At 52.3% G+C, this 116,089-nt stretch overlaps 4 protein-coding genes and 3 long non-coding RNA genes across 15 annotated transcripts in view; 3 read left to right on the top strand and 4 right to left on the bottom strand.

Moving 5' to 3' along the window:
- Positions 1 to 5,003: 5,003 nt before the first annotated feature.
- Positions 5,004 to 14,050, bottom strand: Ccdc97 (coiled-coil domain containing 97). The gene is made up of 5 exons (XM_005086595.4): positions 13,882 to 14,050; positions 8,886 to 9,338; positions 7,765 to 8,034; positions 7,373 to 7,502; positions 5,004 to 5,940 (listed from the first exon to the last, which is right to left on the bottom strand). Exons 1-5 carry the CDS (start codon positions 13,928 to 13,930, stop codon positions 5,820 to 5,822), a joined length of 1,023 nt encoding a protein of 340 aa, XP_005086652.1. The 5' UTR covers positions 13,931 to 14,050; the 3' UTR covers positions 5,004 to 5,819.
- Positions 14,051 to 16,234: 2,184 nt separating this feature from the next.
- Positions 16,235 to 51,006, bottom strand: Hnrnpul1 (heterogeneous nuclear ribonucleoprotein U like 1). 2 transcript variants are annotated; one of them, XM_013125603.3, is made up of 15 exons: positions 50,931 to 51,006; positions 45,637 to 45,762; positions 43,139 to 43,295; positions 41,382 to 41,455; positions 40,153 to 40,292; positions 38,188 to 38,287; positions 36,000 to 36,112; positions 30,265 to 30,531; positions 28,787 to 28,909; positions 28,563 to 28,691; positions 22,272 to 22,440; positions 20,956 to 21,267; positions 19,661 to 19,950; positions 17,892 to 18,083; positions 16,235 to 17,385 (listed from the first exon to the last, which is right to left on the bottom strand). In XM_013125603.3, the coding sequence occupies exons 2-15, from the start codon at positions 45,755 to 45,757 to the stop codon at positions 17,269 to 17,271; spliced, it is 2,304 nt and encodes a 767-aa protein (XP_012981057.1). In that variant the 5' UTR covers positions 45,758 to 45,762; positions 50,931 to 51,006; the 3' UTR covers positions 16,235 to 17,268. The 2 variants fall into 2 exon arrangements, with proteins under 2 accessions (XP_012981057.1, XP_012981056.1); XM_013125602.3 differs by lacking the exon at positions 50,931 to 51,006 and adding an exon at positions 49,104 to 49,550.
- A 1,013-nt stretch (positions 51,007 to 52,019) lies between these two features.
- On the bottom strand, positions 52,020 to 83,526 carry Axl (AXL receptor tyrosine kinase). Of its 7 annotated transcripts, none has more exons than XM_040734672.1 (20): positions 83,243 to 83,525; positions 82,168 to 82,396; positions 81,782 to 81,882; positions 80,814 to 80,996; positions 75,006 to 75,086; positions 74,746 to 74,861; positions 71,375 to 71,585; positions 70,945 to 71,084; positions 70,213 to 70,363; positions 69,973 to 69,999; positions 67,305 to 67,437; positions 66,496 to 66,587; positions 61,723 to 61,818; positions 61,510 to 61,587; positions 59,162 to 59,254; positions 58,657 to 58,778; positions 57,980 to 58,089; positions 56,139 to 56,298; positions 55,568 to 55,704; positions 52,020 to 53,832 (listed from the first exon to the last, which is right to left on the bottom strand). In XM_040734672.1, the coding sequence occupies exons 1-20, from the start codon at positions 83,304 to 83,306 to the stop codon at positions 53,481 to 53,483; spliced, it is 2,676 nt and encodes an 891-aa protein (XP_040590606.1). In that variant the 5' UTR covers positions 83,307 to 83,525; the 3' UTR covers positions 52,020 to 53,480. The 7 variants fall into 7 exon arrangements, with proteins under 7 accessions (XP_040590606.1, XP_040590607.1, XP_040590608.1 ...); XM_040734673.1 differs by having other exon boundaries at positions 82,168 to 82,393; XM_040734674.1 differs by lacking the exon at positions 69,973 to 69,999 and having other exon boundaries at positions 83,243 to 83,526.
- On the top strand, positions 59,165 to 62,966 carry LOC121135591. The gene is made up of 2 exons (XR_005872696.1): positions 59,165 to 59,271; positions 61,275 to 62,966. It is a non-coding gene; the product is annotated as an uncharacterized LOC121135591 (long non-coding RNA).
- On the top strand, positions 64,342 to 66,260 carry LOC121135592. Its single transcript, XR_005872697.1, has 2 exons — positions 64,342 to 64,400; positions 65,896 to 66,260. It is a non-coding gene; the product is annotated as an uncharacterized LOC121135592 (long non-coding RNA).
- Positions 83,527 to 96,664: 13,138 nt separating the features above from the next.
- Positions 96,665 to 113,309, bottom strand: LOC101828339 (cytochrome P450 2S1). Of its 2 annotated transcripts, XM_005086589.4 has the most exons (9): positions 112,807 to 113,298; positions 111,473 to 111,638; positions 107,027 to 107,176; positions 105,005 to 105,165; positions 104,747 to 104,926; positions 103,168 to 103,309; positions 101,757 to 101,944; positions 98,560 to 98,701; positions 96,665 to 98,407 (listed from the first exon to the last, which is right to left on the bottom strand). In XM_005086589.4, exons 1-9 carry the CDS (start codon positions 112,981 to 112,983, stop codon positions 98,211 to 98,213), a joined length of 1,503 nt encoding a protein of 500 aa, XP_005086646.1. In that variant the 5' UTR covers positions 112,984 to 113,298; the 3' UTR covers positions 96,665 to 98,210. The 2 variants fall into 2 exon arrangements, with proteins under 2 accessions (XP_005086646.1, XP_012981031.1); XM_013125577.3 differs by lacking the exons at positions 96,665 to 98,407; positions 98,560 to 98,701 and adding an exon at positions 98,414 to 98,559 and having other exon boundaries at positions 112,807 to 113,309.
- Positions 113,310 to 115,667: 2,358 nt separating this feature from the next.
- LOC121135525 overlaps positions 115,668 to 116,089 on the top strand; it is a 1,954-nt gene continuing 1,532 nt past the window's right edge. The window contains exon 1 of the long non-coding RNA XR_005872636.1: positions 115,668 to 116,089. This exon is cut by the window's right edge and continues 101 nt beyond it. This is a non-coding gene — a long non-coding RNA (uncharacterized LOC121135525).

Raw genomic sequence — 116,089 nt, 5'->3', positions numbered from 1 at the left:
GGGATTTGAACCCAGGGTCTGCACATGTACCTTAGACTTGATCATACCAAAAGTAAAGGGCCGGGTGGTGGTGGCACACACCTTTAATCCCAGCACTTGGGAGGCAGAGGCAGGCGGATCTCTGTGAGTTCGAGGCCAGCCTGGTCTACAGAGCGAGTTCCAGGACAGCCTCCAAAACAATACAGAGAAACCCTGTCTCGAAAAACCAAAAAGCAAACAAACAAAGTAAAGGACCCCAAAAGAACTTGGGGGACAAGGGAGGTGAGCATTACCGGATGACCTAAGACATGGAATTGAGGGGCTCAGTTCTGGTAAGTCTCTGAGAGCAAAGTAAAGGGGGCGTGGTGCGGTATGAGCGTAACCTTGGGAAAATAAGTTATTCACACGTCTGCCATTTCATCCCTTCCGTTCCCTTGCTGTTGGGGTGAACTTGTGAATTTTTCCTGCTTCCTCTTTCCCCGCCCGGTTTCCTTTCCTTTCTCCTGAATTTCACTTCCCCTACCCTCTGCCTTTCTCAGGCCCCCAGGGCTCCTGGACTTGCTTTGCACTCTGGAATGTCCAGGAGGGAGGCAGGGTTTCCTTGATCTGAATTCAGGTACTGAGACCGGGTGAGTGGGCCCTAGGCCTCCGGGCCTCTTCCCATTCCTGGTTTGAGAACCTCTGAGGACTGGGTTGGGGGTGGCTTGGGGGCAGAAGGAGCTCACTCTGTCACCTCCGCCACTAGCTCACTGAGACCTGGCCCCAAGAGGGACACAAGAATCCGATTGTAGTCACCGGAGTCCCTCAAGGACTGTTAAACACTCCCGCCACCTCCAGAAGAAGCCAAAACATGGACAGTGCCCCACGACCACACCAACACACTCACCTCCCGGAACTAGTGGTGTGTGGAGTCTGACACCCGGTCCTAGTCACAGACCACACACACACACACACACACACACACACAGACTGTAAACAGTGCAGCCCTGGCCTCACGGGGACGTGACATTAGTGGAGAGTTAGATAGAAAAGACCGCCACACAGATACATTCCACAGGACCAGGGTTCCACCACGCGCCCGACAGTCACGGGCTCCCACACGTCACAGCAACAGAGCCCTTCGGGAAGCAGACGCCCCGCCCCCCCAGCAGTTACACAAACATCCTGCACCGGGTCATGGTCATTGCGTGACCCATCACAAACCCACCCATACCACACACGCTGAGGTCTTTATACGCGTCACAGATCCGGCCAGCAGGTCACAGCTACCGTCTGGCACCCTTCACACACACCCACTGGCTGGGGAGTCCCAAGTGGCCTCACAGACCCAGACACAGTCACACCCAGGATCCCAGACTAGCTGCTCCCACGCACCCAGACACACCCCCGGGGTTGCCGAGTGCTCGCAGCAGACCTTCACCCGGGAGCTTGCCTGTGGACATGACAAGTGCTGGCTGTGCCCCATGCCCTGCCCATGGTGACATAGCCCGCCCACCTGCCTGTTGCTCCGAGGCAGGCCTGGCTGCTGGCAGGCGTGGGGGAGGGTAAATGCAGGCTCAGCACCTCTGCTGGCCCTGGGGCTGCCCTGTCGTCCCGGCCTGACCCAGCACAGCTGGGCCACATCCCTCCTACCCATGAACATCCACCCGCGGGCAGGACACGGCCCAGGGTCCCTGCGTAGTCCCGCCCCTTAGGCAGCTGGGGCATGGGGGAAGTTGTGGGGGGAGCCTGGCTTCCGGCTGGAGCCCCAGTTTCCCGTCCAGTTTCCAGAGCAGGAAGCAGCCAAGGAGGCCTGCACAGGCCTTCCTGCCCCCTCCTGGACCTGCTGGGTCTGGGTGAGCCGGGGAGGGGGACGGGGGGAGGGAGACAGGAACAAGATTCCCCTGGAAGCCTACTCCCCAGGCAAACAGTAGACCAACGTGCTTTGTTTCTGGTGTGGCCTCACAGGTGTTAAGAGCTCGCATGCATACACTCCTGTCTCCTTCCCTCCCCTCCGCTCCCCTCCCTGCCCCCCCTTGCTGAGGGCTTTTGGCCTGCATGGCATTGTCAGTTTGTCAATTTGGGGTGTGTGTTCCCTGCACCTATTCCCCGTGTTTGTGGCTAGTGCTGCATTTCTGCCAGTGACACGCTGGGGTGCTCTCTGTGGGTCCACCGCTGGCAACAGGGTACACCAGTGGGTTTTGTATCTGGGACTGACTCCTCCCCGCCCCCCAGCCCCAGCAACTCCTCAGTTCCCTGCGTGTAAATGTTTGCAGTTAGTGCCAGTTCTACTCGAAGCTGGGGTGTTTATGTGTTTGTAGATCTGTGAGAAGGATCTTTTTTGAAAGCTGATGTGTTTTCTTTTTTTTGGTTTTTCGAGACAGGGTTTCTCTGTGGCTTTGGAGGCTGTCCTGGAACTCGCTCTGTAGACCAGGCTGGCCTCGAACTCACAAGATGTGTGATTTCTTATATGAGCCATTTTTGATGTACATGCATGTTAGTACATTGTGTGTGATTTGTGGGTTACACAATTTTGTGTGTTTTAAAGATTTAGCTGAATAGTTTTAGCTGTGCATATGGGGGATAAGTGTATGTGAGTGCTGGTTCCAGTGGAGGTCAGAGGTCAGATTGCCCTGGATCTGCAGTGACAGGTTAGTAGTGAGCCTTACCCCACAGGGGTGCTGAGAACCGAACCCAGGGCCTCTGGAAGAGCTGTAAAGGCCGAGTTCTAACTGCTGCACTATCTGCTGAGGTTAGAAGCAGGGCTTCAAGTGTGCAGGGGAAGTTGTTTATTAATCACATCTCCAGACTCAGGGTCACATGTGGCCCAGGCTGGCTTTGAACTTGAACTCCTGTTTCTTTCTCTCTGTAGAGTGCTCCCGGGACAGGTTTTATGCAGCACTGAGTACGAAGCCCCAGGCAAGCATTGTACCAGCTAAGTCACACTCCCAGCCGAGGGCTGCATTTTGTGATTAGTGTGTTTGTTCACAGTCCAGCACGTATTAACATACTGACTGTCGGTGACCATGTGAGAGACCATCCTGGGCTCTGAGGCCTGCATGTCCTTTTAGACCAGTGGAGGTGGGCCTTTGTGAGCAGGTGACAAGGTCTGGTGACTTCAGCCAGTGAGCCGTATGGGTTGCTTTTCAGAGTTTGGAGGTGTCAACACTAGGATGGGGGGGCGGGGCTTCACTGTGCTGGTGTTTTCAAAGGAGGGAATTTCCTGTCTTGGGAGGCCATTGGCTGCTATGTGGCCAGTGCCGGTTAGCCTTTGTGCTGAGTGGAGCCTGTCTGCGGTGTCCCCTTGCTGCCGGGTGCCACGCTGGCTCAGGGCTGGCTGTGGCAGAGGGCAGGGCAGGGGCTGTGGTGGGCACTGGCCTTAAGCCCAGGCTGGGTATAAATATCCCCAGGCTGCCCGCTGCTGTTTACTGGGCCCCAGCCCCGGGGGCGGCCCCAGCAGGTCCTGTGAGGGGGTGGAGACCAGGCCACAGCAGACATTCCCTTCTGCTCAGACGGGCCAGCAGCCTTGCCATCCTCTCGTGGGTGGGGGCGAGGTGGTGACCCCTTGTTTTAGGTTCCTAGGGGCCACCATTGGAGCTCTGACCTGGATTTCCCAGGGTCTGGGAGACAGACGGGGAAGGGGATGGACCAGCAGGGAGAGGGACAGGAAAAATTGAGGTTGAAGGTTGGCAGGGGGAGAGGGGGCCAGGCTACAGACACAGGGATAGAGAAACGTGTTTGAGGGATTGAAGTCAGAGACAGGATGTGAGACATGGGAAATGGGGACAGTAAGGGGCAGGCAGGGACCTCTCCAGAAAGGAGCAGAGGCTGGGGGAACAGGCAGTCGGAGAGGTGGGGGTAGGCACGGGGACAGAGCAGCAGCCATTGGAGACCAGGCCAGGGCAGGCCAGACAGGAGACATGGAGGTGTGGGCCGGATGCCCGCACAGGGGCTCTCCCTCCCTGACTCAGCCTCTCCGCCCACCCCATCCCCAGATCAGAGACAGAGGCGCCACCACCATGGGGGCTGCTCAGGCAGGGTGTGCCTCTGCTGTCTGCCCCTCCTCTGTCTCCTCATCTAATCCCCAGCCCTGTGGCAGGCTCCACCTCGGCCTCTCATTTGCAGACTCAACCATCTGAGTAACCCCAGATACTGACTCAATGGCTGTGCGGCTCAGCTCTTTTTAAAGTTATGTAACCAACTGATGGTGGCAGCCTTTCTATCTTAAAGAAATTTAACAATCGGACGGAACACCGGCCAACAATACTTAACACAACTCCCCCAAGAGCACTCCTGGCTCCTGTCCCAGGGTGGGATGCCAGTTGGGGGCTCACAGCAGTCCTCCAGGCCGCAGCAGCCTGTCACACACATGCCGTCTTCCGCACTCTCCCATGTAAGGAATTCTGTCTTCCCATCTCCTCCACGGTCCAGTCACATGCTGGTTGACTGGCCGAGCGGTGTGGAGGAGGAGTGTGTTCCAGTCTTGGCTCTGCCTGGGAGGCCAGGTGATCTCGGGTGTGCACGGCCTTTCTGGGCTGCTTCCATGGGTTGTGACAAGTGGCAGTTGTCAGGAGCTGTCACTGCGTGAGTGCGGCAGGCAGCCTGGCCCAGGGGGAGCCGCTGAGGACCTTTCCAGCTTTCAAGCTTCTGCGAGCACGAACACCTCTGCCCCCAGTAGCTCTTCAGGTGAGTTTAGCTGCCCCGGGGGTCAGGACCTCAGGTCTACCAAGCAGCTTTGAGGGTCCTGCAGCCACGGCCAGAACAGAATGCTCCGACTGTCTCAGCAGCTTGGCTCCTCAGGCTCCGACATGCTAGCCCCATGCTCACAGTAGCAGGTCCCTTCTGTCTGCTGGGGCGGGGTGTGGGGCATGGGAAGGTAGGACGTCTGGGTTCCCACAGGCCACAGCTGAGTCACAGGCAGCCATCTGGCTCTCATTAGCCCAGGGCAGCAGGGGGCTCTGTGGGGCGGGCCCTGTGGCCTGCTGGAGGCAGGGATACTGGGGCAGGCTGGGTTGTGTGTGAGAGAGATGACTCAAGACCCATGATAACAGCCTATGTGTATTTGGAGAGTGTAAACAGGAGAGGGAGAGGGAGGAAGTGAAGGAAAGGAAAATTGTGGCTGGGAAGGGGGGCAGGTAGGGGAAAGTCCCCTTCAAATTCTTCCTACACCCAGGCTGGCCCTGTGGCCCCCAGCTCTGACTCTGCCAGCGTTCTGAGCCAGGGTGCCCCCCCCCCGCCCCCTACCCACAGGGAAGTCTCAGGCTTCTGCCATGCCTGGGGGGGGGACAGACCACGACATAGAGAAACAGAGCCATAAGGGCTGAGACAGAGGGACAGACAGCAAGGAGAGAGACAGAAACGGAGCTGCAGAGGAGATGGGTCCTCTGTGAAAGCAAAGAGGTGGCCAGTGTAGGGCAGAGATGGAGAAGCCCAGAGGCTGCAGCCACCAGACTGTGGGCACAGCACTCATAACAGGAAGGCGGAAGGGCACAAGTTAGAGACCTTGGAAACTAGAGGAGGGGACAGTGGCCTGAGGGGAGAGGTAGTAAGAGCAAGACTGGGAGGCCAGGCACGATTTGCCTGTGGGAGGCGGGAGGCCGGAGTTTCAGGCCAGACGGGGCTACAAAGCCATCAACAGGCTAGCTGGCGCTACACAGCAAACCTTACGGCAGAGAGAAAGGCAGAGGTGGGCTGGGGGGCGGGGCAGTGATGTCCCCGGGAGAAGAGTGGGAACCCCATAAACAGAAGTGGGGGCACTGTCTGAGGAGTGCCAGGCCTAGGGGCTTGCCCTGATGGCCCGAGTCACCAAGACAGCCTGCAACGGACGGGCACGGTGTGTCACCGGCTGAAGGGTGGAGCCTTCAGTCCCCATCTAGTTCTGGGCTGGGCACATCCTCGGGCTCCTCCTCATCAAAGTATCGCTCTTCCTCATCCCGTGACACGATGTCCAGGTTGTCAAAGTCAGGGTTGTCATCCACCGTGCTGCAGAGAAGGGAGCTGTCAGGGCAGGGGCTCCAAGGCCAGTGGAAGTTGGGCGGTCTCCCCCGAGTAGGAGGGGCCTCTTTCAGGCAGGGAATCGGCTGCGCTGCGCCCATCCCTCGCTTTAACCCTGGAGTCTGGACACACAAGACACACACCCTGGGGAATGCTGGGCCTTTTGGAATCCAAAAGAGGTGTTTCCCAATCAGTCCACATAAAAACACTGGCTTTGGGGGCTGGAGAGACTGCCTAGGGCTTAAGAGCACTGCCTGCTCTTCCAGAGTTCAATTCCCAGCAACCACACAGTGGCTCACAACCATCTACAATGAGATCTGGTGCCCTCTGCTGGCACACATACATAACACTGTATATGTAATAAATCTTAAAGAAGAAAAACAAAGAAAAGAAAAAACCCAAAACACTGGCTTCTCTGCAGACTGGAAGTTGTAAGGACACCAGGGCCTGCAAGCTTCTCAGCTTGCAGGGCAATGTGGCACTTTAACTGTCCCCATAGCCACCCCAGGTCCACTATGTGGACCTGAGTCACCAAGGTAGCCTTTTTCCCTATTATTTTCTGTGCACAGGCATTTTGCGTACATATATGTTACTGCGCCACATGTATGCTGTGACACAGGGTCTCTCTGTGTAACAGTCTTAGCTATCCTGGCGCTCACTCTGTAGACCAGGCTGGCCTCGAACTCATAGAGATCTGCCTGCCTCTGCCTCCCGAGAGCTGGGGTTAAAGGTGAGCACCCTTAGTAAATAAATCTCAGCTCTCCTTTGGCACTGGTGTCCTTTGTGTCCCTCATCCTCCCTCTAGGCAGATCTCAGATGCCACCCACTGAGGCTCTGACAACACCCCCACTTCGGGGCTCCACCGCCAGTGGAAGTTGGGCGGTCTCCCCCCAGTAGGAGGGGCCTCTTTCAGGCAGGGAATCGGCTGCGCCCATCCCTCGCTTTAACTCTGGAGTCTGGACACACAAGGCACACAGGAGTGGAAATTGATTGTGGGACACATCTGGATCTCTGCTGCCCTACGGCTGCCAAGGTTTAGGTCCCCACCCCTGATGTCCTTGGGGTTACCTAGTGTAGTAGCAGGGCTGGCCCACAGGTGCCATGGCACATTTTACTCAGCCTCGGTGGCCCCAGCGGGCAGCGGATGAACCCCACTGCTTGCAGATCTGTGGGATGCCAGCATGGACCGCATAGCTGTGGTAACCAGGACCCCTGTTCCACTGAAGCTATTCATGGTCACGGCTCACGTGTCACTGGCCATCAACCCTCACCGATCTGACTGCACTGACTGACACCACCAGGACCCACGGCGGCACCCTACTCCAGGGGCCCCCAGCACCACCAAGGAGGGCCTTTGAGGCTGGGCAGGGGCCTGCTTGTGGTCCAGGGCCACGGATGCTGGGCTGGGAAGGGGAGGCACCTGTAGTCAAAGCCCCCATCCTTGCCATCCAGGAATCGCTGGTGCATGCGGCTGGTGAACTCCTCCCGCAGGATCAGCCTCTCCTCCGAGTCGGGCACCCAGGACTCCGAGTCCTTGTCTGAACTCTGGTCTGTGGAGATACCCAGGACGGTGACCTGAGGGCGTCTGACGAGCTACTGTCCTGTGCCCAGCCCCTTGCTATCCGGACAGCCTAATGCCTGCCCTCCTGGGGTGCACACTGGATAAAATGGGGATGCCACGCGTGCCGCAGTGGTCAGGAGATGGCAGGGCGGAGGGTGAGGGCAGAGGTGTCTATCGTCACAGGTCAGGGCCCAGCCAGGTGGCACACACGGGAACAGGCGTGGGGCAGGGTGTCCCGCTGCCGCCCTCACCTTCCTCATCACTGTCCTCCTCCTCCTCCAGGCAGGCCTCCTCCTCCTCTTGCTGCCGGAGCAGCTTTTGCTGAAGCTCTCGTTCCTGGTAGGACTGGAAGAGCAGGTCGGAGAGTGGGTAGGCCGGCGTGCTGGGGGAGCCGGGCCTGGGGGCCTGGGGGGCCGGCGTGCGGGCACTGAGCTCTTCCGGTGTGAGGTACTGTCCTATGTACTGCTCGTACAGCAGCGGGGCCCGGAACCGCATCTGCTCGTCGCTGAAGTACTCTCCTCCTGTGCAGGAACGAAGCAAGGTGGGCGGGCGTGGGCACGCGTACCCAGGCATGCGCAAAAGAGAGTGACCTGCTCGTAACATGTATGCAGTTGAGGTACATGATAAAGCCGCCTGCACATGCCTGAGGTCCTGTGGGACATTAGTACAGCTGGGGCGGAGCATGTTCATGTACCCAGGCCTGAGCCACTCTGTAGATCAGGCCGTCATCAAACTCAGAGAGCCTCTGGCCTCTGCCTCCCGAGCCAGGGGCGTGAAAGGCTACACCGGGCTCTTCCTGCACGGGCTCCACCAGCATTTTGTACAAGGTGGCCTTGTGCCCCTCCCTGGCTTCCAACAGCGCCTTTGCTGCATGGTGTGACGATGGGAACACCCAGTCCTTAGGGACACCTGATTATCACAATGCTCTGTAGGGTATCCTCAGCCACGGCCATCTAAGATGTCACTTCTGCCGTCACTTGAAAGGCTGAGGTAGGAGGAATCTGGGTTCAAGGACAGCCCGGGCACTATACTGTGAGACTCTGCTGAATTCTGACCCTGTCCACCCACCAGTCTCAGAACTCACCTCCAAGGATTTCTCTGGGTTCCTGCATTTGTACCCTGCCCCCTCTCCTCTCCTCTCTCTCTCTCGGTTTTGTTGAGACAGCGTTTCTCTGCGTAACAGCTCTGGTTGCCCTAGGATTCACTCTGTAGCCCAGGCTGGCCTCGATCTTACAGAGATCCGCCTGCCTCTGCCTCCCGAGTGCTGGGATTAAAGGCATGCGCCACCACGGCCCGGCTGTATCTTGTCACTGTCCCTCAGCTTCTGTCCCCGTTTCCTCCCTATCTGCCCCCCCCCCACCATCCCCCACACCTTGGATGAGCTCTCGAAGGGCAGCATAACGCCGGTTACGCAGACGGGTGCGCAGGGTGCGGGGCCGGGCAGTGCCTTGCCGGGCCACCTCGGCACAGTAGAAGTCGGCTCGGTGGTCCCCTCGCAGGTGGCCGAAGCAGGCCAGGTGCTCTTCCCGGAGGCCTGTGCGGAAGCGCTCCAGGAACACCAGGGGCTTCTGGTGGTACAGCTGGCCCAGGATGGCCACCTTCTCACGCTCTGTCAGGTCGGGCTCGCCCTGCTGCTGGCTGCACACAGGCAGGTGGCTGGCAGCGATGGCGTGCAACATGGCACTCACGGCGGGACTCTCAGCCTGGGAGGTGGCACCACTGGGGACGCCTGGCGCACTCTCCTTTGCTTCCTTGTCTTGCGACACAGATGGGACAGGAGTCGGGCTCAGCTCCCCCCAGTGCGCACGTCTGGGCTCCACGCAGTCTGCGGGTCAAGGGGAGTCTTAGTTAAAGGCTAACGGTGTCTGTCGGGAGGGGCCTGGGCAGGAAGTGGCTGGCTGTTGACGCGCGCCGTTCACATCTATTGAGCTCCCACTGCATTGTGGGGAATGTTGTAGGCCCTAGATAGATCATGGTGAGCAAGAGGTCAGTGACCCAAGCAATGAACGAAAGCAGGGAACATGGTAGGCATGCATTTCCCTGGCTATGTAAAAATAAACAAAAAGACAAGCAGGACACCTTTAATCCCGGCGCCTTTCATCTCGGAGGCAGGCAACCTCTAAATTCAAGGCTAACCAGGACTACACAGCGAGGCTAAGTCTCAAAAATAAAAAAAAACAAGCCAACAACAATAAAAATAAAAACCACCAGCCGGGTGTTGGTGCCAGCACTCAGGAGGCAGAGGCAGGCGGATCTCTGTGAGTTCGAGACCAGCCTGGTCTACAGAGCGAGTTCCAGGACAGCCTCCAAAGCCACAGGGAAACCCTGTCTCAAAAAACCAAAATAAATAAATAAATAAAAAATAAAAACCACCAATAATGATGGTGATGATGACGATAGAGCGTGCCTGAGTGAAGATCCAGGAAGGACAGGTGGCCATGTGGGGACAGCTCAGCTTCAAAGGGGAGGGCGACGGAGAGCTTGCCAGGAAGCGACACCGGGAGGGATGGCTCGGCAGGTAAGAGCACTGATCTCCCAGAGGACCCGGCTCGGCTCCCGCCACATACGTATACTGTGTCTCCAGTTGTAGGGGACACAGCATCTTCTCCTGGCCTCCCTGGCAATACACACTTGGGGTGCACAGACATTCACATGGACAAAACACCTACGCATACAAGATAAAAACAGGCAAGTTCTGAACTGATGGAAAAACCTGGAGTGCTGAGAAATTGAGTTCTGTGCTACCAAGCTACTCCAGACTGTGCCCATCTCCTGGTCATCACCTAACTTGTTCAGTGACTGCGGTGGCCGATAAGAATGACCCCCGTAGGCTCACACACTTAAAGGCTTCATCATCCAGGAGTGACTCTATTTGAGAGGACCAGAAGGGTTAGCGGGTGTGGCCTTGTTGGAGGTGTGTCACTGGGGGAGGGAGTTTATCAGTCTGCGGATCAGAATGTGCTGTCAGCTCCTGCACCAGTACCGCCAGCATGCTGACACACTCCCCAGGATGACAATGGACTAACTTTGAAACTAAGCAAGCCCCAATTAAATGCTTGCCTTTATAAGAGTTTCCTTGGTCACAGGGTCTGTCTTAGGGTTTTATTGCTATGAAGAGACACCGTGACCATGGCAACTCTTACAAAGGAAACATTTAACTAAGGGTGGCTGGCGGACAGTTTGGGGTGGGGTCCGGTCCATTACCATCATACGGGAACACAGCAGCGTGCCGGCAGATGTGGTGCTGGAGCTGACATTGAAATGACTGTCACACCGAGGGAAACTTGAAAGACCTCAACGCCCGCCCCCACAGTGACACACTTCTTCCAATGAGACCACGCCTCCTACTAGTGCCGCTCCCTGAGGGCGTTTCCTCACAGCAACAGAACGGTCACTGAGGCAATGATCCACCTCCCTGTATGCATCCCCACACCCCCCTGCCCATCCTCAAGCGCATACAAAGCCCTCAGTCAGGAGTGTGGGGTGTCCTACGAGCACTCCTATAGCCCCTGCCCCCGGGGGAGGGGGCATCCAGGCAGATACAGACAATCCAGGCAAAGACAGGCTCTGGGCTGAGCCAGTGGGGGCTGTTTCACAGGCAGGAAGAACTTCAGCCAATAGGAGAAAAGCGAAGATGGGAGAACCACGTGCTACTTTTAGATAACTGACTGGGGGGGGAGGGCGGGGTATGGATGCTGGGTTTCAGCCACTGAAGCAGGAGAGGTTGGAACTAGGGTAGGGGTCACGCGGTTGGAGGATGCTTGAATGGACAAGCCTTGGGGAAGGTCCAGCCTAGAGGACAGCCAAACTGTCCCTGAGACAGGGACACAGGCAGAAACAGGCTGGGTTAAGGAAGCTGCCATGGGTGCGGGGACACTGGAGAGGCTGTATCTATAGAATGCTGGGACATGGGCCTCCGGGCTCCCCCCAGAGAGCTGGAGACATGGTTTTATACACACAGGCAGGCATATGTATACATATGTCATCAGAGCCAGGCAGAGGGAAATGACGGATGGGGTGAAGGGGAGTGTGTGCAGACAGACCACACAGCAGACGACACCGGGCATCTTGGAGGAGGGCATGCCCGTGAAAGCTAAAACTCGGTCATCCAAAGGCAGACACTTCTTAACTGCTGGGACCTGTAACAGCAGGGTGTGTGGGGGTGTCTCTCCACAGACACAATTATATTAAGGCTTTTAAAAATTGAGACACTAGCCAGACAGTGGTGGCGCACGCCTTTAATCCCAGCACTTGGGAGGCAGAGGCAGGCGGATCTCTGTGAGTTTGAGGCCAGCTTGGTCTACAAGAAGAGTGAGTTCCAGGACAGCTAGGTAGATCTACACAGAGAAACCCTGTCTCGATAAACAAAAAATAAATAAACAAAAAAAAATTGAGAGATTATTCTGGATTAAATGTCCTAACTGCAGTAAGAGACCAAGGAAGGGCTGGAGAGACGGCTCAGTGGTTAAGGCTGCCCTTCCAGGGGACCCAGGTTTGATCCCAAGCACCCACACTGCAGCTCACAACCACGTGTAGCTCCAGTTCCAGGGGATCTGATGCCCTCTTGTGGCTTCTGTGGGTACCACGCACAGATATGCATGCAGTCCAAACCTCATATGTAGTAATGATGATGATGATGATGATACTACAAAGGTGACTGAGGAAGACCAGACACACTTAGGTGCCATGAGGGGGAAGCAGAGACTGAGCGCCGTGGACGCAGGTCAGCAAGCGCCAGAGCTGGCTCTGACTGGAAGAGATGAGGAATAGCCTAGAGCCTGCGAGGGAGCCTGGCCTTGTGGCTTGACTATTCCTGTCTGGTAATACTGAGTTTAGATTTCATCTATGTTCATTTTAAACACCCATTTTCTGGTAATCCAATGTAGCAGCCATGAGAAATAATGCAAAAGGCTGAGAAGGAGCAGCCTGAGAATCAGGGAGGAACCAGAGCGTAACAGCTCATAAAGCACGCTCGCCAGGATTGGGGGGTGGGGGTACAAAATCAACAGCATTGACTCCTCTAAGCCATACCGTAAGAAAACAGTCTGGGCAGGCGGTGGTGGCGCTCGCCTTTAATCCCAGCACTCTGGAGGCAGAGGCAGGCGGATCTCTGTGAGTTCGAGACCAGCATGGTCTACAGAGTGAGTTCCAGGACAGCCTCCAAAGCCACAGAGAAACCCTGTCTTGAAAAACAAAACAAAACCCCAAAACAATCTCCCCCCCCAAAAAAACCAACTATAAAGCTATCATAAGGGCCAAAGGCTTTCTATTTATTTATTTTTGATAAACATTCTTGGGAATGCTAGGACTACAGGGGTGCTCCACAGTTTCTGTGGTGCTGGGGACTGAGCCTGGGGTTTCAGGCATGCTGGACAAGCATTCCAACAATAAGCTACATCCTTGGTCCCTGGCTTTGAACTTTCCATCCTCCTGCCTCAGGCTCCTGATTCTAAGTCTCTCATACCATGTCACGTCCCAGACTCTCTTTAGGTTTGGAGGTATGGTTTAGTGGTAGCAAGTATAATTAGCATTCATAAGGCTCAGGGCTTAGGCCCCAGCAAACAGAAGTTTAAAAGATACAGAAAACATTAATGTATTTATTTTGAGGTGGGGACCTCACCTTACGGGCCTCACTTTGTGGCCTGGAACTATGTAGTTCAGGCTGGCTGTAATCTCAAGGCAAATTTCCTGCCTGGGTCTCTCAAGTGCTGGGGTTACAGGGTGAGCCATCATATCTGGAGATCGTAAAACATATACCACACACACCGACACACCCCACACCCCCCCACACACAGACACACCCCCCCCCACAGACACACCCACCACACCATACCCACCCACCACACCATACACAGACACACCCCACACCACACCATACACACAGACACAGCCCACACCCCCCCACACAACAGACACACACCACACCATACAGACACACACCGACACACCACACACACACACACACCCCACTGCGGCTGGAGAGTTTCAATGCAATGGGAGCTGTGGGTCTGACACGGCGAGCTTGCACGGGACCAGAGGAGAGCTAGCCTGGGACACAGCGAAGCTCACGCTGGCACAGGAAACGGGTAACTGGAGAGAGGTCGCCTGAGGCTGAAGCGTTCTCAGGGGAGAAGTTTACATTTGCTTGAGGCGCTGGCATGGTAAGAGACTCTGAAAGGGGATCTAAGAAAACGGAGGGAACTGTCCACCCGCCCCAAGGCCGGACAGCCTGACCTCAAAGTGGACCAAGGGCTGAAAATGCCGGTAAAGCGAGGTCACACTTCCTAGAGTTCGCAGCGCTTGCCGGAGCCGTTTCCAGGTCGCACCGCAAGGGCCCCCCCGACGCCTGCGCCCGGCCAGTGGCTCACCATCGTCGGGCTTCCTCTCCGCCGCCGTCCCGGTTGCCACGGCCTCCATCCCTGATCTCCGACCCACTAACCGCCGCAGCGGGCTCCGGAAGACAGCCGGGACCTTAAGCACTCGCGGCCATATCCGGCTATGCAAGCGACACTGGAGCGGCACCCGAGCACCCAAGTTCCGGGTCAAAGGTGGCCCGTCCCTCTGCGCATGCGTCGTCCCGCCCTCACAGTCAGGCATGAAAACGGTCGAGCGGATGGGTCTTCTCAAATTGGAAAGTCATCGGGGACCGTGTGTCTTCTGTTCGCTGCTGTAACTCCAGGCCCTCGCGTGGATTCTCGAGTATGCTTTTTAGTTTTTTTTTTGTGGTTTTCCGAGACAGGGTTTCTCTGTATTGTTTGGAGGCTGTCCTGGAACTCGCTCTGTAGACCAGGCTGGTCTCGAACTCACAGAGATCCGCCTGCCTCTGCCTCCCGAGTGCTGCGATTAAAAGCGTGCGCCACCACCGCCCGGCTGCTTTTTAGCTTTAAAATAATGCATGTTTACATGATCAGAAGACAATTTATGGGGGTGGGTTCCTGGGATAGAATTCAGTCGTTAAGACTGCCAGCATTTTTAACCCCCTTCGAGACAGGGTTTCTGTGTAGACCAGGCTAGCCTCGAACTCAAGAGATCCATCTGCCTCTACCTGCTGAGCACTGGGACTAAAGATGTGCCTACCCCTGCTGGGCAACCCATCTTTGACCTCCGACCCACCTCACCCACCCTTGTAAGGTTTGACTTGCTTCTATCATTACATCCAGCCTGGGGCTGTCATGAGGTGAAGTCAGGGAAAGGACTTTTGTGGTTTTTTTTTCGAGGCAGGGTTTCTCTGTATTGTTTTGGAGGCTGTCCTGGAACTTGCTCTGTAGACCAGGCTGGTCTAGAACTCACAGAGATCCATCTGCCTCTGCCCAGGATTAAAGGCGTGCGCCACCAACGCCCAGCGACTTTCCTGTTTCTAAACAAGGAGGAAACCTGCCCACCACAGGCTAGGTTAGAGGCTCTTAGGTAGGATGCAGAGCCCAGATGAGACCTGAAGGGATGACGGGGAGTTAAGTATTTCAGATAGTATGGCTGGCATGAGCAGTACTAGATACTGTAATGGCTCACTGTGGTCGGGACATCCAGTACTCAGGAGGCAGAGGCAGGGAGATCATTTGAGGTTTAAGCCAGCCAGGGCTGTAGCAAAACCTTGTCCCAAGAAAGCAAAAAATAAAGAGGGTGTGTGAGGCCATGGTCATCAGTGTCACGTCACGGAGGGCTTCCTAACCCAAATGAGTGGTTGGAGCCTACAGGGTTTGAGGAAGGGACCCAAGGAAAGGAACTGGAGAGCATAATGAGGAAGCTGGAGATGAATCCAGAAACAGTCGGAAGAGGAAGAACTGTATTAGCATTTCCCAGAGTGGTGGAAAAGACTCAGCTCCATCACGAGTGGTCAGCAGAGGGCGCTGCTGCCCAGCACGCACCTGCAAGAGCAGGACTTCTCAGACTAGGGACACTGAGGACCCCACAAGTTGACAGGTGCCTTTTAGGCAGACATGATCCCTCCTCAACCCTATAACTAACTACTCAGCCTTCCTCCTCCTTTGGCCATGTTGCAACCTAGGGCTTGGTGCACTGTGAACAGTATACATAGTCCTCATTGCTTCTGAAGACAGGGTCTGAGCTGTCCCTGCAGTTTATGTAACTGCAAGCCTCAGGGAACTGGGCATGCCACCACCCCTAGCTCTTCTTTTGGTAGGTTGTGTCCCTTTACAAGACTCCCCAGTTCCGACTAGGGGCTGGGCTGAGCTGCGCACAGCAGATCAGACGTGAAAGCAGCCGGCACAGAAAGAGGGATCCAGGAGACATGGTGGGCTGGAGTTCAACCCCAAAGCTCATGTTACTTTCCTCTTCTCCAAAGAGAGCCTTCCCATCACTCCAGGGCCTCTCTCTCTCAACCCTGGGATTGTCACTGGTTACAAGGATGTATTCCCTGGAGGGGAACCCGAGACAGGGACCAGGGCCACCCCTGCAGTGCTCAGGGTCCCAATACAGTCCAGGATGGTGACAGAGTAAGTGGCCAACACCTCCAGGGGAGGCAGTGCAAGCCGCCCTGAGAGTAGCCCCCAGGCCAGGCCAGACAACACACCCAGGGAAGGATGGCCCTGAACCAGCCTGGTCTCTTCCTTCCAGGTCCCAGCTATCTGTCCTGAAAGCAGCTGGGTTGTGTGAGGTAGAGAACCATTTTGTTTGAATGAATGAGTGAAAACCCCGTCGAAGGCCTCCCATCCCAATTAACGGCCAACTGCAGTAACACTTCAGGGTTTCAACCCTGCTTCCTTCCTGGTAGGAGGTGCCATGTCATTTATTGAAAGAAACTAAAACAAAACAGCGTAAAACATTTCTTAAGTGCAGTTTGCTAAATTCCAATTAAAACACGGGTAAAGGGAAGTGAGAATAGTCAAAGGGACCACTGTAAAACTTTAGGTCTGGTACCCCGAGGAGCACTGGAGGGAGGAGGGGGTGGAGGAACTTTAGCGTCTAGAGGGAAGGCTGCCCCACCCCCCACCTTCCCTTCACCCTCTCACCCACTTAAGCCCACCAGAAACTACCAAGACTCCTGGAGCAAAAGGTTTCAAGTTCAATAGTCACACTCTCTCCAAATACAAAAAGTTACAATCCAACAGAACACAGACGCTTGTGTGCAAAGTTATGGGGAACTCAGACATCATATAAAAAGTTAGGTTAAAGGTGATTTTGTTGCTTGTTTCGAGGGTGTGGCTCTTCCTCGGTTACCTGAACTCAGCAAAGAAGTAGTTATTTGATGAAGTATCAATGGCTGACCCACAGTAAAAACAAATTCTAGAAATTAAAAAAAGCATAATTACCAAAAATACGTCACTGCTTCCTCCCTATGCATTTTGCTTCTTAAACTTTTTTTTATTAAAATTTTTAAATTTTTTTTTAAATCCTGAAAAGTAGACAGTAAAACAGCTCCTGGAAGAATTTACAAGCAACTGCATGAGTCTGGGAAGCCAAGGGGCTAAAGCAGAGTGGGGAGGGCAGACAGGCGGGGTCTCCCCAGTCACTGTGGCCTCTCTAGGTCACCAGAGGAGAGGAGGCTTCATTAGTCAAAAAGGCAGGGAGAGGAGAAAGTAGGGAGGACACAGATGAGGGAAAGGTCACGGCTGCCTGTTTGAATTCAGAGAAAAACGCCTGGCCTGCACGAAGGGAGAAGCCCTCTGGAGGAAGTGGGCTAGGAGGCAGCCCTGGGATAACTCTGTCCCCAGCACCACAGGACTCAAGGGGGGTGGAAGGGGCCACGGCAGGCGCTGTAGAAGCCGCGGCACGGCCTCCGGAGGCGCCAGCACCGGCTACTGTGTGCTCGTGCCCCCCTGTGTGCTGCCCGAGTAGCCTCCGTAGTCGTAGTTCCCGTAGTAGGGCGGCCACTGGCTCTGGTTCTGATAGTACTGGCTCCACTGCTGGGCGTACTGGGGAGAGAGGGAGAGCATCAGGTTATCTCCCGCTCAGACTGCCCCTGCGCCCGCATGGCTCACCGCAGCACATGGGCCCTCTGACGAAAGCCAAGTGCTTTGCAAAGGTAAGGGCTGACCCGATGGCACCCAAACGGGCAATCAGGGAATGCAGTCCACCCGATGGCACCCAAACGGGCAATCAGGGAATGCAGTCCTGGTCTCCTGGCTGTTGGCTGTCCTTTGCAGATGTGGTGGCCCCAGCACCAACCTGGACTAGCACTTGGCACCCCTCACCACAGCGCCAAAGCAGAACTCAGCTCAGCCAGGGTGGCTCGCTGCACTGGGGGCCAGTGGCTACACACCAGTTACTTACTAGCCATGGGACTCAGTCTACCAAAAGCTTTAGATCACTAGCTCGAGGCAAGCAGTCACCCATGTTTCAGGAATAGGCAGGAAACCAAGTCTGAACACACACAAGAATGTTTCCAGAAGGCCCACTGGGAGGTCCATCTTGCACTTACCTGCTGATACTGGTTATAGCTGGGCTGAGGGTAGGTCTGGGCAGTGGGGGGTGGTGGTGGGGTATAGGGGGCAGGATTGTAGGGGCCGTAGCTCCCATAGTTGTAGGCAGGTGGTGGTGGAGGTGGAGGTGGAGGCGCGGTGTAGCCCTGGGTGTAGCCTCCTTGGCTGTAGGGCGGCTGGCTGTAACTAGGCTGAGAGAGACAAACGTTCCATGAGACAGACAGCACACACTGGCATGGAGGCAGGCTCCCCACAAAGGCCACTGCTAATGTGCGGGATGGGTCAGGCAGCAGCAGACCCTAGGCCTGAGCTCTGGGACCCCAGGGCAGCAGGGCACATGGCACTTCTAACCCTGCTTCGGTTCATAAAGCCGTCTCGGCACGGCCACTGCCTCTGGCCTATCACGGACGGCCAGTAAGCGTCTGCGCAAAGTGCTAGGCATTCGGTAAATGTGGCAGTGGTTCTCCATGAGATTCCAGGAGAAGAGCAGTAGCCACAAGTTACGTAGAGTGTGGTAGTTTGAATGTAATTGTCCCCCACTCTTCTTAGGAGGTGTGGCTTTCTTGGAGTGGGCATGGCCCTGTAGGAGTAAGTGTGTCACTATGGGGGTGGGCTCCGAGGTTTCCTATGCTCAGGATACCCAGTGTGACAGGTGACTTCCTGCTGTCTACAAGATGCAGAATTCTCATCTACTCCAGTATCACCTCGGCCCGAATGCTACCGTGATGATAATGGACTAAACCTCTAAAACTGTAAGCTGCCACTTCAATTAAATGTCTTCTTGTAAGAGTTGCTGTGACCAGGACATCTTTTCACAGCAATACAAACACTAAGACAAAGAGCTTAAAGAGCTTCTTATGTACAGGGTGGATGGACCATTCATTCATTCATTCATTCAATCTCATTAGCAATTCTGGCATTCTTTCCATTAGCTGGGCTAGGCAGATGCTCAGTAGTTAAGAGCACTGGCTTGCTCTTGTTAGAGGCCCTGGGGTTAGTTCCCAGTGCCCACAATGACATACAACTGTCTGTAACTCAGGTTTCAAGGAACTAAACACTCTCTGGAGGCACTGCAGACATGTAGGGCGCACGCGCGCGCGCACACACACACACACACACACACACACACACACACACACACACACACACACACACACAGCATTCCCGTATATAACATAAATTTAAATGATAAAAATTTTTTTGGTTTTCTGAGACAAGGTTTCTCTATAAACTTCCCAGTGCTGAGATTAAAGGCATGCACCACCATGACCCAGAACAATAAACTTTAAAAGTCAATCTCAGTGAGGTTGCTGGGTCAAGGCCACACTGCTATAAATGACTAACTTCGTAAGTGAGTTCCAGTCATGTCTGGTCCTCTATGGGAACACAGGGACCAGAGAGGTTAAGCTGTCTGTCCAAGATCACAAAGTCCATATGGGGTCTTGCCAAGCTCCTAGGAAATGTTCTGGCTAGATGGCAGCTAGGAAACACTGCTCCTGGCAGCGGCTCCCTGGCATGGAAAAGGTCCCAGGAAATGGCTGTGAAATAAAAGACTGCTCTGGTTTCATAGAACTGTAGAGCCCAGCACTGGCTTTCTAGGAACTAGCTGGAGCTGCTTGGGACCCTAGCCTCCCATGATGGGCAAGCGGTGACTTTACTGACCTCAGTGGTGTGTGTCTAGCCACGTCTAGTGTTGGACCCCGCTGAGTGTCAAAGGGGAAGGGGGACAGGCTGCAGGGAAGAGCGTACGACACACACGTGACCTCACCTGTGGAGGGCTGTAGCTGCTCACTGTGGGGGTGCTGGTATTGGCGCTGGAGCCAGGGATGTTGTTGTTTTTGTTGTAGGTGCTGGCCCCTGGGGGGTTCCGAGCAGGGCTGTAGCTGGGTGGCGGCGGCGGCTGCTGTGGCGGTGGTTGTGGTGGTGGTGGCTGCTGTGGCGGTGGCTGTTGCTGGGGAGCCCGGTTATAGCTGCCTCGGTTGTTAGAGTTGTTGTTATCCCGGTTGTTGTTACCCCAGCGGTTTTGGTTGTAGCCACCGCCTCCACTGCGGTTGAAACCTGCATTGAAAAATCACACGTGTAAGAGGCTACAACGCTGAGCTCACTACAGCAGGCGAATGCAGACAACCCGTTTGAGCTTCCCCAGGCCCTTGGCACACTTCCTCGTCCCTGCCCTGACACAACCCCCAGAGCTGCTGCTTGCAGACAGGCCTGTGTCTTCCTCTGGACTGTGGGCTGGCGAGGCACAGATTATTTTGGGTGTGTCCAGCTCTACACAGCTGTTCACCAAACTAGAAAGGGTGTTCGGGAAGGATGCTAAGCACCAGCAGGCAGCGGCAAGCGAGTCTATGCAGTGCTAACAGAAGTCCTCAAAGGCTGGCCAAATGGCTTCTCCTGAGCCTTTGTACCTGAACCCCAGCCCCCAACAAACCAAAAAGAGGCTCGGCAGGGGGCCCTTGCTGAGCTGTTTCCTTGTCTACACATTTGGGGTCATGCGGTCAAAGTCCCTTACTGAAGTAAGGTCTAGGGCATGTTTGCTTTTCTTTCTTTTTTAGGAAATTTTGTTTCAAAGACACACATGTAGTGAGTGAGTGTGCACACGCGTGCACGCGTCATATGTGGCTGCCGAGAACCAAACCTGAGCCCTCTGCAAACCACTGCGCCAGCCCCCAGCGCCACGTTTGCTAACTTAGGACGATACTTTATTTCAGATACCGCACTACTTACTAAGAATCTGGGCTTTAGCTCACTAGACTCCCAGCTCAACCTAGCTGTGTGATCATGGGCAAATTAACTGCTCTAAGCACTAAGAAACATTCTCCATCTGCTTTTAAACCAAAAGCAGTCCTAGTATTTGCCCTTTGTCAGATCTAGAGATGGAACCCAAGACTCCTCAGAGGAGCACATGGTCAGATGGGAGCACCAACAAGAGACAGCACTGTCCCGTGCAAATGGGCCAAGGGCTTCACAAGCAGCTGTTGGGAGGCCGGGCAGTGGGAAGGCTCCTGAGATTCCCTCACAGCCTGGCCTTGGAACGGCATGCTGGAGGAGGGAACGTCTCACCTCCTCGGTAGTTGCCGCCGCCGCCACCGCCTCCTCCTCCTCCACCGCCGCCTCCGCCACCTCCTCCCCGGTTCTGAAAGCCTCCTCGGTTGCCTCCGGGCGGGCCTCGGTTGTCATAACGCTGGAAACCGCCACCACCCCCACGGCCTCGGAAGCCACCACCTCTGTTGTCAAAGCGCTTTTCTGGGGGTGGGCCGGCCTTGCGGCCTTCCTCATTGTACTGCCTCACCAGCTTGTCTGCTTCCTCTCGCTGGAGCTCGATGAACAGAACCTCATCCAGGAAGTCCCCAACATCGGGCAAAGTGAAGTTGGCTAGGAGGAAGTTAAGTGGGGAGAGCAGGTCAGCACCTTCTGACACCTGGCCCTCCTCACCCTCAGGGCAGGAGCCCTGAAGGAAAGCGGAGTCAACAGCGCGGGTTGTGATGAGACCCCACAACTGCTTGCGGGGCTAACCGATTCCCTCCCTTTACCAAAGAGGACGTCGGTCCCTCCAGCCTCACCTTAAGGGGCTCTGGTGGCAAGCGCAGCCACGCCCCTCTTGTGTGCCAGAGGCGGGAGATAGTGCAGGCCTTCGGCTGGGTCTCTACATACAGTTTCCCTCATGACACCCATCCCATCTACCCTGAAAGTTCTTCCCAGACTGAGACCAGGGGCCTGCTCCCGCATACATGGTGATGGGACAGACAAAACAGAAACAAAGAGACCACAGAGAGAATCATCAGGAGCTGTGTGTGTGTGTGTGTACAAAGAGAGACCACAGAGAGAGTCATCAGGAGCTGGGTGTGTGTGTGTGTGTGTGTGTGTGTGTGTACAAAGAGAAACCACAGAGAGAATCATCAGGAGCTGGGGTGTGTGTGTGTGTGTGTGTGTGTACAAAGAGAAACCACAGAGAGAATCATCAGGAGCTGGGTGTGTGTGTGTGTGTGTGTGTGTGTGTGTGTGTGTGTACAAAGAGAAACCACAGAGAGAATCATCAGGAGCTGTGTGTGTGTGTGTGTACAAAGAGAAACCACAGAGAGAATCATCAGGAGCTGTGTGTGTGTGTGTGTGTGTACAAAGAGAAACCACAGAGAGAATCATCAGGAGCTGTGTGTGTGTGTGTGTGTGTGTGTGTACAAAGAGAAACCACAGAGAGAATCATCAGGAGCTGGGGTGTGCGTGCGTGCGTGCGTGTGTGTGTGTGTATGTACAAAGAGAAACCACAGAGAGAATCATCAGGAGCTGGGGTGTGTGTGTGAGTGCGCGCGCATGCGTGTATAAAGAGTCCTCGCTCTTGAGGACACTGCTGAGACGGCCCCAGGAGCATTTGTTCCTACCTTTCATTTCTAAGACAGCATGATCTGGGACATCTTTTCCTTCTTCGTCAGTTCTCTTTATTGTGCGGTCTTTTAGGTCCTCATCAGTCGGACAGATTACAATAGCTTTCCGCTGGAAGCCTTCAAATGGTCTCATTTTCCGTCTCTGGGCTGACCCATAAACGTTAGTCTACGGGGAGGTAAGAAGGGCATTATGTAGGCAGCACTCAGAAAGGCGTACAGGGACCGCCCCGACCGACACATGAAGTGATGCCCAGATGAAGTGACTTAGGAAACACACAGCTGCTCTCCCAAGAGCAGGCTCTCCTTGTTACTGGTGTTTGTCACCAGCCCCGCAGCTCACGGGTCCTCCCCCTGCTCTCAAAGGGTTATGTGCTTGCAGTAAAATGTTCAGACGTGGAAGAACCTCTCCAACCACCCAGCATCAGCCAGAATTCTCAGAGACAACACTGGGCTTCCAATGGACATTTGCTGAACTCCTTTTATCTTGCTTAATATGAACAGGAAATCTATTGTATGTACTCTTCGGAACTCCTAATCCTCCTGCCTCAGCCCGAGTGACAATATTACAGCATTATAGTTCTGAATTTTTTTGTTTTTTTGTTTTTTCGAGACAGGGTTTCTCTGTGTAGCTTTGGAGCCTGTCCTGGAACTCGCTCTGTAAACTAGGCTGGCCTTGAACTCACAGAGATCCGCCTGCCTCTGCCTCCTGAGTGCTGGGATTAAAGGTGTGTGCCACCATGTCCTGCCTAGTGTTTTTTCTCTTTAACAGTCCATCCATGGAAAGGACATAACCCACTCGTCTTTCTGACACTGTGTAAACTGCTTTCGTCAACACCTTAAACCTCTCATGATCGTCTAAAACACTGGCCTTATGCCTAAGTCTATCTAAGGAGAGCGACAGACTGACAGCCTGTGCTGTTCCGAGGCGCAGCTGCCTCCTGGGCAGGCGTTGGCAGGATACATGCAATGAGAGCAGCAACAACAACGTTCATGCGCCAGTCAAGTCCTTTGCCAGGCTAGGGAGGACTAAATGGGAGGATGAACAGAAAGCACGACAAAGTCTGAGTGGCAGCTCTCAGGCAGGAAACGCCCTGAAGAGAGGTGTAGCTTGGCAGAGCCTGGCCCGATGTCAGAGCTTCAGCCTGCTTCTCTGTAAAACCAACGACTGGATTTTGTACTTTCTTTCTGACCCTGTAAGGGCAAACAGTATGAGAGCCTCAGGCCCACTACCGTGAAGATGGAATACGTTCATGTCAGCTAAAGCTCTGGGCCCTGGTTCACTTGAGAACGGTCGTCACTGGGTGGGTGCTGTGGGTGTTTACACCCTGATGCTGACTTGAGGCAAAGGGAAGGTTGAGCTGCAGCAGTCTCCCAAGTGGACAGACAGTGAGGCAGGGCAGACGAGCACAGGCTCTGGAGGAGGAGCTGCGTGAGAAAACCCCGCTGTGCCACTGAGAATCCCAGTCTGCAGACAAGTCCCCTATTAGCCTGCACGCCAACTGCAGCTGAGACCGGGTCACTGCGCCCTCCTGCTGGCGTGCGGCACACAGGGTGGACATCTCAACATACGGCCAACAGTCATCCGAGAGGCTTCCCAATGCAAACCCCAGGATAAAGTCACACTGAGCACCAGATGGCACGAGGGATCTTTTTTTCAGGGTGGCAGAGGCTGAGGCGCCATGACAGAGCGGTAGGAGATCCAAACTGTGGGTGCAGCTGTTTTGGGTCTCAACCAACAAGCTCCCCAAGACCAACCTACAGACAGGCTGACTCCCAGAGCTTGAGGGAAGTGCAGAGAAGGGGTGGGAGGCGGACACCCACGTACTGTGGCCTTGAGTGGCAACCGATCCTAAGACGCCAAGTTAGAGTTACAGCGGTAAAGCCAGGTCCTTGCCGTTGCACTCCTTCTCAGCACCAACACTAAAAGCAAAGCTTCCCTCAGTAAAACTATTAAGTTTCCCCCTGACACAAAAGTCCGAGAGGGCATCGCGTCCATACTATTTGCTGATTACTTGGTCCATTACATCTGGCGCCCACAAATGACCCTGCTCCCATTCCTCTAACCTGGGCGGGCAAAGACAAACCCACTCTGGAGTCTGCCAATGCACACTTGCCCTGTCAAAATTCCAAAGGGACAGAGAGGAGTAACCCCGACAAAAGGGCCAATCCCTGTACTTTTACAAGATGAGAGGGGTGAGGGGGCAGAGTAGACTGGACTCACAAGTGGCTGACATTTGCCTGGGATGAGGTGTGACTCTAAGGTAAAGAAGTACCGAGGACTCCTTGGTAAAGAAGTACCGAGGACAAGGAACGAGGACAGTTCTAAGAGTGTATCTTCTTCCCTGATGCTTTCTGGGCTTGGGGAAGAAAGGGGAGCCATACAAATCTCAGCTTTCTTGGAGGAAAGGGATGAACTTCTGGTGGCTGTTGCCAAAGCAAACAATGAGGTCAGAGCCCTGGGGCAAGCCCTACACTCTCTGGTCTCTGGGGGCTCTGGGGCTGTTGCTAGGAGACAAGAACAGCCAAGTCAGCTTTTCCAGATGGAGATTCACCACCCAGCTCCTGCTCCCCCAGTACCACAATGCTGGAGGATGTCAACTAGCTCCAAGAGAGAAGCCAGAGTCTGTTCTCAAGCTGCAGACTACCTCTAACCCCAGAAAGTGGGGCAGAAGGGAACGTGGTAGGGGCTTGATTGGACAGAGGGCACGAGGACATAGCAGACACAGCTGGTGACTTCTGGTGACATTCTGAGTTCTTTCAAAAAGGCCTACTGCTTTGATTGTCTGCTCTTTCTTGTCATATTCCACAGGGCAGCAGCAGCAGCCCGGCTGGGTTCCCCAGGAGCACATCTGGCAAAGGAAGCTTGTTTTGGGTAGAGTGAGGTGAATCCCAGTGGATGGAGCGTACACACATAGGGAGAGGACTGGTCTGAGACCAGGCACGAAGCAGGCTTGAGGCTCTGGGGACAGTGGGGTGGGGAAAGAAACTCCCCTTCAGTGCCTGCCAACAAGAGGCAGTTTACTTTGGGGCTCTACTCTAGCCCTAGGTTTGTGTCAAGAAAAAAAACGTGGCACCTGCCAACATGGACAGTTGTGGGCCCAGAACCACAGGTTGTATTCTGAATTAGGGTCTCACAATGCAGCTGGGTGGCCTGGAACTCTAAGATGGGCCTGCCTGTCTCCTGAGTGCTAGTATTTGAGCATGCAGCATCATGCTTAGCTAGAATCAAAGTCCTGAGTGTGACTAAGTGAGACTAAGTCAGAAAAGCAGTTGTACCCAGCCCTGGCTGATCACTGGCAGCCTGACATGGGCCCTGACACACTCCTGGGAGGCTCCCAAAGAATGTGTAGCCCCCAACTCCAGCTATCACTTAGAACTCAGCACTCCTGCTGTGTATCCTGTTTCTAGACCCTCTAATACCCTGGGGACAGGCTAGAAACCTCATTCTAGTGGCTTCCCAGCTCCTCCTCAGGCTTTCAGTAATCAGGCATTCTTAGTCTTGTTCCTTACCCCCACACCCCTGCACACGGGAACACGGTCTACACTGCTCCGAGGACAAGGGTCTGCTCTTCCATTATCTTGACCCAAGCCTAACCTTCTGAAGGTTTTTCCTAGTTCCCACTACAGACCCAACTACCCAGTATCCTGCTACTTCGGAAGTTACCCGTACATAATCTTGTCAGACTTTAGGGCAGGGTCCTTCCTTTCATGAGGTCTTTGTTTCTCCTCTAGTTTAGATCTATTCCCTCCCACTTCAGGGTTTCTCTGAACAGCCTTGGGTATCCTGGACCTTGCTATGTAGACCAGGTTGGCCTCAAACTCACAGAGATCCACATGCCCGTCTCCCAGGTGCCCACACATATCTGAAGAAGCTGCTGAGGTCATGACGGGATGAGAGCTGTGCCTATCCCATGCATTCCAGCGCAGGGGCTGGGGCCTGGCTACTCTGTCTCACCAGGCTAGTACACGGAGAAGCTGGCACATGTAACAGCTGCAGAAGAGCTAACGGCAGGGCTATGACGTGGACTCAGCATGTAGTGCTAGTCTCTTTAAGATAGCCATGCATTATATTATCAAAGCAACCCTCAGCCACAGCTAATGGGGTGGGCAATGCCAGGATCTGTTCTAAACCTCTGCTTACATTCATACAACATTCTCTTTCTCATCATCTCAATTTTTCTGGAACATACTCTTAGAGTTTAGGTTCTTGGCCTCACTGACCTAGAGCTTTAGTCCTTGGCTCCACCCAGCCTTGGGTTAACTAGAGAACTGTGTTCTTTACTTCGGAGGGTAGGAGCCTTTGCTTTATGCTTGGCCTGGATCTTATGGCCCGATGTGCATTCCCTCTGCGAGGCCAGCAGGCTGAAGACCACAGGCAATCTGGCACAGCCCCAGTCCTGACTTGGGCTCCAAACAGCACAGGGTGGGAAGGCTGGGCACAGCTCTACCTCATGCTGGCTGAACCCTGGGCAGAAACGGCACACAGTATGCTGAGTGTGCTAATTTGATTTGCCCAGTGAAACGAGAAAACGACAGACAAGGAATTCTTTCTGGGGACCCCAGAAGAGGAACCTTAGGGTAGTAACACAATTATGTGGCTTCTCAGAACAGTTAGTCCAACTGGGCATAGACAGACTAAAATCCCAAAGTAGTTTAACAAGGAGAGTAGGGCAAAGTGGGTTGGGGGGCAGTGAAAATAGTTTGACGGAACAACACTTGTCTAGTACTTGTAAGGTCCTGCATTCATTTTCCAGTACAAAGTAGAGAAGCCAAGGATCTCCAGAGAAGGCTGAGTGGACCTTTCTGACAGGGCTGACAGTGAAAAGCACGCATATGCTGTCCCCAAATGGTCTGTGCAGGACCTTCAGTGCATGTGAAGACAACATGCTTCCTGGGGATGTCCTTCTCAGGACGCCAGCCACCACTGCTAGTTACCAGCCACCACTGCTAGTCACCAACCACCACTGCTAGTTACCAACCACCATTGCTAGTCACCAGCCACCACTGCTAGTTACCAACCACCACTGCTAGTCACCAGCCACCACTGCTAGTTACCAACCACCACTGCTAGTCACCAGCTCTTTTCATCAAGCCTTTAAACTCAGGCCACCAAGTAGTCAGTGCCACATGTATGGGAGGCAAATCAGCCAGGCTACACTGTCTCTCTCTCTTCTCCCCCCTTCTCGACAGAGTTTTTCTCTGTAGCCGTGGTTGGCCTCGGCCACTGCCTGTCTCTGCCTCCAGAGTGCTGGAATTAATTAAAGGCATGCGCCACCACTGCTGGCAACTTACAGGTTCCAAGGCAGGCTCCAAAGCTATACAGAAAAGCCCTGTCTCCAAAATCCAAGAGAAAAACATAAATAAAAGAAAACAAGAATGTAAGGTTTAACTACAAATCCAGAGACAAGTAGTAAATATAAATACCCTCAGCTGCTACTCCATGAAGCCTAGACAAATGTCAAGTGCAATGCTATGTAGGCATCAAACATATGGAACTCATTAGACACAGGGATTCTAAGCTATTTTAGGCTTACTCTTTTGACAATGCTGAAACCATGCAAGTTTTTAATCCAACTCAAAACTGACCAAACCCCACCCTTAACTGAAATGTAGATAGAATACCATGAATTACACACGTGCTCCCCACTCATACAACTGTGCCCAGCAGCTAGAGCACCCCTGTTCCACAGAGCAGGTAGTGACACACAGCAGCTGACCTAGGTCCTATAGGTGTGGGCCCATTAGGCTCTCTATTTTACAAACTAGGGTGCCGAGATTCACAGGATAAAGTTGACTGCTCACAAACACAGAGCTGGCAGACAACAGAGTTGGGGGTCCAGCCTGTGAGGCTTAGACATCTTTGCCTCTCTAGGCTGGAGAAATGAATGGCTCAGTTAAGAGCACTGGCTGCTTTTCCCTAAGACCTGGGTTAGACTCCCAGAACCTACATGACAGCTCACAACTGTTTGTAACTCAGTTCCATGGGCTCTGATGCCTCTTCTGGCCTGTGTGGAACCAAGCATGCCAGTGGCATACTGATACACGCACAGACAAAACAGCTACACACATTAAAAACAAAACAAGACAAAAATAAAAACTATGGTCGGAAACCCCAGCACAGATTCAGTTTAGACAGCAATGGGAGGGGTCTGTAGCTATCCTCACGTATGGCGTGCCCTGGCCAGCACAGCTGCTACAGCACAGCATGGAGAAATGAGAAAAGGGCTGGAGGGGAAGTCCCATGCATCGACTGGGCCTCCTTCCTTCTCCCACGCTCGTCACAAGTACCTGATCTAGAATGTAGTTGCGTTTCTTTCGGGCAGCAATCTGAATGAGGCGGTTGAGGCACTGAGTGGCCTGCTGGATCAGGACATCCCAGCGGCCAGCATAGTTCCGCTGCCGACGCAGGCCCATCACCTGTGGGCAAGAGGTAACGAAAGGCAGGTGAGCCTAGGTATTGGACACACCCGAACGCTGGGAGATGAGTGAAGTGGCCCACAGGCCACCCTTACCCGCATCTTATCCATGATGGCATTGGTACCCAGAATGTTGTACTTCTTACAAGGGTTGGAGGCCGCGTGTTTGATGGCCCATGTGGTCTTGCCGGCAGCAGGCAGGCCCACCATCATCAGAATCTACAACAACAGGACAGGGAAGGGTGCTGTGAAACAGCAGCAGCATGTGGCATGGTGGCATAGTGCCACCCTGGCTTGATGGTGCCCATGATGATGACTCTGACCTTCTGGTTGCCTCTGGAAAATGGAAGCAATAGCATCTATCTCAGTGCTGCTGTTGGGAGTCAAAGACACGGCTTGTCAGATTCTGAGTCTAAGGTCTGTCATATGTAAGCACAAAGTCACGTCCCACCAATAGAATGATGACTTTCCCAGACTCTGGCAGGAGAACACAGACTACTGTAGACTCTCAAGAGTCTGAGAATGGGAACTGAGTTGTGCCCATAGGTCATGAACTTCATTTAATCATCACATTTAGAATTCAACAAAGACTACATGTAACCTGAATGCAGCAAGGGGAATGACTCTTTTTCGAGGTCACTAAAGTGTTAAGTCAGGTGTGGTGGTGCACACCTATAGTCCCAGCTATCGGGAAGGCTGAGGCAGGAAGATGACGGAGTCCAGGGAGTCTGAGGCCAACCCGGATAACACGGCAAGACTGTCTCAAAAAAAGTTGTATAAAGGGATTTCCACGTAGTAAGACACAGACCATAAAGTATGTAAAAGAACAGGACAGCAAATTACTTTTCACTCCAAAATCTTCAGATAAATTTATTTGGAAGGGGTAGAATTATGGGAAACCTATGATTTCTATACATTGCTTAATTTTCTAAAACAAATAAAAATGGCTCATGAGGAAAAAAAAATATTTTTAAATGTGCATTGTTGTTTTGCCTGCATGAGGATGTCAGGTACCCTGGAATTGGAGTTACAGACAACTGTGAATTGCCATGTGGTTGCTGGGAATTGAATCTGGGTTCCCTGGAAGAACAGCCAGTGTTCTTAACCGCTGAGCCATCTCTCTAGCCCTGAGAAATATATATCTTAAGAAATAAAGCCACGACTACATCATCTGGGATGCTAGGGTAGGACTACAATGAATTCAAGGCCAGCCTGTGCTAACGACCCTGGTTCGTTAAAAACAGACACAGGTCATCGGCACAGTTACCTGAATCTCTTATGCTCTTAGCCTGAGTGGGAGGGTGGAGTTGCTAAGCCTCTCCAAGAACACTGGGCAGCACAGTACACGGTTATGCTGTTCTGCTATGAGGAAGCCTATTTTCAGATTCAGGCCTTGCTGAAGAGTAGTGAAGTCGTTTCCTTTTGGAATGTCACCCTCAAAACCTTGTTTTTCAACTCCAATCTCAACCCCAAGGAGTTGGGACAAGGAAGGCCAAGTTTACTTAAATTTCTGTCCCCTTCTACAAGCTACTTAGTGCCCCTCCTCTGCCTTGGGTGGCTCTGGTCCCGCTTACCTCACACTCTGCTTTGCTCTTTGGTCCAACGGTGCCCCGGATCCGCTCACTGAGGGGAAGGTGCTGGATGAATGTGAACCCTGGGAGAATAGAGCAATAGGGCTCTGCCCTCTGCCCAAAGTTAAATTCCACAGCACAATTCTTCACCAGGACATGAGGGTAGAGGGCCTGACCCCCTAAGGCTTCTTTCTGGATTCGGAAGGCAATGCCCATCCACTTGCCGTTCTTAGTAAAAGAAAGTTCCACATCATTTCCACATTCAAAGTCCTAGGAGAGAAATCCAAGGGTAAGCTGGTGTGGTGGTGGCCACTTGTAATCACAGTAACTGGAAGGCTGAGGCAAGAGCAGCAGGATTGTAGACCAGTCTGGGCCACGTGAGGTCTTAAGAACAAAACTACAAACAAATGCTGGCACACTAACTGTAACTGGTAGCTTAAGACACCGGCACTCACAAATGGGAGTCAGTGCAGAGAGTAAACAGCCACTTTTCTGAACCCGGTGCGTTCTTCCGTGGTATATACACCAGTCAGGCAGCACCAGGTAAGTTCAGAGCCTCTCCTTACCAAAGAGCGTGAAACTCGTAACATATCTGAGTGCGGACTAAGGCAGAGGTTGCCTTGCCTTGTCCCCTAAACTGACAGGGCAGTCTATACAGACAGACGAGAAGCCAGAGCAGGCGCTTTAACAGCTGAACCCAACTAAAGACACATCCTTTTGTTCATTCAACACACACTCCAGGAGTTCTCATACTCCTCCTGGGACATGACTGTGCTGATCTGGATCCCCTGCAATCCAGGGGCCAAAGGAGACTCAAACAAGGGGTCTCTTCAGCATTATAACCCAAGGGTTTCTTGGAGAGAGCTTCTGTTAGGTCTTGACCAGTAGATGGAAATGAGCTCTGTGCACAAACCCTGTGGTAAAAAAATACAGGCCAGGTGCCCTGACACATAAAAGGCATCATTCAATTGTTTACTAAGTTGCTGAAGTTTAGTGGATCCTATTTTGTGACCTTAAGCAAACCATTTTATCTTGTTTTTCTATGGGGGGGAAAACGGTATCTGTGATGTAATACACAGGGTCATCATAAGAATATGGCAGGTTAGTGCATTTCACACAGAGGATGCATGTTGGCATTGTAGGTGTTAGGGTCTGGGGCTGGACTTGCAGGTGAGGAGCGCTGTGAAAGACTCTCCAGTTTACCTGTAGAGTTTGGAGTTATTGCTGATGGCGAAGCAGAGCACTCACTGACTTGCTTTAGTATAGTGGCCAACGCTGTTCTAGAAAGGTCGCTGTGGGTGCTGGAGAGGAGTTACAGTTAAGCTTCAAAACTCAGGGTGAGATAGCTGAGTGAAATACGCACAAGCTCTAGTCTCTGACAAAATGGTACAGGGTGTAGTATTCTTTCTGACATTAGGAGACCACCCTGAGCTTTCCTTCAAGGACCAGTGGAGAATCCATTCCTGAGGAGTTTCCTAGTTCTCTATCCGCATCCTCCAGGCCTGCTAATTCCTCACACACCACACGTCATGCCCATGCTGGGCAGACAGGTCAACACAAGCCCAAGGGAATCCTGCCTGCAGGACACCTTTGTTCTAGCATGGAAATGAAGGATGTGGGTGCCGCCTGCCTTGGGCACCACCTTTATTACAAGAACTTCCACAGTGCAAAGGAAGCAGCACCCACAGCTAACAGTCTGCCCACACAGCCGCCTGTCCAAGGCTGCTGAGGACACACCTCTGTGCCGCCTATGGCCTCAGTGACTCTCCTGCCTACTGCTGACATGCACCATCCGTCCCTTCCCCACTTAAAGGCTGCTGGGTCCTTTCTCTTTGTCAAGAGGTCTGGTACAGACACCTCCTGTTTCCCCAGACCCCGCAGAAACCCTCTAATAAAAAGGAGTCGCATGTGGAACCTGTCTTTAAACAGAGCTAGATTTTGTTAAGAATTGAGTATGAATGTTAAGGGGGAGAAAGATGCTCAAGAAAAGGGTGGGTGTGAACTTTTCAAGATAGGGCCCTCGCTGGTACAGTGGCTCCCACCTGCAATCCCAGTACTTGGGAAGTAGAAGGAGGAACTTGAATCCAAGTGAGCTTGAGATCCTGTTTCAAAAACTAACTAGTTGTAGCAGTACAGGCCTTTAATCTCAGCACACGGAAGGCAGAGGCTGGGGGAGCTCTGTAAGGCCAGTCTGCTCTTCATAGTGAGCTCCAGGGTAGCCAGTGAGACCCTGTTATTCCCCCGGCCCCCCAAAAAGTACTCACTGCTGTTCCTGCAGAAGACCTGGGTAACCTAGGTTCAGTTCCCTATACCTAATGGCAGCTACAAACTGACTGTAACTCTAGTTCCAGAGGTCCGATGCCCTCTTCTGGCCTCCACAGGCAACACGTGCACTGCATGTAGACATATATGTGTGGGCAACACCTCCACAGACACGAAGTAAATAATTCTGGGCCCAGAAAGACAGCTCAGGGGTTAAGAGCACTTGCTGCTCTTGCAAAGAACAATGGTTCAATCCACACGCAGTGCTCATAAACACCTGTGGCTCCAATTCTAGGTGACCCTCTTCTAGCCTCCAGGGATACCAGGCACATACATTCATGCAAAACAGTCACACACATAAATAACAATAATAAAGCTAAAAGCAAGGAAAAACTCCCCTGAAGTCTTTAAAGTAGGTAGGATGAACTGTGCAACACAGGATGAAGGCCTGGAATTTTCTACTGCCAGAAGTCCACAGAACATCATGCTGATGATAATGATCAAGGGTTTGGAAAACATGGTCACAACTTCTTGAAAGTGCGGTCCTAGTGGTAGCTGGCCATCAATATTTGAAAAAACAGGGCTGGTAAGTGCTTAGTAATGTACCCCAATTTGGTACCCAGACCCCGTGTGGAAAGAACTATGGTGGGTTGGGAACAGGAAGATCCCCAGAGCTTGCCTGTCAGCTAGCTTGGTCAGAACGATGAGCTCCAGGTTCAATAAGACTGACCCTATCTCAAAAAAGGAGGTGGGGTGGCAGGTTTGGTGCCATATGCTTTAAACTCCAGGACTAGGGAGTCAAAGGCAGAGGAAATCTCTCTAGTTTGAGGTCAACCTGGACTACATAGTGAAATCCCGTCTTAAATGTACACATGCATATTCATACCCTCCACTAGACGCAACTTAGCTAGGAAGAAACACTACATATGTAGCCCATTAGAATGCACAGACATATGTGACAGTGCTCATGTAAGCACAGCAAAAGCTGCTCGGGAGGGAAAGAAAGAGAGGACTGAATAGGGGTTCACATGGTGGGTCACAAAATGTCTGAGTAACCCTGGCAAGCGGCAAAACGGTAAGTATTTCCTTTGGCATTATCTCTACCTCTACCAGCAAACAACTATCAGGAAGCAATAGGAAGACCAGCTTCCAAAGAAGGAAACTCTACCACCTCTGTCCCACCATAAGATGAAAGGCTCAATCAGCTACGGTGGTGAAAACAATGACTACAGACAATTAAAAAAAAAAAGCCCCAATCAAAAACCGAGGGCCTTTAGGTTCCTCAAGTCCTAGAAAAAAGATCTTAAGGTACACGGGTAAGCAAAAGCTAGAACAAACATGCTACCTTTGGTGTTAACGAAGCAAAACAAGTGGCCTCTCTCTTGCATTCAGATTCCCCCTACAAGAGGTGGCTCCTGTGTGCAGCTGGGACACATGAAACAATGGGTGGGGCAGGAGATAGACATCCTTTTAGTCACACTAATTTAAAAATGTTTCCGAGTTAGCTCCATATCATTTGTGTGGACACTGGAAGATTGTCAGAAAATACTATTAAAGGAAAAAAACCGCATTCAAGACTACAGAATAGAATCGTCATTATTTTTTATCTAAAAAAGCTGTTTTATTAGAAAAGCACGGTATGGTGGCTGCATGCTTTTAATCCCAGCACTGGGATGCAGAGGCAGGTGAATTAGACCCTGTCCTAAAAATAGACAGACAGACAGACAGACAGACAGACAAAGGTCATAAGTGAGTTCCAGGAAAGCCTGTCTCCCTCACACGCAAAGGTCTTACAATACATAGGAAGGCTGGGAATCTGTTTCAGACTAAAGAAACTAAGGAAACAGAAAGCCACACGCCCTGGTCAGCTCCCAAACCAAAAAATCTTCAATTGCACTAAAGCAAGCCAATGGGACAACTAACATAATTTAAATGTAGGCTGATGGCAGTCACACCTTTGACAGTAGTACATCAATCTCCTATCTGGGAAACACTGTAGTTAAGATGGTAGACTTAAATATACACAACATATTAAGGGTAGGAATATGCAGCCTACTCTACTGTCAAATATAAAAAAGAGAGCACATGCGCACACACAAACACATACAGCAAAAGCGGTAAAAGGTTATGAAATTTCTTTTTCTTATTTTTTTTAAGTTTTTGTTTTGTTGTGGGAATGATAGGGTCCTTTTCTTTTGTGTTTTTACTTTCTTTTAAAAAATTGTTATTGTGGTAGTGATGCATGCCTTTAATCCCAGCACTCTAGAGGCAGAGGCAGGCAGATCTCTGTGAGTTACAGGCCAGCCTGATCTACTGTGTAAGTTCCAGGACAGCCAGAGCTACACAGAGAAACCTTATCTTGAGAAATAAAAACCAAAAATTTTATTGATTTTTTTTTCAAGTCTCAAGTACTAGGCTAATCTTAACCTTACTATATAGCTGAGGATGACCTTGAACTTAGGGTTCTTTTGCCTCTACCTTCTGAGAGCTAGGATCATAGATATCACCGTGCCCAGTTTCATGAGTTGATGACAACTGAACCCAGGGCTTTGCGTACTCAACACGCACTCTATCAGCTTGAGTTGCTGCCCCAGCGTCTCTAAGCATGAAATAATTGTACGTAAAAAAACAAAACAAAACAAAAAACCCAAAAGACAAAAACCAGAGGAACTTTCTTTCAAAAGGAGTCATGTGAACAAACACAGACAGAAGATAAGATCCCGAGGACACATCCTCTGGGCAGCCCCTTCCTTTGGGGCCTCACAACACAGTCCCAACTGTATGAAAGGGCACCAGTGAGCACTTACTGTGTGCTTGCAATGGGTTGAAACTCAACAAAAGAGGTAAGTACAAAGATTCTTATTTGGAGACTAAAAGGGAAGTTGTCCACGGCTGTGAACCTCAGAGCAAGAACTGAGCTCAGCAAGTCTGGCTCCAGAGCCAAAAGCTACCAGCCAATCATTGATGGCTGCTCACCACTCTCCAGAACTATCGAAGCAGCACAGGCACCCTCTCTCTATCTGCTGTTCCTGCTCTGCCAGAGGGCAGTGCATGACAGGAAGTCAGCTCAACTAAGCTCAGTTCAAAAAACAGTTTGGAAGATAAGGTGATGCCATCAGGGGCCAAAAGCCAACACAGTGCCTTTGAAAGCAGACTGGCTATTTCCCAACAGAGGGAAGAAATTCTCTAGTTTGGTAAGAAAATGTCACTGTGGTAACCATACACAGAGGGAGCTGTGGACCCTCGAAGTCCTCAAATCTAAGGGACCACAGGCAGTTCTGCATAAAGATAAGAAGGGAAAGGATGGCACAATCTCACACACATCAGTAACCCCTACTCTGGAGGAGACAATATCAAACCATCAGAGACAACAGCATGGAGAGTGGCTGGGTAAGCGTAGACAACGATACAGGTACCCTGAAAAGTCTACATCAGGCACCTGGCCCTGCCAATTCCCACAGGCTGCCAGCACTCACCGCAAAGCAGCCAATCACATCGTTCTCTGCAAATTTGTCTCCGTAGTTTTCAAAGCGGCTATTGGTAGACTTCTTCCCTGTGCCTCCATAGCCATAGGAAAAAGGCTCTTCACCTGAAGGAAGGCACAGGCAGGTTAAATCTCTGATGGACACAACACCTTCACAGCTGCCAGTCATTGTCGTTACTATTTTGAGACAGACTCACAGTGTAGCCCTGGCTGTCCCGGAACTCACTCTGTAGACCAGGATGACCTCAAACTCACAAGTCCACCTGCCTCTGCCTCCCAAGTGCTGGGACTAAAGGTGTGTGACACCATGTCTGGCCACTAACACCATTTCAAAACTAAGACAAAGATAAAATGAGATGACCACTTTTTCCTCTTGAATAGGTACTGCAGAAGGCCCAGGCTGGCCACATTCTCAGTCCTCCTGGACAGCCAGGACTTAGTTTCTCTCCACCTGGTTCTGACCTACCAGTCTTTTGTTTGTTTGTTTTTTTTTTTTGAGATTGGGTCTCATATAGCCCCAGCTTGCCTCATTGTAGAGCCAGACCTGTCCTCAAACTCCGATCCTTCTGCCTCCACAATCCAAAAGCTGGGATTCCAAATGTGTGTCACCACTCCTGAACTGATTCTTCTTCTGCTACACTTTTAAACATTATTTTTACCTATGTGTACATGAGTGTGTACCTGCCTGAATTTATGTGTACCATGTGGGTCCAGGTGCCTGGAGGTGCTGTTACAGGTAGTTGTGAGCTGCCTGATAGAGGGGCTGGGAACCAAACCTAGGTCCTCTGTAAGAGCAACAAGCATCACCCCTCCTCCCAAGGCAGGGTTTCTCTGTGTAGCCCTGGCTGTCCTGGAACTTGCTCTGTAGACCAAGTTGGCCTCAAACTCAAAGATCTGCCTGCCTCTGCCTCCTGAATGCTGGGACTAAAGGTGCATGCCCCCCCCCCCCACCGCATGGCTCAGATTTATTTATTTTTAGGTGCATTGGTGTCTTGCCTGCACGTATATTTGTGGAAGGTGCCAGGGCCCCTGGAATTAGAGTTACAGACAGTATGAGCTGCCACGTGGGTGCTGAAACTGAACCTGGGTCCTCTGGTAGAGCAGTCAGTGCTCTTAACTGCTAAACCATCTCTCCAGTCCCTCAACTTATGATTTGTAAATAACGAATGCTGCTACATCTAGAAATAAAAAATAGCAGTTACTATTATTGTGTGTGACTGGGCATGCCCAGAGAGATCGGATAACAACCCTGCAGGGTCAGTTCTCTTCTTCCGTTTCTTTACACAGGTTCCAAGGCCTGAACGCAGATCCTCAGGCTTCTGCACCAGGTGCTATTACTGGCCCAGCCAGCTCACCAGTGCGTCCAGGCCTTTTACCTAATGTATCTTCCTGTGTGTGGTACTGAGACGAACCTAACATATCTACTTCTAAGGACTTAAGTTGTCAAGTAATTACAAGAATAGGAATTCAAGCAAAAAGATGCAATTAATGTAAATGAGCTACAAAAGGAAATTTGCTAAATAAACCCAAAAGGGTCGGGCTGTAGCTCAGTGGTAGAGTTCTTGTGAGACCCCAGGCTTGACTCCCAGAACCCACTACAAAACAAAAAAATAAAAAGAGCTATAAAATAGAAAATTATGCATTGACTTAGAAACCATACTCATTTTCAAAATTCAGCCCATATATTAAAAGAAACTAGACTACATAAACTTCTTAGCATGACCCAGTCTGAGCATGTATAAAAATCAAAGGGAACGTCCAGAAGATTGTGATGGTCACTGGGCCCGGCACCTTATGAAAACCAACTCTCTCAGCAGGAAGCCCCTGCTTCCCTGCCAATCAACCTGCTGCTTCTACCCTACTCTGCACAGAAAATCCATAAAGATTCTAACAGGGCTTAAGAATTTATTTCAGAACGGTATGAGGGCAGAAATGGTTTAAGACAAAGGGAACAGGTCTCTGAAGGGAACTTTGGACCTTCTCCTAAAAGACAAAGTGCAAGAATTAACTCTGAAAGAGTTGCTCTGTGACAGGTCCTCACATCAGACAGTGACACACAATATTTGCCTCCACCCCAGGATAAATGGTCTGATTCTGACATTAGGAAGAGCAGCTTGGGAGCCCCGAGAATCCAGGGGCAGGGAGATCACTGATACTGAGGACTGCCTGGCTGACCTTACCTAGCTGAGTGCTGCAAGAGTCCAAGGACCAGCCAATACGGACAACGTGTGGGTCGGGCTCTGTAGATGGAAGGTGCTTCACGGAGATTTCCTCATTGATCTGAGGGCAGAACACAGGAAGGCTCAGGATTGATTCTCTCCAAGCTGCTACATTATAAGGCAATGTGGCAGTAAGTGTATCCCGCAATAAACAAGTGATGATGCTTGATAGTGGTTCTTGTCTGTAATCTCAGCACTCAGGAGGCAGAGGCAGGAGGACTGCCACAAATTCGAGGGCAACCTGAGTTACACAGTGAGGGTGAGGCCAGTGAGATCCTGATGCACAGATAGATAGATAGATGATAGGAAGGTGGATGGAGGGAGGGATGGATGATAGATTAGATAAATAAGAGTAAAAAAAAAAAAGACTTGGTTGCTGGAAGAGGAACTCAAGCATCTCCCAAGAGCCTGTTGTGATGGCAGGGACTCTAAGGTGCCACAGAGTGCTTCCAAACACGCCACTTCTCCTTTTCAGTCTTAATACTCGTTGCGGGGGAAATAAACTTTCACTGGACAAAGCACTTGCCTAGCACACATAAGGCTATGCACTGGACCCCCAGCGTCATAAAAACAAGACAGTGCACACACTTTGTACCGACACACTCTAGATCATCGATAGGTCCTAGGTGCCCAAGGATGTAGGTGTGGATTTGCAAGGACAACGCTGTTTTTAAATAGCCAGGAAGAAAAACATTAAGAAACTAGGTACATTATGGTACAGTTAAGCCACAAAACCCATTAAAAAGATGAGGCAGAACTAAGGTAAGACACACAATAGCAAGTAACAGAAGCAGGAAAACAAAAGCACACACTAACATCTATGTTGCCCCCTCTCCCTCTCAGCTCCCTTTAAAGGGAAAGGATAGGGTGGGAGCATAGGACAATGTCCACTTTTAAATTCCGTACCCTGTGCTACCCAACTACATCATGATGGCTACCTGGTATCTACCAGAACTGGCCCGTAGCCTCAGGAAGATACCACATTCTACTGACTTTCAGACATTTTTCATCTCTATCTGTGAAAGAACCATTCATCTTACAATCCACAGATGAAAGCTGTGTGGTTTGACAGTCTTCTTTAACTGGAACAGTCAATACTGTGTCTGTCAGTCAGTGGAATCCACCTGTCTTGGCTGCGCCTCTAAACTAGGGTGTGAGTTTGCTTACCCATGGCAGCACCGTGAGGACTAATGGAGACAGTCCACACGAAGAGCTCCGCACTGCTATTGTGTGTGAAGGGCTCTACAGATACTATCACGTAAGTTTGGATGTACAAAGAATCCTCGAGAATCGTTTCCCAATGCTGGGGGTGGGAGCCACTTCTTTGAGAATGCACTTCCCGAGCGTTATACCCCTGCCCAAAAGACCGTTAACATATACGTGACCTTGGGGGAGGCACACAGAAAGGGCATGCTAGCAATTCTTGCCTTTTAATTCTACAATCTGCAAGCTGAACTCTTTGTTCCACACAAACACGCACCACTGTCATAAACTTGGCACGGAACTTCCCTTTAAAGTAGTGGTATCTGAATCCACTCTCTTTTTGTAAACTACATTTATGTATGTTATATATGAGTGTACACTGTGGTCAAGAGGATAACTTCTGGTCATTGACCCTCTGCCATCATTCGGGTAAGAAGACTGACTGCAGGTTGTCAGGTGCGGCTGCAAATGTCCTCGCCTGCTGAGCCATCGCCCTGGCTCTGGAGTCCACTCTTTCTCTGAGACAAGCCCTTGCCCATTTTACAAACATCACCATTACACTGAAGAAAAGAACATGATTGTCCAAACTCATCCTACTTTTGTTTGCTTGGACACTGTCTAAGCTAATCTAATATCTTGTAGTCACTGCTCTGATCAAGGTGGCTGGTGACAGGCAGTCCAAAGGACATACCTGCTTTCTGTCTGTTTATCTTTCCCACTCACCTTCATTTCAAAACACACACGTCCCCTTCTGACTCCATAGCTGGCACGGGCTCCTGACCACAGGTACGCAAAGCCCTCGATCGTCAGAGGATAGCCACTACTCCGGTCTCGGGCCACTTTGAAGTGCAGGTCGCAGTTATCTGTGGAGGAAAACCCCAGAAAATGGCTGATGTTTGGGGTTCACCTAGTGGAGCTTCAGGAAGTCTCTCAGAAACTGTAGTCAATACCTTTGAGGGGAATGTGTCACAACCTAGGGAGAGGGTCAACAACCTTACAGATTCAAACACATTTCTGGATATTGAGGGTTACTGTCCTCACCATACACGTTAACCAACTCCCAATGCTGACTGTTTAAGAGCAGACTTCTCTTGTCAGCTGTGGTATGAGTATCTGACCTGAGCCACACCCACCATCCATGGTACCTTCTGTCCCATGCACAGTGCCGACTCTGAAAAAGCCAGTCCCACCATCTTCAGTGAAGCCTTTCCTTCCCACTGACCCCACTGCCAATACATCAGCAGCTGCCCCATGGACCACTGCTACCCAACATGCTCAAAAATGGTTAGCTGTCTTTGACAGCTTGTGAGAAGAGACCGTCTATGCCTTTATCCCTCACTAAAACACACAGCTAGCACCCTGAACACAAGCCATGTAAAGAAACACCCGCTGTGTTGATGCAGTATACTGTTCTCAGACTGAGCAGGCTTCTGGGTATATGTGAAAACGCACTCACTGGCTCTACCACTTGGACTGACTTCAGTGGCCCAGGCCCTCTGAATCACTTCTGTGGTCAGATGTATAGTCAAGGTGAAAGCCACTTATGTAGTGGAGGACAAAGAACAGGCCAGTGTCTCAAAGGACAAAGTGGCATTGGTTTCATTAGGAATGTGAGCAGCTGATGGAAACTGGCAAGGCAGTTGTCAAAGAATTAAGTTTCCCTAGCAGCACTCAAATTCCTGCATGTGCACAGGGTAGTACAGGGCTCTCGTATTCTTTTGGGGACTGTATCTCAGGACTCTCACTGGGCATCCAGAGGTAGCAAGGCACCATTTCTTCTCTCTGTAAAGAGGCAGGAGAAGTCGAACTGCTTGTCTAGGACCCGCAGCTACTCTTAGGCGTAGGCTGGACTGCACCCAAGTGCCCTGGCTCTGGAGCTGTCGGGGCTCCCGGATGGTGCCACAACCCAGACTGGAAGAAGGCAGAATCAGACGGGCACTTTCTGGACTCACAGGTGTCAATGGCAACAAGGGTGTCATCAAAGTCGTCTTCATCCTCTTCAGCAGGAGGCTGAGGAGAACGGCCCCTGTGTTGGAAAGTGGAGAAAGTCACGTAATAGCTGGAGGGACATGAATAAAACCTTTGCTGAGATTTACAGGTGGCTCACAGCTGCTTTCTGGATCACCATTTCTCCCGGGGGTACCAAGCACTTGCCGAGGGCAGAGCATTAACTTCAGCATAAAGACAAATGGACTGCTCTGTAAAGAAGGGCATCAAGTTGGGACAGTAAGGGCAATGAGAGGCAGGCCTGGACACACTACAGAACTGCAAGTGCACCTGAAAGGACATGATATGACCCACTTTTTCCTGCCTCTCGCGCTCTTTAAAGCGCCCTCAATTATGAACACGGTTATCTTTCCATAACTGTTAACACTGGTGATTTCTGCTGTGCAGGAGTAACAGGCAGGAGAAGGCCGAGCCCAACACCCAGCACTCCACTTGACGGTGCCAACGCTCTTCACAGCAGGAGGCCCTCTAGGGAAGCACCATCCAGCCCCGCCTGCCCAGGTCAGTATCCGTGCTATCTCCTTATTTAAAGACAGGCTCTCACACGGCCCTGGCTGGCCATGAACTCAGAGATCCACCCGCCTCTGACTCCTGGGATTACAGCCATTGCACCACTACATCAGGCTCATGGCCTCTTAAGTCTATCTAGCGAGCTTTCCCTGGCAGCCCCAAATGAGACCTAATGTCCTTCCTCTGCTCCTCGTCAGCAAGCAGCCTCTGGCCTTTGCTTTGTGGGAGGACGAAGAAACCCAAATGACGTAGATCCCATGCTGTTTCCTTTCTTCTGCCACGATGGGGGTGGAGCCCAGAGTCTAACATGCTAGGCAAGAGCTCTATCGCTGAGTTACACACCCCCTCCCCATGCCTTTCTTAAACAGAGTAATGCGCTAGTTAGAGGTGGCCTTCACCAGCTAGGAGATAAAACGTGACTAACCCAGACAAGTGGTCATTCCTAGACTTCATGATTGGAAAAGGTTTTAGAGTGGAGTCAAAAGGAGGGAAGTAGGGAGGGTGGGGCAGGACCTGGAGGGAAAGGGCCAGAGAAAAGGCCACACCTTCCTGTGAGCTCCCAAACCCACATCTTTGGCTGCTCACCCTGAGTCTGTGGTTTACTCTTGACAGTCAGCCTCCAACCCTTGGGAACGCAGAAGGCAAGCCCACTGTCAAAAGTGTCCCCTACCCCCAGTTCCAGTCCTGGGGAGGCAGCTACGAATGCTGCTGGATGAGGGGTGGGTAGGGGGCGTTGTGCTGGGTAGTAAGGTCGGAAAATAGCTTACAAATTAAGGGATATAGAATGGCCAGTAAGAATCACACACTAGTCATGAAGGGAGGCCGAGGCAAAAGGATCTTTGTGAGTCTGAGGCTTGCTGGTGACAGTAAGTTTCAAGCCAATCAGAACTGACATAGTGAGGACTTGTCTTTTGAAAAAAAAAAAAGGAAACAGGCAAAGAAAACAGGGTCCTGCATAGCGGCAGAGGCAGTGAGGGGAAGGGCTGGAGAGGTAGCCTGGTGTCTTAAAGGTAAAAATCTCAAGTGTCTGGAATTGCTCTGCAGGTGATAACAGAGCAGGAAGGATCAGAGCATAGGTGTTCAATCTGGCAGCAGTGAGGAAGGAATACCAGGGAAGAGACAACTCTGCTCATCCCCACTCAGTGAATGGGGACCGATGGCAACAAGGGTGACGGCTGTCTCCTGTACCCACCTTCGGTCCTCCCGGTGCTCGAAGTACCCACGGCCCCGATTCTCTTCAAATGGCCTTTTCCGACTCTGGAATTGCTGTCTGTCTGGCTTGAGCTGTGAGGCTTCGGGAGGGAGGAAGCTGGGCGGTGGCTCCTGCTTCGTTTCTGTCTTCAGCTCCACTGTCAGGACAAATCAGGGTGGTGGAGACACTTGGGAAACCCAGGGTTACTACGTCTTCAGTCCCTGCTACTCACTCCAGATGATGCTGGCAAGCTGTGACTACAATGAGGGCTGAGCTTCAGAGACCTCCTGAGTGAGCCAAGGAGGCCAGGGTGATGTAAGGCTGCTTGGGTGACAGTCTACACCAGGTAACACTCAGGCCTCAAGACGGGCCTTCAACACTAAAAAGGACAAGATCCCTCAAACAACACAAAGGTAGAAAAACACTTTTGGCTAATGTTCTGAAGGTTCATGAATGCTGACTCAAAATTTACTACCTTGGCCTACACCTAAGAGACGGCAAAGATCCTGAAACCTGTAGGAAGCAAGAGTTAAACTCTCCCGCCAGAGAACTTGTATGCCTCATTCTTACAGAGCTTCTTCCTGACAAAGACAGGGGAGCAGGAAACTCAGCAGAGTACCATGTGTCTATAGCAAGCTACTGGCTTCAGTCACCTTCTACAAAGCCCAGACAGCAGAGTGGGAGGGTTAGCCGTTCAGCTCTTCTTGCAGCCTCATTAAATCACCAAAAGACACCAGGGTGGGACAACGTCTGGGAACTGAAGGCTAACAAAGAACAAGCTAGGATTCACGGGGCCTTACTCTGTAAGAGGGCGCCATCTCCACCTACTGCTGGTCTAAGTCACACACACCTGCTCGTCCCAGAGCTCTGCTCAAGCCACTCCCTAGCGCTGAAACATGGACCCAACCTCCGAGTTAAGGTTCCTGGCTTTTTATGGCAGAGACTCGCCTGTTTTTTGGTGGGTACCTCCATGGCTTAAGCATAGGGCAGACTCAGAGACCGCCAGTGGTTGCCGACAGTACAGAACAGCCACCTCCTTGGGTTGCATGGCCCCACAAGTCTCACAGAGCCCGTGGAGACTTGAATAGGAATCTCCCCATAGTCATGTGTTTGAACGCTTCATCAACAAGGAGAGGCACTATGGGGGGCTGGGCCTTGCTGGAGGAAGTGTGTCACTGTGGGGCAGGTTTCAGGGTTCAGATACTCAAGCCCAGGCTCAGTGCCTCACAGTGCTCTTCCTGCTGCCTGCCAATCCAGATGTAGGACTCTCGGCTCCTTCTCCAGCACCGTGACCCCCTGTACACCACCAAGTCCCACCATGAGGATAATGGACTAGACCTCTGAACTCTAAGTCAGCCCCAATTCAATGTTTTCCTTTATAAGAGTTCACTTGGTCATGGTCTCTTCACAGCAATAGAGCCCTAAGAGAGAGCCTGACACAAATCTACAGTTTGACCTACATTCTTTAATGTCCCTAGCCCTCCCACCCCAAGTACCCACCAGGGGATTTTACTTTGTGCATGAAGCAGAATGGAATGAGATGGACAGGCTCAACTAGATTCACTAGAAAAGGCACTGGGGCTGGCTACTGTGATTCATACCAGTAACCCAGGCATTTGGGAGACTCAAGCAGGAGGAGCCTGAGGTCCAGACCAGCTGGGCTCTACAGTGAGACCCTGACTCAAAACAAACTTTTCTTTTTAAATATGCAACACCAGGCGTGGAGCAGCCACAATTCTGGTTCAGCCATTTTCAGCTGTAGGACTTTTTTTCTCAACAGTCAAGACTTTCATGGAAGATGTACAACTTATGTACCAAGAATGTTGGTCTGAGCTAGTTTCTTGGGTTTTAGCCTCAGTTTTGCCATCAGACCAGTGACCTTCTGACGTAAGAGGGGGAGAAGCTGGATGGATCCTATCAGTCTCCCGGCTTACTATGGAAACACCATTCTGCAACAATACAGGTACATGTTTTAGAAGGCAGAGTTTAAACACCCAGTATGAGGTTTATTTCATTCTAGGACTTCTCAGAGCCTTTAATGAACACAATAAGTCTCCATGAGGTGGGACAGTTGTGCTGTATTTTTCTATACAGTTGCGTCTGGACAAGTAACCCTTCCCAATAAGTGGTCTCCTGCTCTTCAGAACACAGGGAACACCACCTAGACTCAGAAAGCTGTTTCTGGCTCCCACATTACAAGACTCTAAGACTCAAGTAGCAGCCCCAGGTCTAAACCCTCCAGGGCGCTGGCACTAACCCTGAAAAGATACCAGGAACACAGACCTGAGTTATTTTCTTCAAAACCAAACAGCCAGTTTCAGCTCCTTTTTCAGTTTAAGGTTAGCTTGAACAACCTAGTAAGGACGTCATCTCAAAAACAACCAAAAAGATAAAACCCTAAACTCCAAACAAACAAAGCCAAAATCCCAACCCAAATAAACCTTGCCAGGAGGACAAAGGTCTTACTTGGGTTCTGTTTCTATCAGGAGCCTTCCTACCTGGACGATAGGCCTGCTGCTGTGGCTCCATGTCTAATGGTCTCCTGTCATAGCCTGACTCGTTTTCTTGCTTGATGACCGGCGTCTCATAGAATTGGTTCTGCCTGGTAATATTGTCCATAACATCTTTAGGATAAAAAAAAAATAGTTAGATGAATACACCTAAAAGCTCTCTTGTAACTAAGACATCATCCTTACTGGGGTGAATCAGACTATTAGAAGGCAAAGAATAACACCTTCAGATGTAAACTTATTTAGGTAAGGGTGTCTCCAGATGTCTATGAGTATGTCCTGTGTCTCAAAACTCTACAAACAGATCCACAACTGTGCCTTATAGAAACTGAATACCTTAAGTCGAGCGAGGAAGAAGTTCTTCTGTTAAAACAAGATAGCGTCAAAGAATCGAAGTCCAGCTGGATTTCTCTAAGTTTAGTCTCCAGGGTAGGAGACACTCTAAGATGTATGGGGCACCTAACTGAACTGTCCTCGACTTTTGCTGTACTTAAATTAAATCTGGGGCCTTGTACGTATTATCTCCAGCACAGCTAACACAATGTACAAACCTCTGGAATAATAATACCTCCAGGCTCACTAGGAATAGGTCCCCAAATAGCTGGAGTCAGAAGTGGCTAGGAAAAGTGTTCTGCTGTCCAGGAGGTGAGGAAGAGGGGTGAGAATGGCAATAGTAACTACTTATGGAATTGTGCTGTACACCAGACCCTGGGAGACAGGTGAATATAAACTACTTATGGAATTGTGCTGTACACCAGACCCTGGGAGACAGGTGAATATAAACTACTTATGGAATTGTGCTGTACACCAGACCCCGGGGGACAGGTGAATATAAACTACTTATGGAATTGTGCTGTACACCAGACCCTGGGAGACAGGTGAATATAAACTTGTCCCACTGACGCATCCAGTTTAGGGTGAGACACACATTAACAGATGCTCATACTTCAAAAGTATATATTGCCTGTATACGAAGTGCCAAGAGCTGAGAAGGGGATCCAGGAAGGAACAGAAAATCTCAACTCAAAGAATCCAGTCAAAGGCTCAATGAGGAGAACAGAGAACATTCCTGGGGAAGGATAACATCTTGTGTGAAAAGCTTAGAAGCAGGACCGCAGCAGAAACAAAGTAAGAGAACTTTATGAACGTAGGGTGGAAAGCATGCAGCTCTCTGTCCCTGGGGTAAGTGTGCGATGGATGCCTCCAGAGCCCTGCTAGAAGCTGTGCCAGGAGCAGTGAGGCGGAACCGCAGGGAAGGATAGAGTACTCTGCCACTTGTTAACTGATTGGACTTTCTCAGAGGACAAACACATCTGGGCACAAACCAGGTGCAGCCCAAAGGGAGGAAAGTGCAAGTGTCTGTTTACCAAGGATAAAGGAAGTGCTGGAGAGGGACCTGAAGGAGGGGCTTAGAGAATTCTGTTGTGGATGTGTTGGGGGTGGGGACATGACATGACAGGGGACACACTATCTCCTTAATTGGAACACAAGGTTTCTTCAAACCATTGTTTCCTCCAGAGCCTCAGGACAGCATTCTCCCCAAAGCCCATGTTCTTTCCCTAACAGTGGTAGGCTGGCCTAGGGAGGCTATGATGCTGGCTCCTTTTCCATCTCTACAACATCCCCCTAACAACAGGCAACCCTGGTGTGGAACCCTCAGACACAGGATCTCACGACAACTCCGGGAGGACACTCTTGCCATTCCCATACATAGGGAGCCCCGGGCTTAGAGGGGAAATGATTTGCTGAACTCCAAAAGTCGGCCTGAGCCTACAGTTTTTGCTCTGAAGGATCAACTCACACTCCCAAGACTCTTCTGGTAGAAGCAAGATTAGGGCTGCACCCTAGCTGCTCCTTCATGAGCCATTCTTGCAGGGTTCCTCAGCTCTGGGAACACTCACAGGCCACTCCTCCCTGCTTCCCAGGGACCTGAGCACCTGTCAGCCCTAGACCACTGTTCACCAGGGTGTCCCCTCCACAGGATCCCACCTCTCGGGAACAAGTGAGTACCAGATGCCAATCCCAAGTCTTTTCAAGGCCCCATTTTCTCTCTCCATGTTTAGTCCCAAGCCCTGCAGTGCCTTCTTCTCAAGAGAAACACTCTAAACATCGGACGGCAAGGTGTGCAGTTCCAGGTTCCCTCTCCTAAAGGGTCTCCTTTACTGAAGGGGCTGCAGTTCCCTCTAACCCTAACTTATAGACACACTTCCTGGCTCGTCAAGTTCCCCCAAGCCTCTTGAGCACACAAGTAACTATTTCTGGGGACTCAGGAGCCCTGTCTTGGAAAGGAATACTCCCCGAGGCCCCCAGCCAAGGCAACAGGGCTCCTTTCTCCCTCAACTCCCCCAGGCTTCCCTCCCCCACATCTGCTTGCCGCATCCTCCCCGTGGGACACAAAGCTCCTCTGCCCACCACACAGCTCATCCACTTGCTACCAACTTACTCTCCCCAACCCCAGCTATCCGTGTTTCCAGAACTATCCATAGCTAACAATGCAAGGCCATTCAGCCCCCGGGTGTTGTCCTAGGAGCCCTCCCAACTCTAGACTCCCTACTCTTTTGTCCATGAACAACACAGTCTTTCCTTCCCACCGTTATTGGGCCTCTTCTAGAAGCCACAACTAGATAGCTAAGATCTCCCAGTACCAAATATCCAAGCTGTGCCTTTCCTCAAGGTTGGCCCTGCTGACTGAAATGCAGGACCGGGGGAGAGGGGAGCACAATCCAATCCTGGCCTGGCTTTTCATTATCCCCCTAAAAGCTCATCTGCAGACATCGGAGGGCTCAGCCCATCTCCCTTGGCCTCGGACACCCGCAGCTCCACAGCACCCAGCACTAAGCACATCTCCCGTATCCCATCCGGCGGCAAAATCGGAGATCCTCAAGCCTCAGAATCCTCCCAGCCCCGCACCGCTGGCCATTCTTTCCCCCTACCTGGAAATCCGGCTTTTGAGACCCAGCCCAAAACAGTGGACTGTCAGCTCAAAGCCCAGCTAGAAATCACCATTTTCCCAGACCCTCTCCGAGACACCCCTTTCCCTAAAGCTTCTTCCGACTCTCTCCAGCTCAAAAAAAAAAAAAAAAAAAAAGAAAAAAAAGAAAAGAAAAAAAGAAAAGAAAAAAAAAACAGTTTCCGGTCTCCCAGTTCCAGGATGTGGATTCCTCCCCACCCGCTCTCCAGTCGCCACAGAAGAAAATAAAAAGAAAAAAAAAAAAAACAAAACAAAAAGCAAAAACAAAAAACCCCTACCGCCCCTACCCCCGGGGTTTTCCTTGCCCCGGAGGCCAGGATCCGCCCTCAGGCTGCCCCGAGGCCCCCGTCCACTGATCCTTCACGGCGGCGGGTGGCGGGATCCAGGCTCCCCAGACCAAGTCCTGGATCTCCGTGGAGTCGACTTCCCGCGTCCCGCAGCCCGGCCCCGGCCCCCCCGGCCCCCCGGCCCCGCGCACTCTCACAATGTCCGTCCGGCCCCGGGTACCCGCCGGGCTCCGGGTGCGGCTGCAGCCCGGGCGGCGGTGGCTGCGCGGTCCCCTCCAGCTCGGAGCCCCCCTCGGTCTCGACCTCCTCGCTGCCGTGCTCAGGTAAGCCCGGCTCGTCGTCAGCCTCGAGCTCTCGCTCTTCTTCGGGCTCCTCGGCCTCCAGCGCTGCCAGCAGCCGCTCTGCAAGCTCGGCCTTGAGGCCGCGAGTGTCCAGGCCGCGGCGCTGCAGCTCCTCGCGAAGTTCGTTCACCTTCAGACGGCGCACATCCATGGCCCGGGCCCCCGGGGCGGCCCCCGAGCCCGGCCCGGCCTCCCAGGGCTCTGTCCCCCCTAAACCTTGCCTGTCAGGAGGCGAAGGGGGAAGAGGGGGGGGCCGCTCCAATGGCGGCGGCGGCGGCGGCGGCTCAAAATGGCCGCCTCCTCCTCCCCCCCTCCCCGTGCCCGTGCGATGTCAAACGGGTGTCAATTGGCCGGCGCGCAGGGCAACGGGCGCGGGGCTCGGGGACTCAGCCAATCACGGGGCAGCTTTCAAAAGAACGGCACTCGGAGGGCTCCGGGGCTGCCGGAGAGGAAGCGTTAGCCTACGTCGGAGCCGCGGCCAAGGCGGAGGGCGGGAAAAGGCGAGGGGCGGGGCGAGCCCTGATTGGGCGGCGTCCGCGCGCCGAGAGGCGGCGGCGCGGCCGGGCGATGGAGACTGGGTTAACGATTCGGAGCAGTTAGCTATGCGGTCTCGGAGGGATCGCCCTGCGAAACCCACCCTGACTGGTCTACGCCTCCCGCCCCCGCCCCCGCCTCGCGGAGCCCCAAGCGGGTAAAAATCGCTACGACCAATCAAACGCGGCGAGGAGAGGCCGGCCGGCCGGCCCCCGTCTTTCCTGTCGCCTCTCGGAAGCCGGAAGGAGATTCGTTCGCGGAGGGCCCGCCCCTTGCCGTTAGGGCGGTTTCAAAACAACCTGTCCACCAATCGCAGCTCCTGTTACATCCCTCCCCCCCCCCCCCCCCCGTCTCGGCTTCGAGCGCTCTAGGAAAAAGCTTGCTACATTGGCCGTTCTTGAGAGGCTGGCCTTGCAAAGTTCGCCCGCATCCAGAGGCGTTTAATGCGGCAAAGAGATCGAGAGGCTCTGCTACTCATCGTCTGCCACAGACCCGGTTGTTTTGTACGAGAGACAGAAAAAAAAAAAAAAAACTGGCCCCGGAGAGCGCTGAAGGCTAGAAAGCAGGGGTTAGGCTAACGGAACGGGAGGAAAGTGGCCGGGCTAATCGCGCCCCTCCCTTTGATGGCCCCGTAGAGCGCCCCTCTCGGAGTTGCATGCACAGGCCGCTCTGCACGCGACCGCAGATAGCGCCTTCCCGCTCTGGGCGCAGCTGCACGAGTTCGTGGCTCCCCATCTCCAAGCCTCTTAACTGTTCACTCAGTCTTGCTGCTTGGTTGTCTACACTAGCCATTTCGAACAACGAGGATCACGTAATGGTGCCTCGGGTTAATCCGTACACCTGTCGCCCCTAGTTCAGTAGGCAAACGTTGAGTGACATAGCACCATCGAGACGCACGATGCCTAACGTCCACCATCAGCCAATCCCCTACAAACAAAAGCCACACGCACTGTTCTTAGATAAAGGCAAGCATCGCGCTATGAACGAATAGAGGCGTTGACAGGCCAAAAGCACCGGTTCGGGATAAGGCATCGAACGGCCGTGTAGGTGTGGCACAAGGCATGCAAAAGCTGGGACATTGACGCTACACACTCACACCACAGCAACCTAGACACACAACGCCCACTCAGCAGCGGGACAGACACTCACGTGGGCCCGGAGGTTCCAGTCCAGACACCCCGCCCCTCGCCCACGTCCGACTTCCTCTCTCCTTCCAGCTCCCACAAAGATTTGTTCCAAAAAAAAAAAAAAAAAAAAAAAAAAAGAACTTTGTGGCCCGGATTGAACTGTACCCAGTTCTCGGGAGCCACCACCGGGGGGCGACCGGGCGCCGCCTAGAGTTTTTGTATCTGCAGTCCGCCACACCCAGGAACAAGTGAAGACCTATTGGACCGTCCTCTGCGGGTCTTTCTTTTGTGCATCTGTGGATCAAGGTGTTCCGGTCCATTCTTCCTAGTCAGTCTGAGTGTTTGGCTGTGTGAGAATCTGTTGTGCTAGTTCTCCTTAGCTCGGGGCATGTTTGTTTTCTTATTGAGATAGGGCCTCATGTAGCCCAGGATAACCTGGACTTCCCTCTATAATCGGGAATGAGCTTGAGCTCTGGAGTTTCTGGTTTACACCTCTCAAATCCTGGGGATTACAGGCACACATCACCTGATTCTTGAGCGTGCAATAATGCTGTCCTGCCTGTGTCTTGGTTACTAAAGGTTTTTCCTGTCGCTGGTGAGTACCAGCTTGCTGATGTTTGCAGATTTCCCAGTGTGGATTTATGTGTTTGTTACTGTGTCTGAATAACTGTGTATTCGTGGCTAAGTGTGCCTGTGCATGTTTACTAATTCACATGTCTGTTACTCTGAGTTAAGACCCTATAGGGATCTCAATCTCTTTGTGTCTCCATCTATATTTGTGTGTGTATACATACACATATACACAATTTCTACCATGTGTATATCGTGTGCATGTATGCACATCTCTCAGGGCTTTCTGAGAGCCTGCCTTTCTTCAGTTGTATAGATTTACTTATGTGCATGGTTCATGTTCCCAGGTCCATCAAAACTGAGATAGGGTCTCTATGTAAGTCATGATGGTTTACAACTAATTCTCCATCCTCTTGCCCCTCAGGTGTTGGGATTACAGGCCTGAGCTTCTACACACAGCAGCCCCTCTTTTTCTAATAGGGAAACGGAACCTCCAGGAGGGCAGCCATGTTGCAGCTGAATGGAGACAGGAGACAAAACAGTGATTGACAAAAGTTTTATGTGATCTGAGCCTCTCTGGAGGTACCAGAGTCCATACTTCAGACAGGGATGAGAGATTGGCTCAAGGGACAGCATGACCCAAAAGGAGGGAAGATGGTCCATCGCTTGAAGGGAAGACATTCCCAATGCATTGCACAGGCTTAAGGTGGGGTGCACCCCACACCATGGGCAGGAAGCATAGGTGGCTAAGGAGGGAAAGGGCTTAGAGAAGAATGCTACAAGGTTCCAACCTTGGCTTCGTACCTGATATTCTAGACCTGCGGACCTTCAGAATCTTAGACACTAAGAACATTGGATTCCTAAATTAGAGTGCTTAGAGCCTTAATATTTTTAGAAGTATGTCTTCTCTGGCCTTTAATTAAGTGCTAGGAAGGCAGAAAGCAGCACAGAACCTAGAGGTGTCCAGCATTAGGAATGGTTAGAACTTTGGTGTCTAGTTAGTCACAATTAACTGTGAGCCTCTTAGGACCCAGAGTCTTGGACCCACAGCATCTTACAGTGCCTGAGATCAAGAGGAGGCCATCATCAGAGCTTTAGAGTTCAATGATCTGTAATCCTGGAGCATATGATATGGAATCTTAGAGAATCTAGAACCTTGGACCACATTCTAGGTCATCATCACATCATAACTTAGAAACTCAGGCTGGAGACTCTTAAAGCTTTTGAATTTCAGATTATAGAATCATATTTCCTTGAGATGCAAGATGTTACATAAAAGCATCTATGATGTTAATGTCTTGGAGGCTGTAATTCACCATCACTGGAATCTTAGGAATTAAGAAAACAAGAATTGAAACATTATGGTCTGGAGTATTATGACATGCAGCACTGTTAAATTTGAGAACAGTGTGCCTTAGAACCTTCACACCTAGAATCTTTAGAATTTCAAAACCTAAAAGCTTCCACTTATAGAACCTCAGGCTCCAGAAAAATAAAGTCTAGATCCCAGGATCTCAGAGCCATACAACCAAAAACCATGGGGGCATCACCAAGAATTTTAGAACCAGAAAAATCTAGAACCTCAGAGCCTCCAGACAGTGGCCATGTCTACAACAACAGCACATTAGACCTAGAAACCAGCATCTCGGTTCCTTAGCATCGAGGACTCCTCATCACCTCTGAGACCTAGAACCTTGAAATCTAGACTCCAACCTTAGAATCTAGAATGGTGGGACGTAAGATCTGAGAAGATCCTTCGAGACTGCAGCCCAACCCTTCTTTTTATGGCTAGGATGTTTATGGCACAGAAAGCAGGACATGTCTTTCTGCTGCGCTGAGTTGGAGAAGGGAGGGAAGGCCATGCTGCAGCTGGGGAGAAGGCCCGGAGTGGCAAAGCGGGGGTGAGCTTCCCCCCAGTGGCAGTGCCTAGCTTGGATCCTGAGAGGGTGTCCCAGTGCCGCGCCTCCTGCGCCGCCTGTATCCGAGAATGTGGAAGACTGTCTCAGGCTCCATCCTCCTGCCCTGGGGGTGCTGGGCAGCCCCGGTCAGGAGACAGAGTGGGTCCAGGAGCTGTGGAAGGACAAAGGACATAGCGTCCAGCAGCGTGGACGTCAGCCGCAGTGAGACAGCTGCAGGAATCCTTCGGATCAGGTTGGGTTGGGGGGTCAGCTCCCCCAGCAGCACCGCGGGGTTCAAGGTGGCTTCCGCCCTCATCCATGTTGACATAGAGGATTTCATCGGGCTCCTGAGCAGGGGGCAGAGCCTTCAACGTGTTCTCCAGGTCTTCCCGAAGCTCTGCAAAACTTGGCCGGTCTCGAGGGTTCAGCTCCCAGCACCGGGACATCAGGGCATACCTAAAGAGGTAAAACAAGGGGCATCCAGCTGAACATGGGCTTAGAAGGGGAGCATTATAGTTCAGGGGAGGCTGGGGGACACTGGGGTGACTCGGGGGACTACAGAGAACCTCAGCAACTTAGAGATATCCACAGGGACTTGAAAATTCCCAAGTGCCTGGGGTGGCCCAGGAAATAGAAACTAGGAAAGATCTCGGGAAACCTCTCTGGGTCTCAGGTAGTTTTTAGTGAGGGTTTGAGGGCCAAGCTTCCCAGAGTGACCTCTCAGAACAAGGCCTGACTCTGCCATTTACCAAGCATGTCGTGGGTGGAGGAAACCTACGAGAATCTAGGATGAACTAGAAGTCTCCTAGGTGGTTTACTTAGGACCTCATATTCTTCAATACTCCACCATTCAAAAGTTTGAGACTAAGGCCCCTCCCCTTGAGTATAGGGATTTGCTTCTGGCTCAGCAGAAGGGATGGAACACGTGACTTCAAACACTAAGTCATAAAAGGTGTTGTGGCTACCCCTTGCACACTCTCTTGGATCGTCACGCGAGGAAGCTCAAGCGGCCCTACAAAAGTCCCCACGGTAAGGAACAGGCTTCTTGCTCCCGCCATGTGAGGCGCCATCTTGAAATTGGTTTTCCTAGCCGGGCGTTGGTGGCGCACGCCTTTAATCCCAGCACTCGGGAGGCAGAGGCAGGCGCATCTCTGTGAGTTCGAGGCCGGACTGGACCGATAGCCTCCAAAACAATACAGAGAAACCCTGTCTCATAAAAACCAAAAAAAAAAAAAAATTGGTTTCCTGTCTCCAGTCTTCACATGCAGCACCAGCTGCTACCTTGATAACCTTGTTACAGACCGGCAGAACCACCCTGCTAAGCTGCTCTCAGACCCTGATCTTCAGACAGCTTGGAGTAAATGTTTACTGACTTTAAACCACTAGATTTTGGAGTGTAGTGCCTCATACAGCAGCAAATGATGTGCCCCCAACCCCCGTAGACGTCAGTGTTCCCATCTGCAAAACGGGGGAAACAATGATGCCTGCCTACTTCCTTTGCCCGTGGAAGGGATCCAACGAGTCAATAAGCAAAGCACATGTATCATCGCCTTCCAGTGAATTCTGTAAACGATTAGCTATTCATCTCATCCTCTTCGGCTCTGGGAGTACCCAAAGGAACCCTGGGGGGCCTGAATCCCAGGCCGTCTCCTCCTGACCCAAGCGATGTCCTCTCTTTAACCTCAAGACACTGGCTAAATGTCACACCCTTCTCTGCACGCCGAGATGCCACAAAGGTTGATAAGCATATGCCAAAGGATCCTGCTAGCAGCTCAGAGATCCGAGTCTGGAGAAAGTCAATAAATAGAGGGTTTTGCAAAGGGCCTTGGGTGTTGAGGCACATGGAGCACATGGGAGGGACGATGGGAGGTTGGCATCTCAGGGCCAGGGCTGTCCAGGAAGGTTGTGTGCAGTTGTTTAAGAATACCTGGCTGAGGCAGGAAGGGGTTGACCCAGCCTACACCCCACACAACAGGCAGAGCTGTAAAGGCCCCTTTACCGACCTTGTACCCCACTAGCTGACTAGGAGTGACACAGCTTAGAGCATTGGCGGCAGGCGAATGGGTTTCTCAGTATTCTGAGGAATTCCATGCGCATTTAGCCAGTCTTGGAGACGTTGGGTGCTCTGTGTGGGTAAATGAGGGTTGGAATAAATTCTGGGGTGGGGCTGGGGCGTCCCAAAGGTCCTCACAGGCCATCCAGGCAGTCCACAGGCTGTTTCAGGCGATTTCCCTGGCGCAGGTAGTCGTAAATCTCACTGTTCTCCACTCCTGGATAGGGAGTCTGGCCTCGGGTAGCGATCTCCCACATTGTCACTCCAAAGGACCACTGCCAGAGTAGGGGAAGGGGGTGAGAGGGTTTCTCCAACACGTAAGTTCAGGCACACACTCAACATTTGTTGACAGCAGTATCTACGGGTATATCACAGGTGTGCACAGAACAGGTACAGACACACACACACACACACAGGTGATTGACTGGAGGATGTAGAGATATGCACACCCATGCACACATTTACATGATGTCACTTTCTGCCCACACTGCACACACTGCATGGCACAGTTGGTCACCACTGCCTCCTAAAGTGTCACCCTGCCACCCTGCAGAGGTGAGCCATGTACACATGCTACTCATACATTCCCCAAACATGTCCAGGCCCCGCAGACAGGGCCCTGTGCAAAGAGGCCCTGCGGCTCCTCGGGTCTGGTCACCCACCCCACACTGCATGGTTACCCCCTCGCTCCTGGCCAGAGCACACCCACCACGTCACTTTTGCTGGTGTAGACTCGATCTGCCAGACTCTCAATGGCAATCCACTTGACTGGCATCTTGGCAATGCGCCCTTGGCGGTAGTAGTCCCCGTTGTAGATCTTCTTGGAGAGCCCAAAGTCTGCTACACACACGGACATGTTCTCATTCAGCCTGTTCAGATTGGGGGAAGCAATAAGGTCAGGATGTGGGTCACCTCCACCAGGAAGCCTGCCGGGTCTCAGAAACACCTCTGCCTCCCACCTGACCCCAGGGTCCTGGTGGGGGTGGGGTCTGACTCCTGAACTCTCACCCCAGTCCCATAGGGAAATGCTTTACTTCTTCCTGCTAGGCTGGGTCTGGACAAAAGGACTCCTAGAAGATTTTTCAGGGTTAGCTTTTTGTCAGTCTTGAGATCTTTTCCAAACTTCTGAGTCCCTATTCTGTTTTTGATTTTAAAAACTATTTATTATTTCAATTATGTATGTGTGTGTGTGAATTCCTGCGTGTGGGTTTGTGTGTGTGAGCACAGGTGCAGGGAGGAGCCAGAGTGAGGGATCTCTTTGGAGCTGGAGTGACAGGAGGCAGTTGTGAACTGATGATGTGGGTACTGGGAAGTGATCTTGGGTCCTCCTTGGAAGAGCAGTAAGCATTCTCAGCCCCTGAGCCATTTCTCCAGTACCGCCCTACCCCCTTTTATTAAGTTCTTTTTTTTTTTTTTTTTTTGGTTTTTATGAGACAGGGTTTCTCTGTATTGTTTTGGAGGCTATCGGTCCAGTCCGGCCTCGAACTCACAGAGATGCGCCTGCCTCTGCCTCCCGAGTGCTGGGATTAAAGGCGTGCGCCACCAACGCCCGGCTAAGTTCTTTTGATGTATAGGAAATACACAGAAATGTGTCGTTTAAGTGGTTGTCTCACACACCTGTCACACCAGCAATTGGAAGACCGAGGCAGGAGGATTATGTGTTCAAGGTCAACCTGAGCTACATCATGAGTTCCTGGCCACCCTGAGTAGCATAAATGTGTAGTCTCAACACATGTGAGAGTGCACGTGCTCACACACACACACACACACACACACACACACACACACACACCAAACGAACGAAAACAATCCAGGAATGATGGCGTGGATCTCTAATCTCAGCATTTGACGAGGTAGACGAGGAAGGATCATTTCAAAGTCACCTTTGGCTATGTAGTAAGTTTAAGGCCAACCCGAGATGTATGAAGCCCTTTTTCCAGAAAGCAAACTATGAAGGAAGGCTGCAGAGATGGCTCAGTGGCTAAGAGCACCTGTTACTCTTGCAGAGGACCTGGGTTTGATTCCCAGCACCCACATAGTGGCTCACAATCATCCATAACTCATGTGGTTAACATTCGTACACATAAAATAAGTAAATCTTTAAAAAAAAAAAGCAGTGAGCCTGGAGAGCTGTCTTACCAGTTAAGAAGACATGTTTTTACCATGATCCAGCTCACAGCTGAGTGGTTATTATGAGACAGTATCTAGCTGGAGGCAGCAGATCATTGGGGCTCTGTGCCTCTCTGCTTCCTGGCACCCACAAGGTAAGCAGCTCTGACTTACCTTGCTGTCTGTCTCAATCCTAACCCTTCCCACCCGGGACATCCCAGGTGACCGTGGTCTGGAATCTCAGAAACCCTGAAATCCATCTTTCACTTGGTTTTCGTTTTTGCTTTTGTTACAGCCATGAAAAGTTGACTACCATGCCTTTCTAAACCTGTCTGGGGCTCCAACCATCCCCGATGACTCCAGTTTCCCTTTCCTCTTGGGGAAGGGGGGAGGAAGAAGCTCTTTGAGGAAGGCGGGGCTTCCAGCAGACAAGCTACTCACATGCAGTTCCTGGCAGCCAGGTCCCGGTGGATGAATCTCTTGGTACTCAGGTACTCCATGCCACTGGCAATGTCAGCCATGAACTTCACCAGCATCTGAGTGGGCAGAAACTGGGGTGGGGGTGGGGGGGAGGCAAGGCCGAGAGAGGGCGTGGTCAAAAGAGTCACCAAAGGGCTTCACTCCTCAGCCCGCCTTCCCTCCGGCTGTGAACCAAGCTGGATCTGCTGTGGTTTTCCCTGGCTTTGAGAGCATCGACTTTTCCATGGATACAGGGTCTTAGAAAATCTACCCCTCTCTGACTTGGTGGACTATTGTCCTAATCTTCGACATGCACTTCAGCCAGGGGCCCCTTCCTGTTCTTCAGACCCTGGGCCACACTAAGCATTTGGTCTCGGGACTGCTTCCTGCCCGAGTGTCCCAATATCTCCTCAGTCAGCGCTTCCTTCAAGGCCCCCTTCCTTTCACCCAAATTAATCCCAAGGCCTCCTTATCATCTTTTCCTTGTGCATTTCCTTCATGGCACTGAATGCCCTTGCTTATTTCTGTTAGCTTATTTACTGCCGTGTCCGCCCCTGCAGTGCAGGATCCACAGGCTTGAGGTCAACTGTCGCCTTCCTTCTCCGTAGCTGGTAGGCGTGCAATGAGTACTTATGGACACAAGAGGGAATGCCCCTCACCACTGGCCGGTCCCCAAGCCGGGAATACAGGAGGAAACTGTGCAGGTCTCCGTGCTTCATGAAAGGCAAGATGACCACAGGTTCTGGGAAACCCTCTCGATCAGAACCCTGGAAGCAGACACCTGAAGCCCGCCCCAAGGGAGATCTGTCATTCTGGCTGGGCAGAAGAGGGGAACCCAGCCCCACTCCCAGGCAGGCTCAGCCTCCCCTTCTTCCCACCCCCTCAAATCTAGTCTCCACACTGTTTGGGAGATGGGTGGGAAGGACATGGCGCTCAAGAAAAGCCATTTATTTCCCAAGGACGTTTCCAGAGCCCTCCTGGGGACCTCAGCTATTTCTGGGAAAGGGTTAGAGGTCACATTCCAAGTGGAGGGAGCGAAAGAAGGGGAGCTTGCTGATCCGGAAGGAGACGGGGCTGGGGAGCCTGGAAGTTTGATCTTCCCAGTACAGAAGGGGGTGCTCTATGCTCTGGGGTGGCCCCGAGGGAACATGTCCCCCCCCTCACCAATGAGCCTCATGACGTTGGGGTGGTCGAATTCCTTCATGCAGACAGCTTCACTCAGGAAATCCTCCAGCTCTGATCTTGTACAGATGGCAACTTAGGAGAGACGGGAGGTGAGTGGCACGGGAGGGAGGAGGGAGAGGGAGGAGGGGAGGAAGGAGGGAGAGGAGGGAGAGGGAGGAGGGACAGGGAGGGGGAGGGAGGAGAGAGAGGGAGGAGGGGAGGGAGGAGGGAAGAGGGGAGGAAGGAAGGAGGAGGGGGAGGATTTCTTCTTCCCTCCTCCCCTAGCATCATTATCACTTATCTTCATCAAGCGTTATTCCTGAATCCGAAGATGCCTAACTCAAATTCACTATTTTACTTACCGTAAATGATTTTTATCCCTAATAGGTGCTAACTTGTTTGCTTGTTTATGTAGCACTGAGGGGAGAGCCCAGAGTCTTGCAAATGCAAGTCAATCCCCCAGAGGGAGAGTCTAGGCAAGAGCTCTATCAATAAGCCATGTTCTCAGTCCTCCATGGCAAATTCTAGCCAAACATTCTATCATTGAGCCACACCCTGCCCCTCACTGGGGGATTCTAGGCAGGGGCTCTACCACTGAGCCACGCCCCCAGTCCCTCACTGGGGGATTCTAGGCAGGGGCTCTACCACTGAGCCACGCCCCCAGTCCCTCACTGGGGGATTCTAGGCAGGGGCTCTACCACTGAGCCACGCCCCCAGTCCCTCACTGGAGGATTCTAGGCACGGGCTCTACCACTGAGCCATCTGTGGTTTTTGTTTGTTTGTTTTAAACAAGGTCTCAGTCTGTAGCCAGGCAGGCTTGGAACTCATGATCCTTCTGCCCCAGCCTCTCAAATGTTGGGGTTATCAGCTTATGCCACCTTACTAGCCAGTTTTAAAGACATGGAGGCAGCGCATGGTGTGGTATATACTTGTCCAGCCACCAGAGGAAGGAAGATTGTGAGTTGTAAGCCAGCCTTAGACACATCATGAGAATCTGTCTTAAAATGAAGAATAAGTGGCTGGAGTGATGATGGCTCAGCAGTTAAGAGCACTGGCTGTTCCTCCAGAGGACCTGAGTTCAAATCCCTGCATTCACATGGCAGCTCACACTGTCTGTAAGTCCAGTTCTGGGGGATCCAACGCCCTCACACAGACATACAGGCAAGACACCAATATACATTTAAAAAAAGCTTTGAAGTGTAAAAAGCAGAGGAAAGTGTCTCAGAGGTAGGGTATTTGTTGGGCATGTGCAAGGCTCTGGAGTCCTTGGTACCCCCACTCCCCAAACAGCTTAACTTAGAGTACATGAGATGCTCAACAATGAATAATGAATATGCAAATACATCAATGACCCTATAGCTCGATCCCTTAGACTTTATAATTCGCTGGGAGGTGGTGGCGCACGCCTTTAATCCCAGCACTCGGGAGGCAGGTGATCTCTGTGAGTTCGAGGCCAGGCTGGACCGACAGCCTCCAAAACAATACAGAGAAACGCTATCTCATAAAACCAAAAAAAAAAAAAAGCCCTTTATAATTCACAAAAGATCATTCCTCTCTCGCCTCCAGCCTCACCCGACCCCTCTAGGCTTTTATTCCTGTATAAAAGGACTCCCCCCTTGATTCTTGTGCTGTTCGACTCTGGGCCCGCTCCTGCCCCCTCTGATATGGTCACACCCATGTTGACAGCATGCACTGCACGCCACCACTGACGTTTTGTTCGTTGTTTCATATTAGTTCTAGAAAACAGCGACATCATGAACGATTTTTCCAAGTAAGGAAGGGAGGCTGGGAAAGGCAGGGCCATAGCTGATAAATGAAGAGGACAACTGGGCCTCATTCTGTCCTGTCCTCCTCAAAAACTTCACTGACAAGCTCCCTTCCCTGCCGGAGCTCGCTGGAGTCCGTCAGCGGCAGACGCTGGTGGGAACAAGCTCTCGGGCGGACAAGAAGAGGGAGAAGGCAGGATATCTCACTCTTTCCACATCCAGAATTGCCTTGGAGCTATTGCAGGCCACCAGGGTTCTGACTCTCCCAGGGAAGCCTTTGACGGTCTGTGTTCTCAACTCTGCCTGGCCACGGGCTCTGGCTACAGTTTCCTCCCTCTGCCCTTCAGCCTAGAGGTGGAAGTGACTTCCGGTCGCTGCTGGGTCTATTTATTTTGATGCCTCAATTATTAAGTCAATCTGACCTTCATTCAACATGAGAGCAGTGCCCCTGGATTCAATCCCTTGTACTCAAGTGTCTGGCACGGGCTCCGTTTTCTAAATGGTACTTTCCCAGGGCACGGGGAGGAGACTTGGGTCAGGGACTGGAGCCCCACATGGGCACGCACGCGTCCACACACTCACTTTTCATTGTCTTCACAGCAACCTTGAGGATGGAGTCATCCTGGTTGAGCTGGCCCTCCATCACCGCACCAAACTCTCCTGCGGCAGAAGAAGAGAGACACGGATCTCAGCGGGACCCACGGGGATGGTATTTCCTTCAGTTGGCTGAGAATTGGGGAGAGAGGAATCTCAGGACTCTGGGGGACCGTGCATGCGTGCGTGTGGGAGACTCACCTTCGCCCAGTGTCTTCCCTAAGGCCACCTTGTGCCGATCTACCATGACGTCTCGGAGCTTCTCCTTCAGCTCTTCGCTGATGCCCAGGCTGTTCACTGAAAAGAGAGGGCGGAGCCACGAGGCAGGGTTGGTGCTCACGCAGTGTGTGCCAAGAGGGACATACCACGTCATGTGGCTGAATTGCTTCCACATTGGTTCAAAATTAGCTCCTGCCCCGAGCACTTGACCCGTCCCACCTCCTGTAGCCTCAAAACCTGCTCCATAGAAGCAACTACCAGGTGAAAAACCTGGCCACAATCTTGCTCCACTGGGCACCCTAAGTGGTCAGCACCTTCTATACCAGCTGTTAAATACAGTTCTTCAGAGCCTGAAGGTTACTAGCACAAAGACACGACAAGAGTTTAGAGGACATGGGAAGCCTAATTAGCTAATCACCCAGACTTGATAATTACACGCTGTACACAAGTATCTAATTATCCCCCTGTGTTCCAGAACACTGTACCCCATAAATATTATAGTTGTGTGATTACAAAATAGGTAAGGTCAGGTATGGTATAACTTTCCTCTAGTCCTCCGCAGGGAGGAAAAACAGGCAAACCTCTGCCAGCTGAGGACAGCCTGTGCTACATAAGAGGCCAGTCTCAAAAACACGCATCCTTAGCATTCATTAAGCAGAGGCAGGCATATCTCTGTGAATTTAAGGCCAGCCTGGTCTACATAATGAATTTGAGGTTAGTGGGGGCTACATCCTGAGACCCTGTCTCAAACAATAAACCTCTACCAACAACAAAACAGAATCCATAACCTTCATATAAGAATATTATTAGGAGCCTAGCACTCGGGAGGCAGGGACAGGAGGATCTCTGTGAGTTTGAGACCAGCCTGGTCTACAGAACAAGTGCCAAGATAGGCTCCAAAGCTACACAGAGAAACCCTGTCTCGAAAAAAAAAATTTATTAGTTAGTGCAGAAGACACTGTATTCAATTCATTAAAAAAGTCTTAATATTCAGCCCAACCTACCCATGGTCCTAGCCCCTCACTGAGGGATTCTAGGCAAGGGCTCTACCACTGAGCATTGGGCTACATCCCCAGACCTCTTTTTACTTTTTCTTTGAGACAGTCTGACCAAGTTACACAGGCTAGCCTTGAACTCAACATAGCCCAGACAAACCTGCAACTCTTCATATTCCTACTTTAGCCTCTCATGATCTGACACTGTGCTCCAATAAAGATATTAACTTATTTTTATTTTTACAAATATGTATATATGGGGGCTGGAGAGATGGCTCTGTGATTAAGAGCACTGGTTGCTCTTCCAAAGGTCCTGAGTTCAATTCCCAGCAACCACATGATGGCTCACAACCATCTGTAATGAAATCTAGAGCCGCCTTCTGGCCTGCAGGCATACATACAGGCAGAACATAATAAATAAACAAATTCTTTTTTTAAAAAGTGTACGTATGGATGTACGTACCTATGTATGTCTGTTTTGCCTGCATGTGTATCTGTGTACCATGTACATGCAGTACCCATAGAAGCCAGAAGAGGGCATCCGACAATCTGGTACAGGAATTATTGAAGGGTGTGAGCCACCATGGGGATGCTGGGAATCGAACCCAGGTTCTCTGGAAGCCCAGCAAATGCTGTTAGCCATCTCTCTAGCCCCTGGCTACAGCTTTCTAAAACACACAAGCATGTGTTCCTTTGACAATATCGTCTCATCAGGGAGCCCAAGGAAGACGCCCTCCGTTGGAAGTTTATGAAGAAGGAGGGCACAAAAGAGCAAGCAGCGTCTTGGTGATGATGCTCCTGTGAAAATCACTTTGACCTCATGGGTGTCCAGCCCAGGTTTCAGGAACCTCCCGGGACCAGGTTCCCGCTACAAGAGCTGTGTATCACTCCGAACACTCGCTGCAGCCTTCCCACTGCCGTCGCCTTCTCTTTGTAAATAAATGTCTTTCCCAGACCTTCCCAGCATCCCCTGGGACCCTGGCAGTCTGTGTGCTAGATCTAGACTTTAGCTCCGTCCCTTGGTTCTCTGGATTTCAGTTTCCCCAGCGGGAAAGCTACGAGCTTTCCTGGGTGGCACCCATCCTCAGCTGGGACCTTCTGGGACTCTATGGTCCTGAGGGTCTTCAGTTCTAAGACCATAATATTTTCAAAACTGTAAGAAGCTACAGTGCTGAGCATGTTATTTTTCCGACTGAGACTGAGTCTATAATTCTACTAATTGTTTCTAGTGTTCCATAATTTCAAGAGGCCATTTCCAGGTGCGGCAGTTAGGAGTGTTGACTTCAAGTTGTCTATGGTGTCACACTCACGTAATCCCAGAATGTGGGAAGCTGTTGCATGAGGATGGAGAGTTCAGGGCTAGCCTGAGCTACATGGTGAGCCACTGCCTCAAAAAGTCAATCTGTGGTACCCTGCTTGCCTAGAACAGGCAAGGCCCTGAGTTACAGCCACAGGAAAGAGGGAGAGGGGGGAGGGAGGGATCAAAGTGATGGGGGACGTCCTTCTGCATATATGTTTCTCTTATTGGTTGATGAATAAAACACTGGTTGGCCCGGCTGGAAGGGTAGGCGGGGCTACCAGACTAGGAGAATTCTGGGGAGAGGAAGACAGAGAGGACCGTGAAGAGACACCACGCTGCCAAAGGAGTAACATGTCGGATTACAGGTAAGCCACAGCCTTGCGGCAATACATAGATTAATAGAAATGGGTTAATAGTTAAGACAGAGCTGGCCGGTAAGAAGCCCTAGCCACTGAGCAGTAGTTTGATAGTATGTCTCTGTATGCTGGTTTGGGGTTAAAGGGCAGCGGGACCTGGTGGGACAGAAACCACCATCTTCAGCAAAAGAGGGAGGGAGAGAGAGAGAGAGAGAGCGCACTGCACACTTCAGGACAAATTGGAGGCAGTAGGAGCAGAACTTTAAGAGAATCTTGGGGGCTGGAGAGATGGCTCAGATGTTAAGAGCACTGGCTGCTTTTCTAGAGATCCTGAGTTCAATTCCCAGCACCCACATGGTGGCTCACAAGCATATGTCATGAAATCTGGTGCCCTCTTCTGGCCTGCAGGGACACATGTAGGCAGAACCCTGTATACGTAATAAATAAATACATCTTTAAAAAAAAAAAGAATCTTGGGTACATAAAAGTTTGAGGGCGGCCGGGCGGTGGTGGCGCACGCCTTTAATCCCAGCACTCGGGAGGCAGAGGCAGAGGGATCTCTGTGAGTTCAAGGCCGGGCTGGACCGACAGCCTCCAAAACAATAGAGAAACCCTGTCTCGTAAAAACAAAAACAAAAAAAAAAGTTTGAGGGCATACACAAAGATGATGTCAGAGGGAAATTAGCTGGGTTTAAATCTGACATCCATTTAACAAAGCTATGAGACATTGAGCAAATGGCTTGGCTACACTATGCTACAGCTCCCTCATCTTCGAAGTGAGGGTGACAGCAGGCACCCATGCCTTTGGGTTTCGAGGATCAAATGAAGTGATGTCTATAAAATGCTTAGAAAAGCGCAGGGGGGGGTGTCACACCACTGTCCTTGTCATCATCATCGTCATCATAATCATCATCATCATCCATTCCCCCAAGAGCTTCTGGCTCTTAGATTTTGGTGTTCCTAAATAAGATTTGCTGTGTTGGCCAGGTGGCGGTGGCACGCACCTTTGACCCCAGCACTCGGGAGACAGTGGCAGAGGATTTCTGGGAGTTCAAGGCTAGCTTGGTTTACAGAGCGAGTTCCAGGACAGACTCCAAAGCTACACAGTGAAACCTGTCTTGAGAAAACAAAACAAAACAACAACAAAAACAAAAAAGATTTACTGTGTCTGAGATTCACTGATCCTAACCTGGCATGGTGACCCATGTCCCAGTGCTCAGGAGGTGGGGACAGGAAGATTGCAAGTTTGTGGTTAGCTTTGGCAACAGAGTAAGACTGTCTTAGAAGAAGAGGAGGAGGAGGAAGAGGAGAAGGAGGGGCAGGGGAGAGGGGGGAGGAGGAAGAAAGACAGACAGACAGACAGAAAGACAAGGAAAGGAAAGAGCCAAGTGTCCAGGCTCACGTCTATAATCCCAGCACTTGGGAGACGGAGGCAAAAGCACTTGAAGTTCAGCCTGGGCTTTGCCTCAAAACAAACAAAACCCAAAATACTTATTTGTTACAGTTAATGTCAACCTGGCAAGATCTCCATAGGCCGCAAGTCTCTGGGCAGTGCAGTTGGAGGGAGTTTCTGAATTGAGAGTTGCAGTGGGAAGACCCACCTTAAATACGGGTTGCACCATTCCCTGGGCTGAGGCTCTGGACCAAATACAAGGAAGAAATGAAACAGCACGAAGGCTTCATCAGAGGTGAAGTTCATCCTGACTGCAGATGGAAACGGACCAGCCACCTAAGGCTCCCACTGCCTGAGCCTTTCATCACCCTCAAGCTCTGAGCCAAACTTAACCCTTTCTTCTTGAAGCTGGGTTTGTTTTTTTGTTTTCCCCCAGTGGTGAGAATACATAACACTCTGCCTTCTACTGCTCTAAAGCTGTGTGTGGGTAGTCCAGGCTTCATTCTCATTCACTCCTTCTCTCTCTCTCCGAGAGAGAGAGAGAGAGAGAGAGAGAGAGAGAGAGAGACAGAGACAGAGAGAGACAGAGACAGAGAGAATGAGAGAATGAGAGAGAGAGAGCAAATGAGAGAGAGATAGACAAACAGACATATAACTATAATAATGTAAGCCACAGACCCGTCAATGGAAGGAGACATGGAGTTCACTTACAAGTGGCTTCGGTGGTCCGGCGACTGTAGGACTTCCGGACACGATACCTGACGACCAGTTCACCTCTTTCCATTGTTGGCTGGAATACCTCCCTAGAGGGGGAAGGGGGAAGGTGAGGGATGGGCAGAACCATGTGGATCCCTGTCCTAGTGGGGACAACAGCAAGCATCAGTGCTCTCCCAAGCTGTGTGGCTGGCTCTAGTGTTTACGGAGCACACTGGACCAGCACTGCCTTCCTGCTTTTCCTCAGGTCTCCTCATCTTCGATCAGACTCTTGGCACGCATGCACGTGTGGACTCTCTCTGTCTGTCTCTGTCTGTCTGTCTGTCTGTCTCTCTCTGTCTCTCTGTCAGTCTCTGTCTGTCTCTTTCTCTCTCTCTCTCTCTCTGTCTCTGTCTGTCTGTCTCTCTCTGTCAGTCTCTGTCTGTCTCTTTCTCTCTCGGTCTCTCTGTGTCTCTGTCTGTCTGTCTCTCTGTCTGTCTGTCTGTCTGTCTCTCTCTCTCGGTCTCTCTGTGTCTCTGTCTCTGTCTCTCTCTGTCAGTCTCTGTCTGTCTGTCTGTCTGTCTCTCTCTCTGTCTGTCTCTCTGTCTGTCTGTCTGTCTCTCTCGGTCTCTCTGTGTCTGTCTCTCTCTGTCTCTCTCGTCAGTCTCTGTCTGTCTGTCTGTCTGTCTCTCTCTCTCTCTGTCAGTGTCTGTCTGTCTGTCTGTCTGTCTGTCTCTCTCTCTCTCTCTCTTCTCCTCGTTGGTCTTCCATGACTCCAGCCTCTCCATCCCCGGCCACAGAACCTCTCCCATGGCGTTCCAACTTACCCATAGCGGGTCTCCTTCTTCCTCCGATGGACAAGGAACAGGGCCAAGATGAGGACACAGGCAGCGGCCACAACTACTCCCAGCAGTACATACCACCAGGGCCACGAGAAGGCAGGAGGTGGGGGTTCACTCACTGTCAGGGGGTATGGGGGACAGATCACGGCTAAGGTCCCTGGATCCAGTCCCCCGGGGCCCGGGAGGGAGTGACAGGGGAGGGAGGCTGGAGTGTGAAACGGGTGGGGGGGGGTCAGATGTGCGTGCGGTGGGTATGAGCATGTCAGATGTGCGTGCGGTGGGTATGAGTATGCAGGGAGGGAGAGATGAACATGGGGGGGGGACACATCTGAACTAGTACAGGGGAGAGAACGGCAGGGTAACTGCGCAAGGAGGTGACCTGGGTGTGGGAAGGCCGGTGAGGGAGGGAGAGAACCCACACATCGGCGGTTCAGGAGCCTGTGCAAGCAGCTCAAGGCGGGGGAGCAAAGAAGCAAGGGATATCTTTGGGGGGTGCTCAATGATGTCAGGAAGGAGAGAGACATACAGGTGCACAGGGGAAGTGTGTGTGTGTGTGTGTGTGTGTGTGTCTGTGTGTGTAGAACGAGCTGGCCACTGGAGGAGTTTGGGGCACAAGACAGATGAGAAATGTCCACAGCTTTTGTTTCATTTTGGGACGGGGTCAAATGAACCCCAGGTTAGCCTTGACGTTAGTATGTCGCCAAGGATGACCTTTGCCCTCTGATCCTCCTGCTTCCAGCTCCCGAGCACTGGACTAACAGGCATGTGTCACCATGCCTGGTTTCCACAGTGCTGAGGAGGGGACCCAGGGCCTCGAGCATGCTTGGCAAGTACTCTGCCACCCCACCTACATCCCCATCTCCTTCTTTTCCTTCCTAGAGACCAGGTTTGCTGTAGCTCAGGAAGGGCATGGGGAAAGGATGGGCATAGGATAGAGCATGGAAGGACACCCCAACCTCTCGTGCGTGCGTGTGTGTGTGCGCGCCTGCGTGTGTGCGCGCCTGCGTGTGTGCGTGTGCGTGTGTGTGTGTGTGTGTGTGTGTGTGTGTGTGTGTACTGCAAAAGGAGGAGACAGGCAGAGAGGCATAGAGAAAGGTAACAGGACTGCTAAGGATGAGGGCATTTGGGCTAAGGTGGTGGACAAAATTCCTGGGGAAGCAGCTATAAGGTATGTGGACCGTACACTTTTCAGTGCTTGCAATTGAGTCCTGTGCGGTGGATATAAGACACACACAGAGCATTCACAAAGACGCTGAGTATAGCTGGGCACGGTGGGTGGTGCATGCCTTTGGGCCCAGGAGGCAGAGGCAGAGGCAGGCACATCTCTGTGAGTTTCAGGCTAGCCTGGTCTACACAGAGAGTTCCAGGCTAGCCAGGGACTACATAGTGAGATCCCGTCTCAGAAAGAGAAGCGGGTGAGCAATGGGCATGTGTGAGGAATGAGGGGCTGTAATGGGCTGGAGAGGAGAGTGGGTGAGGCAGAAGTATGAGCGGATATGCGAAGGGCGTTTGAAGAACGTGAGCCGTGTTCTAAGTGGTGGCTGCGAGAGTACTAAGAGGAGCAATGTAAGTAGGGAGAGTTTGAGAATCACTGACAAAATACCTGAGAGAACCTCTCCTTCCTTCTCCTCCCTTTTCCTCTTTTCTTCCCTTCTTCTCTCCTTCTCCCATCCCTCCCTCCCTTCCACTGCTCTGTCTGTTCATCCCTCATACCATCCGTCCATCCATCCATCCATCATCCATCATCCAGTCATCCATCCATCATCCGTCCATCCATCCATCATCCATCCATCCATCATCCATCCATCATCCATCCATCATCCATCTACCCATCATCCATCCATCCATCATCCATCCATCCAGTCATCCATCATCCAGTCATCCATCATCCATTCAGTCATCCATCCAGTTATCCATCCATCATCCATCCATCATCCATCTACCCATCATCCATCCATCCATCATCCATCCATCCAATCATCCATCATCCAGTCATCCATCATCCATCCATCCAATCATTCATCATCCATCCAGTCATCCATCATCCATCCATCCAATCATTCATCCATCCATCCATCCATCCATCATCCATCCATCATCCATCATCCATTGGCCTGTCTATATATGCACTCATCTATGTGTATAACAGTTCACTCTCCATATGCCCACCCATATATCTATCCATCCACTTATGCATCGACCTATCCTTCAATCTTTTTTTTTCTTTCGAAACAGGTGTCACTGTGTGGCTGGCCTAGAACTCACTACATAGATCAGGCTGGCCTCGAACTCACAGAGATCTGCTTGTCTCTGCCTCCTAAGTGTTGGGATCAAACACACATGCCACCGTGCTTGGCTATCCTTCAGTCCCTTTCTTCCACACAGGCATCTACCCATCCACGTGTCTATCAACCCAGTTTCGACACACTCATTCACTCCTGCAGGCACCCAGTGCATATTAATTCATTCACTCCTCACACACTCAGGTGTCCGTGAATCTGTCCATTCTAGGCACCTCCATCTCGGACCACAGACATGGAAGAAGTGAAGGGTTAGAGCAGTGTGCTTGGGAAGCATGGAGGGGATGTGAGAAGTACGTGGCCCTCACTGCTTGCTGAAGGGAGGTTAAGGAAGGGGACTCAGAGGCCCTTACCCAGATGGTGCAGTGGCTGTCCTTGCCCTGTGAGGAGAAAGGACAGAGGGGAGACGTGCTCAGAGGAGGCAAGGCTGGCGTGACACAGTGAGGGGGTGGGGTGGGGGCTCTGCGCTAGGCTCAGGGCAGGAACAGAATCTAAGCCGGCGGAGCACTCAGACACGGAGAGCAAGTCAAGGGTGCCAGGAAGAGGCAGTCCTCAGGGCAGCTGGCAGGGGCCTGGTACGGCTTTGGAGTTACCTGGGCGCCAGGGCTCCAGGGGCACAGGAAGGCTCCAGGGCCCATCCCCGGCCGAGGTATAGGCTGCCACAGACACAGTCAGGTTAGCCACAGGCCTGTCCCCCCGAAGTTCCAGAGTCACCTCTCGCTTTAGTCCTATGTCCATAAGTACCTAGGAAGTCCAGAGGCGACATAAGGGTGGACGTTGAGGTCCAGAATTCCTACGACTTCAGCCTCGGCTCTCTTCTTCATTCCCAGCCCCTCCTCCCCACCTGTCTCCACATCTCCAGCCCCACGTATGCTGGGAGGCCCGCTGCAGAGGGCAGGGACTCGGCCGTTCCTGGCCACACCTTGAGCTCCTCCAAACAGTGCTTGGCACCAGGCACAGCTCGGCATTCACGGAAGAGCTGAAATCTCATCTTTTCACCTGCATCCAATTCCTTCTAGCTTCCCATCCCTCTCTCCACCTTGGGGTACAGCTAGCTCAGACAAAGCATTTGCATAAACGAGGGAAGCACCCCTTCCCTGAGATGCTGTAAAACTCACAGTACCCAGCCCCAAGGAGGTGCTCTTACAATGCTCACAAACAGACGTTCTCAGCCCCTTCCTTGTGGACCCAATAAGGACCCCCGAAACTCGTCTTAGTAGGCCTGGTGGTGCAATGTGTACCACCGTCTGTGCCTACGCTGTCACCTTTTCCCCATTTCCCCCTTCCCACAACCATCCCACCCTAACCCCGCCAGCAGCACCCACCTCAGGGGTGTCCTGGCCTCGATACGCCAGCCGGTACCCTAACAGGGTGCCCTGCAGGGGCACCCTTGGCTCCTGCCAACGCACGAGGGCCTGGCTCCCATTCCGCATGGCGCTAACGTTCTCGGGGGGGCCCAAGGGCACTGGAGGACATGGAAGAGGGAAGCTGGTACCCCCACCTCTTCCTGACCCCCTCCCTGTTCCCAGGAAGTGGGGCAGGTTGCAAAGAGCACACGCGTGGGCAATCCGTGCAAGCCTCTTCCCTGAGCGGAAGCTCGGGGAGACATCTGGAGCGGGCCAGTGGGCAGAGCTCAGGGGCCAGGGGCTGGACACGGAGACTGAGGCCACGTGGGGTAAAGGGGTGAGAGGCGAAGCTGGGGTGGCAGCAGTGACAGCAGAGCACAATGGCGGCTCCCTCCCAAGACCGTCTTACCTCCCTCCGTGGTCTCCACGGGGAGCCAGTGGGTCCAGGGTGAGGGGCCCTGGCTGCTCGTGCAGGATACCCGGATGTGATATGGGGTGTGAGGAAGGAGCTTTTCCAGCCGAAGCTGGTGGGGGGGCACGGATACTTGCAGCGTGATGGGCTCTTCCGGAGGATCCGGCTCTCCCAGCCAGACACCCACCCCATCGTCTGACAGCACAGCCTGAGGATGGAGAAAGACAGGAGGATCAGAGGACAGTCGCGCACTCTTGACTGCGGTCTGAGTGTGACTACACGACTTTACAAGGATATGCACGCGGGTCTCTGAGCGTGTGTGTGTGTGTGTGTGTGTGTGTGTGTCTGTGCATCTGTCTCGGAGTGTACGTGCATCTCGGTGTGTTCGCCGGCACGTGTGTTGTAACTTCATAACAGGACAACACGGGCATCCAGATTTGCAAAGAAACCATATGGCCACACTATCCGTGACTTGGCACTTGCAAAAGCCACGTCTGGCAAGACTTTTTTTTTTCCTGCCTTTTCTGAGCCTCGGTTTCCTCATTTAGAGGATCAGAGATGCCTTGAAAGGCTTAAGGGTTAAATGAGGAGTGGCTGAACGGTAGAACACTTGCCTAGAGTACACACAGTGATCTCCAGCACCACACAGACACACCCCCATAAGCAAAACCCCAAAGCAACAACAAGAAGACCCCACAAAATAAACAAATAGACTAAATGCAGTTGTGCAGCCGGTGTGGGGACACACACGTAGCATCCCAGCTCTCATTGAGGCAGGAGGGTTTCACCAGCTCAAGGACAGACAGCCTGGACTACACAGTGAGTTCTTGTCTTGGGGGAAAAGAATCAGGACAGGTGGTGGCAGCACAGGCCTTTAATCCCAGGAATGGGGAGGTAAAGACAGCTGGATCTTGTGAGTTTGAGGCCAACCTGGTCTATAGAATGGGTTCCCGGACAGTTGGGGCCACACAGAGAATCCCTGATTTAAAAAACAAATACATGAAAAAGAAGGAAAAGGCCCGTCTCCAGATCTTGCCCCTTATTGTGTGACAAGGGGACTCTGCTTGTCATATGTCAAAGTTTAATGGCATGTAGACTAGTTTGTGTTTAAACACAGTAATATGGAATTGTCCCATCCCCAACTTGACTTCTTTTCTCCCTGAAACAGGGTGTCACTGTGTATCCCTGGCTGGCCTGGAACTTGCGAGATAGACCAATCTGGCTTCAAACTCAAGAGATCCACCTGTCTCTGCCTCTGCGGAGGCAGAGACTAAAGACATGTTCACTATGCCTGCTGTTGTTATTTATCTGTGAGTGTAAGCATGTGTATTATAGGACAAAGTGTATGTGTAATTTCTCTCCTGTCACTCTTGGGTCCTGGGAATTGAACTCAAATCGTCAGGCTTGGCAGGAAGCCCCTTTACCTGCTTAGCCATCCTGCCGGCCCTACATTGTTTTTTGAGACAGGGTCTGTCGCAGGACCTGGGACTCACGGCTCTGGCTAGGCTAGCCAGCCAGCGAGTTCCAGGGACCCACCATCTCCATCTGGCCAGCACTGGTATTACACGTATGTTCTATTGTGCTCAGCTCTTTTATGTGGGTCCAGTGGATCAAACTCATGTCCCTTACCTTGCGTGCTAAGCACTGTAGTGACTGAGACATATCCGCACCCCCTTTTGTCCCCCCACCCCATGGCATGGCTGGAGATGAAGCCAAAGGTCTCATCTATGTCAAGCAGACACTCTACCACTAAACAACTCTACCTCAGGCCTCATGTCAATATTTTTCAAGTGCCTACTGTGTGCTAAGCTTGCTCATGGACAAACACATCCAATTCCTCTTCTCCACGTAGAGGTTCAGTTCTTGTTCTCATTCCAGTTTTACCGATGGGGAGGCTGAGGCCCAGAAGGTCAGTAGCTTTCCAAAAGTGACATAGCCCCCAAGGAGGAGGCAGGCCAATGATGGGTGGCGGGGCGTGGGGTGGGGTGACGAGCCGCTCTCTGACCCACAGTGACAGATGGGAAGAGGAACCCTCTGCCAGGACAAAGGGGAGATGGGTGCGGAGAGTAGGCTCAAACCCACCCCCACTTCTCTTTTCCCTGGGACAGCCGTGGCCCTCCCTCAGGAACTGTCCAGCCTGAGCCTGTGGGCAGCAGGAAGTGAGACCTGGAGAGGGAAGGACACACACTTCTGCTTTTCTTTAGACGCTGCGTGGATATGGGTAGGAGGGCAGCTGCAGCTGACCTGACATTTGAGGTCTTTCAAGTCGGTGAAACTCCAGGACTCAACCTCAGTTTTGTTCTAAAAGCTAGGGGCGCAGGTCACTTTCCTTTTCGGATCTCTCAGCTCTATACCTTGAATGGGAAAATCCCTCCTTGGTAGAGCCTAGGCAGGGGCTCTACCACTGAGCCAAAACCCCAACCCCTCACTGGAGATTCTAGGCAGGGGCTCTACCACTGAGCCACACCCCCAACCCCTCACTGGGGGGCTCTAGGCAGGGACTCTATCACTGAGCCACACCCCCAGCCCCTCACTGAGGAATTCTAGGCAAGGGCTCTACCACTGAGCCACACCCCCAGCCTCTCACAGGGGGATTCTAGGCAGGGACTCTGCCACTAAGCCATACTTTCAGCTTTTAAGATCTTTTATTATAGCTGGGTGGTGGCAGCGCACACCTTTAATCCCAGCACATGGGAGGCAGAGGCAGGTGGATCTCTGTGAGTTCAAGACCAGCCTGGTTTACAAGAGCTAGTTCCAGGACAGGTTCCAAAGCTACACAGGGAAACCTTGTCTTTAAAAAAATCTTTTATTTTGAGACAGTCTTGCTATGTTGCCCAGTATACCTTTGAACTCTTCATCTTCTTGCTCCTAAATGCTGGCATTATAGGCCTGTAACTGGGTTGTTATATATTCCATCAGGCAACACTGAAATGACCATGTGACGAATACCACTGTCCTCAGAGAGCCCAAATGCCAGAGGGGGCTGACCTACTCTAGACAGTGACAGCCTGGAGTGGTCAGGGCAAAGACAGTAAGCACAGTGCTGGGACAGGAACAGCTACGAGTCCTGCTGGCTCAGAGCTCCCAATCTGGCTAAAGTCAATGTCACTAACACTAAAAAAAGATAAAAACCAGATAACAGGCTGCAATACATCCCCAGACACTGCTTTAAGCTGGCTAGTTGGATGGGAAAACCGAGGCCCACAATGGTTATGGGATTTACTCAAGTTCACACAGCCAATGGGTGTCTCTATTGTCTCCCAACACTCAGCGGTGTGGAAGGCCTGGTTTTTCACAGGGAAGATGTGGGCCTGGGGGTGTGGTCGGAAGCGGGGTTGAGACGGAAGCAGTCAGTCACAGGGTCTCACCTGCAGGTTGCAGTGGGTAAGTGGGTAGATGCCACTCAGGCCAGGCGTCCAAGCTACCTCTAGCTCCGTGGGATGTCTCGAAACCACGTGGAGATGGTGAGGCCTCTGGGGAAGCACTGTGGACAGATGAGGGAAGGCTGATTCTTGGGAACCTTCCCCCAAAGCTCTCCACATCCCCTCCGCCTTCTCTGACCCCTGGTCCAGCCTCCCCGGCCCACCCCATCCCCATCCCCAAGATCCCTGAACCTTCTTGCTGTCACCTGTGATAGTGGCGGTACGGGAGGTGGTGACTCCCTTGGCGTTGTGGGCTTCACAGGAGAAAGAAGATGTCTTGTTCAGACCTGGGGAAGAGGATGAGAAAATTCTAGTGTTGGGGTGGGGGAGGGGAGACTCCCAGGCTGTGCTGAACCCACACACCTTGCCTGACCTGGCCATGTCATGCCAGCCCACCTCATATTTGCATGGAGTGGGATTGTGGGGGAAAGAGAGTAACATGTCAGGAGCAGGGACTCCATTCCCAGAGACCAGTCCATGCCTCACTACATGACCACACATGGCCCACATAGGCTCACATAATTACACTGTCATACCCAGATAGTGGCCCACACAGTCTCTGTCTCTGTCTGTCTCTCTCTCTCTGTCTCTCACACATACACTGTGCACAGAGAAACACATATGCTTACATACATGTACCCAGAAACACACACTCAGCTCACACAGACTCATTCAGACACATGAAGTATTCACACTTGCCAACCCAGATGATACATACATGTTATCCCAGATAATTAGCAAGCTGAGGCAGGAGGATCTCAAATTCAAGCCTGCCTGACAGAGTGAGTACAAGACTCTGTCTCAAACTCAGATGGTAGAAAATAGATCGGAAGGGACTGGAGAGTTGGCTCAGTGGTTAAGCGCACCGACTGCTCTTGCAGAGGACCTGGGTTCAGCTCCCAGCACCCACCTGGAAGTTCACAACTGCCTGTAATTCCGGTTTCAGGGGATCTGATGCCTTCTCTGACCTCCATTATCCCAGAATGCATACAGTCCACACACACACACACACACACTCAGGCACACACACATATGTATGAAACAAATAAATATCGAAAAAAGCAAGGTTCTGGATGTAGCTCAGTTTTCTATAGTGTGGAAGGCCCTGGGTTCAATCCCTGTTACTGCAGAGAAAGGGGGCCAGGCCCTTGTAGACATGGACCAATGTATCAACACATGCTCACACAGGCCTACACGGATTTACAGAGAGACACATTCAGTGAACCAATGAACACTGTGTTTGATCACTGATAAATCTGTCTCCTACACCTGTTTCCTCTCTCTCTCTCTCTCTCACACACACACACACACACACTCACTCATGCTGTGCACACACACACTCACTCATGCTATGCACACACACACACTCACTCATGCTGTGCACACATACACACAGATGTCTGTGTTATTTTTCTCTCCTTCACGTGTTCTTCTCGCATGACACACCTAAGTTACCCTGTCCCTGCCTCCATATCTGCCCCTCCTGTGCTCTGCTCTCTGCCCTCATTGTCCGAATGTTTCACACGTTACCCAAGAATCACACTCCTTAAGGCTCTCCCTAAGCAGAATGTCATTCTAGGAGAGCAGTGATCATCTGTTTGAGTAACCTTATGGTGGCAGCACGGCCTGGCACACAGTAGGTGCTTCACAAATGTCTGTTGAATCAGTGGGTAACTTTTTAAAAGATTTGTGTGTGTGTGTGTGTGTTCGCGCACGCGCGTGTGTACCACAGGTGTTCAGGTGCCCTCAGAGACTAGAATAGGGCATGGAGTTCCTAGGATCTAAAAGTACAGGAGGTCGTGAGCTGGCCTGTGTAGGTGCTGGGAACTGAACTCAGGTCCTCTTCAAGAGCAGCAGGCATTCTTACTGGCTAAACCATCTCTAAGTGCAGGGCCTTGTGTATGCTGATCCAGTGAGATGTGCCGCACCCCCAGCTCCTCCCGACGGATCTAGGCAGATGACCACTACAACCCCGGCCTTCCTTTTACCTTTTCTCCAGAGACAGGATCTCAGTGAGTCGCCCAGACTGACTTGAGCAGATCCTGTAGTGCAGAAGGGCTTTGAACTTGTAACCCTCTTGTCTTAGCCTCTGGAGTAGCTGGGATTAGAGGCAGGCAAAACCAAACCCAACAAGCAAATGAACTCACGAGTGTGCATCTGTGTTTGGGTGTGCAAGATATAAAGGGGCCTGTATAATGTAAAAGGCAAGCAAGCCAGTTAATGTCTGTGTGGGCGAGAGATTTGTGGGTCAAGATGTTTGTGTGAGTCCCTCGTTTGGGCTCTGTGTGCCCACCCCTTCTGTGTGTAAACCTATGCACACACACACAAAAGTACAAATTTGAACACCCCAGACACAGGCATGCAAACGCACAGGTATGCAATGCCCTTTTGTGCAGGGCTCCCGACACGCGAGTGTCGAATGTGGAGGACGAGTGAAGGCCCTAGTATTGGGCCTGCCATTCTGAGCGTGGTGGACCTGGATGGATGTGCGTGCCTCCATCTGTGTTTCGTGGCTCGTGTAAGTCTGGGGACATCGTGTGCCTGTACGAGTCTGGCATCTGCATTTGTGCGAGCGCAGCGTCCCCTCCACCTGGTATTTTGGAGGGTGGCCTCGCTAGCCAGACACAAAGTTTCCTTTTCTCGGTCAGCAGAGGGAGTGGAACCGGGGAAAATCCGTCTCGAAGGCCGGAAGGGGGTGGGTAGGGAAGCGTCCTAGCCGCAGCAGCCTGCCGCAGGGGAGGCCTGCCATCCCGCCAAGGTCAGGTGCAAGCGCCCGCAGCCCCCGCGGCCCGAGAAGCGAGCGATGCGTGGCTCAGGGAGGGCGGTCGAAGGGGGCGAGCGCTGGGTCCCGTCCAGCTACCTGGCACGTGGGTACCACTACGCGGGAGCTGGCGCCACAGACCAGCCGGAGCAGCCCCGGGGCAAGGCGGGTGGCGGTTCTGGAGTTAGGTTCTGTTCCAACCGCAGCATTCCTGCCCCCGCCTGAGTCACGGGGCGCCCCCCACCCTCCACTTCCGGCCTGTCCTGGGGGGGCACAGCGTGGGATTCCCCATTCTCATATCCCAGAAGCTGCGTCTCAAATAAGGCATCTAGGATGAACTCTCCTAAGGGGTCTGGGACCCCTCTCTCCTCCGGCACCCCATGCACTGCTCCACAAGAGCCTGTGCACTCCAGATGTGTTTCCCAGATGTACTGCCCCGCCCCCACCCCACCCGCTCACCCCCACCCTTGGCTTTTCCAAGGGAATGAGAGATGGAGAGAGAGGAGGACACGCCCTGGCTCAGATGGAGAGGGACAGAGAGGCACACACACTCACAAACTGACAAAATTCCTTCACAAAGCACCGTCCCCTCCCCCGACAGTGAATCACTCTTAAATACACAGGGACCGTTATTAGCACAAATATAAACACAGAAATACAGCACTGGGCAAGCTATACACCATTCACAGGGCGGATGCTGTCCCAAACACAGTGACATAAACCCTCTGGGGCTTACTGGTAATCATATGGGGGCTGACAGTGAGACATATCACACACACACACACACACACACACACACACACACACACACACACATACACATACACCCCAGCCAGTTTGGGCAGGGACATAAACATACAATCCGACCTGCACACATCCACTCTAAACACCTGGCCAAACAGTGTACACAGACGTTAATACTGACAAACAAACCTCAGCAGACTGGGTACTGAGTACCAAACAGCACATGTCAGTGCTGACAAGGGCAGACAAATAAATGCGAACTAGGAAGCCATAAACGTTAAAGTTCACTCCCCCCCACAATCACATCATACCCCCCCAGAGACGGGGTGGGGAGCGCCATGTCTTTATCTACGCCAAAACACAGACACGGACGGATGGGAAAACAGTTATTGCGTAGCCACGACGACCCGGCCCTCCGCAGAGACCGTAAGACAGGGACATTGCCACATATGCATGGATGATAGGTGAGTGCCTGGGGTTCAGTCACCAAGAGTCTGGGGGATTCATCGGAGAGAAACCCCAGAGAGCAGAAGCGTGTTAATATTCTGCTGCGAATTCCAGCCTGTCTCTCTGTCTCTTGCTCTTTGGTACATATAACTGAGACACAGGATTTCATGCTGGCAGGAATACTTTGTCTTTTGACAGTAGGTAAGAGAATACACAGGCATCTTCCCTCTCCCTTAGGAGACAGGCTCTTGTGTAGCCCAGGCTGGCCTCAAACTTGTAATCCTCCTTGAGTGCTGGGATTACAGGCACAAACTGCCATGCCCCATGTGACATCTTGATTCTGCAAGGGAGGAGGACCTCACGCTGGGACATACATCCACAGGTGCACTTGTGAGTCAACCGTAGTCACCTTAACACACAGAAGTAACCAAGCCAGCTACGCGCTGTCAACAGCGCTGGTCTCACACACACGGCGTCAACAGCCCATACGGCAGAACACAGGGAAAACAGAAGTCCAGGTTGACACCTCCAGAAACGCACTCGGAAAGCCACAGAAGCCGGCCCCTAGTAAGACGGACTCTCCTATAAAGCAGTTGATGCTGGTCCAGGGAGACGAGGCTACATGTGCAGACGCCCCCTTCCCAAGCAGACACGTTCGGAGTTCCTCACCTCTTTGCAGGCGTTTCTGTCCTGGTCACAGCACACACGAGACCCCCTGGCACTTGCGAGACCCATTTCTCCCCTCCCCCTCCTTGTCCAGCCCAGGCTGACTCAGGCCCCGCTCCGATTCCCACCAGACCACTCGAGCCACAGGCCTGAGTCACCCCTCTGGGGGCCGGCACACTCATCACACTTCCGTGCACACTCAGGGCTCCCAGAATGCTGAGAATGTGAGCCCTCTTCTCCACACTGGAAGACCCCTCTCCTCACCTTCCCCGGGAGACAGCAAGGGGTGTTTTAGGAAGCTGCCACCCTTAGGGTTTGGCTGTCCCCCATGATGAGCTGCCCCCATGTGTGTGCCTCTGTCCCTTCTTCTCTGCTGGGGACACCCTATGTACATGGTCCCCCAGCCATGTCTATGACGACCATGTGACCCGGAGCAAAATGCCCCATCTGTATAGCACAGAAAGGGAGGGTCACTCTGAAATAGGGGTCCCATCATTCAGATCATATTACCATATGTCTCTCCATGCTAGGTCACTTCCGTGGCCTGTTCTCTTTTAGTTTTCCTTCCTCCCTGCCCCTGATTTTTATTTTTTTCACGAGACAAGGTCATCTGTAGCCCAAGCTAGCCTCGAACTTTGTACGTGGCCAGGGCTAGCTTTGACCTTGATAGGTAGTTGAGGATGGTCTGGAACTTGTGGCACTGCTGCCTCCGCCACCCAACTGCTGTGATTACAGGCGTGCACCACCAAGTGTGGGGTGCTCTGAGTGGACCCAGGGCTTCCTGCAAACGATCAACATCCTCCACCCTTTAATTCCCTTTATTGACAGGGTCCCCCACTGCAACCCAGGACGGCCTAGAACTCACTGTGTCATCTGGACAGACCTCAGACAGGTGACAGCTCTCTGCCTCAGCTTCCCCAGTTCAGGGATTACAGGCATGAGTCTCCATCATGCCTTCCCCAACTGTCTTTCTCTGTTGCTCCCTTCCTCTCCCTCAGGGCACCCTGGACTCTGTTTTGCCAGGACACCTCTGCTGAGCAGAGACCCCCCCCTGCCCTTGGTTGAGGCCCAGGGGACACTTCAGGGCAGGAGGTGGATGGAGGAGGGTATTGGTTGGTTCTGATGCCCTGCTTGGGTCAGGGGCTAACAAAGGAGCCGCAGGCCTACACACTTGGGCCACTGACAAGCTTAGAGGAAATTTGGGACAAAGAATGCTATTCAGGGAGAGGCTGGGGTGAACAGAATCACTCACAGAGAAGCAGTGAGAAAGGATGGAGAAACAGGGATGGAGAACATTCGAAAGAGTCACAGCAGAGTCCAGGGACACGTGGACAGCCACAGCGGATGAAGGGCCCTCAGTCCCCTGCCTTGGTCTGGCCCCGGCTCTTGGACTCACCTGGGGCTTGGAGCCTGTGCTGAGAGCTGTGGCCTGGGACGGTGGCGGTGGCTAGGGGAACAGCGTCTTGAAGCCACAGTAGGTTCACGGGCTCAGGGGGTCCCTGGGCCTGGCAGCTTAGGTTGAAGGGGGTGTTGGCCAGCACAGCTTTGTCCTCAGGCTCCTCCAAGAAGTACGGGAGACCTGGGTGGTTGGTGGTAGAAAATGAGTTTCCCTCCGGACCTCTTAGGGACCAGATGATCAGTAGGATATTGGAGCTGCTAAACACTAGAGCCACCCTGCAGGGTCTTTGACTTGTCCCTTGTAACTGGTCCCTCAGCACACCGAGTCGCCTTCAGATGTCTGGTCCTTTATGCTTCTACGCCTAGGACCATGCTTCCAACATCTGGTTCAGCCTGTGCCTGACACCTTGGACAATTTCCAGATCATGTGAGAGTCTCACCTCTTCTCACCTCTTGTCACCTGTTCTCTGGTTGTTTTTCTCTCCCCTCTCCTCCCCTTCCTTCTTTCCGCTCTCTCACTCTCTTTGTTGTTGTTTGTATTTGAGACAGGATCTCTCTACCCAGTCCCGGCTGTCTAGGAATTCCCTGTGTAGGACCAGGCTGGCCTTGAACTCACAGAGATTCCCCCTCCCTCAGCCTCCTGAGTGTGGCGGTTTATGTGTGATCGCCGATGAAGAAATGACATACTTGGAGTGATGGGAGAATTAAGTCACGTGTCTCTGACCCCTAGCATATCCTACTCCAAGTATATCTGACCCCCCCAGGACATCCAAAATCTCCTCAAATGTCTTTCCCTCTGGGACACAGAATTTCCCTTTGACCTGCTCCCAACATAATTTATGCCCCTCCCATCACAATCATCCTCAACCCCCAAGATTCCCTACAGCTCTAGGCTTTATGTCCTGATGGAGAACTGAGCTCCCTGTCTCCCGCCAGCCCTTCAGAAGCTCTGACGCGAGGCCTCACCTTCCAGCCCCACAAAGCCAGGCTGAGAGAGGAAGGTCTGTCCCCCCAGGTACACCATGCACCGGTACTCCCCCGCATCTGCAAGTTGCAGGGATGAGATTCTGGAAGGGCAGAGAAGGGACAGAGAGGCTTGGGGTCAGGGCTGGACACCGGGAGGGTCAGCAGAACCGAAAGAGGGGCTCTGGACAGGAAACCCAGAGAGGGCTGAAACAGGCACTATTTTTAACTCATTTTTACAGAAGAAGAAAACGAAACCCAGAGGTCATATCACAAGCTCAGAGCCGCATGGCCAGTGAGCGGTCTAGTGGAGATTCCCAACCCAGGTGGAGCGACTGCCCAGGGGCCTTATGTGCACGGAGTTCACCGGTCAGGGCCGGGTGCCACACCTGAGCTGGCTGACAACTTTCCACTCATCTCGCCAGTCTTCGCCCAGAGGCACCTGGGTCTGGGTGTTATCAGCCAGGTCCAAGACCCGTTCGTCCCGAAGCCACATCACCTCAGGGGGTTCCCCCTGAACCTGGAGCTCACACCGAAGGGTTCCTGTGAGTCCTCTGGCACCGGTGATATTCCCTGGGTTCCCCACAAACGGGCTGTCAGCCTCAGTCTGGGTGTCTGCTGGGGAGATGGTAAGGAGGAGTGGGTTTAGGAAACGTCCCACAGTCCGTTACTCCTCGACACTCTGTTTGCCCACCGATGCCAGGACCCTACGTAGCTGTAGCTGTAGAATGATCTCAGAGGAGGGAGGGGGTAGAGGCACTTGGGGAGGATGGGAGTCTTCCCAGGGGACTGAGGTCCGGCTTCCATCCCATGTCCAGTCTGTTGGGAGGAAGGCCTTGGATTTGGCTGCCTCCCACGCCCTGGACTGCATGGCAAGGCCGGTCCCTGCCATTCCTGTCTCTAGGGACTTCACAGTCTGGGCTGGGAGATAGAGGAAAAGAAAGAGGGGAGGAGGAGGAGGAGGAGGAGGAGGAGGAGGAGGAGGAGGAGGAGGAGGAGGAGGAGGAGGAGGAGGAGGAGGAGGAGGAGGAGGAGAGAGAGAGACAGAGAGAAACACTCCAGCAGCAGTGGAGGGGGCCAGCAGTGACAAGGGGGCCCAGGACTCCCAAGCCTGCCTCTGTGTTGTCCCAGAAAGATTCTTTCCTGCACTCCCCCACCGTCTGGATTAATCAGCCCCCAGCGCTCCCTTAGCTTCTTCCCTCTGTCCTTCTGCCCGGTCCATCTTCTGTCCCTGGCCCTCCCAGTTTCTGTTTCGCGTTCTTCTGTTCCTCCCTCAGTTGCCTTCCCTCCCCCCCACCCTCCCCCAGTTTGTATCTTTCTGCCTCCCCGCCGCAAGTCAGCTCTCTGCCGTCCCAAGGAAACTCCCGAGAAACCAGCCCAGCACCCCGGAACACCTGCCAGCCAGCCCCCACCCCCCACCCCCTGCCCAGCGCCCCATCAGCGGGCGAGCCCCCCATCACTCACCCTTAGGAGCTGCACACCCCCAGCACCACAGCGCCAAGCACCAGGCCAGCGGGACCCTGCCCATCCTCGGGGCACCGCGACTGCGATCGATGCCCAACTTTTCTTCCCAAGTTGATGGGCACCTCTCTCGGGAAGGGGGCAGGGCCGGGTTGTCCCCGGCCCTCCCCCCAGCTCTGGGCTCCTGGGATTTGGCACTGCCCGCCTGGCACAGCGGGAGCCCCTCCGGCTGGCTCAACTCCTCCGCAGCAAGCCGCCTTCCCGGCTACCCGGCCTCGCTCTCTCCCTCCCAGACTTCTTTCCCCGCCCCTGGCTCCCCCTCTGCCTCCGCCCACCAGGGCCCCGGCCCAGGGGCCACTGGGCCTCGGAGGGGTTAACTAAAGGAGAAGAGTGCGGGATCGGCCGCGTCTTAAAGGAGCCTTGGCGCCTTGGCGCGAGGCTGGGGAGGTGGAAGGAGACCTTTGATGGTGGCTGGGGGCCGTCCTGGGCTGCTGAGTTAGGAGAATGGGCGCTGTCCCCCGGACTCTCTCAGGGTCTGGTAAACATTCCTGCAGAATTTCCACTCCTCTCAGCCCGAGACGCCCCCCCCTTTTGGGCCTCCACCCTCAGCCCAGCCTCCCAGGCCTCCCTTCACTCCCCTCACACTCAGCGTGAACAAGGACTTTCCCTCTCTCTCTCTCTGTCTCTGTCTCTCTCCCTCTCTCTCTCTCTCTCTGTCTCTCTCTCTGTCTCTCTCTCTGTCTCTCCATCTCTCCGTGTCTCTCTCTCTCTCTCTCTCCCTCTCTCTCTCTCTCTGTCTCTCTGTCTCTCTGTCTCTCTCCCTCTCTCTCTCTGTCTCTCCGTGTCTCTCTCTCTCTGTCTCTGTCTCTCTGTCTCTCCGTGTCTCTCTCTCTGTCTCTCTGTCTCTGTCTCTCTCTCTCTCTCGCTCTCTCTCTGATGGCATTGACACAGAAGCTGGGGCAGGTGGAGACACGCAGTGGCGTGCTGCCTGCCCACACACACCATCCGATGAGCTGGGTCAGGTGTTTGCACGCTGGAGAAGTCTTACAGACAGAAGGTCACTGCTGGACAGGCAGGCGGACCCTGGGTGACATCAATGCTCACACCCACCCACCAGAGCCCACTTGAACACAGAAACGGGGACCCAGAGGCGGCTGCCGACTGAGTGGGAATGACAGCTCTGTCCGAGCCGTGGGACTCCGGGGGGGGCACTGGGGGGCAGGGGGGGCCAGTGGGGGCCAGCGGGGAGCAGTGGGGGGGCAGAGGGGCCAGCGGGGGCAGCGGGGGACAGTGGGGACCAGTGGGGGCCAGCGGGGGCCAATTGGGGCAGAGGGGGGCAGTGGGGGCAGCGGGGGCCAGTGGGGGGCAGCGGGGGGGCAGAGGGGGGCAGCGGGGTCAGTGGGGAGCAGTGGGGGGCAGAGGGGGGCAGTGGGAGGTAGGGAGGGTCAGCAGGGGGGCAGAGGGGGCAGGGGGCAGCGGGGAGCAGTGGGGGGCAGAGGGGGCAGCAGGGGACATCGGGGGGGGGGCAGCGGGGGACAGAGGGGCCAGTGGGGGGCGGTGGGCAGACTCCTCTCCCCCCTCCCGGGTCTCAGTGTGTCTAGCTGTAAGATGGGAGCGGGCGAGGAGTGCGAGCCGGATCTAGGTCAAAGTGCAGTTGCAGTTCCTTGCACGTGGGGAGTCCAGCTGACGAGATGCCCGGGATTTCTGGCATCCCATTGTCTCTGTCTGCACTTGCTCTGCCTGCTCCTTCCTCCTCAGGGAAACTTGTATCCAGCCCTTGCAGATCTGGGGCCAGTGCTCTGGCTCTGAAGCGTGTCTACTGTGCCTCCAGTGTTTGCCAGAGAGGGTGTGTTCAGAAGGCCCCTAGCACCTAACCTAACCTAACTCTCTTCTCCACTAGCCAGGGAGACTGGGTGTGTGTGTGTGTGTATATGTATAAATACTTTATTTTTTTTTCGAGACAGGGTTTCTCTGTATTGTTTTGGAGGTTGTCCTGGAACTCACTCTGTAGACCAGGCTGGCCTCAAACTCACTGAAATCCGTCTGCCTGTGCCTCCCAAGTGCTGGGATTAAACACATGCGCTACCACCACCTGGCTATTTACTCTTATTTTATACACATTGGTGTCCTGCCTGCATGTTTATCTGTGTGAGGGTGTCAGATCTTAGAGTTACAGGCAGTTGTGAGCCGCCATGTGGGTGCTGGGAATTGAACCCTGGGTCCTCTGGAAGAGCAGCAGGTGCTCTTAACTGCTGAGCCGTCTCTCCAGCTGGGGAATTGTTTTTTTGATGATCTCAGAATTCCGTGTTGCCTCCTGGTGTCTCTCCCCCTCATCCACTTTCTTCTACTTCTGCTCCCCCTCCCTCCAACCTGTTTCTTGCATGGGCTCTAGGAGGATGTTTCTGAGACAGGACCCCCCCCCACTCCCACCCCCCACCCCCGCAACCGTGGCTAACCCTGTCTCTAGCCATGACTCGCCACTGCCCTGAGGATGAACGCCGAGCTCTCCAGATGCTCGCTCAGGGTCCCACCCCTAACCATCACCCTCCGTGTCTTACTTTAGTGGCGCCCCGGCATCTGACCCACCCACCCGTCTGGGCCTTGAAATCAACGTGGGTTAGCTGTATGGAGTTGGCACTAGAAGGGTCAGTGGAGAACTCGGTTTTCCAAACCTCTCTCGTACTTGGCTCTCTCTCTCTCCACAACCTTTCCCTGGTCCTGTCTTGTCCTCTGCCACCTGGACCCCAGCTGTGGGTCCCTCCTTGGGTGGCCTGAGTCTGTGAGTTCTTCCTACAAGTTTCCCGTTCAGCAGCCACAGCGTGTCCCGAATCCCACATCTGACCCTGTCCATCTCTCCCCCATCCCTTAGCCATACCCCCACCTCAGCCTCTAAGACAAAGCCACACGCTTCTTACAAGTACCCCTCGTATCTGCTAGACCCTATCCCCACCTCCCGTTCCTTTCTCACCCAAAGAATGTCCCTTCACGGCCTTGGAGCATCGGTCCCAAGCTCCTACACACCCCTCAGCCCCACACACCCCTCAGCCCCACACACCCCTCAACCCCATCCGTAGGAGGGAAGCTCCTACACCCCTCAACCCCACACACCCCTCAACCCCATCCGTAGGAGGGAAGCTCCTACACACCCCTCAAACCCCATCCGTAGGAGGGAAGCTCCTACACACCCCTCAAACCCCATCCGTAGGAGGGAAGCTCCTACACACCCCTCAGCCCCATCCGTAGGAGGAAAGCTCCTACACCCCTCAACCCCACACACCCCTCAACCCCATCCGTAGGAGGGAAGCTCCTACACACCCCTCAACCCCATCCGTAGGAGGGAAGCTCCTACACACCCCTCAACCCCATCCGTGCCCCCCCTCCATCATTTCCAGCGCCTTCCAGCCTAGCCTCGCTCCACTCCCGTGATGCGATGTTCACCCTCAACACCTCTCTCGTTTTGAGATGGTCGCCAAGGCTGGCCTCAGACTCTCAGCTCCGGAGTAGGGGGTTGACAGGCGCGCGTGTGTGTGTGTGTGTGTGTGTGTGTGTGTGTGTGTGTGTGTGTGTGTGTGCCGCCACGCCCAGCTCGCCCTGTGCTTTTCTCCCTTTGGCAGCAGCTCCCAGGGATCGTCGTTGTGGGTTTACTGTATGCTTCTCTGTTTTTCCCTCCTCTCTGTGACCTGTGGGCTCGGGGGCGACAGACTGAGATATCTCACGTGTCGCTGTAACCCACAGCAAAGGCCTGCCAGCCACTCAGTGGACCGCTATTAAAGATGGCGTCTCTAGGGCACAGAAGTCCATCCCGAGCCTGGGGAGCTGAGCTGCCCCAGGTGCGCCAAGCAATCCATACACGGCAGGTGTGGCTGTGAGCGCCCGCCTGTAACCCTAGAGGGATGGACGCCGGTGGATCCCTGGGGCTCCCTGGCTGGCGAGCCACTCTGGTGGAGACTGGGAGCCTTCCGTTTGCTGGGAGATCCTGCCTCAAAGAATAAGGTGGAGGGGCCGAGGGCGTGGCTCAGCCTTTGAGAGCACTGGCTGCTGTTGCAGAAGATGTGTGGGATCAGTTCCCAGCACACTACCGTCTGGTCCAGAGGGATCTGACGCCCCCTGCTGGCCTCCACAGGTACCAGGCATGCACATGGCGTGCCGACCTACAAGCAGACAAAACACCTACACACATTAAAAAAAAAACAACCCTAAGCAATTAAATAAATAAACGAATAAATAAATGAATAAATAAATAAATAAGGTGAACGTTTGATCTCTACGCCTGGCCTCCTCACACACATGCGGGGACACTGCGCTGCATCTGTGTATGTGGAAGCAGGCACACATACACACATGCGTATATCACACACACACATACCACACGATTTTTTTTAAATGAAAGAGATCACATCCTTGAAAAGATTCATTATGGTCAGTTGGGATTCATGTCAAATTTAAACCTGTGAAACCATTTGCTCAGGGACCCAAGAGGCTGTGGCAGGAAAAGAGGCAACTTTAAAACCAGCCTTTGCTAGCTCACGAAAGCAAGCAGAACGAAAACTATTGGCCCGGGGTGGTGGTGTACAATCACAGTCTACAGCACCTGGGAAGGAGAGGCAGAAGGATCAGGAGTTCAAGGTCATCCTCAGCTACATCGAAAGTTAGGAGCCAGCCTGGGCCACGGGAGACCCTGTTTCAACAACAAACGACAAAATATATTGTACCTTGAGTTCGAGGCTGGGCTGGACCGATAGCCTCCAAAACAATACAGAGAAACCCTGTCTCGAAAAACCAAAAAAAAAAAAATATATTGTACCTAATATGTACCTTGGATTACGTTTTGGAAAATGGAGACTAGGGCTGGAGAGTTGGCCCAGCAGTTAAGAGCACTTGCTGCTTTTTTTTTTAGTTAATGTATTTTTTATGTATACAGTGTTCTTCCTGCATGTATCCCTGCAAGTCAGAAGAGGGCACCAGCTCTCATTACAGATGGTTGTGAGCCACCATGTGGTTGCTGGGAATTGAACTCAGGACCTTTGGAAGAGCAGCCATCTCTCCAGCCCCAGAACTTGCTGGACTTCCAGAGGACCCAGCTCTAGTTCCCAGCACCCACATGGCGGCTCACAACCATCTGTCACCCCAATCCCAGGGATCTGATACTTTCTTCTGAACTCCAAAGGCACCAGGCACTTACTTAGCATACATGCAAGCAAAACACCCCTATACACAAAAAATAAAATACATTTATTAAGGAAAAACTTTAAAAAACGGAGGCAGATGGGCAGAAATGCCCTTCCGACTAGGAGTTGAGAACATGAGAAGTCAGTTTCGAAAAGGCGGGCCCACGTCTTCTTTTATTAAAAAACATTTATTCATTTATTTTCATGTGTTTGCATGTGTGTGTGCGTGCCTGACTTCAGTGTGTCTGGGTACCATGTGGGTGCAGGAGCCTGCAGAGGTCGGCAGAGGGCATCAGAGCCTCTGGAGCTGGGGTTTCAGATGGTTGTCAGCCCCTCCCCCCATGTGGGCGCTGAGATGAGAACCCAGGTCCTCTGCAAGAGCAGCAATGCTCTTAACCGCTGAGCTGTCCCTCCAGCCCCAGATCTCCCTTTTTTTAAGAGATAGAAAAACAATTACGAAATATTTGTGAGGACACAACTGGCACCTTGAGGAAACAGCGTAGGGGAGGGAACAGCAGGGCATGGAAGTGTTACATTTAGAGCCTGAGGCTAAGGAAGGCTTCCCCGAGGTTACCCCGGACAGCTAAGGAACTCAGCAGTCAGCCATGCGCGCGCGCACACACACACACACACACACACACACACACACACACACACACACACACACACAGAGTAAGAGTATTCCAGGAACGGGAAACAGCCAGTGCAGAGACTCAGAGGCAGCTGTGAGTAACTTGAGGGAGACCCACTGTTACTAATGCAGACTCGGGCAGGCCTGGGTAGGGTCAGGAGGAGCCTCACCTCAGAGAAGACCTTGCTCCTTCTTCTGAAGGCCAGAGTGGATTTGGGGCAGGAAAAATAGAATTTGATCTGGTTTTGTTGATTACTGTTTCTTTGGTGCTGGGAACTGAACCTGGGGCCTTATGGAATCATGCTACTAAGTTCCTATTAGGCAGGAACTGAGTGGCTGAGACACACCCCCAGCCCCTCACTGGGGGATTCTAGGCAGGGGCTCTACCACTGAGCCACACCCCCAGCCCCTCACTGGGGGATTCTAGGCAGGGGCTCTACCACTGAGCTACACCCCCAGCCCCTCACTGGGGGATTCTAGGCAAGTGCTTTAGCACTGAGCTACATCCCAAGTCCCGGGTTTTTTAGACAGTATTTCACTTTGCATCTCAGGTTTTTCTTAAACTATTGATTGATTTTCCTGTAGAGTACTGGGTGTCAGGATTACAGGGGGTGAGGCACCGTGATTAGCTGATAAATTGAATCAACCAATGACTCGAATGAATGGCCTCACACACCCCACACAAGTGTTCTATCAATGACCACACCCACAGCCTCCCACTGGGTTTTGTTTTGTGTTTAAATTTTTTTGTATTTTATTTGTTTGTTTGTTTATTGTGTGTATGGGGCATGCCACTGCACCGTCATGGAGGTCAGAGGACAGTTTGTAGGAGTCACTTGTCTCCTTCTGCTGTGTGGGTCCCTGGGATTGAACAGCTCCGGTTGGTAGGTTTGGTGGCAGGTCCTTCCACCCAGTGATCTGCCTCCCCGATCCTCCATTGGCTTCTAAAGGACTTGCCTGCCGAAGCCGTTAACTGGGACTCCCTAGCAGACAATACGGGGATCCACACATGCCGGTCTTAACTGTCGTGACACGCGGGGTATGTTTTTATGACATTGTGAAACGAGGAAGAGTGTGTTATGGAGGAATCCACCAGAGACTACTACTGGAACTTGGGCACAAGCCAGTAAAAGTCTTTATTACCCAGCTGGCCACGACACTGGTTGATGGGGATGTCCTTCTGTATATACGCTGGATTGATGGGGATGTCCTTCTGTATATATGCTGGATTGATGGGGATGTCCTTCTGTATATACGCTGGATTGATGGGGATGTCCTTCTGTATATACGCTGGATTGATGGGGATGTCCTTCTGTATATATGCTTCTCTTACTGGTTGATGAATGAAACACTGTCCGGCCAATGGCCAGGCAGGACGGATAGGCGGGGCTACGAGAGGACACAGAGATGCCATGTAGCCATGTGGAGACCAGGAAGACAGGACACGCCAGGCGTTTTCTGGTAAGATAAGGCCATGTAGATTGACAGAAATGGGTTGATAATTAAGACAGAGCTAGCCAATAGGAAGCCTTAGCCATTGGCCAAGAGTTTATACATTAATATAAGTCTTTGTGTGTTTATTTGGGGCAAAGCAGCCGTGGGACCAGGAGGGACAGAAACCTCCATCTTCACTGGATGCTCAGTATCCCGGTGTAGCCCTGAGCCTGTCTCAGGGTGAGCTTTTAAGAACAAAAGCCGTATCCTGGGTTGTCATGCTTCGGTTAACGAAACATTTAGCTGGAAGTGGAACTCCAGAAGCCAAAAGGCAAGGTTAGCACATTAGAGATGTTCACAGAGCTGTGTGTGGACTTCGATGGATGAGGCTTTTGTTTTCGGTTTGGCAGACGGCTTTTGTTTTCGGTTTGGCAAACTCAGTCTATGTGCTGAGTTTTATGGCTTGAGTGGGACTTCTATCATGGCGTCAGTTGTGCTAAGGGCTAGCAGCCGGCCACAGGCGCGCCACTTCCAACAAGGAGTTCTTTGCTGGGATGAACCCTCGTCTAGTCCAGTTTCCAGTTTCTGGGAGAGTCTTGGAAGAGAAGGGCATTGAATGGCAGCACAAAGATGCCACCAGCCAAAGCCAGAATATAAATAATCGCACATGGCAAATGACTCAATTAATTTAAAATATAAATGATGAGTGGAGGGTCTGGAATCCCAACACTCGGAAGGTGGAGGCAGGAGGCTGAGTTTGAGGCCCGCTTGGACTTCATAGCAAGGCTTGTCAAATATGAAATGAAATGAACTAAGGTCAGCGAAATGGCTCGCATGTGAAGACAACCACCCCAAGTCTGATAGCCCGAGTTCAATCCCTGGCACTCACATGGTAGGAGGAGAGAAGCAACACATAGATAAATAAATAAATGTAACAAAAAGTAATGAATAAATGAAATGGAATGAGCAAAAGGATGGAGAATGGTTACAGATTTCAAAAACCTAAGAAACGTCAAATGAAATCGGGATTCTATTTTTTAAACTACTTTCTTCTATTGCCAGGTGTGGTGGCGCACGCCTTTAATTCCAGAACTCAGGAGGCAGAAGCAGGTGGATTTCTGTGAGTCTGGTCTATGGAGCAAGTTCCAGGACAGCCAGGGCTACGCAGAGAAACCTTGTCTCAAAAAAACCAAACCAAAGTAAACAAAAAAATTTGCTTCTATTCTTACGTGAATGGGTGTTTTGTGTGTTCCATGTGTGTGCAGCGCCCCCAGAAACAGGACAGGGTGTCTAGAATTACAGGGGGTTGTGAAGTGGGTTCTGGGAACTGGACATGGGTCTTCTGGAAGAACAGCCAGTGCACTTAACTGCTAAGCCCTTGAGTTTTCATTTCAACAAGTCTAAGCAAGGCATGGTGACACACGCCTATAACCTCAGCACTTGGAACGTGGGAGCAGGAAGATCAAGAGTTCAAAGCCAGTCCCCGTTACACCGTAAGTTTGAGGTCAGTCTGAACTACGTGGCCCTAGAGCAATGGTTTTCAACCTGCCTAACGCTGCGGCCCTTTAATACAGTTCCTTGTATTGTGGTGACCCCAACCATAACATTATTCTCGTTGCTACTTCAGAGCTGTAGTTTTGCTACCTGATGAACGGTAAATATCGGACATGCATGCTATCTGATGAACGGTAAATATCGGACATGCATGCTAGCTGATGAACGGTAAATACCGGAAATGCATGCTATCTGATGAATGGTAAATACCGGATATGCATGCTACCTGATGAACGGTAAATACCGGACATGCATGCTATCTGATGAACGGTAAATATCGGACATGCATGCTATCTGATGAACGGTAAATATCGGAAATGCATGCTATCTGATGAATGGTAAATACCGGATATGCATGCTACCTGATGAACGGTAAATATCGGAAATGCATGCTATCTGATGAACGGTAAATATCGGATATGCATGCTACCTGATGAACGGTAAATATCGGACATGCATGCTACCTGATGAACGGTAAATATCGGACATGCATGCTACCTGATGAACGGTAAATATCGGACATGCATGCTACCTGATGAATGGTAAATACCGGACATGCATGCTATCTGATGAACGGTAAATATCGGACATGCATGCTATCTGATGAACGGTAAATACCGGACATGCATGCTATCTGATGAATGGTAAATACCGGACATGCATGCTATCTGATAGGTGACCCACAAGTTGAGAACCACCGGGGTAGACCAGTCTCTTGGCGGTTAAGAGCACTTGCTGCTCTTACAGAGAACGGGGGCTGGGTTCCCAGCACCTACTGCCTTCATCTCCAGTCTCAGGGGATCCAATGCCCACTTTCAGACTCCACAGGCACCAGGCACACGTATGGCACACACACATACGTGTAGGTAAACACATGCACACAAGAACTTTAAACCCGTGCTCACACACAGGGACATCACATGAACAAACACAAGAATAAGCATAGTGTAAAATACACACAAGGCCCAGTGACGTGAGTTTGCTTCCAAGCTCGCCAGCCCGAGTTTGACACTGGGAACCCACAGGGGGAAAGGAGACAGCTGCAAGCTGTCCCCTGGCCTCCACATTAGCGCATGGCACGCGCATACCTATGCCTTTTTCCAGCACAAAATAAGTAAGTGAGAACAGAATCCATTTATGAGGCCACCGGGGAGATGTAAACACGGACCTGTTTGTCATGATGAGTGTCAGAGTGAATCAAATAGCTTTTGACCTTTCAAAAGTGACCTTTAGCTGGGTGTGGTGACTCACGATTGTAATTCCAGCACTCAGGAGGCTGAGGTAGGACACTCACTACAGCCGAAGGCAGAGCTTAGCCTGGGCTGTAGAGTGAGACCCTGTCTCAGAACAAACGGAATTAGGGGCTGGAGAGGTGGCTTGGTGATTGTGCACTTGCTGCTCTCCCAGAGGGTCAGAGTTCAAAATTCCGAGAATCCAAGTCAGTCCTTCACAAACCCTCAGTAACTTCAGCTTCAAGGTACCTTACGCCCTCTGCTGGCCTCTGACAGTACTGCATATTTGTGAACACACACACACACACACACACACACACACACACACACACTCACTGATGATGGTAGTAACAATAAATATGAATATATTTAATGCCATTAAATACTAATATTAAATACTAATACGGCTGATGGGTTTTGATCCCTGAAACCCACATGGTGAGATATTGTGTGGTGTGTGTGTGTGTGTGTGTGTGTGTTGCTACACTTTGACCTCAGGACCTCATGATCGCAAGGCAAGCACTTTACCAGGGGAGCTGTATCAATGCTTCTAAGGCGCTACCTAGGCAAACACTGTACCAATGCCTCCAACTCGATGCTCAGTGACCACTTTCTCTAATCTTGGTGTCTTGTCTGTGGGTGAAGCCATGAAAGAGTTTGTCTTTTTCTTTTTCTTTCTTTTTTTTTGTTGCTGCTGGAATACTTGTAATGTCAACTTTTATGTTGACATAATGCAAAGTAATGGGTATTTACCTACTTTACTTTGAGACGGTCTTGAGATTTCGCTTAGGCTAACTCAAACTCACTGTGTACTCCATGCTGGCCTCAAACCCTTGGTAATCCCCCTGCCTGAGCCTCTTGCGTGCTGGGGTTAGAGGCTCACACCACCACATTTAGCTCCACAACTCTTCAAATACATTTCTCTGAGGATTCAATTTCCTTGAATATGAAGTTTGAATGCAAAGCAAAGATGTGTCATTGCTTTTTTCTTTTCCTTTTTGTTTTTTTGAGAAAGATTTTCTTTGTGTAGCCCTGGCTGTCCTGGAACTCACCCTATAGACCAGGCTGGCCTCAAACTCAGAGATCTCCTGCCTCTGCTTCCTGAGTGCCGGGATTAAAGGCGTGCACCACCACTGCAGGGCCTTCTGGTTGTTGTTGTTTTTAATCTAACATGATTTCTTCATTGAATCTTTGGGAATTTTACATCATGTACCTTCCAACCCTGCCTTTCCTCTCCTACCCCCCAAATGAAAATCAAAAAAGAAAAACCAAACCAACAAACAAAAACAAAACAAAAGGAACAAAAATAAAAATAAAAATAAAAAGAAAGAAACCTGCCTTTGGTGGTGCATACCTTTTCCCAGAACTCGGGAGGCAAAGGCAGGCGGATCTCTGTGAGTTCAAGACCAGCCTGGTCTACAGAGCGAGTTCCAGGACAGCCTCCAAAACAATACAGAGAAACCCTGTCTCATGAAACAAACGAATGAACAAAACAAAAAGAAAGAAAAGGGAAAGAAACCTCTTGGCTCCTTCATCTTTCCTGTCTCTCCTACACGTCTTCATGTGTCCTGGTGGCACTGGGGGCTGTGGTGTGTCACAGTACACCCTTTTGTCCAATCAGCTTTACTTGCAAATGTTCATTGCAATGCATCACTGGTCTGGTTCAAGGCCTCTGGTTTCCGGTACTCCACCATCACTGGAACTCCTCTGGGGTAGTCCCGAGTCATGGAGGTCCTTCTGGTATCTTTCCACAGAAGCAGTCCCTTCACTCGCTCCAGCAAGTCCTAGATGGGAGTAGGGTGGGCAGGGATCTGCCTTGCGGCAGTATCCAGCAAGAGGCAGGGTCAGCTTTCCCAGGGACAGCAAAGGGCAGGGCTGGCCCAGCACGGCCCTGATCCCATCACACATGGTTCCCATGATCCCCCGAGGCAACCACAGACATCAACAAAGACCCCAACTGCAGCAGGACCATGGACCCAGACACGGCCCTCGGCAGAGTTTGGGCGCAGATGACATCCTGGCTCTGGGTGGGAGCACTGGTCCCTCAGATCAGGATGGCTCTGGTGGTGGCACGGTCCTTGGACACCAAAAAGGCCACGGGTTGTGGCCCCGACCTCAGGCTTCCTTATAACCTTTGGTGGTGACACAGACCCAGACTGCTGTGGGAGCAGACGTAGTCCTTGGCAGCAGTTGGGTCTGGACGTCACCGCTGCCCCAGGCGGCAGCATGGCCCCTGGACACTAACATGGTCCCAGATCTTGGGCGTCCATGTGGCCTTCAATGGTAACAGGAACCTTGGACGACATAGACCCTGGCTGCAGTAGCTCCTCGGGCCCAGGCACGACTCTCGGCTACACCTCTGGTCACGATGTCACCATGGGATTGGGAGGCAGCACAGGCCACTCAGATCTGCATGGCCCTGGCTGTAGTGCGTCCCTGGGTCACCAATATGGACTCAGGTGCCTGACCTGACCCCCGGCATCCACGAGGCCCTCAGTGGTAGCCTGGGTCTGAGACTTCAACACAGTAGCATCGCGGACCTAGACATGATCCTTGGTTATTAGTCCTGGTCTGTTGTTGTTTTTTAACGACCATAAAGATGGTTCAAAGTGTTACGGCACTTCACTTGGTACCAAACCTGATGACCTTTGAGTGACCCCCGGGACCCACGAGGGGGAAGGAGAGAACTCTTACAAGTTTTTTCTGCCCCCCCCCCATGGGGGAGCTGTGGTGTGTGTGTGTGTCCATTCATATGCAATCCAGAATAAAACAAACAGATAAAGAAGTATAATAAAAAAGGGGGAAAGCCTTCAATCTTATCCCTTTTCAAATCACTTGACATTTGATAACAGTATGAAACCCAGGCCAGGCATGGTGGCGCACGCCTTTAATCTTAGCACTCCGGAGGCAGAGGCGGTCAGATCTCCGAGTTCAAGGCCAGCCTGGTCTACAGAGCGAGTTCTAGGACATGGACAGGACTAAATAGGGAGACCTTGTCTCAAAAGACAAAACAAAAAGCCAGGCTAGTGTGATCCTAGCACTTGAGTGGGAGAGGGGGATCAGAGGGTCAAAGGCAGCCTTGGCTTTACAGAGAATTCAAGGTCAGCCCGGGGACACATAAGATCCTGTTTGTTTGTTTTGTTTTTTTGAGACAGGGTTTCTCTGTGTAACAGGCTGTCCTGGAACTCGCTCTGTAGACCAGGCTGGCCTCGAACTCACAGAGATCCACCTGCCTCTGCCTCTGCCTTCCTAGTGCTGGGATTAAAGGTGTGCGCCATCACACCCACCACCTGAATAGACTGTCTAAAAAAAAAAAAGAAATCAAAAGACAGGCACGTTCAATTATTTTCTAATATTTGCCTTAAAATAACCCTAAGAAAGAGGGATAAGAGGAGTAGACACAGCAGAAAGTCAGTGGTTATTTTATTTTTAATCCTGTCTGTGATGAAGACGGAACTCACAGCCCTGCACATGTTAAGCTGGTACCCACCACTGGGCTACACTTCCAGAATAGGGAATACAGGGGTTAAAGAGACAAGAGCAGGCGCTGGTCCAGTCTGTGTCCTTAGAGCCCGTGTGTCCATTTCTGCGTTCAGATTTGGAGAACTTCCAAAGGCTAGAGCTGTTATTGGCGGAAGACTTTCCAGGACAGCAGACAGCCTCAGCCCTGTCCCTCCCCCTCCCCCTCAGCTTCACATCTGGTAGACGTCAGCAGTAGGGTGGGCGGTGACCGTGTTTTTCAGCTCCCTCCCAGCCTCAGGGGAGGGGTGGACTCCCCCATCCCCACCCCTTACTCACACAAGCAGAGAGGGGTCCAGTCCTGAGCCAGAAACAAACTTTGATTGCAAAATGGGGCCTTTCAAGTTACAAAGAGGTCAGGTATGGCCCCTGTCCTGTTACTGAGGGGTAGAACCGGGTCCCTGTTTGCTCCTGTAATCCTTCCAGGGTAAGGGCTAGCCAGTGGTTGAATGGAGATTTTAAAAAAATTGTTTTTTTGAGCAGTGCTGGGGATTGAACCCTAGGCTTTACAAATGCCAGGCAAGTGCTCTCTCCGTCTGAGCTACATTTTGAACACCCCGACGGGGACGTCGATGCCAAGTAAAGTCAGGGTGTGTTTGGGAGCAGAGCCCTGATTAAACATGAGTGGGGACATTTCTCCTGGGGGTTGCTGGCCCCCATTTGTACAAGGTCTGTGTGCACAATTACAGTCCAGGAAACAGTTATATTTGGGAAAATTTTGTTGGAAGGAGTGTGTTTGATGAACAAGGGCATGGAGGTAGCCGGGAACAGTTTTGCCGTCACGGCGTGTCTCAGCAGGAAGAAATTCGGAAGAGCCAAGACGTTGTCACATATGGCCCGGCTGTGTGGATGACTGGCTGGCGGCCATACATGGAGGCACTCATGTGCCTGGATGGTGGTGAGGTCATCCACGGAGTAAACAGGGACATGGTTCTGGCTGTGACATGACCCCAGCTGGGGCATGCTGTTTTCTGTGGCGGGGACCCAGCAACAGCAGCGATAATCACAGGGTCCTGAACACGGTTGGGCTGTTTGTGTGGCTAGCGGGACTAGGATTGTGAGCACAGGGGTTGTGCAGTGCACGGGGTATCTGATAATGTGCTTGTGAGTCCAGACGGCGTGTGCTACATTTACGTAGTCTGGAAGCCTATGCAGCCCCTCGGTGCTGCATCTCTGTAATTCCAGCACTAGGGAATCCGAGGCAGGAGGACCACAAGGTTGAGACCTGCCTGTGGTACACAGCCAGACCCCTGATTCAGACAGCCCTCTCCAAAAAAAAAAAAAAAAAAAAAAGCATATGCATCGGTTGTCTTGTCGTTTCGTAGGGGAGTTAGCTGATGCTGGGTCGCAGCAGCTTCCTGGACTACGATGCGTGGCGTGGTGTGGCTTCTGAGACACCCGGTTCACACCCCACCCCCCCTTGAAGCTACCCTTCATCTGGACTGGTCGCCGCTGGGCCAGACCTGCAGCTGGAAGTCTGGGGGGATGTTGAAAAGTCCACTGACGGCTGGCTGCAGGCTCAAGTCAGCTGGTGGGCACGGCGTCTCCAGGGAGAAGGCTTGCAGGATAGCCGTGAAGAAAAGCCAGAGCTCCGCCCGGGCCAGACCTTCTCCCAGGCAGACTCGCTTACCTGGCAGGAAGAGGGCGTTGGGTCAGCTGTGCTCACATCTGGGCCCACGGGGCAGGGGGAGCCAACAGAGCGCAGGAAAGCACCTCCCCACCTGACACCCACTGGTCATAACCAGTCAGCACCCGCTGGTTATCCCTCAGGTCCACAGATACCTAAGGAGAAGGGCAGGAAGGCTTCATGTTTCCTCAAGCGACCATCAGTGTCCAGGAAGCGGCCTGGTTGGAACTCTGCTGGGTTCTGGAAAACCTCGGGGTCATGCAGTACAGAGCCGATCAGGGGGAATACCTCCGTGCCCTGCGGGGGGGGGGGGGAAGAGGAGAGCCACACGCTTGGGTTCCCTGCACTGATACTTTCTGTCTGCATGTATCCCTGCAGGCCAGAAGAGGGCGCCAGATCTCATTACAGATGGTTGTGAGCCACCATGTGGTTGCTGGGACTTGAACTCAGGACCTCTTAAGAGCAACCAATGCTCTTAACCTCTGAGCCATCTCTCCAGCCCCAATACTTTCAATGTAACTTGATTAAGAATCAAGTTTTAAAAAGATTTATTTGCATTTAATTTGTTTTATTTTTTGAGACAGGATTTCTCTGTCTAACAGCCCTGGCTGTCCTGGAACTCACTATGAAGGTCAAGCTGGCCTGGAACTCACAGAGATCCGCCTGCCTCTGCCTCCTAAATGCTGGGATTGAAGGCGTGGCCTATAACAGGCTAGATTTTATTTTTATTTCATGTGTATGAGGGTTTGCTGGAATGTCTGAATATGACACGAATGCAGTGCCCACAGAGGCCAGAAGAGGGCGTCAGATCTCCTGGAACTGGAATTACAGTGTGAGTCACCATGTGGATTCTGGGAATTGAACTCCTAGCTGCTGAGCCATCTTTCCAGCCCACCTATCACACATACACACACACACACACACACACACACACACACACACACACACACACACACACACACACACACACACCCTGGGAAGCCAGAGAGGGTGTTTAATTCCCTGGAAGTCAGAGCCACTGGACGTGGGTGCCGGAGCTGAAAACGGGTCCTCTGGAAGAGCAGCCAGCTCTCTTAACAGCTGAGCCGTCAACATTTTTATTACCGTGTAATGTAAGCAGCAAAACCACAGAACTTCCTTTAAACGTTTCTCGTGATTTCTTATTTTACTGTCAACTATATCTTGCTTTTGTCTAATGTTGACTGTCAACTTGAAATTCAAGGAGGTCATGCATATGTATAACACACACACACATTCAAACACACACATAACTTTTCTGTTGTTGTTTGAGACAGGGTTTCTCTGTGTAACAGCCCTGGCTGTCCTGGAACTCAGAGATCCACCTGCCTCTGCCTCCCAAGTGCTGGGATTAAAGGCATGCGCCATCACTGCCGGGCCACAATTTTCAAAAAGTGAAAAGAAATTACAAAATAAAAATGAAAATAAATAAATTCTTAGGGCCAGGTATGGTGGCGCACGCCTTTAATCCCAGCATTCAAGAGGCAGAGGCAGGCGGATCTCTGTGAGTTCAAGGCCAGCCTGGTCTACAGAGTGAGACCCTGTCTCAAACAAATAAAGCAAACAAACAAAACCAAACACGATGCCAACATTAAGGAAAAGCTCCTGTGTCTTCAAGACAGGTTCTCACTCTGTGGCCCAGGCTGGCCTTCAACTTGTGACAACTCCCCTGCTTTAGTTTTGGAGTGCTGGTATAACAAGCACCTGCTTTGAGCCCGGGATAACTGCATGCTTTCTTTGGGTAACCCAACTCCCTCCCTCCTTTCTGCTTTCCCCTGGAAATAAACCCAGGAGGAGATAAGAGTGTCCCCAGCTTAAAGACAAGGGGATCCTGATGTGGCAGTAAGTGCCTGTGATCTCAACACTCGGGAGGCTGAGACAGGAAGACGGCAGGGTGACAAGATCAAGGCCGGCCTGGCCTACTCCACAAGATCTTATTTCCGAGAAAAAGAGAAGGAAGAAAGGGCGTATGTCTAGGGATGTAGGCCAGCGCTGGAGCCTTGCCGAGTGTGTGAGGCGCAGGGTTTGACCCCTACTACTGTGTGGGGTGGAGGAGGAAAAAAAGACGAGGGAGCTAAGGCCCGGAGAGCTTAAACAGTAGCCAGAGGAAAGCCCCGGTCAGCCTGGCAGAGCGTGTTATTTTTACACTGTTTTGAAATTCAGGGAGTATGTTGTGATCCCGAGATTAAGTTGTGGCTGTCCGAAGCCACCTCTCTGGGGAGTGTCGGAGAGACGGCGGCAAGGCTGTGTGTGGGGCGGCTGTCCCTGACAGCCACAGCCAGGCGGGGCTGCAGCCTCTCAGCCCAGACCAAGGCTTTGTGCGTCCTGGGGGCTGTTATGTTATATGACTTGTGTTTTGTTTGTTTTTTCGAGACAGGGTTTCTCTGTATTGTTTTGGAGGCTGTCCTGGAACTCGCTCTGTAGACCAGGCTGGCCTCGAACTCACAGAGATCCGCCTGCCTCTGCCTCCCGAGTGCTGGGATTAAAGGCGTGCGCCACCAACGCCTAGCTGGGGCTGTGATGTTAGAGCAGTGGTTCTCAACCTTCCTGATGCTGCCACCCTTTAATGCAGTTCCTCATGCTGCAGTGACCCCCAATGGTAAAACTGTTTTGTTGCTTTTTCATTGCTGTAACACTGCTACTGTTACGAATCGTAACGTAAATATCCGATACTCGGCCTCTGGGAAACGGTTGTTTGACTCCCAGGGTGAGAGCCGCTGCATTAGAGGCTGAGGCAAGACAGTCTTTGCTGAGCATTAAAGGGTTAGGTCCTGGGTTCGAATCCTGTCTTCCCACTTGAGAGCTGGGTGCATTCATACTGATCTTAGTTTTTCCATCTGTAAAATGGGTGTGATAATTACACAGGATTTTTTTTTGGAAAGAAAATGATACTAAAAGAAAGCATCCGTGACAACAGCTGGCACAGTGTAAAGGATGTGTTTGATTCATGTTAATGTGACATTGTGGCTGCCCTTTGTATGCCCCAGGGCACCCACGTGCCACTAAGAGCTGGGCAGATGTTTTGCAAGCATTATCTTTCAAGTCCATATTAGATATTATCGTTATTCCCAATTTATAACAGGGGTGTATATTGAGGCTCAATTTGTTCAAGTTCCAGCTAAGAAAACAGCAGGGCTAAAACCATAAGGATTTGATTGTAGAAGGAGCCGCTGCCAATGTTATCTGAGGACTGAGGGTATATCGCCCCCTGGTGGCTGTATGTCTGAAGTGTTTTCAATGGCGGCCCGAGAGAAAGGGGTGGTTGCGGGGAGGACCCAGACAGACACAGACAAATGGGGGCAGAGATAACTGCGCTGGCTTGCCACACACCCACCTGGGGCAGAGTGTATCCGCGGAAGCAAGTGGTCCTCGTGAGGGTGTGGGGCATTCCCATGGGCACCAGCGCCAGGAGCCGCTGCGCCTCGTGGAGAACTGCATCCGTGTAAGGGAGGCGAGCACGATCGCTCAGACTCGGAGCCCTGCCGGGACCCAGCTCCTGGATCAGCTCCTCCCGAACACGCCCTGCATGCAAGAGGAGGGTTGCAGGTCAAGGGTGGGACGGACCCTGCGGTCCTCCTCCTGGGAGCCTCAGCCTGTGTAGCCGTGGTTCAGGGCGAGGCTGGCAGGAGGCGAGGAGCCGCTGGGTCTGCGGTCTCGTTCATCCTATATGTACCAATTTTATCTTAACTCCGGTAACCAAAAATGGTGGTCACCGTTTCGGTTTTTTTGAGACAAGGTCTCTCTATGTTGCCCTGGCTGTCCTGGAACTCACTCTGTAGACCAGGCTGGCCTTGAACTCACAGAGATCCACCTGCCTCTGCCTCCCGAGTGCTGGAATTAAAGGCGTGCGCCACCACACCCGGCATGGTGGGCATCCTTATTCATCTCCATTTCCTAGATGAGGAAACTGAGGCCCAGAGACCCAAGTCATTCTCTAAATGTCACAGCTGAATCCAGTCATGGCACTAACCCTCTGAATGCTGCCTGTGGGTCAGGCTATTTCGCTAGCCTTCAGGCATTTAGGTAGAGTTCTTCCAGGCGTGGGCATGGGTGGGTGGTTCATTCCCCGCCTGGCCTGTTAGCCACCTGCCCTTTCTTACTGCTGAAGGTTCAGGTCAGCCACACCTGGATGATGGCTCCAACTGTGTGTGTGTGGGGGGGGCGCTGGGAATGCTACCCATGCTAGGCTCAGGGATGCTAGGCATTCGCTCTACCCCAGCCACGCCCTCACCCGAGCCACGCCCCCACCCGAGCCACGCCCCCACCCCGCCAGTGGATTGGAAGCCAAGCCTCTCCCCTGAGACTCTAGGCAAGGGCTCTGTCACTGAGCTACAGTCTCCTACAGCTCATCCCGTCTCGGCAGCTGGATGATTTTCTCAAATGCAGATTTAAGCGGGAGCGTGGTCATTCACACCCATAAGTTCAGCTGAGCCAGGACGCTATACAGTGATTAGCAGGCCGGTTTGTGCTACAGGGTAAGACCCTATCTCAAAAGGAAATAAATCAATAAACGTAAATTTAATTATGTCTTCCCTGCTCAAGGTCCGTCTGTGCCTCCCCATAACTGGGGTCAAGTCACGTGATAGAGGTGACAGAGCGTCGCAGACATGCCGAGTCTCGCCACACCTCGGGCTGTGATGGGAAGCTCCCTCGCCACTTGGGGAACCCCAAACCCTGTGCTCGTTCTCATCTCTGGAACCATCGCTGGGGTGCCTGGGGCCTGGCTGTCGGGAGGGGTTTCTTACGTTGCACTTGAGGGTATCTCATCAGGAGCAGGAGGGCATAGCGGATGGTGGCACCAATGGTCATCGTCCCAGCAAACAGCAGGTAGGTGACCGTCATCAGCAAGTTCTTCTCTGTGAACTCTGTGCCCAGGTCTTGTTTCTCCTGAGCAATAAAAGAAACGAGGAACTGTTATCTGACTGGGATAGAGATTTGAGACTTAAAAAAAAAATCTTTCCTGTTTTTACTTCATGTGGGGGCTCACGTGTGGTGTGTCATGCATGCGGACGCCAGAGGACAGCTTGCAGGGGTTGGCTCTGTCTTTCCATTGCGTGGGTCCCAGGGGCTCAAACACAGGGAGTCAGGCTTGGTGTCAGACACGTTTACCCACTGAGACATGCCATGGTCCATTTCCCCTGTTTTGAAACGGGGTCACTTGTAGCCCAGGCTGACCTCAAACTTGCTGTATAGCCGAGGATGACCTTCTGCCTCTGCCTCCCGGGAGCTGGGAGGACAGGTGTGAGTTGCGATTCTCAGTTCATGTGGTACTAGGGGAGGAGCCAGGGCTCCCTGCACGCTTGGTAGAACAGGCTTATGATGTGGGATGCCCCTCTGTCCTCTGTGAATATGTCTTATTAGCACCGGTTAATAAAGAAGCTCATCGCCGGGCGGTGGTGGCGCACGCCTTTAATCCCAGCACTCGGGAGGCAGAGGCAGGCGGATCTCTGTGACTTCGAGGCCGGGCTGGACCGATAGCCTCCAAAACAATACAGAGAAACCCTGTCTCATAAAAACCAAAATAAATAAATAAATAAATAAATAAATAAATAAATAAATAAGCTCATCTGGCCAATAGCCAGGCAGAATAGAGTCAGGGGGAAATCCAAGCAGAGATACAGGGGAAAGATGGCGGGAGTCTGGGAGATGCCATGTAGGCACCGGAGCAGTAAGATTCCAGAACATCGCTGGTAAGACAGTCACGTGGCGGTATACAGATTAGTAGAAACGGATTAATTTAATTGTGAGAGCCAGTTAGTAATATGCTGAGCCTCTGGCCAAACAATTACAATTAATACTAAGTCTCAGAGTGGTTGGTTATTCAAGAACTTTCGGGTGGGATAGAAATTTCCAGCTACAGAGTTACATCTCCCACACAGAGACACGTGGGTAGAGAAGAGACCTGAAGTGAGGCCTGGTAGGTTGGCCCTTGGGAGGAAGAATCAGGGGGGGGGTCTCTGTAAGTTCCAGGCCACCCTGGGCTACAGAGTGAGTTCTGGGCCAGCCTGGGCTACAAAGTAAGATCTGGGTCTGCCTGGGCTACAGAGTAAGTTCTGGGCAAGCCTGGGCTACAGAGTAAGACCATATCTCACCAAAAATAAAAAGGGAAGAGACCAATGGAAATCCTCAGGATTTCCTGAAGAAGGCTCTGGAAAGCAGGTTGGACCCAAGAAGGGATGGCGTCTTCCCCCTAGCAAAGTCAGCCATTCCCGGTCCCATCCCCAGCTCAGCCCAGGGACGAGGACTCAGCAGATGCTAATAGCCTATGAGCCAGGCCAGTAGCCATACTCACGAGGGACCCTTCCCTCTCCCAAGTGTCCACACCTGTGCCATCTTCAGCAGGAAGGCGTCGACGACGTCACGCGCAGGACCGGAAGTCTGGACACTTCCCTGGTGCCGCTGCACCTGTTGCACAACGAAGGCGGCCAGGGTGCCCAGGTGTCGCTGGAGCTGCCTGTGTGGGCCAGGCAAGGGCTGCAGCAGCCAGGAAAACATCTCGTAGGCCTGTGGTGCGGGAAGACGGCTCGTTCTCAGTGTGCTCCGTAGGAGGCACCGAGGCTGGGGGAGGCTTCCACCACTTACCTGGCCCCACGGGGAGCTGATCCCCAACAAGGTACCACTTGCTGCCTGGATCACGGCCTGGAACTCTTTATCTTCGTAGGGCAAACGGATGCCAAAGATGAGGGAACAGACGACATTGGAGGTGGCCTGGGCCAGCAGCATGGAAGGGTCGAATGGACGTCCTGGGAGGCATGGACGGCAGGGGAAGAGAGGGAGAGACTGAATTAGAAGAAATGAGGCAGGAAGGGAGTTGGAGCTAGGTGTGGTGGCCGCCCCTGAAAATTCGAGGCAGGACGATTGTCGGGAGTTCAAGGATATCCAGGGCTACAGAGTGAGACCATGACTTAAAAAACAAAACAAAACAACACAAAAGAGCAGGAAACTAAGAATACTTGATGCTGAGAAAGGTAAGAAGATTTTTGTTCAGAAGTGTGCCCGGTGACACTGTGGGAGAGGGAGGCAAGCTAACACTGGACCAAATCTCCACGTCCTGTTTGGATGGAGGACAGGTCAGGCGACTGGATTCTCTTACACAGATACCAACACAAGCAAAGGCATCACCCGGGGAGGGGATACCTGAGGGAGCATTTGGAGAATAAAAAGTACATCCCTCTAACAAAACCCATCTTCGCTTGAATTCAGAAGGAAGAAACATAATGCCATAATGGTTTATCTTTCTTTTTTTAAGATTTATTCGTTTATGATGTATACAGTGTTCTGACATTTAGATGGTTGTGAGCCACCATGTGGTTGCTGGGAATTGAATTCAGGTCCTCTGGATGAGCAGCCAGTGCTCTTTTTTCTCTTTTTTTCTTTTTTCTTTTTTTGGTTTTTACGAGACAGGGTTTCTCTGTATTGTTTTGGAGGCTGGCGGTCCAGCCTGGCCTTGAACTCACAGAGATCCGCCTGCCTCTGTCTCCCGAGTGCTGGGATTAAAGACGTGCGCCACCACCGCCCGGCTTGCAGTCAGTGCTCTTAACCTCAGCCATCTCTCCAGCCCAATAGTTTACCTTAGAAGGGTCAGTAATGAGTAACACCACTGCCTTACTTATTACGTAACAAATGTCTCTTGGCTTTTACTATGTCCCATGATTTAACTCAGACACCAACATTCAGATCATGAGTGGCTAACAATGTTTTTTTGCTTGGGCAGTCCCGATTTATGTAACACTGACTTGTATGTAGTGAAGTGGACATCATCTGTTTTTTTTTTTTAGAGTAACAATTCCAGTTGCATAAAGACCATCACTGCTCTCCCTTCCTCAAGATGAGATTGGGCTTAATTAGCAAAATTCTACTTTCCACAAAGACGGGTGTGTCACCGAAAACCTGCGAATGGTTTTGCACTTTGATTATTTAAGTGGACACACGGATGTCTCTAAACATGGGACACACACACAGACACACAGATGCACACAGACAGACAGACAGACAGACACACACACACACACACACACACACACATACACACTATCACCGTCTCAGACGTGAGAAGACTTGCCTGTGTTTCAGGCTGCATTCACTGGCCTGTGACAGGCAGCAGTTAAATGTCAGGAAGCGTCTGTCCACTCTTGACAGTGCTGGTTTAATTAGAATTCCCTAGGCTGAGGGCACTGCCTTTCACTGCTGAGGGTCACTTACTGTGGCTTATATATATAGCAAATAAAGAGTATTTAACACACACACACAGACACACACACACACCAACAAAGGGAGCCAGGTATGGTAGCTCGCACCTGTAATCCCAGCACCTGCAGGCTGAGGTAGAAGAATGAATCATCAGATCCAGGCCAGCCTGGCCCAACCAGTGAAATTCCTCCCTCTTAAAACAAGACAAGGGAGGAAGGGAGGGAGGGAGGGAGGGAGGGGCTGCTCAAGGGTGCCAATGTCCCAGGGACAGAGAGTGCTGTTGTGGTACCCCAGGTGTGAAGGGCTCAGTGGGGGTGAGCAAAGCCCCCCCCAGATTCACCCCCACCCGGGGAACAATGGGGGTGGCTCCTCTTCCCCTTGGCTGGAAGTGATTGTTGGCCCCTCCCTGCTGACCTGCTGTCTTCTGGAAGGCCTCCACCAGATTCTGCACCTCTGCTTGGATCAGCTCCTGGCCTTCGCGCTTGCCCATGCCCAGGTCCCGCAGAGCGAGCAGGGTGAACTTCCTCAGCTGTTTCCACCGCTCCCCGTTGGCAAAGAAAACCCCTGCACAGAAGGCTAGATTCAAGAAGCGGACTGGTTCCTCCCTCCGGGTGAGCCGCTCCGCAGGGCCCTGTTCTGAGTCTGTACCAACCTCTCCCTCATCACCTTTTCATCCTTCCAGCCCAGCACGGACGGCAGATGAGGCCAGGGTGAGGACAGAGCAGAAAGCAAGATGGTTGAAATCACAGTCTCCTCCCTTACCCAGGACACTTGCTCTGCACACATCTCCCCTTCTGAGCTCAGCGCTGTGGTGCTTGCTGGAGGCTGCCTTGCAGTGGCAGCTGGGAGCTGTCCTTGGCTCCCTCTCATGTCTGAAACTGGCTTTAGACCTTTCCTCTCCCCACCCCAGCCCCACCATCCACCCGCTGACAGAGCCCTGGGCCCCTCAAATACCAGCTCCCCATCCTTAGGCCTTGCCCTGGTCCAGCTCATCCTTCCCCCATCCTTAGGCCTTGCCCTGGTCCAGCTCATCCCCATCCTTAGGCCTTGCCCTGGTCCAGCTCATCCCCATCCTTAGGCCTTGCCCTGGTCCAGCTCATCCCCATCCTTAGGCCTTGCCCTGGTCTAGCTCATCCTTCCCCCATCCTTAGGCCTTGCCCTGGTCCAGCTCATCTCTTCCCCATCCTTAGGCCTTGCCCTGGTCCAGCTCATCCTTCCCCCATCCTTAGGCCTTGCCCTGGTCCAGCTCATCCCCATCCTTAGGCCTTGCCCTGGTCCAGCTCATCCCCATCCTTAGGCCTTGCCCTGGTCCAGCTCCCCATCCTTAGGCCTTGCCCTGGTCTAGCTCATCCTTCCCCCATCCTTAGGCCTTGCCGTGGTCCAGCTCATCTCTTCCCCATCCTTAGGCCTTGCCCTGGTCCAGCTCCCCATCCTTAGGCCTTGCCCTGGTCCAGCTCATCTCTCCCCCATCCTTAGGCCTTGCCCTGGTCCAGCTCATCCCCCATCCTTAGGCCTTGCCCTGGTCCAGCTCATCCCCATCCTTAGGCCTTGCCCTGGTCCAGCTCCCCATCCTTAGGCCTTGCCCTGGTCCAGCTCATCCCCATCCTTAGGCCTTGCCCTGGTCCAGCTCATCCCCCATCCTTAGGCCTTGCCCTGGTCCAGCTCCCCATCCTTAGGCCTTGCCCTGGTCCAGCTCATCCCCCATCCTTAGGCCTTGCCCTGGTCCAGCTCATCCCCCATCCTTAGGCCTTGCCCTGGTCTAGCTCATCCCCATCCTTAGGCCTTGCCCTGGTCCAGCTCATCCCCATCCTTAGGCCTTGCCCTGGTCCAGCTCATCCCCATCCTTAGGCCTTGCCCTGGTCTAGCTCATCCTTCCCCCATCCTTAGGCCTTGCCGTGGTCCAGCTCATCTCTTCCCCATCCTTAGGCCTTGCCCTGGTCCAGCTCCCCATCCTTAGGCCTTGCCCTGCTCCAGCTCCCCATCCTTAGGCCTTGCCCTGGTCCAGCTCATCTCTCCCCCATCCTTAGGCCTTGCCCTGGTCCAGCTCATCCCCCATCCTTAGGCCTTGCCCTGGTCCAGCTCATCCCCATCCTTAGGCCTTGCCCTGGTCCAGCTCCCCATCCTTAGGCCTTGCCCTGGTCCAGCTCATCCCCATCCTTAGGCCTTGCCCTGGTCCAGCTCCCCATCCTTAGGCCTTGCCCTGGTCCAGCTCATCCCCATCCTTAGGCCTTGCCCTGGTCCAGCTCATCCCCCATCCTTAGGCCTTGCCCTGGTCCAGCTCATCTCTTCCCCAGGCTTCCATCCTTCAATTCTCCTCACTTTGCAGTCTTTCCCTGTTGAAAATGCACAGACCTCAGAAAACCAGAAGCCCAGCTGCTCTGGTATGACTCACAGGCCTGCAAGGTGACCAGAGTCACGCTGACTTTCAGCCTTATTAATCATCCACTACAACTTCCCTCATTTCCTCAAAGGCATCATGACCCCTGCCCCAACCTGGGCCCTTGCTGTTTCCTCTGTCTGTGACATGCTCACACCCCTTCATCGTTTTAGGAGTTGTTGGCCATGAACCTAGGGCATTGTAAATGTTGAGCTCACTACCAATAAGTCATGTCCCACCCAGCCCCTCACTGGGGGATTCTAGTCAGGGGCTCTACTACTCAGCCACACACCCAGCTACTCACTGTAGAGCCAAGTGAATCCCTGTCTCAAAAATTTTTTTTACCTAACTTTATTTTTTATTTCTGTGTATGTTTTTGTATGTTCATGTGTGTGTCAGTGCCTGGAAAGGCCATAAGAGGACATCAGAACCTCCGAAATTGGAACATAGGCTGTTGCCGGCTGCCCAATCTGGGTATGGGAACAAAACTCTGTAAGAACAGCAGGTGTGCTGGGCGTTGGTGGGGCACGCCTTTAATCCCGGCACTCGGGAGGCAGAGGCAGGCGGATCTCTGTGATGTTTGCGGCCAGCCTGGTCTACAGATCGAAGTTCAGGACAACCAAGACTGTTATATAGAGAAACTTTGTCTCAGAAAACAAAAAGCAAAATGACAACGACGAAGGAGCAGCAAGTATTCTTAACTGCTGGGCCCTTCTCCCCGGCTCCCATCCTGTTATTTTTAACTGTTTATGATTTTTTTTTTCTGAGAGGGTCTTGCTATGTAGCCCAGGCTGGCCTGAACTCCTGGCAATCCTCCTGAATCGGCCTGTTGAGTACTTGGATTAAAGGCTGGAGCAGCGCCTCACCATCCTTGATGAATTCCACGCATCCTTTGTGTTTCAGCCTGGATGTTGCCTCCCCTGAGAAGCCTCACTCTAGTTTAACGCCCCCCAGCCCCGCCCCATCCAGTTCGGCGCCCCAGCCCCGCCCCACTCCAGTTCAGCGCCACAGCCCCGCCCCCCAGCCCCGCCCCACTCCAGTTCAGTGCCCCAGCCCCGCCCCACTCCAGTTCAGCGCCCCCAGCCCCGCCCCCAGCCCCGCCCCACTCCAGTTCAGCGCCCCCCCCAGCCCCGCCCCACTCCAGTTCAGCGCCCCAGCCCCGCCCCCAGCCCCGCCCCACTCCAGTTCAGCGTCCCCCGCCCCTCAAAGCTGTACTCCTCACTTTAGAAATTCCATGCCCTCACTGTGTTGTCTTTACCGCGGGTCTCTCACAGAGAGAAGACACTGCATGTGCCTTGGTCACCCTTGTGTCCTCAGTACCTAGGACAGGGCCAGGCACCGGCAGCCTGTGGGCTAAAGGAATGTGTCCCTCTGCCTCCTCCACGCATGTCCTGCCTGGGACACAACTCCCTCCCTTTTCAGCTTGGGCATCTTCTCTTCTTGGGTGTCCCTCAGCACACAGGCTGGGTCAGGGCCCGCCTATGGATTCCTAGAATCCCAGGTCTCCCCCATGCAAGCTTGTCCCTCCCATCCTGGCCAATTCCTCCATGTGGTCACTGTCTGATGACAGGTCTGTCTGGGTGCTCTAGGGGAAGTAGGCAGGGCTATCTTAGTCACCACCATCCTGCCAGGCTTTTCTGTGCTGCTGGAGACTGAACTCAGGGCTTCGCACATGCTACACATGCTTTCTGTCTTAGCATGAATTATTTCTGTGCTTTTGGTCCCCCCCTTCTCTCTCTCTTGACTCAGGCATGGAATTTGTGGCTTTATACAAACTAGGAGGAGGACATATCCCCCCTCCCTGCAAAGCCCTTCATTGGTGAATTCTAGACAAACATTGCTGAATCCCTCTGTCAGCCCCTCACTGGGGGATTCTAGGCAGGGACTGTACCACTGAGCCACGCCCCCAGCCCCTCACTGGGGGATTCTAGGCAGGGACTGTACCACTGAGCCACGCCCCCAGCCTCTCACTGGGGAATTCTAGGCAGGGACTGTACCACTGAGCCACACTCCAGCCCCTCTCTGGGGGATTCTAGGCAGGGACTGTACCACTGAGCCACACCCTAGCCCCTTACTGGGGGATTCTAGGTAGGGGCTCTACCATTGAGCCACACCCCCAGCCCCTCACTGGGGCATTCTAGGCAAGCATTCTTCACTGAATAAGACCTGCAACCATCGCTGATGGGTTCTGTGCATGTCCTACCACTGAACTTAGTCCTGTTTTTTTCAAGACAAGGTCAAATTGTCTTGTACTATGTAGCTCAAGCTGGCCTTGAACTCACTGTGCAGCCCAGGTTAGCCTGCCTATCAATTAACAGATCCCAGAGTAGTAATTCTAAACACTCACTTGTCAGCAGCCCATTTCCCACTTGATCCTTATCACAACTCTAAGTGACAATCGCAATTAGCCCATTTCGTGGAGAAGGTAGGAGAGGCACTGAGTCACCCGCAGCCCCCATTCGCCCTCACGACTCACTACTCACCATGACCATCAAAAGTCTTGTCCAGCGTTGCCAGCGTTCCCCGCCCACCGAATTCCTCAGCCTGACCGCCCAAGGCCTCTCTCACAGCGTCATGTCCAACCAGGACCACCACGCGGCGCCAGGGGCCCAGGTGTACCGTGAACACAGGCCCATACTTCTTGCTTAGCTGGGGGCAGAAAGGGAGGAGAGGGTGGTGGTGACTGGTCCCAGGAGGGGCCAGCCAGGCTGCATTCATTCCAAATCCTGTCCTCGGGCAAGTCATGTGATCCGGCTTTTGCCCCCTATACCTGTAACTGGTCTCCTCCCCATCCCAAGCAAAAGCATCCCTTTGGGAAGCTGTTCTTTTTTTTTTTTTTTTTTTTTTTTTTTTGCACGGGAGTATAGAGTGGGTGCTTCTTAAACACCCCCTCTTGCCTTCCCTCTCACTTCTAGGTTCTAACTTCTCATCTTGGGACCTCCACAACCAGCTTTGGTCTCCCATAGTCCTCCTTCCCTCTGCTCCCAAACCCCCCACCCCCATATCCAGCCACCCGTTTCAACCCCTGCTAACCCCTTAAACCCCACGGCGGTTTTAGTGGAACATGTGTCCCATCTCTCCCTTAGCCGCCCACCCGATTTTTCTGTCCTTAAAAGTCCCTCAGAGTATTTTTGAATGGAATGCTTCATTCCCCCATTACCCCAGGCAGGTTGGGGCTGCCTCCCATGCTCCCACCCCGAGCTCGGCGGAACTCCGAGCTCCCTCCTAGCTCGGCGACACCCATCCTCCCACTCCGGGAGTCTCTGAGGCAGATTCCTTTCGCCCAGGATGCTCTCTGCTCAGCCCCCTCCAGCCCCCGCAGGCTTCCAGATGCTTTCCTCCCAACAGCGGCACTGGGGACAAGCTTGCCCCCCACCATTGTCGCCTCAGAGTGCCTGCTTTGCAGTTCCGGTCCCAGCTCACTACCTTCCCAGCATTTCCGTGGGTCCCTACGACCTGGGACCCCGGCCCCTCGGGGTCCTGCTCTTATTTCTTTGTAGAGCTCTGTGAGTTGTGTCTCTCTCAGCTCTAGTCCCCTTCCCAGGGCATTCCCTCCCTTTCTTAGCCCGGGACGACCTGCCCCTGCCTCTCCTGGGATTCCTTTCCCTTGGGTCCCGCCTCCAGAACTGAGTGAGCTCTATCTACCTTTACCAACCTGGACACCCTCCCTTGCTCAGCCCAGGTCAACCTGTTCGCGCCCCCCACAAGACATTCATAACCCCTTTGCCCCGAGGACCCCGGCCCAAGACTCCTGCAGAGCCCAGACACTTAAGAGATTTCCCCCTCCCCTCCCCCCACGGTTAGGGTGTCCCCTCACCCGCAAGAGCCCGGAGTACAGCGCCCCTGGACGCAGCTGCAGGAGGTTCCCCAGCAGCGGCAGCGGGGCGGGCCCCGGGGGCAGATGGCCTGGGTCCGGGGTCCTGGGCAGTGCCAGCGCCAGCAGCAGCAGCAGCAGCAGCGCCAGCAGCAGTGCCCAGGTGCTGGCTGCCTCCATATCTGCAGGTCGGCTCGATCTCCACCTCCTAGCAGCTCCCTGCTGCCGGGCCAGTTAGGGGCGGGAACGGGGCGGCTCCCTCCTCAACGAAATCAGGCGGAGGGGGGCGGGGCAGCCTCCTGCCAGGCGTCGCTCCCCGCGCCCGAATTTCTCCGTCTCCGGCCCGCTGACGCTAGGAGTCCCACACCAAACGCACGAACGGATCTCCCAGGCCACCTAGGTTTTCCTGGGGTTCAGAGGGCGTAGGAGACAGTGAGTTGGGCTCCAGGTAGGGCGTAGTTAGCAACCATGAGGAACCTGGGAGCTGGAGACTTTGGCTGGCAGCAGCGGCCACACCTCGCGGGGCGGTGACCCTGCCTGGCTCTCCCTGGCTCCAGCCTCCCTCGGCTTATCTTGTTGTGCGTGCTTGCGTGCTTGTTCGGTGTCTGGGAAGCAGTTTCCTCCTGCATCCTACCTTCAGCAACTAGGAGGGACTTGGCATTCTGTTGTCCCTAGATTACAAGGCTCCGTGGTGACATAGCTATCCGACCTAGGCCAGTCTGCATTGCTTGAATCGTTCTTTTGTTTTGTTTTGAAACGGGGTCGCAGGTAGCACGACTGCCCTGGAACTCAGTGTGCAACTAAGGATGACCTTGGATTTCTTAATTCTCCTGCCTCCACTGCTCAATGGTGGGATTAAAGGCTTGCTCCACCAAGCCTGGTTTGTTGACTCGTTCTTTCTTCTTCTTCTTCTTCTTCTTCTTCTTCTTCTTCTTCTTCTTCTTCTTCTTCTTCTTCTTCTTCTTCTTCTTCTTCTTCTTCTTCTTCTTCTTCTTCTTCTTCTTCTTCTTCTTCTTCTTCTTCTCCTTCTCCTTCTCCTTCTCCTTCTCCTTCTCCTTCTCCTTCTCCTTCTCCTTCTCCTTCTCCTCCTCCTCCTCCTCCTCCTCCTCCTCCTCCTCCTCCTCCTCCTCTCTCTCTCTCTCTCTCTTTTTTTTTAAGTTTTTGAGTGTGTGTATCTGTGTGTTTGCGTTCACATGTGGGCAGTCCTACATGGGCAGGTGATGTTGACATGCCACGTTGACATGTCACGATTTCTCCCCACTGTATTTATTTAGACAGGGTCTCTCTGGAATCCCTCCTTTAGCTGACCAGCCTGCCCCAGGGGTCTCCTGTCTTCCTTGCCAGTGTTCTGAAGCCTAAAATCTCCAGTCCTCAGGTGGAGGTGCTTATCTGCCTTCTCCCGGCCCTAATTAATTTTTATTAGCGTATGTTAATGATGCATGCAGTGAGATTCATTCTGAAATTTTCACACACATACAGAACATTTTTATCCAACTCAACCTGTTACTCTCTCTTGCTCCCTCCCATCCCAGGCCTCACCTCTTTCTACCGTTCTGGTGGAAGTGCCACCCAAGCCCCCTCCCCCATCTCCCTCCAAACCCTGCTGCATCTCAGAAAGCCCGCCAAATGATAGCCCCTCCCCCAGGGATGTTCAAGACCACTCCCACAGGGTATTTAAACTGCCCCTCGGAAACCAGACTGGTGGTTTTTCTGGTCTCCCTTTCCCATCTCCTCTCTGGGGGGCTGGATGGCCATCCAGCAACGCTGTGTCCATTAAACGTGGGCTTTTTCTTTTTTCCTTTTTTCTTTTTTTTGGTTTTTCGAGACAGGGTTTCTCTGTGGCGTTGGAGGCTGTCCTGGAACTCGCTTGGTAGTCCAGGCTGGTGTCGAACTTACAGAGATCTGCCTGCCTCTGCCTCCCGAGTGCTGGGATTAAAGGCGTGTGCCACCAATGCCCAGCTACGTGGGCTTTTTCTAATTCGGTTTGATTTGGTCTGATTGGGATTGTTGCATGGGGGAGAGGCTTATTGGGGTGTAGAAACTTTTCATCTGGAGGTTCCACCAAGGGGGCTGTTTTTTCCCCACTGGCCCAGGGTCACGTGGTGGGAAAACACCCTTCTTCCCCACACCTGCTCTCCGCCAGGCTCAGACGGGCTTTCGACGGGGTAAGTTGTCCTTACCCAGTCATTGCCTTACAGGCCCAGGCCCTCCTGTGATTTTGGGGTCTCCTGCCAAACACGCCATGCCAGGCCCCCGACCTGTTAGTGGGACAAGGTCCTGCCTTGCCCAGTGGGACCTCTTCTTCAGAAGACGTTCTGTTCAAGGATTCTCCCACACCCCCTCTGTTTTTGACCCAAGGCCTACCACAGGGGACCCATTGCGTTAGGCTCTGGGTTCTGGCACAGACTTGTGAAATGGGCCCTTGGGCTGCCTTTTTTCAAAATCTGTTTAAATTGGGGCTGTCTGACACCGTATGGCCTGAACACCTGAGTTCTCTGCACTAAGCCCTAGCCTCAATATACCTTGACCATGGGACAGATGACCACCAGGGCGATCTTTTAAACTTGCCATCCTCGGTGATCCTGAAATATTTCCCCACGTGGGGACAAGTGAACAGAACTCTCATATGCAGTTTCTGGACACTGCGCTCCTTCTCTTCCGCCTCAGCCAGAGTCTCACAGCACAGGTCTTGTCCGCTAGGCTCATGGCGCCTTCAGATTCCTGCCCATCTGGGAACTGGGACCCCTCCTCCTTCCCTTCCAGACCTCAGTTTCCTATTTCTGAAACCCACCGCCACTTATTTTGTTTTTGACACCCTCCTGTCAGCCCTGTTATCAACCAGAGGGGAGGGATGAACTCTTGAAAAGAGGGGGCATTCAAACAAAGGATGGATGGCTCTACTTAAACAACAGCCTCATCCTCAGGACCAAGCACTGTCTATCATTTCAGACCTCCAGACCTCACATTGGCAGGTGGATTTCTACTTAAACAACAGCCTCATCCTCAGGACCAAGCACTGTCTATCATTTCAGACCTCCAGACCTCACATTGGCAGGTGGATTTCTACTTAAACAACAGCCTCATCCTCAGGACCAAGCACTGTCTATCATTTCAGACCTCCAGACCTCACATTGGCAGGTGGATTTCTACTTAAACAACAGCCTCATCCTCAGGACCAAGCACTGCCTATCATTTCAGACCTCCAGACCTCACATCGGCAGGTGGATTTCTACTTAAACAACAGCCTCATCCTCAGGACCAAGCACTGTCTATCATTTCAGACCTC

This window comes from Mesocricetus auratus, unplaced genomic scaffold (assembly GCF_017639785.1).
Source record: "Mesocricetus auratus isolate SY011 unplaced genomic scaffold, BCM_Maur_2.0 Super-Scaffold_100038, whole genome shotgun sequence".
NCBI classification, from domain to species: Eukaryota; Metazoa; Chordata; class Mammalia; order Rodentia; family Cricetidae; genus Mesocricetus; species Mesocricetus auratus.
This window is presented reverse-complemented; position numbering and strand designations above follow the sequence as displayed.

Excerpts from the sequence above, each read along its gene's own strand:
- Ccdc97 (XM_005086595.4), bottom strand. The coding sequence starts at position 13,930 with ATGGAGGCCGTGGCAACCGGGACGGCGGCGGAGAGGAAGCCCGACGAT. Across the intron at positions 9,339-13,881 it reads GGAGAGGAAGCCCGACGATG|ACTGCGTGGAGCCCAGACGT; the intron begins GTGAGCCACTGG and ends CTTGACCCGCAG. Across the intron at positions 5,941-7,372 it reads GATGGGGGCTTTGACTACAG|CACGGTGGATGACAACCCTG; the intron begins GTGCCTCCCCTT and ends CCTTCTCTGCAG.
- Hnrnpul1 (XM_013125602.3), bottom strand. The coding sequence starts at position 49,398 with ATGGATGTGCGCCGTCTGAAGGTGAACGAACTTCGCGAGGAGCTGCAG. Across the intron at positions 38,288-40,152 it reads GTGTGTGTTTTGAAATGAAG|ATCAATGAGGAAATCTCCGT; the intron begins GTGAGTGGGAAA and ends TTCTGCCCTCAG. Across the intron at positions 30,532-35,999 it reads ATGTGATTGGCTGCTTTGCG|GACTTTGAATGTGGAAATGA; the intron begins GTGAGTGCTGGC and ends TTTCTCTCCTAG.
- Axl (XM_040734672.1), bottom strand. The coding sequence starts at position 83,306 with ATGGGCAGGGTCCCGCTGGCCTGGTGCTTGGCGCTGTGGTGCTGGGGG. Across the intron at positions 66,588-67,304 it reads AAGAAGGAGACCCGCTATGG|GGAGGTATTCCAGCCAACAA; the intron begins GTAAGTTGGAAC and ends TTCCCCCTCTAG. Across the intron at positions 59,255-61,509 it reads TGCTGTGAAGACAATGAAAA|TTGCCATCTGTACAAGATCA; the intron begins GTGAGTGTGTGG and ends GTCTCTCCTAAG.
- LOC101828339 (XM_005086589.4), bottom strand. The coding sequence starts at position 112,983 with ATGGAGGCAGCCAGCACCTGGGCACTGCTGCTGGCGCTGCTGCTGCTG. Across the intron at positions 105,166-107,026 it reads GGCCTTCCAGAAGACAGCAG|GACGTCCATTCGACCCTTCC; the intron begins GTCAGCAGGGAG and ends CATGCCTCCCAG. Across the intron at positions 98,408-98,559 it reads CTTCCTGCCCTTCTCCTTAG|GTAAGCGAGTCTGCCTGGGA; the intron begins GTATCTGTGGAC and ends TCTTCCTGCCAG.